Source organism: Microtus pennsylvanicus, chromosome 2 (genome assembly GCF_037038515.1).
Source record: "Microtus pennsylvanicus isolate mMicPen1 chromosome 2, mMicPen1.hap1, whole genome shotgun sequence".
NCBI lineage: Eukaryota > Metazoa > Chordata > Mammalia > Rodentia > Cricetidae > Microtus > Microtus pennsylvanicus.
In genome coordinates, this window is record NC_134580.1 from 33418031 (window position 1) to 33522842 (window position 104812).

Here is a 104812-nt window from a genome sequence, read left to right on the forward strand (position 1 = left end):
CATTAATAAATGTCAAACAAACACCAACCCTCAAGATGTCCTGCTTTAAGGAAGAGAAGGGCAGGCCTATTGTGTACATGGAAGAGGACCTGGGAAGGGGATCTGAGGGTGGGGACAAGAGAAGAGGGTCAGGGCCCCTGCACCCCAGCAGCCTGTCCTGGGCTCAGAAGCCTCAATGTGGATTAACCTTTGAAGGCATCTGCAGCAGGACACTCCAGTTCTGCAGGGGTTTAACCATCTCTAGCTTGCCTAGTGGGGAGGAGACTATGTAGAGGAAGCTACTTGCAGGCCCCCAGGCCCTATTGCCACCTACTCACCTCCCAGAACCGGGGAAGCAGGAAGATGAGTTCATATCCAGCCATTCCCCTGCCTCTGTTCTCCATGCCTGCCTTCCTCTACCCTGCAGGAAAATGGGTATGTACATTTCCCCGAGGGGTGGGGAGGTTGAAACATGGGCCTCCATCTGCTAAGGCCTTACTCTGACCCTCAAACCCAAGACCACAGAGGTCAACATTTTGTGTTGAAACCCACATAACTGGAGGCAGGTGGCAGCTCGGGTGTTCCCTGCTCCCGGCTCTGGATGCCCGGGAACACAGGACTCCAGCGCATTGCTTGCTTGGGAAGCAATTATCAGAGAGCCTTCAGCTTACCGAGGCTGTCTTCTCACTAATCGGGTTTCATCAGAGCCCCGGGCTGGGAGGATGGGGTGCTGAGTAATTTGACTTGCTGCGGTGGTGGGAGACATCAGGGCTAGGAAGTTGGGTAATCTGTCTGAGTGGTGTTAGAGTTGTCCAGAGCAGTTACCCTGAGGAGACCACACAGACATCAGACTGACCCCCAGGTCTCGGAGTAAGAAAAATGGATGTTAGATTTCGACTTTGCAGACTGAGAATGTCTCTTGCACTTGCTGAGCTGAGCAGCTGGGAAGAGGAAGATCAAGCAGGACTAAGGCCACAAAGCCTGCAGGAAGGTGAGACCCAACCTGCCACCTAGGCTTTATCCTACCAACCCCCCGCCCCGCTCCCCGCCCCGCTCCCCGCCCCCACCTCTGCCCAGCCCCTGCGTCAGCAGCCACGAAGTAAGACTTGAGTCCTCCCGCGATGCTTGAAGGCCACACTTGCCACACTTCACCTGCCTTATTCTGCAGCCTCCCTGAGCCGGTTTCCCCTTTCTGCCCAGTCGGCCCAGTCCCACACCTCACCTCTGTATTCCGCAGTGTTAAAGCCAGTCACAGCGGTTAATCACTGCCGACTCTGTCCCACGCCTGATACCACGCAAGTGCTTGAGCCGTAGCCATCCTCAGTGCCACACCACTCTTGTCCCTGGCCTGGAATTTGCCCCAGGTCCCAAATCCCAATTCTCCCCTATTGGAAGGGGTCACTGTCTTTACTTGTATGAGGCCGGTGACACTTGGAACTCACAGTTCAGTGTGTCTGTTGGTGGTTTAGGGCTCATGGCGCTGCCAACCTGTGTGTTTCTGAACACTGGCACTTGCTTCTCTCAGGGTGCAGCTCGGCATTGTGCCGAGTATATGCTCAGTGAATCTGCAAGGGCTGGGACAGTGCCCAGAGGGGAGCCCTGGCTAGCAAGTTCCAAGTCCTGGGTTCTAACTGCAGCGTGATCGTGGTGGCACATACCTGCAATCCAGCACTTGAGAGGTAGAGACAGGACGGGCAGGCATTCAAGGTCCTCCTCAGCTATCTACTGAGTTGTTATTTAGGAGACAAAAAACTAAAGCGCTGGAGGGAGCCCTGTCTACCACCTGCACCCTGTGGCTCCCCAGCCGTCAGGGGAGGAGGTGATGTCAGAATTCTGGGCACACACTCCTTCACCTGTCCGGGAGTACTTCAGGCCCGAATCCCAGGCCACATGAACCTCTCAGCGGCTTCTCCCACCACCCAATTCCTCCTGTCCCCTCAGGTCACATCTCTTGGGCAGGGTAGCGTCGAGAACCACCCCACCCTCACCCCGTTACGACCAGTTTGAAGGCTGAAGGGGAGCCCAGGCACCCCAGGCGCCAGGCAGAACCGGATGCAAACCCGCCCCAGGGCCTCGCCCAGGAGGGAGGGCGCGGGAGCCGTAGGCCCCGCAGCCCGAGATCGCTTGCATATATTTGCATGCGATTTGCATGCGATCAACTTCACGTTCAAAGCTTGCCCCTCGCCCCGCACGGGCGAGCCGCCCCGCACAGCTTCCTGCGTGCGGCAGGGTCCCCGCACCCCCCGCGCTGGCTGGGCCGCGCAGTCGCGCGCCTGGCGGAGGATCCCAGCCCATTGAGGCCGCTGATTGATGGCGCTGCCCTCCGCGTGAACCCGCCTTTAATACCGAGGAAGTTATGAAACCGCCATACATCAGCGCCCGCCGCCCCGCCCGGCCGCCGCCCCGCCCGCCGGCTCCTCTTCAAAACCTCATTTGGGCTCCGGCCGCGGGGCTCGGAAGGAGGGGGTGAGATCCCACGCGCCCCCCACGGCTGCTTCTCCGGACCCATTTAGAACTGCTGACATTTTATCTGTGTTCCATACATCACTCCGTCCCCAGCAGCCATCTCGCAGCGAGCGGCAGGAGGCCGGCCCGGGTCCTGGGCTGAAGATGTGAGAAAGGCGGTGGAGGTGGGGAGCCGGCGCTGCCCGCACGCCTCTTCCCCACCTGAGAGCTTGTGCAGGTGGCACTCTAACAGGGGGTGTGCCCTGTACAAGTCCCTGCTGCCTTCTTTTAGGGCGGCTAGCTTGTTGCTCATTCTACTGATGGAGAGTATAATGGGGGTCGTTTAACCTTGCTGTGGACCTCCCTTCTGGGACGTCCTTCTGAATATCTACCCATTGTGCCTCATGCTGCATCTTCTTGTTTTGTCCTGGAAGATAAGAGAGTCATGTGGTCTCTCACATACATTCCATCCTTTGTTACAAAGCCCGAGTAGTCCACATACAGCCTGCCCGTACCCTTGAACTTTACAAACGTGATGGAAGGCAGACAGCTGGGCCACCCTAGAAAGGAGGAAATGGAACCCCAGACTCAGCAAGAAAGGAGGCCAGGACACAGGGTCCTGACAGCGAGGTTTGGATCAACAGACAGCGGGCAGAGGAAGAAAGGGGGATGGGAGAGAGACTGGCAGACAAAGAGAAACACAAAGCGCTGGACAGGCGAAAGTACTGTGGCTGGGGACAAGCAGACAGCCGAGTAGTAGAGACAGCTGCACGTCCCCGGCGGCGCACGTGAGCGAGCCCTTCCGCCTGCCCGTGTCACTCAAGGCTCTGCAGGAATGCGGCTGGGGTCCCTGGTGTGCAGTGACTCTCGGCGCTGTCATTCTCTTGCGGGTCCTTCCCCAGCCTTCGAGCTCACCGCCCTCCTGTCTCCCTTATCTGTGACCCTGGCCCAGCCCCTGCGCCTCCTGGCTTGCCCTTCCCGGGCCCTGGGAATCAGACACCACCCGGGACTCCAAGACTCTGCTAGTGTGGGAGAAGGCCCAGGACAGCCTGGCTGCGCCCAGGTCCTTCAAGGCTCAGGGCTGGGAAGCGCGGGAGTGGCTCGTCTAGGCCCAGAGGGTGGGTGTGGCCGGCACGTCATTTGCATCTTATTTGCGTGTTCGAGATCCCTTTTCTCCTCCTCGGACTCTGCGGTCCACCCCTGCCTTGGACTTCAAGCAAGGCCCGAGGAGAGCTGAGGAAGGGCGGGTGGGAGAAAGACGCCCAATGGAGCCTGGGGGAGTCACTGCTCACCGCAGCCCAAGTCCCCCCCCCCCCGAGCAGATTAAAGTCATCCAGACACCAGGAGCCCCTGCCAAGCCCAGGAGCCGAGCTGCAGTCTCAGGTCCTCGGCTTCCCCGACACTTACACAGTTTAACCCAAGCGCATCCAGCCTCTTCCAGGAAGCTTTCTCTGGCTACGCAAGCCTCAAGCGCTGGCCTGTCCGTGCCGAGAGGCCCCTCTAAAAGTGTCCTCATCTGACCTGTCACCAGGGGACGGCACAAGGCTTGGACAGCTTACAGACCAACCCATGGTGGTCTGGTCTCTCGAGTAGAACTGCCTACCCCCGAACGCCTCCTAGGAACCTGGTAAACTCCAGCGCATCCCTCAAAACCCATTCGACAGTCACCTCCCCTGGGAAGGCTTCCCTGATGTTCCTCCTCCACAACAGCACCCAGCACCAGGCAGGGGTCTCACAGAGTGCAACTTTCCTGGAACACACCATTGGGAGACGCGGCTCACACCTCCTTAGCGCTCCTAGTCATCAAGAAGGGGAGCACTCCTGAGAAAGTCAGGGAGGGATAGCAACCAACCCAATCAGAACCAGGTTGAGGTCCCAGGAGCACGAGGGACATTTTCTGGTTTCCTGAATGGCCCCTTCTCACGAGGAAGCGTGGAAGGACAGGGTCAGGAGTTAAAGGGGGGGGGGGGAACTAGAGTTGCGCGGGAGCGTGGATGGGGAGGCGCGAAAGAAAGAGGAGCAGAGAACCCAAAGCAACGAGAGAAGAGGCGGAGCCGGGCGGGGGACCGAGCTCTGGGGGCTGGGTCGGTGGAGGGCGGAGCCAGGAAGGAGTGAGCCTTGACCCTGGCTGGCGTAGATCCAGCTGGGCCTGGTCACTCTTACCCTGATTTTTCGGTTTGGTTTGGGAGTTGGCCAGTGTGGCTCAGCTGTCCTGGAACTTGCAGTGATCCTCCTGGCGCGAACCACCACACAGACCTAGCCAGTTTTTCTGCCTGAGAACTGGATGCATCTCCCTCCTGCTCTATCCCTGGCCTCGGAAAGAAAGGGAGGCAGAGGGTTGTCAACTGCCCTCTGGAACAGTTGGGTGGTGCACAGGCCGGTTGTGTGGCGGGATGTAGTCCTCCAGCTCAGGCAGGCCTGCTCACTCCAGCCTAGGAGGCTGCTGGCCTCTCTCTGGCCGCCTGGGCCTCCAGGGCACACCAGTGACTGCGGAAGCTGTTTCTGTCTTTTGACCCTGGCAGAGGGCTCAGGTGTGTCCATGGTTGTTCCAGACCCCATGAAGCAACGCTGCCCCTCTGCTTCCCGCGAGAATGTAGGTGGGGACCTGTGGGTCACAATACTCTCCCTGACCCGGCTGAGTCACAGCCCCTTGCCTGCGTTCAGTCTCCTTCAGTTCGTCAAACCCTGCAGCTCATGGCCCTGTTAGGAAGTCCTTCCTGGTACCTAATTTACATCTTTCCTGATACTCTATTTTCAGGGTTCAGCAATGACAAAACAGAGCCAGAGAAGAATAGCTTCTCCTCTTGGATGGAGCGGGGGTGTGGAAGCGGGAAGAGATGGAGAGAAGAAGAAAAGGAGGACCTGGCTGAGGGCGAGGGGTGAGCATCAGGAGGGTGGTGAGGAGGAAGCAGCAGCGTCCACCTCCTCCTGTCTTCCTCAGTTGAAGCTGAAATGGAGGGTAGACAACTGGAAGGACTTACTGACTGAGACATGGAAGGAATTTTGGGATAGAAAAGTGAAGTCGAAGTCTGTATGGGTCTGGCAGCGTCAGGGATGGTACGGGCCCCTCGGTGGCAGCTGTAGGGGCAAGAGCCGGAGTAACCAGAGGTGCAAAGAAGCGCTGCGTGCTGGCTGGCGTCGCTGGCGTCCTCACAACTCCAGCCAAGAGGAGGAAAAAGCCTGGCCCCGGAGCCCCCTAGTGGCCACTCAGGACAGGACGGGTGGCTCCGCCTTGCACCCAGACTGGCTGGCTGTGAGGCCTGGACAGCTGCTACGGAGGCTGCTGCGGTGTGAGCCCCCGGCTGGTCAGCCCCAGCCCCCAGTGGGGGACACAGCCTAACGCCTTCGGTTCTCATAGCTACCAGATCTTGGTTCACCTCCCCTTGGGCTTCAATTTCCTCTTCTATCCAAATAGATCAAATTGATTTTGGATGATTTCTTGCATAGTAGGGCAGGCACACCTGTGATCCCAGCCCTGAGGGGAGAGACCGAGGGGGAGGGGATCTGCTGGCTCCAATCCTCCTGTTTTTGCCAAGTGCTGAGATTACCGGGTGAAACTACCATATCTGGCCTACTGTGTTAAGACTTCAGCAACAAAGTCTAGTGTGGAGGTGCACTCTTTTAGTCCAGGCACTTGGAAGACAGAGCAGGAGGACCTCTGTGAACTCGAGGTCAGTCTGGTCTACAGAGTGACTTCCAGGGCAACCAGGGCTGTTTGGCGTGTAATGAGGGTAAAGACTCAGGTACTGGCCACAGGGGTGCAATGGGCTTTACCCTTCTAAACCTCTCTCTGCGAGACCTTGTGTGTGTGTGTGTGTGTGTGTGTGTGTGTGTGTGTGTGTGTGTGTGTGTTGTGTGTATGTTGTGTGTGTGTCCCAGGAGCCCTCAGAGGGAATCACAAACAGACCCTGAAGACTCAAACCCTCCTGCTATGCCTTCAAGACAGTGTGGTCTGTGAGTGTCTGCTCAGCACCGTGTAGGTATGCTGGCAGTCAGTCAGGCTGCCCCGAGGTCACAAGAGCTGCGGCACGGGTGAGATCCTCTCGGGCGTGCCCAGCCTCCCACACCACTGAATCAACGGGCGTATCCCCACACCTCCCAGACACCCAGAGACTGGTCCTGAGGTGATGGCTGAGGCACACATTCTAGAACAGCGACAAAGGGCAAGCGCAGGGGGCCTGCAGCACTGGTGGGGCCCTGAAGAGACCGGGAGCCTTGTACACTCATGACGGAGGTGAAGGACCTCACAGTGTAGAAAGTGGATGGCAAGAAGGGACTGGGGGGGGGGATTTAACCCAGACCACTTCCCTCTTCAGGACTCCTCTCCTGGGCTGTTTGGAAGTCCTTCCAGATATCTAACCTAGAGGGTTTCACTATGGGATTATTTTTGCTTTTTAGCTGTTTTAAACCATAGAAACAGTTTTGGAACTCTGAAGAGGAAAGAGAGGTAAACACGAGGAGAGGGCGGGAGAAAGATGGCACCAGAAAGCTGTGACCGTCAGGGGGACATCTGTGGCTGTCTTTTTTGAGAGATGAATCCATATGCAGGCTGCTTTGGAGGAGAGACTTGAGACAGACCACAGGGAAGACTTCCCAGAAGGGTTCATGATGACATTCTCCAAAAATACATTAGCTAATTAAAAACCAAAACGACAGTGAGAAAGAGACAGCAGATAAGAAAGGGACAGTTGTGTCCATCAGAAAAGGAGGAATGGGGGCTGGAGATATGGCTCAGTGGTTAAGAGCACTGGCTGCTCTTCCAGAGGTCCTGAGTTCAATTCCCAGCAACCACATGGTGGCTCACAACCATCTGTAATGAGATCTGGTGCCCTCTTCTGGCATGCAGACATACATGGAGGCAGAATGTTGTACACATAATAAATAAAATCTTTAAAAAAAAAGCTGCTGAGTTTATTATTTAAAAAAAAAAGGAGGAATGGACACCCACAGCAGCGAAGGCCATAGACAAGACATGGCTGGACCTCAGAAGGAAACAGCTAGGGATGGTCCCTGTGCCCTGAGGGGATGCAGCATAAGGGCACCAACACTGGCCTCCCCACGTGGACTGACCACGCATCCACATTGTCTTTCTCACGTGGACTGACCGCAGCACCCGCACTGGCCTCCTCACGTGGACCAAGCACAGCACCCGCACTGGCCTCCCCTCGTGGACCAAGCACAGCACCCGCACTGGCCTCCCCTCATGGACCGAGCACAGCACCCGCACTGGCCTCCCCACGGCCTCCCCTCATGGACCGAGCACAGCACCCGCACTGGCCTCCCCACGTGGACCAAGCACAGCACCCGCACTGGCCTCCCCTCGTGGACTGAGCACAGCACCCACACTGGCCTCCCGTCGTGGACCAAGCACAGCACCCACACTGGCCTCCCCTCGTGGACTGAGCACAGCACCCACACTGGCCTCCCGTCGTGGACCAAGCACAGCACCCACACTGGCCTCCCCTCGTGGACTGAGCACAGCACCCACACTGGCCTCCCCTCGTGGACCAAGCACAGCACCCGCACTGGCCTCCCCACATGGACTGACCACGCATCCACATTATCTTTCTCATGTGGACTGACCGCAGCACCCGCACTGGCCTCCCCTCGTGGACCAAGCACAGCACCCGCACTGGCCTCCCCACGTGGACTGACCACAGCACCCGCACTGGCCTCCCCACGTGGACTGACCACAGCACCCGCACTGGCCTCCCCACGTGGACTGACCACAGCACCCGCACTGGCCTCCCCACGTGGACTGACCACAGCACCCGCACTGGCCTCCCCACGTGGACTGACCACAGCACCCGCACTGGCCTCCCCACGTGGACTGACCACAGCACCCGCACTGGCCTCCCCTCGGCATCAGTGCTGAAGGTGTGGAGCACTAAGACCCCGATTCTGGGGTTTAGAGGTGTAGCACAGGGAGGTAGAGACCTCTGACCCTTAGTGCTCCACACCTGATTATGTCACCCCAGATCCACTCGTGTGGACTTGTGCTGACACACGAAGGGAAACACGGCCAGGTCCCCACCAAGCTGCAAGCTGGTCTCCACCCACCAAGAAGGGGACATGCACTGTCCTGCCTCCCAGTGTCCCACTCCAGAGACCCTGATCTTGCTTCTAGTTCTGATCATGGGGCCCCTGTCCTTTTAGTCTCCTGAACCAGAGGCTTGGCCTTCTGAGCCCAGCCAGCATCTGCAGTGCAGGAAGGACTCCCAGACCCTGGAGTAGAATAGCATCAGGATCTGGGAAAACCGGGAGATCTGTTGGTTTTCAGGGCCCCAGCTCTCCCTTTGTTGGACTGGCTAGTTCTGTACTGTAGCTTCCTTCCCAGCTCCATGAGAGGCCAGGGCATGACGGATCCTGAAGCTGCACTGGGGGCAGGGCAAGGAGAACACTGGGGGATGCGTGGGGGCAGTCAATAGGGCCAGGCTGCTGCATTCCCTTCCCAGCCTGGGTGCCCCTCCCTCCCTGAGCGGTGCCTCCTCAGTCTGGCAGCTCTGCAGCCCTGCAGGAAGCTGGTGCAGGCTTCATCCTGTCAGGATCAGCAAGAGAGCCTGAGCAGCGGCGGTGCTGCAGAGAAGACTGACCAGTGCTGTTCAAAATCACACCTACCAGCTGGTCCAGGCAGGCTGGGAACAAGTGGCCTAGAGCCCGCTGGGAAGCAGAGGGACAAGAAGAGATGCCCAGGCTGAGAGAGGACAGACAATAAGCAGCAGAAAAGGTGAAAGAAGCAGAGTAAGAAACCAAGACCCAAGAAGATGGAAAAACAACGTGCTTCCAATTACCTCTTTGTCCAACCTCGCCTAAGAGCCTGCCTTACCAGAACACCATAGCCCTCCCAGAGCAATGCAGAGAACTGGGCTGAGTCCAGTGTGGGCTTGCGTGTGTGTGCGCGTGGGTGCGTGTGTCTGTCTGTCTGTCTGACTGACTGTGGGTTGCCTTAATGTGATTCTGTGAGCCACCTATGGGGGCCAGAAAAGTATCAGCTCAAACTGGAGCCCACTCCAGGGGGCCTGCTGGAATTGCAGATGCTGAGAATTTAACCTGAGTCCTCTAGAAGAGCAGTTCCAGGAATCCAGGTTTTGTTTCTGAATCTACTTCATGGTGGCCTGTGACTTTGGTCAAGACAGACTGTGGAGTAGCTTGGAGCTAGACAACCAGGTTGGGAGGTTTGGACTCCCTGCCCTGACTCCATCCCCTCTGCTGGTTGAAGCTTCCATTCGCCCCTCTTCAAAATCCCCCCCTCCCAGGCTTTAGCTATGGATTCCAGGCAATGAGGAGTGAGAAGAGCTTGGCACCATCTGACGGGTATCCAGTGGTCACGCAGCTGGTGCCGTTGGGTCAGACACACTATGGTAGGAAGTTGGCGCTCAGTCAGGACAGTCTGGTTACTGGCTGACTGTGTGATTTCAGACTAGATCCTTGACCCTCTGAACCTTGATGTCTCGTGTATAGTGGATGAAGGGTCAAAATGCCTCCCTTGTGGGGCTGTTGAGAGACAGAGCCATTAGATGATCTGATGTGTGTGGGAATAAACTCTGTACAAATGTCAGCGGTAATGATGGAGGGAATAATAGTGACTTTTAAGCTGAGGATAGGTGCTTGCCTAGCATGTATGGTTCCTAAGTTCTAGCCTAGGCATAGTGGGAAACAGAGGTAAGACCAACACATAGGGTGTGAAGGCAGGTGACCTAGAAGCAGAAGGACCAGCAGTGTCAAAGGTCATCTTCAGCTACATGGTGAATTTGAACCAGATTGGATTATGAGCTTCCGATGAAAAAAAAAAAGGTTTATATTCTTTTTTGGTTTTTTCAAGACAGGGTCTCATTATATACCTCTGGCTGTCCTGGAACTTACCATGCAGACCAGGCTGCCCTCGAACTCACAGAGATCCACCTGTCTCTGCCTCCCAAGTGCTGGGATTAAAGGTTGTGCGCCACCACCACCCATTGAGGTTTGTATTTTTATCACCAGATGTCCTACCTGGCTCCAAACACCTGGAGTCTAAGGGAAAAACTGCTTTGCCTTCACATGGTTCATCTGGGCCATAAGGCAGAGGCAGGAGAGTTTGTTCGAGCTGGCAGAACAGCAGGAGCACCCTCAGCACCCTGGAGTGGGCTCCCAGTTTGAGCTGCACAGGGAAGGTGGGTACCTCTTCTTACTGATGCACCAACCACACGAGAGACCTCAGTGGACATGGGCGAGTTGCTGGAAACCTGGGTGAGCAGCTTGACCTCTCCCAGTCTCAGCTACTTCATCTCAAGACGAAGGGACTGGACCATCAGACAACCGAGTACCCTCTGACCATAATAGGGTGATAACTTGGTGGTAGGGTGCGTTCTAAGACACACACGACCTCTGTGCATGTCGCCTAGGTCACAGTGAATAAAAGCTCTTTCCTACCTCACTCGTACACACACAGGTTCAGAGATAAGGGCATTGACCTGACCTTGCTGTTCGCATGCCCCGTCTCCCCTTTGCTCTCCTCAATCCTGCTATGCAGTGCCAGGTCGGCTGGCACATCACTTCTGGATGCCACAGGCCGGGCGTCTGCTGCCCCCTGCTGACCACGTGCGGCATGGCAGCCTCTCCTGCGGAGCTAGGCTAGGGGTCTGGCCTGCTCAGGCAGGTAGGTTGAGCAGCTTCACCTGGTCCTTAGGCTCACCCTGTCAAACAGCTTCCTTCCTGGATCCTAGGAAGGTCTGTGAAAAGAACGAGAAGGGCACTCCTCCGCTGACCCTGATCTCTCTACAGAAAAGAAATCCAGAACACAGTGCTATTGTGAGCAAGGCCCTGTATTCCGTGCTTTTCAGGCCTGTGGGATGTGTTCACAGTGGGAAGGGGAGAAAGGCGGAGAAGCCCAAAGTTATACAGCCGGCAGACTCAGATGAGGACCTTTACTTCTGGGAAAGAGCAGGGAGGGTCTGGGAGACAGACATTTGACCAACATCTCCAGACTACTGTCTGGACGGCTGCAGAACCGCGGGCTGTGGGAGGGAAGGGGGGCGGATTCCCCTTTGACCCCAGGGCCCCAAAGGTGTTATCAGCCAGACCCCGAGGAAAATCCTCCCAGGATTCCTGTGCATTCCAACCTGGGCCCAGGCTAGTTTTACAGCCACCGGCAGCCAGGACGCTGTTTATGGCTGCCCCATTCTCCGGTCCTGTCTCCAGGCCCCAAAGGCATCTGGCCAGGCTAGGAGGCTTGCAGTGGGAGGGGGGCTCCCCGCCTTTGCGGTGGGAGGGGGGCTCCCCGCCCAGTTGTCCTTTGAACCCTGATGGGCACCGGAAGGAAGAGGCTGGGACGTGGGGCCTGCAGGCAGCACACTGAGCTGGAGGAGCAGGACCCCCGTGCAGAGCCACCTAGCACCACCTGAGTGCCCCTGCTAGCTGTGTGACCTTGGGTTGGTGGTTTAACCTTCCCCAGCTTTAGTTCATTCTTCCAAGAAGAATGGAAATCATAGCTCCTCACAGTTCTTTTGAGAATGTGACAGGTCGGGTACAAACTTCCTGCCTCAAATTATAGCTGATATGATTAGCTTTATAGAGTCTGTAAATAAGGCAAAGAACCGGAGATTCCTCTGTGATCAGCAGCCCTACAACTCCTGAAGTGGACCTCTAGCTCCGCTATGCACCCTTCCGCGGCACCTGCGTGCGTGTTGCCCTCTGCTGGCAGTGTAGAGAACTGCACTCTGCCAGGGACAGTCTGGGAGCCCGTGACTGGAAGGGGCTCCTCTCCGTGTTACCTTAAGGTGCACCGGAATCTGCAAAAGAGTCACAGAAGTGCAGACTAGCAAGGTTTGGGTGTAGGAATCAGGATCTATGGGAAATCTTGGACAGGTGGAGCGGCACCCTTGAGGAAGGGCTGCAAGGGCACCAAGCAGTTCGTCAGCTCAGCAGTGGGAGCAAGAGAAAGAACTCCATGGCCTTTTCCTGAGGTGTCCCCTGACTGAGGAAGAACCGGGAAGGTGGACAATCATAGCTATAGGGAGGTCTGTGATACCACTGGAGACCTGAAGATCTGGGGACAGGGCCATCAGAGATGTGGAGCAAACCCTACCCTCCTGTACACCCCAACCCCCCAAACGCCAGTCCCCACCACCAAGCGCGCACACACACAGTAGGTTAGGGACGGTCAGAGGAGAAGCTCTTCCTGCCGGCAAAGGCAGGAATCTAGCAGCGCTAACATCTCAGAGTCTGGAGCTACTGCTCAGTGTCTGCTGAAGACAGCAATTCCCAGACAGAGTGAATGCCAGAGCAGGCAACCTGGCCTTAACACTGGTCACTCTCTGCCTTCTGGCCTATGCTGCAAGCCAGTAGGCTGTGGCCCCAGACCCTGAGCCTTGCAGCCCCCTCTTTCTCCCTGCTTCCCATACAGGCCTGCCTGTGTCAGCTCCGAGGATGCCCTGGGTGATTCCGGAAGACAGGGTGCCATGCAAGCTCAAGGGACTTTGGGCAGTAGACCTTTTTTGAAAGCCAAGGTCCATATATCCTTCAGTAATGTCACAGTCTATGGCGCTGTGCCCCCACCTCCATCCTCCCTGATGTCCACCCTGGCCTCTTCCACCCCCTTTCCCACCAACCGCCCAACCATTCCCTCCCACACTACCACCGAGAATTCCAAACAAGAGGCTGGGATCCAGGCCCTGTTTATGTCACTGCAAGCTCTGTCCTGCCAGAAGCTGCACCTCTGACCCTCAGCCCTACCCCCAGAGCACTGCTGGAAGAAACATTGAGCAGGGATGAGCAAACAGGCCCTCCCTGTCTGAGACCAGAGGAAAACTCTTTCTCCATTTTTATACTGCGCCCCAAACAGGTGGACCTGGCATGGGAAACCTCTCTTCCAGTAGACTTGGGAGCAAGCAGGATGGAGGTGTCCCTCTGCTTCCCAGAGTGCCTGTGTCCCGGCTGCCCCCTCCTAGCCCACCCACCTCCCTGAGTTGTAGTCTGGCCTGTCAGAACAGCCTCCCTCACTCCTAAGTAAACACAGCCCAAGGGACAGAGCCTGAGCCCCCCAAGTGCAGCTGCCCTGGGCAGGTTGTAAACCAGTCTACTATAAATACAAAGCAGGGACCTCCATAAACAGGGGAGGGCTCCAGCAGAGGCACCTGGTCCATTGGGCCTGAGGTGAGGGATGGAGATGAGAGAGGGGTGACCGTGCAGGGCACCGCCTCACCAGCTCTACTGTCTCACATCCTCCAGCCCCATGGGCAGTGACAGAGTCCCAGGAAATTCAAGGGACTGAGAGTCAAGAGCTGGGTCCATTGCTGATGTTGGGACAGAGGTCCTGGGAGCAGAAGGGAATCCCCAGGCGTTGGTTGAGGAGGGGCAAGTTCCCAACTCCAAGGTGAAGAGCCAGTCTGTCTTCAGTACCTCTGTCCTGCTGCCCTAGCCTTCTGTGCCTGCTGTGCCCTCCATCCCCCCTCATGTGTGGCTGGATCTCCATGCTTCCTCCACATGGGGTTTTCTGTGTCTGCGTGTTTCACCTGTATACATGCCTGTGGACTGCATCACATCTGCTGCTCTCGGAAGCCAGAAGAGGGCACTGGATTCCCTGGAACTTGAGTTACAGAAATGAACTTACAGACCGTTGAGAGCTGCTATGTGATGGGAATTGAACTTGGATCCTCTAGAAAACAGCAAGTGTTCTTATCTACCAAGCTATTGCTCCATCCCATCAAAACATTATTTTATGGGCAAAACTCGGAGCCATTTCATATGTCCGTGATCAGTCAGGACTGCAGCTGTGGAGACGGCCGGCTCATGTTGACACCTCCAGCCCTATCTCCATACCGTTTTCACTTCCTGTCACCTGTGGATGTGGTCCTCTCCCATGTGATCTCAGACAGCGAAGGGAGAGGGCAAAGGGATCCAGGCAGACCCACATCCATGCCTGGGTGTGAGGGTCTCTCCAAGGACTGAGGAAAGCAGAGCCTGGCAGACCTCACAGCCATGACCTGCTTCTCTATTGACCCATCCCCCGACTAATCGCTATTCATGGGACACAGCTGGGTGATTAATGGCCTGATTAATAATTACTCAGGCTAATAAAATAATTAATTAATTTGGCAAGCCATTATTTATCTGGCTGTCCTCAACCTGAAACTCAGAAACTAGGAGTTTGGGAGTCTCCCCTCCAGGCTCTTTCAAAGAACGTAATCTTTAACAGGGTGGGTGGTGGGAGGGGGTGTCCCGCCCCACCACAAGGCTCTTGGTTGGTGGAAGAGGAAAGGGCTTTAGGACTCTGAGAACACAGAGAAGAGACTGAACCTCCAGCAACCTCCAGCAGAGGGAGGAGTTGACTAGCCGGTGAGCTCTGCATCTGAGCACCCAGGTTCAGGGAATTCTTGTAGGCATTCTCTCTAGCACGTGATTGATGACACCATTTTCAACAAATGATCTTTATCTCTCTTCTTGTCTCCCAAATTTATGATTTTGCCCGCAAGCCTCAGCATAAATGAGTGAGGACTAGGTGGGACCCAAAAACTAGCAGGAAACGCCCCCCCTGCAGCTAAGCTCTGCCGCTCTGCCCTGGACTCTGCAGGAAGCAAGGCCCCCTTCCCCCCCCCATCTGCAGCTAGGCTCTGCAGCACCGTTAGACTTGGGTTCCCAGTAAAACCAGAGAAATAAAGTCAGGTGGTGGTGGTGCACACCTTTACTCCCAGCAGAGGCTCCAAAGCTACAAAGAAACCCTGTCTCGAAAAACAAAACAAACAAACAAACAAAACAAAACCCAAAAGAAATAGGACAGCCAGGGCCTGGAGAAATGGTTAAGAGATTAAAAGCACTGGCTGCTCTTCCAGAGGTCCTGAGTTCAAGTCCGAGTAACCACATGCTGGCTCACAACCATTTGTTATGAGATCTGGTGCCCTCTTCTAGCCTGCAGACAGAACATTGTATGCATAATAAATAAAAATCTTTTTAAAAGATTTAAAAAATATTGGACAGCCAATATTTTGGGAGGGAAAGATGGAGGCAGAGCCTACTTCAGTTACTTGTCCCTTTGTCTTATAGGCAGGTGAGATCATACTCTAGGCCTAGGGACCATACATGAGCCATGTGGTCCCCTTGGGTGCTTCAGTGAGAGAGCTTAGGTGGGCTCTTAGTAGCGCTAAGAGTGGATAAGAACTTTATCTTGTTATAGATGGAAGCAGGAAAATCAGAATAATAAATAGCTCATGTCTAGGACAAAAGCCTCCTAAAGAGAGACGCTGGAGAGATGGCTTAACGGTTAAGAGCACTGGCTGCTCTTCCAGAGGATCTGAGTTCGATTCCCAGTACCCACATGGTGGTTCACAACTCTCTGTGAGATCTGGTGCCCTCTTCTGGCCTGAAGGTGTATATGCAGCGCACTCGTACATAAAATAAAAATAAATAACTTTTTTTAGAGAGACGCTTCTAGAATTCGTGCAGCCTACGATAACAGTGCACAACTGCCATCCAGCACCAGGAAGATGGAGGCAGGGGATCAGTTCAAGGCCAGACTGGGCTACAAATTAGAGGCCACGCTGGACTCCACAGGAAGGAAAAACTTAGGAGTGGGCTTTTGAAGTGGGCTTTAAGGAATGAGCAGGAAAGTTGTTGAGGACAAGTAAGAAAGTATGTGTGAGAGGCGGCCAGATGGACTCAGGCAAGACCGAGGTGGCCACAGGGGTGTCCTTTCCTGTGCGCAGTGTGGAGGTGGGAGAGGGGCCCACACTGGTTTGTGTATTCGGAAGGCATCTCTGGCAAACGGGAAAAAGAGCTGGTACATTGGGGCCAGGCTGGGAGACGCTGGGAATTGGCTGGATTCCAAAGCCTCCACAGTGGACAGGAAGATGCTTTGGCGTCGGGCTGCTGGGGATCCCCACTCTCCTGGTCTCCAGAGACTGAAGAACTGGGCGGGAGCTCTGCTCTTAAATCTTCCCACACCCCGGAATGATGGAGAGGAGCCAGGCCTGGTGCCCCGGCGGCCGCAATGGACGCGGCACTGCGGCCAGCAGAGGGCGCGCGGGAGACTCGCCGCCCAGAGCCGGGCGTCCCACTCGCGGGCGTCCCCAGCGCTGTGTCGCTGCCCGAGGGGTCACGCGCGGAGCTTGCAGCCCCTACCGTGTGCTTCCGAAGTACGGCCACCCAGGGCGACTCCTACGGGCCGCCAGCCCGGGGCGGGGGCGGAGCGCGGGGCCACCTGGGCGTCCCAGTGGGCGGTCACCGTGCGAGCACCTGGTCTGACTGCTCCCGCGGGGGAAGGGCGACCCACACTCCACTTGGGCGTCCTCCCACCTCTCCCCCCCTCCACCAGTTTCCAGTAGGAGGGGCTTTCGGGTTAAAGTCCTCGGGAATCTCATCTTCAAGCCCTCCACCTTGAGCATCCAGGGTTGACTCTATTGGGGAAGTTCTTCCTGGTGTCTTACCACGGCAATCAAATCTTACAAGCTATAGCCTCACTGGAGAAAGCGGGTGCCTCGATTTTCTTCCCACGCTCCCTTTCCCATGCTCACAGCTCCGTTCCCCTCCTGGAAAAGCCCTCCTCCTCCCCATCTTGCATTCCGTTTGCCTTTTGTCATCCGGGCCACCCAACTCTGCTCTGATCGCCCCCTTCCGCCTCCTCAGCTGCGCCAGCACCCGAGCACCACGAAGCTGGGCCGGCGGATGGCCTCAGTTTCCCCGTGGCTTCCTCCCGCGCCCTCGGCTCGGGGAACGCGCAGATCCCAGACGCCGAGTAGGGGAGCTGAAGGTCGTGGGCGGCTGGGAGCAGCGGCGGGGGCGGGGAGGGAGGGCACGGGGTGCGGCGGGCGCGGGGCACGCGAGTCCCCATTCTTGGCGCAAAGAAGACCCCGTGTGGCCGCCGCGGGAGGCGCAGGCGATGGAGAGCCTCGGAGCGCCAGACAGTCCTCGGCTGTTCACTCTGCCCAGGAAGACTTCGGCCTCTTTACACACACCCAAAACACAACAACCTGGATCTCACCAAACCACCAGGAAAATAAAGTACGAACAGCAAGTGTGATTGTGGTTAGACTTCCGGAATAACTTCAGCAAGGGAGGCAGGAGACAGGTCTCAAGAAGGGTGGGGAAGGACAGACCTTCAGACCCGGGCATCGCCTGGTCCTGGAAAGAGGGAGTTCTGGGGCTGGGATGAGCGCGGAATTGTTGTAGCCTGGCCTACCGTACCCCGCGTGCTCAGGCACACGCAGCTAGGAGGCGGGCGGCCCTTTGCCCGCATCTTTGTAAGGAGCCCCGTCACGGGGACCCAGCACACCCCAGCCTAACTTCTCCACGACGGCGACGACACCTTTGACAGCCCTGTCGCCGAGTCGTTTGCATACATTTGCACACCCAGCTGCGCGCAGCTGCCCTCGGCTGCCGGCCACAATTCGTGGCAGGCGGGTGGCTCCGCGGGGTGGGCTCCATCTGTGACCGGCCGCCGCCGCCGCCGCCGCCGCCGCCGCCGCCGGCTCGCGCCACCTTCTGGGCATCCGTCCGCCTCACCCAGACGAGCTTAGACGCCACCGCTGAGACTTCCTGGACAGCCTGCGCTCCCTCCCGGCCCGACCTTCCTGAAGGACTGGTGGGGTCTCCTAGACGGTTATCCTACCAAGATGGGGCATGTGCGATCGGGGGACCCAAAACTCCCGGGACTGGAGAATTTCGAACAGAGATTGTGATGTCTGTTCTGCCCGAGGACATCCTACGCCCCCTGCCAGTAGCCGGGTGCAGCTTCATCTCTGGCGCCCGCTGATGTCAGAGTACCGCAGACCCCCCTGCACTCCTGGGATCACTCTCAGGCTGCCGCCCACCTGGACTGCCCTCTTGACTCCTGGACAGACAGAGTTGAAGGCGTAGGCCTGTAATCCCAGCTGCTTAGGGACTGAAACAAAAGGAGCACAGATTCAAAGCCCGGGTAACGTAGAACACTATTAAAAACAATTTGTGTTCGCTCCAGCAGCACATATACTAAAATTGGAATGATATAGAGATTAGCATAGGCCCTGCACGAGGATGAAATGAAAACTGTGAACCATTCTATATTTTTTGAACAAGTTCTAGGACAGCCAGGCATACATTGAAAAACCCTGTCTCGAAAAAATCAAATACATTTTTTTTATTTTTTTATTTTTTGGTTTTTCGAGACAGGGTTTCTCTGTAGCTTTGGAGCCTGTCCTGGAACTCCCTTGGTAGACCAGGCTGGCCTCGAACTCACAGAGATCCGCCTGTCTCTGCCTCCCAAGTGCTGGGATTACAGGAGTGCGCCACCACCGCCCGGCTTTTCAAATACATTTTTTAAAACTATCTCAGGCCGGGCTGTGGGGAGGCAGAGGCAGTTGCATCTCTGTGAGTTCGAGGCCAGCTTGGTCTACAGAGTGAGTTCCAGGACAACCAGGGCTGTTAAACGAAGCGGGGAGACCACCTCCCTCAGACTTTAGCTAACACCTGTAATACTAGCACTCTGGAGGCTTGAGGCAGGAGGATTACCTTGAGTTCCAGTTCAGTCTGGGCTACACGGCGAATTCCAGGCTAGTCAGAGCTACATAGCCGAATCCTGTCAAAAATAACAACAACAACGACAATGCAGCTTCTTTTTAAAGGCGGGGATGTAGTTCGGTGTAGGGCACTTGCCTAACATATGGAAAGCCCTGGATTCATTCCACAGCAACGATCTCACGCACACATGAGGATGAAAGAAAATGAGCTGCCATCCTCCCTGAGGGCTCCCTCTCGGACTCTGCAGAGATATTTGGTCACTCGCACTCTCCAGGTTGTGAGCTCTACAGGGACCATGTCTGTTCACAGACTAGATCAGGGGGCCAACTCCCGGACGGCTGCACCCCGAAGCAAAGCCTCCTCCTCTGAAGCTGACCCTGAACTACAAAACTGGAGTTACCCTGGTAGACCCCACTCAGCCAGAGAATGAAACGCTTCCTGAGTGTACGAAAGGGCGGGTTCCCCGGGCTTTAGGCGGGAGAAAGGGTCGTCGCTTGCTCCCTTGCCCGTGGGGAGGAGGACATGTCCCTGGCAACCCTGGCACTGGGTTTGAGCTCTGCCAGCATTCAACCCAATTGGGATTCCACTGAGGAGGGTCCAGGCAGTGCCTGTTTCAGCTCTGAGCCGACCTGCATGCGATTTCCACCGTGGCTGCCAGGGGGCAGTACGAACCCCCAAATCACCTCGGGCTGCCTGCCCTCACCATTCTCAGGAATGAGGCCCTTACCCTGGCCCTGCTGCTTCCCATAGTGGTCACAGGCCCTAAATCGGTCGAGGTCTAGGATGACTCAGGGAAAAGGAGCCCTGCCTGGCCAGTAATGAACCTGGCACAGCTACATGTGACCTTGGCGGGTCAGTTTCCTCTGAGCTGTAGGCTCAAGTGCCTGTATCACCTGGGAAGAACGCAAAGGTGACCGTTCCAGGGAGACAGGAGTAATAAATGAGAAGCATTTGAAGTGATGACATGTTAATTTGATTAGATAATTTCATACTATATATTACTTTGATCCTTATAAATGTATACAAGTATAATGTGCAAATAACATTTTTAAAATGAGTTAATGCCGGGCGATGGTGGCGCACGCCTTTAATCCCAGCCCTCGGGAGGCAGAGGCAGAGGCAGGCGGATCTCTGTGAGTTCGAGACCAGCCTGGTCTACAGAGCTAGTTCCAGGACAGGCTCCAAAGCCACAGAGAAACCCTGTCTCGAAAAACCAAATAAATAAATAAATAAATAAAATGAGTTAATAACATTTTTTTTTTTTGGTTTTTTCGAGACAGGGTTTCTCTGTGGCTTTGGAGTCTGTCCTGGAACTAGCTCTGGTAGACCAGGCTGGCCTTGAACTCACAGAGATCCGCCTGCCTCTGCCTCCCGAGTGCTGGGATTAAAGGCGTGCGCCACCATCACCCGGCTAACATTCTTAAAATGAGTTAACGTGTGTGTATTGGCACACCATGCCACGTGTAGAGGCCAACTTTGTGGAGTTGTTCTCTCCTTCCACCTCTGTGTGGGCTCCAGGGTTCAAACTCAAAGTCTTCAGGCTTGTGCTTCAAGCACCTTTACACACTGAGTCTTCTCACCAGCTGAGTGACATTTTCTTACGGGATTCACAAAGCTAAAAACCTTTTTAAAACACCTTAGTCTCAGCACTCAGGAGGCAGAGACAGGATAATATGAACTCAGAACTAGCCTGTTTTATATACTGAGTTCCAGGGCAGCCAGAGCTACATAGCGAGACCTTGTCTAGAAACACTCTCCCCCTCCTCACAAACAAACCAAAAAAAAAAAGTAACTGTTAAAAATTTTTTGTATTAATGTTTGCCTGGTTCTCTCAGAATGCAGAAGTCATCAGATCCCCTGGAAAGAGCATTACAGGCAGCTGTGGGTGCTGGGGACTAAACAGGGTTCTCTTAACTGGGACATCTCTTTAGCCTCAAGAACTATTCTGAATGTCATGTGAAAAAAAAAACAACACAAAACAGACATCTATCCACAATGTAAAAATAGGGATTTTTCTCCTATGAACAAAAAACAAGGTCAAGTACAGAAATGAAAAGATGTGTAGTATATTGTCATGATAGGGTTATGGGATTGGGCTGGGCGGTGGTGGCGCACGCCTTTAATCCCAGCACTTGGGAGACAGAGGCAAGGCAGATCTCTGTGAGTTTGAGGCCAGCCTGATCTACAGAGTAAGTTCCAGGACAGTATCCAAAGCTACAGAGAAACCCTGTCTTGAAAAAAAAATTGAGATTTTTCCTTTTGTTAGTTTTTAGATTCTGGTTTGATGGAGGAAGGTCACAAGAAACTGCTCTTGCCTGGACTATTGCATAAACTGGACACAGAGAACCCACAGAGTGAGGACTACTGAACTTGCCTAAAGATGAGATGATCTTTCGGGGTTCGTGATTCATGAAAGAGTCTGCAAGACATTCTTCAGGACAAGCAGATAGTGACTGCCTTTGAAATTTCCTGCATTGTGGAAATGTCTGCTGCAAACTATGGGCCTGTAGGCTGAAGATGGATGCCCCAACGGTACAGAGGAACTTTGAGTGACTGTCTAGGCAGCGAGATGTCTCTGTCATTTCTAGAGTTTAAAAGTTGCTTTTTTCTTGTTTGCTTAGGTCATATTGTATCTTTTTGGAGTCTTTGATGGAGTTAAGAATAGTTAGTTATAGTTATAGTTTTCCTTAGTTATGATAAAGATTATTGTAATTTTTACTTGATAACTGTTTTGTTATATGTAATTTTGTTATGTTAAAGTTAAAGCCTTCCTTTTTTTATTTTGTTTAAACAGAAAAAGGGGAAATGATGGAGGAAGGTCATTGGCTAATAAAGGAACTGCCTTGGCCCATTTTATTGGTTAGAACATAGGTAGGTGGAGTAAACAGAATGGAGTGCTGGGAGGAAGAGGAAGTGAGCTCAGACTTCACAGCTCTCCTCTCTGGAACAGATGCCTCAGAGAGACGCCATGCCCCAGCTCCGACCCAGGATGGACTTAGGCTAGAATCTTCCCGGTAAGACCGGTGCTCACAGATTATTAGAGATGGGTTGATCGGGATATCAGAATTAGCCAGTAAGGGCTAGAGCTAAAGGGCCAAGCAGTGATTAAAAGAATACAGTGTCCGTGTAATTATTTCAGGGCATAAGCTAACCGAGCAGGCGGCTGGGGTGTTGGGGACGCAGCCCCGCCGCCGCTCCTATTACTACACTGGTTATAATAAAAATAATAAAGCAGACTAGAGAGATGGCTCAGTGGTTAAGAGCACTGGCTGCTCTTCCAGAGGTCCTGAGTTCAATTCCCAGTAACCACATGGTAGCTCACAACCATTTCTAGTGGGATCTGATGCTCTATTCTGGCATGAAGGTGTACATGCAGATAAAGCACTCACACTCATACATACAATAAATAAATCTTTTTTTAAAAAAATAAAGCGGCCAGGCAGTGGTGGTGCACGCCTTTGATCCCAGCACTCTGGAGGCAGAGGCAGGCGAATCTCTGTGAGTTCGAGGCCAGCCTGGTCTACAGTGCTAGTTCCAGGACAGGTTCCAAAAGCTACAGAGAAACCCTGTCTCGAAAAACCCAAAAATAAATAAATAAAAAATAAAAAAAATAAAGCACCCTGGGGAAAATGAAAGCATGGCCCAGCACTTAGGCTGAGCCCCCAGGAAACTGAGAAGCTGGTGGTGCCATACAGCCTTGCAACAGCAAACCGAGAGGCTGGTGGTGCCATAAAGCCCTGCAACAGCAAAGCCAACACATCCCTGTCTCGGTGGTGCTGGGGCACAGCCTAGCCTCAGTGCTGAATGATTCTGCCACTTAGCCCAACCTCAACAAGTATTTGTCCTGCCCAGGACCTAAGCTGTTGAGGGGTTGGGGGCTGAGAGAAGAGGTCACCTGTTTCTATTGCCCATTCTCTCAATCTGCCTATTCTGCCATTGTGTGTGCCCGGACTCCTCACACGCTTGCTGTCCTTCCGGACAGTGTTGCCTCTAAGGCCCCCTGCTCACAGTTTCCTGCTTCTGGGTGCCACAGTTAATGTTATGTGGCATTGGGGACCAAACCCAGGGCCTTGTACTTGTTGGGGCAAGTATTATACCAATTGAGCCACATCCCCAGTTTTCTCTTTCCTCCCAGGCCTCTCTAAGAACAGAGGATCTGAGGGTCTGCATTACGGAGCTGAGGTGAACTTGGCTGGGAGAGAAGCCCCTCCCAAACAGCAAGCCAAGCACTGTTCGCTCATTTTCATAAATGACCTGCAGCTCTCGTGCTGCTTCCCAGCCGTGTCCACTAACCAGTGACCTGACAAGGTGGGGTCTTAAGTAATCAGATGAGCACAAACATTTTCAAATGAACCCTTCCTCCAAGTCACCCACACCCAGATGCTCCATTCCCTTGTGAGGGACCCAGAGTTGCTGGGAATAACCCCAACTACTAAGGACTAGGTATCCTTACCTGTGGCCACTTGAAGGGCCAAGTACTTGCCCCTCCCCTTATTCCCTTTCTGGGATACCTAAAGCAGGCCTGGAGGTTGAAAGGATCCAGGCTCCCCAGTCTTCCCACAGAAGGTACAAACTAAAGCCATTAAAGATGCACAGGGTCCTAAAATTACCCATACATTCTTCAGGTTTCTGGGGAGCTCATGGAGCTGAGGGGGAACCCTGTCCTGTCTCAGAACACAACAGGGTAAATGCTGAGCTCGCTCACCACTCGCAGCTTTCTGGAGGTGAGTCTAGCCTGCTGTTTGGAGGGAGTGAGGGTGCTGACTGGAGGCAGAGGGTAAAGCCAGGGAAGCCCAGGCATGCACCTTCCACGCGTTTCCTCAGCCCTTGAATCTGTTTCTCACCTCTGCCTTCCCCTTTTATTCATCTGCTAATTTTCACAGGGATAATCCGTAAATCTGCTTCTTTCTCTCCTCCTCCCCAGGTTTGTACTTTGGTCCCCAAACTACACTAATCCAGCTTTTTGTTTTTTCCTTTTTTTTATTATTATTATTTTTCATTTATTTTACATACCCACCAGTTTCCCTCCCTCAACCCAGCTCTTTAATCCACACCCCAGACTCATCCAGCTTGAGGTTTGAGAAGTGAAGGGCAGGGTGGGGCACAAGGCCCCAGCATGGAACCAGATACAGTGGTACGCACCGAGAATTCCAAAACTTGGGAGGTAGAGATCACTCTTGCCTATATAGTGAGCTTGAACCCCGCCCATGCTCCCCACGGCTGATGAATGGGACATTTTTATGTGTATGATAAACGGAACAAGTATTTCAGAACGAAACTAGGCACGATGGTACATGTCTGTATTCGCAGCTTCAGGAGGCTAAGGCCGAAGAAAAGGGGTGTAGATCCGCCCTAGGCATAGTGAGACCCGCCTCAAAACCTGCTGTCTGCAGAGTCCAAAAACTTCATCTCATGGCAACCCCACAAAGGTTATGAAATTCTTTTTTTTATATTTATTTATTATGTAAACAGTATTCTGTCTGTGTGTATGCCTGCAGGCCAGAAGAGGGCACCAGATCTCATTACAGATGGTTGGGAGCACATGCGGTTGCCGGGAATTGAACTCAGGACCTTTGGAAGAGCAGGCAATGCTCTTAACCACTGAGCCATCTCTCCAGCCCCCGGGTTATGAAATTCTTAAAAGTGGCCATATCAGACTGGAGAAATGCATCAGTGATTAAGAACACTTGCTTTTTGTCTTTGTAAACACGGTTTCTCTGTGTTGGAACTCACGCTTATTATAAACCAGGCTGGCCTCAAGCTCACAGAGATCTGCCTGCCTCTGCCTACCGAGTGCTGGGATTAAAGGTGTATGCCACCACTGCCCAGGTTAAGTAATTATTTTAAAGTGATCATTATTTGGGGTGGGGTGCATGCTTGGCTGAGGCACACGCGGCCCCAGGAACACCTGTTTTACACACCACTGCTAAATGAGGAGATGGAGACTCTGATTCCCAGAAGCAACTTCCCCTTCACTAGAACTCTGAAAAAGAAAGGAAGTGTTCTTCCTCCTTGGATCCCTTTTTCTTAATTCCCTTTATTAGTTCTCTGACACAGAAAGGAAAAAGAACAATTAGGAACCGAGAAAGGGCCATAAGCAGGAAGAGGTGAAGAGGGAAGAAAGAAGCTCCACAGCAGGGCACAGTCACTCTCTCCATCTCCAGCCTCCTACACAGGCCTGAATGAGGCAGTGAGGCAGAAGCTAGAGCAAGGACAGCCAGGCCCAGATCCCTAGGAACTGGGCATCCCTGGCTTCCACCATGAAAGGATTACTGGGCAGGGGGTGGGGAGGCAGGCTGCCTCTGGAGGTGCTGCGGTGTGGAGGAAGTCCTGTTCACCTGCTCCCAAGGCTCCCTACATACTTCCTTCCCTCTCCAAAGGCACAAGGGGCAGCAGGAGGAAAGGGTGAAGTAATAATCCAAACCTTTCGTCTCAGCAGCCCCCAATTAAAATGATCAGCATCTCTTCTTCCCTGGCTTAGAACCAAATGATATCGAACAAGACCTTGGTGATGGAGCTGGCGGCTAGTGGGCAGACATCTTCCTCTCTTAGTCTCGCACAGAAAGACATGCATCTGCTTCCAATCACAGCATGGACCAGAACGAGCTTGTAAAGAGTCCCAGATTGTTGCGAGAAAGATAATTTGATAGGCTGAAATGAAATATCCAAATTAAGGTCGCTTTGGGATTGGGAGGGGTGGAGACATCGGAAATAGGAGAAAAGGACAAGAGACAATTCAGTATACAAAGGGGAACTACCCAGATGAGCCTTCCACCTGACACACCAGGTGGGCTCATGGTTTGCCCTGAGCCACACAACGCCTATGCCACATGCCCACACTCTGACCCCAGCCTTCACCTTGTCTCCTTTCTCCCCTTTCCAATAGGGTCTCTGTGAAGGCTGGCTTGGAACTAAGAGATCCATCTGCCTCTGCCTGAGTGCTGAAGTTAAAAGTGTGCCACCATGCTTTTTTTAAAGATCTTTTTAAACACCATACACGGGGAAGTCAGCTTATGGAGTGGATTTCTCCAGTCACACAGTCCTCTCAAGCACACACACAGGTCACTCCAGGCTTGGGCAGCAGCTCTGGCATGGCTTCCCCTGTTCAGGGTCAGCTCTGACTACTGTGAACACCTGGTTCAGCTTACACTTCCTTCCAACAAGCAGGGAGAGCCTGGGGCTGGCTCCAGCAGGGCAGTGCAGAGCTATGTGCTCAATGAGCCAGGAAACCATGGACCCCCACAGTGAGCCAGGAGAGCATGGATCCCCATAGTGAGTCTCCACTTGCCTCCAGCTGCCAGCACTGCATCCATTTTGTTAGCTTGGTGACTTCCGGACTTTTTCAGAAAACTGAAAGTTTACAAGGGGATGAGTTATGGCAACACAGAACACATCTAAACTGAGTGCCAAGCAGACAAACCCCTTCCCTTACTGAGGGGAGACATACACCAAGGGTGGGAGTACAGGATCAAGCCCCCTCCAACCCCGGAGTTAGTCCTGAGACTCAACGGGCCCAAGGCAGACAAACTGCCCACGGGAAAAGACAATTAGAAAAGGAAGGAAGCAGATCCAATCCTCAGAAGTCGGAAATAAATAATGTCCAGAAAGGCCCATCTCTGAGGTGGACCAAATGGCTCTCCTGTACCATGTTTATGGGGTCATGGACCATTAAGCCAGCCAACCTACAGATGTCTTCATAAGACTTTTACGAGATTAGACTGCAGAGACCCTATAACTCAGCAGCCAGAGAGGAAAACAAGCATGGGGAACTGCAAAGACAAGCTGGTAGCAATCAGGGCTGCTCCAGGGTCTGTCCACCATCATTTAGCCCTGCAAGTTTCTGCCCTGCCCCACCAGGTTCAGGGCCACATCACTTATGTTGCCCAATAAACCCTAGATAATCTCACTTTCCTCTCCTGACCCAATTCACTACTGCGACCCCATTTCTGGTTCACCCGTGTTAATCCTTAGGACACGAGTTTCTTTGGCCTCTGTGAAGCAAACCAAAGATGAGGCAGTTATAGCAAAACCATACTGGGTTTTGTAAACCTTAGACTGTGCTTGGTGTGCTTCAGTAAAGAACAAACCCACAGAGCACCCTGGGCTCTGAAGAACAGATAAATGGAGTCAGGGTCACAGCATGGTCTTCAGGGTTGGCGCCACCTGGTGGTTGTTTGCAGAACCAACAAACCCTTAAGGAAAGTTCTCTTTTATAAAGCTTCAGAAAAACAATGTACCCAGATGTACAGATGGGTTGGGGCTCAGCTCCATGAGTGGGTGCTTACTTAGCACACACAAGGCCCTGGGTTTGATGCTCAGCACCGAGAAAATAGACAACAGCAAAAATATATGACTATTGGCGAACACTCCAGAACCCAAACTGAAAAGGCGTACAGACGACCCAGATCTTGAAACCACCACTCAAGATCCGTATTTGAAAAGCAACCGTTTATTAGAACCAATACAAGAGTATGAAAATGGGGGAAAGGGGGGAGGGAAAGAATGGCGTCTGAATTGAATGTCAGTTGTAAAAAGACAAAAATGTGTTTTTAAACCATTTACACTTAAAATGCAAACATACATATATATATAGACCACTTATACTTAAAGAAATCAAAAGCAGATTGGCTGAAATAAAATCAAGAAACAACCAAAACTCCCCCACAACCAAAAGTCCATTGAGAATTCAATGTCTCACTTCTATTCAGACACCTAGCAACAAGGTATGACCTGTTTCCTACTCAGAATGGCACACTGCTGAGGAAACCCAGTCTCTAGGGTCTCTGGAAGCTCATCCTGTGAGAAAGGGGGAACAAAGCCAGCAGACAGGGCAAGGCAACTGCTTGTTACTACCCGTGCCCAGGACCCGTTAGGAGCAGAGAACACGGAACAGAACCAGAGTGTGGGCCTCCAGGATACCAGGACCTTGTGCTTTTCATGGGTCACCAATCCAGAGTCAAGGAGGGGGACAGCAAAGAGCCCTGTTGGGAAGAGCTACGGGCTGGCTGCCTTACCCTTAAATGAGACGAAAGGGTAAGGCTCTTGAACCCATAAGTGTGCAAACAAGTGTCCAAGATGCCCTCAATCAGAGTTGGACTGTGGACACTGGGAAAGAGGTGACAGATTCCACAGTGAACTGGATGAAGCCTTGAGAACCAATGCTCAATTTTAAATGTTAACACCTGTTTCAAAAAAAAAAAATTCCAAAGTAGCTCTTTTTTGGTGTCCGATGGCAGGTTATGTTGACTGAAAACCATCTGTTTTATGTGAACAGCAGAGGATTAGGAGCATGGAGGAGCAGTGATCTCACTGTCCTGGGATCAGTCTGGAAAATACAACAACAAAATGCTTTGCTCATGAGACACTCAGTAGTGGTTGTAAGTCCATAGGAACAGGACCTTAACCCAACCTACAGAGAAAGACATGCAGTAAACATTCCTGCTTCATGATTCCCTAACCAAAGACTCTTGGGTTTCAAACAGCCTCTTCGTGAATGCAAGAAACACACCCTAGTCCTACCATCCCAAGTCAGTCACAACTATCGAGACTCCAACATTCACAAAACATTGTCAACATCTCAACTAGCAGCTTTGATGAGGGGTGGGGGACAGAAACTTGCCAAGGTCACTAAGTACTTCCAAGCCTGGAAACAGCTCAGTAAGGATAAAAAATGTCGAGGCATCCTCCACAGGCAACCCCAAAGGAGTCGTCAGTTCTGATCTGTAATGCCTCACGACATCCCATGAGGTAGCTCAATATTATCACCCCATTTGACAGATGGGGAACTGAGGCATTGGAAGGAAAGACTTGCCCAAGGTCAGCCACTAAGACACAGCAGGGAGGCTGGCAAGGTCAGTATCCATTAAAACTCACTTGGCCCAGCCAGGCTGTTATTCACCTGGAGTAACTTGAAGAGCCTTGCTTCTGAAGACCACCCTAGTGCTATTTTGAAAATTAGGTTGCATTTTAAACACAAAAATTCAGTTAAGTGAAGGATTAAGACATTGATTTCTCAGTCTTCTACTGAGTAATTCAGGTTCTAAAAATCCAGCAAGCAGCATGGCCCCTAAGTAGGATCAGTAGGCAGGACCTGTCATGTTGTCTGCTCTCTTCCTGTGACACCCAAGGCTGAGCAGCACACCCACGAGCAGTGGCGTCTGCACAAACAACTTCTAACACAGAAGGAACACAGAAACAAACCACCAAGGTAGACAGAAACAAGCTGAGGTCTTCTCCAACCCTTAAAATTCTAGTGGGAAAGCATATGTTCCTATCTTAAAACTATGGGGAGGGGGGGACCACTGCCAGAGCTGGTTGAGAATCAGATCCTAATGTTCCTGGAATTTGAGAATGCTGCCACACAAGGAAACTATTTTTTTTTTAAGAGTTCTTGGAGAATTTCAAAGCAGGACATCCCCTTTCTCCCACAGCCTCTACACTGGTCAAGGACTTGAAGGATGGCACAGCAACACACCAAGCACAATGTGTCACCACGGGCACGCTAAGACTTGACAACAGTGGAGATTTCCCACTAGGGCTGACTGGACTCGACAAATTCAGATGATGGAAATTTAAGGGCTGTGTTTCAGCAATGACAGCTCAGATTCAGTTTGACTGGAAACTCCCCTGACAAACAAAACTCTCTGAGCTAAGAATATCGCTAAGTGGTAGAGCACTTGTCTAGAATGTACAAGGCCCCAAGTCCAACACCCCCTTCCAACACACACACACACACACACACACACACACACACACACACACACGCCTGAATACACGCACCGCCTCATAATCCCAGTGCTCTGGAGGCTGAGGCAGAACTGTAAGCACTGCGGCCAGTCTGGGCTACTAAAAAGAAAAAAAAAATAGTTCTTTAAAAGTGAAATCATCAATTTGAGCTTGGACCAACTATTAGTGTCACAGTTGCCAATGCCAAGGAACATTACAGGAGAGGGAGGGAGAGAGGGAGGGAGGGAGGGAGGGAGGGAAGGAGGGAGAGAGGGAGAGAGGGAGGGAGAGAGAGAGGGAGAGAGGGAGAGAGGGAGAGAGGGAGGGAGAGAGAGAGGGAGAGAGAGAGAGAAAGTTCATTGCATTCAATTTGGCCTAATTTCTTGATAATAGTTTCCTATTAGATTTTCAGATTAATACTGATGGCTCTTACCTAGGCTGTGATAATTAGGTTTTGATCTATTGTGACATTAATGATCACAATCAGTTTACTTTGAAATTGTCTTTAATTAATGGCTCCTTCCTTGTCAGCTTTTGCCTCCAGTACAAGATCTGCCCTTCCTCCACCACTGTGTTTTAACTCCTCTTGCTGACCTCAGAGACAAACAGCATTGGTGGATTACTTCTTCCCATAAAAAAGATTTTGAGATGATGTTAGGTAAAATGAGGGCCAAGAGAAAAGGCAAGAGAATGAACTATCAATGAACAAAAGAGATACCATCTTAGACCAAAGTCAAGCTTGATGCTCAAGTGGCAACACAAAAATAAGATGAGGTAGATTAAAATTCATAAACTTCAGCATAAGCAAAAAGAAACAAGAAACTTCACCTTTTAACTTGTAGAAGTTAGCTGAATTCCTGGGAATTCTGACATCCAACGTCAAGTTATCCAGGCAGAGCCAAGATCCTTCCCTTCTGCTCTCAAGTTATGAGACCTTCAAGAAGGAAGGCCTCCTGGTGCACCCCCTGGACAGATCGTTTGAGGAGCTAGGACACACATTTCTGGGGAGGTTTTTACGTGGGTGACACAGGTGCTGCTTAGGACTGACTCTGGCAGTGCTCGGCTCAGAGGTGACCCCCTAAGCTTCCTTTTAACAAAGCCTCTTGCTTTGGGCTTTAAAGCCAACCAACCCTATGTTGATTTCTCCAAAAGGGATGAAAAATTGAGGAGTATGAACAACTTGCTAAAATACCCACGAAGAAGAAATATCCAGAAGGACCCCTAACACAGCACACTACGGCACCCGCAATGCAGGTGATGCTGCGCACAGCAAAGTGACCACGGTCATGAATGCTTTGGCAGAGTCCAAACGAGCTGAAGGTTCTCGGTGTTCACTTATCTGTGTCCTCTTGGTCATGATAGCATTTCTATTACTTAGTTTTATTTTCTGCAATGCTCTCATGGCCAGTCAACTCAGTTTATCCAAGGCCATAGTTCTTTCTCATAGATGAACCAGTTAATGGCACCCTACTACTCCAGGGTTTTTCCTGTGGGAACCCAGGCTTCATGAATGCTCCATCAGCGCTCTACACTAAATTGCCCATTCAAGACGTGTCCTTATATACATGTTTGTTTCTGCCCCGATCAGAAATTAATATGCATGTGTAGTATTTATTATACAAAACTGTAATGATCAACTCATCCCACACCACCACTGTCAAAGTTCTCTGAGGGGCAAGGGTGTTTGTTGAATGCAATCAATACTAATGTATGCTAATGTGGAATGTGAACCGGACAATGTCAAGCTAGTCAGTCACCCAGTTCACTCCTGCTTCTGTGCAACATGCTTATTAGAGGGCAGACCCAGTAAGAAACATCCAGGACTACACAGAAAGATAAGGGAAAAGGAAAAGAGAAAAGAAATTCAGCATTAGAAAGATGTTTAGAGCCAGGTGGTGGTGGTGGTGGTGCACGATGCCTTTAATCTCATCACTAAGGAGGCATATGTAAATCTCTGTGAGAGGTCAGCCTGGTCTACAAAGTGACTTCCAGGACACCCAGGGCTAAACAAAGAAACCCTGTCTCAAAAACCAAAACCAAACAAACAAATAAAAAACATGATTTGAGGGGCTGGGGAGGAGATAACTCAGCAATCAAGAACACCAACTACTCTTGCAGAGAACACCCACAGAGTGGCTCACTCCTATCCCAGGGGATATGGAACTCTCCTGGGGAACCAGCACCTCTGCAGACAAAAATCCCATATACATAAAATAAGTAACTTAAAAAAAATTTTTTTTGAGCTAGGCATGGTGCCACACAACTGATACCCTGATACCAAACCAAATCAAACCAAACCAAAAAAAACCCTAAATTCAAAGCTGGTCTAAGTAGCCTTTTCTTTATATTCCTTTTAAGATAGGGTCTATGCAGCTCTGGCTGGCCTGGAACTCACTATACAGACCAGGCTGGCTTCCAACTCAGAGATCCAACCCTAAATGCTGGGATTAAAGGTACGTACCTATAAATTGGGAGTTGGAGGCAGAAGGATCAAGAATTCAGGCCCGGAGGTGGTGGCATGTGCCTTTAATTCCAGGATTTAGGAGGCAAAGGCAGGAGGAACTTGGTTCGAGGCCAGCCTGGTCTACAAAAGCTAGTTCCAGAACAGGCTCCAAAGCTACAGAGAAACCCTGTCTCAACAAACAAAACAAAAAACAAATAAACAAACAAGCAAAAAAAAATCACAAGTTGGGGCTAGCCTTGCATATGAGACTTGTCTTTAAAACACCACCACTGGGTGGTGGTGGCACACACCTTTAATCCCAGCACTTGGGAGGCAGAGGCAAGCAGATCTCTCTGAGTTCCAAGCCAGATAAGAGCTAGCTAGCTCTAGGACAGCTAGGACTACAATAGGCCAAGGTAACTTTTAAATCCCGGGACAGGAGGCAGAGATAAATGGATCGTGAGGTTAGGTCAACTGCTCTATAGAGTTCCAGGACAGCCAGGGCTACTTTAAAAAAAAAAAAAAAAAACAACAACAACAAAAAAAAACAACCAACCTGCCAAACAAACCAACCAAAACCAAACACAGTAACAACAAAATGGAGTGTATCAGGGGCATGGGGCATATAAAGATACCAGTTCAGTGGTACAGCATCTGCTTGGCATGTCTAAGCTAGCCCCAGGTTCAATTCCTCGTATCACAAAACTAGTTCTGAAAAGATTTAACACAGGAAAATATACTTAGGTGTTTTGGAGTGTTTCACCTCTGGCTGCTCACTCTTTACAGGGAAGAAATCTATAGGAGATTCTTCTGCCCAAGGCTGCCACATTCTCCAGCAGAAACAAGCAAGCTACTTGGCACCAACAAATGCTAGAGGCACAGGCAGGTGTCTGGCTTCTTGCATCGAGGGCTGAAGACAATACAGTTCTTTATTTCTAGATATAACCAGCAAAAGTACTAAGAGGAAAACAAGAATATTTCGGTAATATTTAGCAGAAAGCTGAGGACAGAAAAGGCAGGGTAGGGCTGGAGAGATGGCTCAGAGGTTAAGAGCATTGCCTGCTCTTCCAAAGGTCCTGAGTTCAATTCCCAGCAACCACATGGTGGCTCACAACCATCTGTAATGGAGTCTTCTGGCTTGCAGGCATACACACAAACAGAATATTGTATACGTAATAAATAATAAAATATTTGGAAAAAAAGTTTAAAAAAAAAAAAAGAAAAGGCAGGGTAAAGTGTATCAACAGTGCTTGGTTCTGTTAAACACCATCTGTTGTCTTAGCAATTATGCACCCTAGGTTTCTCAGGGCCTTCTCTTGACTTTTTTGAATTACAAGGGATTGACCTCTCAACTATAGCCTTGGTTCTTTTTACTTTTTGAGACAGGGTCTCATCAAAGGTTCCCAGCAGGCCTTGAACATACAACACCCCTATATCAGTCTGGGGTTGTGCTTAAGCCACCAGCCTGGCTTAGGAGCAACCTTAGTACCAAATATCACCGTTGTTTGGCCCACAGGCTAAGACTTTGCTTTAAAAAAATTTGGCCAGTCCAATTTACAAGTCTACTACCTACTGACTAACCAGACAGGCGGTCCTTTCCTTCAATCAAGAGACTCAGATCACCTCTGTCCGATTTTCATCCACCCCAGGCATCCCAGGTTGCCCGCATGACAAACCTTTCTAAGCACCACTCTCTTTCTCAACCACAGAACAAAGTCACTGATGCAGCACTTGATTTGGCCTCTAACTCCCTCAGAGAACATGGACTGTAGGGAGAAACTGAGGTACGGGTCAGGTGCCCTTCCCCGACCACATCACCATTCACAGGGTCTTCGAGGCTGACTTCACTGTCTTGTCTGCCACGTCACTGCAACAGCTGCCTTCTCAACTGCGCAGTGTAACTGTTGACATAATTTATACAGAATTCAATCAGCAGCTAGGCAGGAAAGCAATGTTAACAAAAGCTACGACTGGGTCTACGATTTGCTTATCACCTGGCTCATCTGTGGCCTGGAGTTCTCCATCCACCTCTCTCACGACCATGAACAATCCAGAAATGGCTGGATGCTCCAGCCTAGACAGCTACGTTTTAAGAGTAAGAAGCAACAACAGGAGCAGTCTCAGTAGTTGATGAAGTCAGCACTTATTCTTTTTTCCTCAGCTTGGAGCTAGGACAAGAGTACTGAGTTCCAAATCCTTCCTTACTTCCAGTCCTGATTCTCCAGCCTCCTCAACTACCACAAGAATGAAGAGGAGGTGAACATTTCTCAAAGGACAGAAAAGCAAAGTAGAGCCAGAAAATTGTCTCAATAGAATAGCAAAGCAAGAGTAAACCAAAAAGGAAAGTTTGTTTTGAGAGAAGGTTGTGTCAAAAAGCTAGTATTAGGACCTGACACTTTCTGAGATGATAGTCTTCTATGAAAAGACAGTTTTAAAAATAAGATACAACTAAAGCCTGAGAGCAGAGAAGGCGAGGAACATTAATACTTTGTCATGAGACGGTAAAATTACAGATTAGTACTACTGTGAGCATTTAAGAACTGATACTACGGCTAGTAGCTTCTCTCTATGAATTCCCAACTGAAAATAATGGCACGGAAGGGAATGTGAGTCCACTGAGAGGTGAATTTGCTGACACCGCTTTGGTAACAGGAAGCTTTGGGAGGCCATAGAAGTTGGCAGGGTTAGAGGGTGCCCAGCACCTTGGCACAAGCAAGCACCTACATAAATATAGTCTGCATATGAGGGGTGAAAGGAAAGAATACATACAAACCATGCGATACCGAAGACAACTCTCTCTGGCCCCACCCATTATCTTCTTGTACTACAGCTTACAGACTCCACAGTCATCTTGTTATTTGATGACAAACTGATGCCACCGAAAAGAAAAATCAGGAACAAGGCCGAAAACGTTTGAGGGCTAAAGAGAGTGCCTTGACAAATTTAAATGTAAAGTTTCAAGTTCTCAGAAAGACAGAGTTGTTACAATAGGGTAAGTGAGGATGGACGGGGCGGTCCAGAAGACCACAACAAGAACCCTATTATTGTCCTGGCAGAGCTAAATGAAAGTGGAAAAGATACAAGTAGGCCACTGCTATTGGCTTTCTAAAAAAAGGACAATATCCTTTCCACCCTAGTATGTCAAAACAAAGGCCAGCTGGTCATCAATATATTCCAATAACAATCAAGAAACTGAAGTCATCACCATTGTAACAAAATCCCCAGCCTAAAAAGCAACTGGCCTCAAAAATTCGTGACTCTAAGGTAACCTGGGAACAGAAGGAAAAGATAAGGGTAAAGAAAAAACTGGGAATTACACACAGCATGTAAATGCTTGGTTTTCACAGTTACACTTATGGGTCCAACCGTCAGCTATATTACAAGAGAACCAATACCAACACCTCTCCATGAAGCACAGTGTGAGCACATACTTTTATGGATGTGTTTAGGATGGAAAGGGAAGGAGAAGGGAGAGGAGGCAGGAAGGTGAACGTGGTATATACAAAGAGAAATGGCAGAGACCACCCTCCTTTAGCTCTTCGAGCTTTCTTTCTCTTTGTTTTCCGCATCTTCTGGATACGCATGCCACGTCAGTCTCTCTTCATAAAACGCTATCACAATTTGTGGGCACTTCACATTAGCTTCTTTTGCAAGAACCAGGTCAGCTTCATCTGTGTCTTTCCTAGAAAGAAAGGACATAAGACTTAGAAGCAGTGAGACTGAAAATATCTGTCTAAATGTCACTATTTGAATTTAGCCGGCTTGATCTCCTCCTTACACTTTGATCTAAAAGTAAAAGGGATCTTTACATGGCTGGAGCTATAACAGTGGTGGAGCCTCTGTATTTGATCTTTAACATCAAAAAGTAAACAAGAAAGAAAAAGCTGAAGAGACAGCTGCTCTTACAGGACCCAGGTTCAGTGCCTAGCACTCACTCACACAATGGCTCACGACTGTCTCTCCCATTAGCTCTAGAGGATCCAACACCCTAGAGGCTAGAGTTGGCTCAGCATTTAAGAATACATACTACTGTTCACTCGGGAGGCAGAGGCAGAAGGATCTCTGAGTTTGAAGCCAGCTAGGTTTACTGTGAAGGACCCAGGCTCAGTTCCCAGTTCCCATCAACTACATCGCAGCTCACAATGGACTGTAATGTCAGTCCCAGGGGTTCCGGAGCCCTTTTCTGGCTTCTGTAGGCACTGTACACAGATGGTACACATACATACATATTTAAACAAAGCACACATACACATAAAATAAAATGAAACAAAATTTTAAAAAGAAAAGGGAAAGGAAGGGAAAGGAAAAGAACAGTGGAGAGGAAAAGAGCCAGTCAGGCATGGTGAGCATGTGCCTGTAATCCTCTAACTCCAACCCTGGGGAGATAGGGACAGGAGAACAAGTTCAAAGTCCTAGACTATATACACTGAGGTCAAGGTCAGCCTGAGCTAACATTAGACCCTGTCAGAAAAGAAGGGAGAAAGGAAGAGGAAGGACTCCACTTTCTTCTAGAAGTTACTATCACTGATAAAGTAATTTGTGTTTTCTTCAGCCATTAATCTTAACGTCCTTTGTTGAAATTAATTTCTCTTTTAGCTATCTCTCTGTGATCCTAGCCCTCAGGATGGGAATAAGCTTTACCCAGCCCCTTATCCCATGGACATGATTCAGTTCTATGCAAACAGATGTTTAGGAAATGGCTACAAATATTTTACCCCAAATTTATTTTTCTATTATGCATGTTACTATGATACAAAACATAACAAAGCCTGACAATGTCACAAACCCATTCTGAACCACAATCCCCACTTAATATTGACAGTGCCAGTGGTGTTAAGAATTAGACTTAGGAATTCTCAGTTTTACATCCTTTCTTCATAGCAAAGGAACACAACTGTAGAGTGAGGCCCGTCTTCTCTCACCATTTCATTAAGAACATTAAGTCACCACAGGAGTCTGTTGCCCCAATGATCTTTTCTGGTTCCAGTCCTCTCTCAAAGCCCCGAGCGATATCATTGCTCTGCTATAAATAGAACAGGAGAGATTAGAGCTTGTAGAAAGAATAAAAACAAAAAAGGGTTTCTCAGAACAAGTCATAGCCTTTGTTAGCATCGCCTGATACCATCAATTCAGAAAAATTCTTAGAACTCAAGAAACATAATACTAGATCAACCAGTAGCAACAATGTCAAAAGATATTCCTGCAAGAAGATGCAGTGTCTTTCCTGGGATTCCTTGCAATGACCAAAGAGGGCCTGGAAGTCTAGAAAGTCCGAGAGTCTCTGGAGAACCATCTGGTCAGTTCTGTCATCCTAACCCTTACGATCTCTTCAGTACCGCAGGCTGACCTCTCTCTTCTTGTTCCTGAGACACCCAAGCCCATTCTCACTCTCTTAACTTCAGATATGCTTTCTCAACCATAACCTTTTAGACCTTTATCTTAATAGTGACAAACGGTTTTCATATTCCAGTCCTCTATATTATAAAAAAACAGAGACAAGAAGAATGCAAGACCAATACTCTGAAAAGGGAAAATTTTAAAGGTCATAAACACTAGTTTGCATATACTTGGCAGGAGAGTCCCTGGTACCATAGACACACTGTTAGCATTAACTGGGATTGGACTTAAGACTTGAGATACTGTAAACTCATTCATCAGCAACACACACACACACACACAAACTTAAGATATTTCAAAAGAACCAAATCTTGGGTGTGTGATTTCCTAGCATCTCTCTGATCGTCTTACTTTCTTTTGAGATCAAAAGCAGCCATCAAAAGATGGCTCAGTGGGCAAAGGGGCTTGCACGCAAGTCTGACAACCTGAGTTTGATCTCTGGGAGTCACATGGGGGATGGAAAGTACCAACTCCCACATGTTCCTGGACCTCCTGGTACATGAGGCTCCCTAACCCATTGAACAAGTAAATGAAAATTTTAAAACAGAAACACAGAAAGTTTGTACAGTCCTGGTAGTCCCCAAAGATACCAGAAGCCACAACAGAAAAGAAATTCTAGTCATGGACCAATGGGTACTGTATCGTGGATGCTGACTTTTTAAGACACAGACTCTTTGGGGCACTCATGGATGCTGACTTTTTAAGACACAGACTCTTTGGGGCACTCAAGGGGGACAGGTTCCCAGATGCAAACACAGCTGCTCACAGCTGGAATGCTGGCAAAGGGACGAAGTCATCCATTACTGGCGGCTGGAAACAGCCTGTTACAGAGGGAGGGAAATGGAGAAAGAATGTCCAAGCTGCTTGAAAGGAGCCAAGGCAAGGCAAACACAGAAATCATCACAGGCAGTAATCTTAAATCAGACATAAAACTGACTAGGAAATCTCTTCTGCAGTGGTCTAAAGAAATGTAATCTCCTCCATGCCTTAAAAACACTTGGCTATGCCTAGCATGCCAGCTGTCTACCTGACAGGGGCCCCAGACAACTGACGTAAAGGAGGTGTGGAGGGTGTTTTCAAGGTCAGCAGCTCCAGAACTAGACAGACCTGAAGTCCTCTCAAGTGGCCGGGACTCTAAGCCAGATTACTGCCTTTAATAGAACAAAGACCCTGAATTGAAGAGCTGTTTACTGACTCTCACAAATACACAGTTAAAAGTCTTTGGTTGTGTTATTCTGCTATATCAACCTAACTAGAAAAGAACCAACTGACAAAAGCCAGAATACATGGGCTAACAAATGAATTAATGAATGGCTTAGTCAATAAAGGTGCCTGCTCCAAGCCTGCAGACCAGACTAATCTGGTGAAAAGAAGATAACTGACTTTCCCAAGTTTTTCTCTACCCACCACACATGTGCAGTGGTATACACACTCACACACACATACAAAAAAATAATTTTGGTTTTTTTTTTTTCGAGACAGGACTTCTCTGTAGTTTTGGAGCCTGTTCTGGAACTAGCTCTTGTAGACCAGACTGGTCTCGAACTCACAGGGATCCACTTGCCTCTGCCTCCTGAGTGCTAGGATTAAAGGCGTGTGCCACAATCACCCAGCGCAAAAAAATAAAATGTATTAAAATATGTAAATAAAATTTAAAAAGGGCACAGGGAGATTTGAGAGGCAAAGGTAGACAGAGACTGAGGCCAGCAAGGTCTGCACAGTGAGTTTTAGGCCAGGACTACATAGTGAGCCCCTACCTCAAAAAACAAAATAAATAAAATTTAAAGAACCAAAAACATCAAGTCCTATTCTCTTAGAAAATGGAAAATGTTAAAATTCTTTATCAATGGGCTAGAGAGATGGCTCAGAGGTTAAGAGCATTGCCTGCTCTTCCAAAGGTCCAGAGTTCAATTCCCAGCAATCACATGGTGGCTCACAGCCATCTGTAATGGGGTCTGGTGCCCTCCTCTGGCCTGCAGGCATACTCACAGACAGAATATTGTATAGATAATAAATATATAAATGTTTTAAAAAAAATCTTTATCAATATAGTTTATCATAACAATATTCAGACCTTTCCAGAATCTGGCATAAGGCTCCAGCCAGGCATGTTACCCCACCCCTTTAACCCCAGTGCTTAGAAGGATCTGAGTTACACATCAGCCTGGTCTACAGAGAGACCCTGTCTCAAATAAACAAGGAAATGGTTATGAAAATAAAATTAACCAGAGAAAGGAGCCAGACAGAAAAAGCCCTTAGGGGCTGGAGAGATGGCTCAGTGGTTAAGAGCATTGCCTGCTCTTCCAAAGGTCCTGAGTTCAATCCCCAGCAACCACATGGTGGCTCACAACCATCTGTGATGAGGTCTGGTGCCCCCTTCTGGCCTTTAAGCATACACACAGACAGAATATTGTATACATAATAAATAAATAAATAAATAAATTTAAAAAAAAAAAGAAAAGAAAAAGAAAAAGCCCTTAGTCTGAGGCCAAGAGTTATATACAAACCTTTACAGAACCCCAACACCTCAGTCTTCCCACAGAACTCTCAATTTAACTGGTGTAAGGTTCATCTTGGATACTGGAGATCTTTTAAATACCCACTGGGTGTCTCTAAGGTGTAGTCAGAGCTAAGAGTAACAGTACCGACAAATGAGCGTCCAAGTATAATGCAGATAAACAGGAACTTGATGTAGGGATGCTACACAGACTTATACTTCTATTGTAGTAAATTTTAAGAGTATGATATATTCTTCCTAACCTTGAAATAAAACGTAAAGAGGCAAAGCTGGATGGGTAGGGTGGTATAACAAATTTGATATACCCACACAGCAAAGATACAGCAGAAACAAAGAGGCAATATGGTGTTTATGTTACTATAGAAAAATAAAAAAGCAACTGAGTGAAGCCAAACTTCAGAACTAATTTTCAACTAAACTAAACTGCAAACAGACACAAAAGAAGATTTTTTTGTTTTTTTTGATTTTTGAGACAGGGTTTTTGTTGTGGAACTCACTCTAATAGACCAGGCTGACATCAAACTCATTGAGATCTGCCTGCCTCGGCCTCCTGAGTTGGGGATTAAAGGCATGGGCCATCACTGCCCAGTTCTGTTTGTTTTTTTAATAAAGTAAAAATTTATTATTATTGGTGTGTAGGCAGGTGCACATGGAGGTCAAGGACAAACTTTTTAGGAGTCAATTTTCTCCTTCTAAACATGAGGATTTGAACGCAGGCTGTCAGGTTTGGAATAGGCACCTTTACTCCTAAGCCATCTCCTTAGCTACTTTTCCTTCTTTAAGAAGAAAAAAAAATATTAAGAGTCTTCCTTTTGGTGCTAGAGAGTTGCTAAGAGAGTTTGTTGTTCTTCTAGACTCAGAACTTTGGTTCCCAACACTCACTTCAGGGAGCTCGCAACTGCTCTAACTAGCTGTAACTCTAGCTGTAATACCTTCCTCTGAGCTCCTCAGCACCCACAGATACACACACACACACAAACATTGCTATTCACCAAGGAGGCAGTTTTACATTAGTTTTGACACTTTAGTCAGAATCAGCACTACACCAGCTCTCCGTTGCCAGAAGGGGTCACTGTAGTAAACCAGTATACTTCCCTGGAAGTTTTTGTTCAACATACCTTGCAGGTCTGTCCTTAGAAGGAAGAAAACAAACCTAACCCCCCTTTGCATAGCAGGAGCAAAAGGATAGTAGTGAGAGGTGGGAAAAACTTACCTCTCTCTTTTTTTTAGATTTTATATCATCAGCATTGTTAGAGAAACTGGATTTCCTCTTGTTTCCTTCTGACTTCTCTCTGGGCTTGTTGTTTTCACCCTCCTTCATCTTCTTATACTTCTTCATAAACTCAGAAATTAGTTCAGGACAATCCAAGTTCTTTTCAGGTTCCCAAGTATTGTGCTCCCTGAACAATAACAATAACGACCAAAGAAAACGACTGAGAGATGACGATAATGCCCTATTCTTTCTATCTATCTATCTATCTATCTATCTATCTATCTATCTATCTATCTATCTATCTATCTATCTATCTATCCATCCATCCATCCATCCATCCATCCATCCATCCATCCATCTATCTTGGTTTTTTAAGACAGACTCTCTCTGTGTAAGTGTCCTGGAACTCACCTTGTAAACCAGGCTGGCCTTGAACTCACTGAGATTCGTTGTCCTCTGCCTCCCAAGTGCTGGGATTAAAGGTGTGCACCACCACCACCACCCAGCCCCCCCCCCCCGTTTGTCTGTCTCTGGTTTGGATAATGCCCTATTTTTACACACTTACCATCTCTGCAAAACTTAAGACTGATAAGCTTATTTTAAAGAGGACACGTAATAAATATTTAACAAGAGGCTTGGGGTATATAGTTCAGTTGTAAGGTACTTGCCTAGCACATGTAATGCCAACCCCCAGCTCTGCAGAGAAAAAAAAAAATCCAACAAATTTGATCTTATTTCACTGAAGAAACTTGGGGAAAATATGTTCACACAAAGTTGTGTGAAGAATCATGGCTGCTTTTAATCCCAGCACTTGGGAGGCAGAGGCAGGCGGATCTCTGTGAGTTCGAGACCAGCCTGGTCTACAGAGCTAGTTCCAGGACAGGCTCCAAAACCACAGAAAAACCCTGTCTCGAAAAACCACAAAAAAAAAAAAAAAAAAGGAAAGAATCATGGCTGCTGGGATTGGTGGCACCCACCTTTAATCCCAGCACCTGGGAGGCTGAGGCAGGCGGATCCCAGAGTTCGAGGCCAGCCTGGTCTATAAAGTGAGTTTCAGGACAACCAGGACTACACAGAGAAACCCTTTTTTTGTGGTCCAGGGGAATAATTATTAAATTATTACAAAAGAAGCGTTATTTTTAGGGCTGGGGAATCAAACCTAAACCTTGATTTTATGTTAATCCGTAACCCTGTAGCAACATTTTAATAGTCCAAACAAAAAAACCCAAATGCTCATCAACTGACAATAAACAAACAAGATGTAGTGCAACTATAAGAGAACAGAATCCAGCAACAGAAAGAAACAACTGCTCTACAATGGGCGCGTTGTAACAGTCTCACAGATCTACAAATGTTGACCAAAAGAACAAAAACAACTGAACCAGGTACAGGGTAGACACATTTAATCCCAGCACTCAGGAGTTTGAGGCCAGGGTTAACAGAGAAACCCTGTCTTACTTATCTCAAAAATAAAACAGAAAACATCAAATTGTACAATTTCAGTGGGCGACTTTTCTTTTTTGGGGGCTGTCATGGAACTCACTCTGTTGAACAGGCTGGCATCAAACTCAGAGAACTGCCTGCTTCTGCCTCCTTAGTGCTGGGACTAAAGGTGTGCACCACTACTACCAGGTGTGAGTGGTACTCTTATGATACATAAATTACACCATAATAAACCTTTTTAAAACTCCCAGTTTTGGGGCTGGAGAGATGGCTGAGTGGTTAAGAGTGCTTGTTACTCTTGCAGAGGACCTGAACATCTGTGACTCCAATTATAGGGAATCTAGTGCCTTCTGAGGCACCTGCACAGCATTCACACCCCTCACAGACAGGCAAGGAGGCAGGCAGGTACACACACAATTGAAAAATAAAACAAAAAAAACAATAAGCAAACCCAGTCTATAAAGTGGGCAAATAGCTCAGTGGTAAGCATGTTTGTTCCAGTCATAAGTCAGGCTCATGGGTTCAATCCATTGCACAGCTTCCCAACAAAAAAAAAAAAAAAAAAAAAAACAAATTTAACTGCTTAATTAAGTGCGTAAAGAGTGTGGTTTTATACACACATCAGTAGCCTGCAGAAATAGGTTAACTTAATAAAGTTACTGTCAGGGACCAAAGGCCCCAACATACAAACTATCTTTCCCTATCTGGACGGGTACCGAGGTGTGAGAAATAACCAGACACAGTTCAAACCATCATCACGGAAGGGCATCTCAGGCTTCTCCCCATCCTCAAGATCTACCCGCACAAAACATCTCTTATCCCCCCACCCACCCACCCAAGGTGGATACCTCATTAATATTTTCTTTGGGGAGGGGGGCGCAGGGCTAGGGAAACACCTGCAACTGAGTCAACAGCTTCGCCAAACACCTCTCCCCAGGAGATCTACATTTCTAACAAAGGAGATAGGAGCAGCACATCCTGGCTTTTGTTAGGGCAGTGACAGCCTGTCTGCACTACGTGACCACCTCAGGCAGGGCCTATGGCTTCAGAGCCTGGCTGCCGCACCATATTAGAAATAATGGGCCTACAAGTTACATACCTCCAATTTCTATTTGCGGTAGATGTTATTTGTAACCAAACTCTAGCAAGTAAGAGGTGGAATGCATTAATTCAAATGAGATACTTAAGTTGTGTGTGTGCGCACGTGCGAGGGTGCACACATACATACACACAATCTCAAACAGTATGATCAGACAAAACAGGAAGCCCTATGGTGTAGAAAACAGTTTTTGGGGGAAGAGGGCCTCATGTAGCCCAGGCTGGTCTCAAACTATGTAGTCAAGGATAACTTTGAACTTCTCTCCCTTCTGAACACTGGGTTCACAGGCACGTGGCTCCACACCTCCTCTTTGTGGCACCGGGCCCAGCTCAGGGCTCTAGCTATCTCAAGCAAACATTCTACTGAGACATATTCCCAGCCTTCTCTATGGGTTTCTATTTATTTTGTTTTTGTTATTTCATCTAACCCAGGGTCTCTACCTGCCTTGCTAGGTAGACCAGGATGGCCTCTAATAGATTCGACTGTCTCTGCTGAGATTAGGAGTACACTGCCACATGCACCTATTCCCTGAATTTTTAAAGTCTTACAATGTAGCCCAAGATGGTCTTGAACTCTCGGCAGTTCTCTCTCTCTCTCTCTCTCTCTCTCTCTCTCTCTCTCTCTCTCTCTCTCTCTTTTTGGTTTTTCGAGACAGGGTTTCTCTGTAGCTATGGAGCCTGTCCTGAAACTAGCTCTTGTAGACCAGGCTGGCCTCGAACTCAGAGATCCGCCTGTCTCTGCCTCCCAAGTGCTGGGATTAAAGGTGTGCGCCACCACCGCCCGGCTCGGCAGTTCTCTTGACTCAGCCTTCCAAATAGATTATAGGAAAGAACCAACATGTGTGTTTCAATTTTGATATTCTCAAGGTTGTCCTCTGTATTTTCTATTTATAGCACGGGTTCTAGAAAGTTAAAACTACAACAATCTTGTGAAATTACAGCAAGAAAACTATTACCCCTTTCCCTACCCAGAGGCATAATTCTTTGGTTAGACAGGAAATACAAGTTTGTTTTTATCTGAGACACACGTGTAACCTGTAATGAATCACAGAAGCAAACAATAAGTCTGTAAGCCACACAAGCAGCATCTGTAACCCGCACTTAGCTTGACAAAAGTTGCTAAAAAGAAACCTTGGGTTCAAAGGCTGAATGGTGCTAGCTAGTGACGTTTCTGTGGGAAACAGATTCTACTGCGGCAGTGCAGAAGTGGCTGGGCAGTGGTGATGCACGTCTTTAATCCCAGCACCCGGTAGGCAGAGACAGGCGGATCTTTGTGAATTCGAGGTCAGCCTGGTCTGAGCTAGTTCCAGGACAGGCTCCAAAGCCACAGAGAAACCCTGTCTGGAGAAGAGACTCAGTGATTTAGAGCACTTGTTCTTGTAGAGGACCTGGATGTGATTCCCAGTGCCTACATGGTAGCTTACAATCATTATTTTTATTATTTTATGTGCATTGAATTTTGCCTACATGTATGTCTGAGTTAGGGTCTCAGGTCTTGGAGTTACAGAGAGCTGTGAGCTGCCATGTGGGTGCCGGGATTTGAAGCTGGAAGAGCAGTCAGTGCTCTTTAACCACGGAGCCATCTTCCCAGCCCCCTGTTCCTTCCTCTGACAAGGCACGTACAATATACAAGCTATACATTCAGGCAAAGAATTCATAAACATAAGTCTTTTTTTGTTTTGAGAGACAGTGTTTCTCTGTGGAGTTTTGGAGCCTGTCCTGGAACAAGACCAGGCTGGCCTTGAACTCACAGAGATCTACCTGTCTTCTCTCTGCCTCCTAGGTGCTGGGATTAAAGGCATGCACTACCACCCGGTTTCTATGGCAAACTACTGTGGCTACTGGGATTAAATGTGTGCGTCACCAATGCCTGATCTGTAAGGCTGATCTTTTTACTCTCTGAACTTTAGGTCAAACCCCAATATCTGTCTCTGAGTTTTTATTAATCATGCTACAATTGGCACCCAACATTTGGGGTATGAATTTGGGGTACCAAATTCAGGATCAAACCCGAATGTGCCAGGTGAAAGCACTCTAATCCTAAGCTACACCCACCTCTTATCCCTACTTTATTTTATTTGGTTTTTCAAGACAGAGTTTCTCTGTAGTAGCTCTGAAGCCTGTCCTGAAACTTACTCTGTAGACCCGACTGGCCCCAAACTCACAGAGGACGTCTCTGCCTCCCAAGTGCTGGGATTAAAAGCATGTGCCACCACTGCCCGGCTTATTCCTATTTTATTAAAGGAGAAAAAAATGATTATGAAATTAGTCAATGGACTGCAGAAATGGCTCAGTGTTTGAGAGCACTGCCTGCTTTCCCAGAGAACCATGGTTTGGTTCCCAGCACTCACCTGCATCTGTAACTCCTGTTCTAACTGCTGCGATGCCCTCTCTGGACCGTGGGGACCAGACAACACAAATGCAGTGCACAGATACAAATGCAGGCAAGCCACTCACAAACACAAAATAACAAAAGTTTTAATTTTTTGATTTTTCAAGACAGGGTTTCTCTTTTGAGTCCTGGCTGTCCTGGAACTTCCTTTATAGACCAGGCTGGCCTTGAAGTCACAGACAGCCTCCTGCCTCTGCCCTCCCCCCCTTTACCCTGCCCCCATGCTGGGAACAAAGGTGTGTACCAACACTACCTGGCAAGAAAAGAATTTCTTAAATAACAATAATAAAAGAAATCAGGTGAGCTCATCCACCTCTATCTAAAAGGGTGGAGTAAGAATCTGATCCAGAAAATCTGGCTCCCAAGTCTGTGCTCCCAAGCATTCCTTACATTATCCCTCAAAATAAAATCATTAAACATCAGCTCCATGGTGGGGAGATTATGTGGTCTGCTGCTTCTCTTGAGTCTTATTTTGGGTGTAAATGGGAAAAAGGTAGACACTGGCTCGTGGGCAAATAAACTAAAGGTTTCTCTACAGAGTTCTAACGCCTGGAAAAGAAAGCACTTACTCAGAAAAGCCTTTCCACTTCAACAGGTACTCCACTTGCCCCTTAACCATGCGCCTGTCTAACACCTTCTCCACGACGTACTCCTCCTCATCCTCTGAGGAAGAACTGTCAGCTGTCCTCTTGGTTTTCTTTCCCATGTCGCACGCTGATTCACCTGCAGGACTAAGGCCACCAGGTTCCTGAGAAGGGAAAGACAAAATGGTCACAATCCGCGAGGGTTAAAACTGTCACTTCTTGATGGAATCGAGGGCACACGTCAACCCTACCCTTCTTTTTGTGTATACAATTATTCTAAGACAGGGCTAAATTTATTTTGTAAATGGGTCAATCTGCGCATTTCCCTAACAACAACTTCTCTTCAGATGAAAAGATCAAAAATTATCAGATGGTACAATTGTTTAACTCCCTTAATTTCATATTCTAAAAAGGCAAATAGCATGGTATGTTACTCTTCACTGTTTCTGCATCTACTTGTGAGCCAGGAACTCAAAGAGAAATGTGGGAAACCTTCAATTAAAGGAACCAAGACAAAATAAAAATCTTTTCCTCCAAGGTGACTAAAGGTCTTTATAAAAAAATGAAGAAAAAGAAGAAAGAAACCTTCCCCCTCAAAACACTGAAAAGTAACTTTTCTGTTCTCTGAGCAGCACACGTAGCACACACACACACAGAGCACACACGCACAGCGCACATACACACAGCGCACATACACACAGCACACATACACACAGAGCACACACGCAGCACACATACACAAAGCACACATACACAGAGCGCACACACACAGAGCACACACACACAGAGCACACACACGCAGCACACATACACAAAGCACACATACACAGAGCGCACACACACAGAGCACACACACACAGAGCACACACACGCAGCACACATACACAGAGCACACACACGCAGCACACACACACAGAGCACACACACGCAGCACACACACACAGAGCACACACACACAGAGCACACACACGCAGCACACATACACAGAGCACACACACGCAGCACACACACACAGAGCACACACACACAGAGCACACACACGTAGCACACATACACAGAGCACACACACAGCACACACACACCTAGGCCATCTCTAGGCCACATTTCTAGTGACTTGGTACATTTTCCTTAAAATGCTTGAACCCGTCCTTTCAGCGTGTCCATCAGCTCACAAAAGCAAGGCTAACAGCTCAGACACACTAAGCCTCCTTTTTAGCAAGCTCATTTGGGAATAGAAAGGAAGAGCCAGGCGGTGGTGGCGCACGCCTTTAATCCCAGCACTCGGGAGGCAGAGGCGGGTGGATCTCTGTGAGTTCGAGGTCAGCCTGGTCTACAAAAACTAGTTCCAGGACAGGAACCAAAAGCTACGGAGAAACCCTGTCTCGAAAATCAAACCAACCAACAACAACAACAAAAAAAGGGAAAAATAAAAAAAAAGAAGGGCAGAGGAAAAAGTTTAAAATTAGTTACTGGACTAGCCTGTAATTCCCAGGGCTCAACTAATCCAAATAGTTAGAAGGTACCTTGCCTCTTAACTGAGGCTGACTTCGGGCCAAAGGAAGAGGAGGGGGAAAAGTCTGGCCCCAGCCTCTGCATCAACATGCAGCTCCTCAGAACACAGCGGACTATTCATTGCCCAGGAAAGCCAGAGCAATGCAGCAAATGGAAACTGAGTTAAGCTCAGAAATATGCATGTCAGGGGTGCTCAACAGAGAATCTAGTTTTTAAAATTCCCACACTGTTGAACCATAGTCCTATAGTCTGGATTAGCAAATAGCAGGAATTAGTATTTTAGTTGACTCCATTGTCATTTTGCTATAAATCTCTAAACCTGTTTTTCAGAGCATTCCCATCCTGGCCAGAAAGTCAACCACAGGAATAGAAAGGGCAACTAATTTCACAATTTTCAAGTCAAAGAAGCAGAAGTTGTATTTATCAATTTATTTTGAATTAGTAATTTAAGAAACCATTACAGCAATATAGTGTTAACAATCCTACGTACAGAACTTATTAGCACTAGGTAGGCCAGCCTCAGAAATTGCTTGTATTAATTTTTGACCTATAATAACTTTATTTGAGAAGGCACGGGGGAATGTAGGTATAAGATTTTCAAATAATCTTTTCATTAATTTAGAAGACTCCCAGGCATCAAAAAAATTTTATATATATATATATATGGTTTATTTAAAATGAACAGCCACCGACCTCACCAGACAGGAAATGTCATGTTCCAGTGAGAGTACCCCACCCCCACCCCCACTCACCTTGGAATTTCCGTGAGCTGAGCAGTTTAGGTCAGAGCGCTGGGTTAAAACCAGCCCCATGTTGGAAGCATGCAGCTAAGCATTGTGGCTATGGCCTTCCCTGCCTCACCAGGAAAAAAAAAAAACAAGGATTTACATATGTGTTCTACAGTTTGAGGGAGGAAGAGAATTTTTTTCTTTATACCTTCATGCTGAAGAAAAGCCCTAAGTAGATCAATAGGGGTTCCGTCCCTTACCTACCGGATCGCCCCAGTTCGTTCTTTCCCTCTGGGCTAACAGGAGGGGCCTCCCCTCCCAGGTCTGGGGCTTGGCGGGCTGGCAGCTCCCCCGCCCCCACGCAGCTGCCTGGGCTCCACTGCGCAGCTGTCCCAGTCCGTTACCATGGCAACTGGCAGCCTTACTAGACTAAGAGGGAGAGGCAAATGAAAAAGTTAAAAGGCTTAACTTTCCTTTTCACTGCAGACTGGGTGGAGAAGTTGGAAGGTACCTCCCTTGGCCCTAAGGCCAAGGCTTTCAGAGCTCAGGGGAGTTAGTTCTTTGATTTAAAGTCCAAAATTTAGGCTTATTCCTCTAAAAGCTGTGAGTTAATCAATAGCATTTTAGGACCACCTAACAGGATCACAGTTCACTGGCAGGGGGGAGGGGTAAGAGTAGGCTCTTACAACCACCCTCCTCTGGACGCACTTTGGACAAAGCTTTTCCCACCGTCTGTCACTGTACAGTTAATTAAAATTGCTTGAGGGAAAGAAGCAACAGGAAAAGGGAGAGGGGGAAGTACTTTAATGATACTATGTCACTTTTCTTGTTCGAGAGAATTACAACAGAACTAGAACCCAAAGACTTAAAACAATAGCTGGGTATGCATCCAGGGCCTTATATAGACTACTGAGCTACATCCCAACTCACAAAAGAACCCTTCAACTGAATTTACAGGTGAGAAAAATTAGTCCTTTAGTTTTTTTCTTTTCTTTTCTTTTTTTTTAAGTACCTGGAGGGACAGCCGTGGGTGCTGGGAACCGAACTCTTATATTTTTGGTTGTGAGCCTAGCCTTTAACGGCTGAGCCATCCCTCCAGGCCTAGTCCTTTAGTTTAAAAAGAAAAAAATAGGGTGAGCAAGTTGGCCACAGCCATTATGGTTAAATTGAAGTATTTTGTTAGTTATGCCTGTTGGTTTTTCTTGTAATGCTATAAAATAGACTTTTAGCAATTTATATTAGTAATCCTAAAACCTAAGGAAAGGAGGACTTAATAATAACAGGAAGCAGAAGATTAAGCACGACGAACCACATAGCTGGTTCATGGCCAGCCTGTGTCACATGACACCAGATTACAATACATGGTGTTCTTTCACCTGACTGCAACAAACATCTTAGAGATCCAAAACTGTATTTGCTCCACATTCAGAAATTTAAAACTTTGTGGTGCCAGACCCTCCTCATGCATGCTAAGGCTGCTTCCACCGGAGAACACGAAAAAAAAGGTGGGCTTTACTTTGTCAGGGGCCAGAGAGATGGATAAATCAATGATTTTAAACACTTACTGCTCTTGTGGAGAGGACCAGGGTTCAGCTCCCAGCACCCAGAGTACCTCACAACCACCTGTAACTCCAGTCCCATGGGATCTGACACCCTCGTCTAGCATCTGAGGGCAACAGGCATGTATGTGGTATACAGACATATATGCAAGCAAACATTCATACACATAAAATTTAAAAAACATAAAAAAAACCCAAGAACAAGTCACCATACCATAGAGATACACTACAACCATGTTTATGGCAATGCTATCCATAACAGCTAAAATACAGAACCTAGGCATCCAGCAACAGAGGAGTGGGTAAATAAAATGCATATATACACAATGAAATCTTTTTCAGACACGAAGAATAAAGTTATATCATTTTCAGGAAAATGGATGTAACTGGAGATAATCATATAAAAACAAGCCAGTCTCAGAAAGATAAATATAGTATGTTCTCTCAACGGTGGCTCCTAGTTCTAATAGAAACATATAAAATCATGTATGTAGAACTAAACCTGTATAAGGGGAGAAAAGGCACTAAAAGAGAGGGGAGAGAAATGGGAGGACAATATATCACACATACCTGTATAAAAACCTAAGAAATGAAGGCCTGCCTTACCAGGTGGTACACACCTTCACTCACAGTACCCAAGATCTCTCAGTTTAAGGCCAATGGGTGGGGGGAGCTTCGAAAGTAGAAAATGGTGGTTATTTTGGCCATCAAACAGAAGTATCAGGGGCTGGGCAACAGTGGCACATACCTTTACATATATATTTATTTATTCTGTCTCTCTGTGTGTGTGTGTATTTGTGTCCTGCCCAAAAGAGGGCATCTGTTTCCCTGGCTGTCTTGGAACTCACCATTTAAACCAAACTGGCCTTGAACTCACACATCTCTGTCTGTCTGCCTCTGCCTCCTAGGTGCTGGGATTAGAGGTGTGTACCGCTATGTCGAGCACCATCACAGCCTTTTAACCTATATATCTATATCCAGATGGATGCCTGCAATACCATGGTGTGCTTATGGAGCTGATTTTCTCCTCCTACTATGTGAGTTCCAGACATTGAATGAAGCTTATCAGGCTGAGCAGCAGACTCCTTTGCCCAGAGCTATTTCCCCAAACAGTGTGCAGTGTGCAGTGTTCTGCGGGACTGCCATCATTCAAAAGGTGGAAGAGAAAACCACCACTAGCTCACACATGTGAGGCCCATCAGGGCTACAATGATTGCCATAAAAACTAAAGAGGTCTTGAGACAATGGTTCAGCGGTTAAGGGCTTGCTGCTGCTCTTCGGAGGCTAAGTTCTCAGCACCCATAACTACCTGTAATTCCAGCTCCAGGGGATCTGATGTCCTCTTCTAGCTTCCATGAGCACCCCAAGCACACACACAAAAGCAAAAAACTTTCTTTAACCAACTCTTTTTTCTTTTCTTTTCGAGAACAGGGTCTGTGTAGCTCTGGTTGTCCTCAAATTCACAGAGCTCCACTTCCCTCTGCCACCTACCACCCCAGGGCTGGGACTAAATATGTGCACTGTCGTGCCTGTCCTCACCTCTTGTATTTAAGAAATGTGAAAATATCACTAGAGAAATTAAAATAGGGTCAAGGTAGTAACTTGCTAGGCACAACTGATCTTGAACAACTAAGCTTTCTACCCAATCTCAGTACCACTGAAACAGGACAAACAGCTGGGAGCAGCAGCAAAGGCCTGCGGTCCCAGCACTTGGAGAGCAGAGTCAGGGCCAGGTGGGCTCATTGTTAAAAGCCAGCCTTGTTTACAGAGTGAATTCCAGGCCAGTCAGAGATACATAGCAAGATCTTGTCTCAGAAGAAAAAAGAAAACAGAAAAGAAAAGAAAATCCAGGATTGGAGATAGCTCAGCAGTGAAGAGCACCCACAGAGTGGCTTACAATATCTCTTAACTCCAGACCCAGGGTCTGACATCCTCTTTTGGCCTCTGCCAGCACAAGGGGTCCACAAACACACTCATAAGCAAAACATTGATACATATAAAATAAAAATAAATCTTGAAAAGAAAAACCTTGAGTAATAAATCCCCACGGCCTACCCAATAAGAAAAGAATTGAACTCATATTGAAAGAGCTCTATCATAGGCAGCCATTAAGATGGCTCAGCTGCTATGCAAGCCTGATGATGACCCAAGTGTGATCTCCAGATCCCAAGGTGGAAGGAGAGCACTGAGACTACAAAGTTGTCTTCTGACTTCACACATTTGCCATGGTGTGCATCCCTAGCCACACAGCAGACACACGTGTGTACATGCACACACAAACACACAACAGCGTACAAAATATTCTTGTTATCTACCTTTACCTTTATAAAACACCAGGAAATAAAAGGTTCAGATGTACTAACTCCCATTCATCTAAAGCAGAACAGGCTGAAGGACATGTGAGTCAAGGCCCCTCTCTCTATGGGAAATGGGTTTTGTAACAGCTGACAAATCAAATTGGCCTGATGCCAGGAATCAGAGTCCAACCATAATATTCTTTAAAGAATGGTGTGCAACTGTCTTGTAAATCTCCTGAGCAGACTCAGACCAGAAGCTGGCTAGGATGACGACGACACAGTTCTGATGGAATGCGTCTATCTTAACCTTGAAGTTCCAGATCTGCTCAGGACCAGCAGTGAGAAATGAGAACTGCAACCAGACATGGGAGGGGACATAATTCTCTTTTAGACAGTGCAACCCAGTGTATTAGGGTCAAATGAAACACAAAGCCAATCGGAAAATTTAAGGCTAGAGCCTGGACCAGATAAAGCATCAAGGCTGGTGGTTCAAGCTGAGCCTGGAAGGGAGGAGCATTCTGGTATGAGAAATGAGATCTGGGTGGCAGGATGAGGAGCAATTGAAGCAGAATCCTGATACTATGGCAGAACAAGAGAGAACGAGCTTTATCCTTATGGAAATCTTCGTGGGAAGGGGTGAGAACTCTCAAATTTCTGGAGAGCCTTTTAAAGGGAAACAGCTTTCAGTCATTTCTAGTAAAGGATTATACACCATAGACTGCAGCAACTAGAACCATAGGACCAAAAGAAGAGCTCCAACAGACCTTCCCAGGCAAATTCACATTATAGGTTCCTCAACAAGTGAACAGAAGTCAGTCCTGGAAAAACATCAAAGAATTTCATGGTCAAGCAGAGTCACACTGATTCCAAACCATTGACAAGGGATTCTTTTTTCGTTGTTTTGTTTTTCAAAACAAGGTTTCTCTGTGCAACAGCCCTGGCTATCCTGGAACTCACAGAGGTCGTCTGCCTCTCCCTACCAAGTGCTGAGAGTAAAGGGGTGCACACCACCGCCTGGTGACAAGGGATTCTTTAACGGATGAAATCTTTAAAAATCATGGTGGTGGTAGCACACACCTTTAAACCCAATACTCAGAGGGCAGAGGGAAATGGATCTCTGTAAGTTTGAGGCCAGTCTGGTCTATTCAGAACTAGTTCGAGGACAGCGAGGGCAACACAGAGAAACTCTGTCTCGAAACTGCCCCCATACACACAAACAAAAAAAGTGTGGGGGAGGGGACATGCAGAAAGAAGAGAAGAGAAGGAATACAATTCTACTTAAGATTAAGGCAAAAAACAAACAAACAAACCAAAAAACACTTAAAATCGGGGCTGGGGAGATGGCTCAGTGGTTAAGAGCATTCATTGCCTGCTCTTCCAAAGGTCCTGAGTTCAATTCCCAGCAACCACATGGTGGCTCACAACCATCTGTAACGAGGTCTGGTGCCCTCTTCTGGCTAACTGTATACATAATAAATAAATAAATATTTAAAAAAAAAAAACACTTAAAATCCGTTGGTCCTAGCTGGGCGATGGTGGAGCACGCCTTTAATCCCAGCACTTGGGAGGCAGAGGCAGGTGGATCTTTGTGAGTTCGAGGCCAACCTGGTCTACAAGAGCTAGTTCCAGGACAGGCTCCAAAACCACAGAGAAACCCTGTCTCGAAAAAAACAAAAACAAAAAATCAAAATCCATTGGTCCTTATCAATTCAAAACAGTAGGTATAATGGCCAGCAGTCAGTATTAACTAATCACGGAACTAAAGCCACCCACAAGTCCCTGGTGTCAGAGTCTGCTCCAGCCCCTCCATCCTGTTTGCTACTTTTCAATACCAGCTGTCCTGGCCTTTTTTTTTTTAAAGGATCATGAAACATCAGGTGCATTTTTTTCCATTACCAATTAAAGAACAAAAGTGATAGAGATGATAACTGATAAAATTATTCACTGCATCACTCACCAAATTATTCGGAAGTGGTATCCAGATGGATTATCAATGAATTCTCCATTTTTGAATCACAGTAAGAATTCTGTAAGCCAGCTCAGGATGACTTGGGATGCAGAGAAAGGAGAATCTCTGTAAGTTTGAGCCCAGCCTGGTCTACAAAGCAATTTCTCGGACAGCCAGGGCTATTACACAGAGAAGCCCTGTTTCGAAAAACAAAAAAAGTAACAAAATTTTTCCAGACAGCAAGCCCCAGCTAAAAAGCAGAGGAAGAGAAAACACATACAAAGCTCACCTTTATCATACAATATGCTATTGACCAGTGGCTTCGCATGGCACAGGCTTTTGTTTTTGAGACAAGGTCTCATTTTGTCTCACCCTTTAGATGGACAAGTCTTGTTTGTGTTTCCAGAGCACTGGGGTTACAGGTATTACCCAGTCTCCTTTTTTTCTTCCAGATTAAGACATAGACCACCTGTTAAAGGCCATTCTGTAATTCCACTGGGGATGTATGTGCCTCCTCCCCAAATCTGACCTTGGGGGTTAAAGATAATCCCAGCACTTGGGAGGCAGAGGCAGGCAGACCTCTGTGTGTTCAAGGCCAGTCTGGTCTACAGAGTGAGTTCCAGGGAAGCCAAGACTACACAAAGAACCCCCCTAAAAAGATATATTAATATAGACTTAAGCTCAGAGAAAAGAAAGACAGCTTTAAGAAGCACATGGTGGGGGTTGGGGGTGAATAAGGCATAATCAAGACTGGGTTTGGGTCCTCAGCAGACACTGACCCTGACCATTATTATTTATGATGAACGTGGACTACAATCTCAATTCTCAGAACAGCTTGACACATCGGTCTGATAAACTGGTATTTTTAGCAACACACACAAATTCTTATCTCAAATAAAGGTTATTTGAACTTTTGTTCCCTATTATTAAAATCTACTGAATTTCTCCTCTTAAGTGTAAGCTGTAATGAAGTTTGGTTAGGGTACTGGGAAGTCAATCCTTGGGCAGATACTGTATCCTCAACTGCTCCAAGATTTATGAGAAAGTAGAACTTGGCATCATCATTGAAATGTTTCTCAAATGGTAACTCAGGAATGTCCTTATCTTAAAGCCCCACTCTCAAGGGGGTGTTAATTCCATACTCACTCCTCTTTCAATGTGATGAAACATGAACTAATAAACCTGCCACCTTACAGACACAGACACACACCACATCCTGCGATTTCATCATAAATAAATCTTAAGAAAAATGGGCAACAAAAATGTTTGGGTAGATTACCATGAATTTATGAATATCACTTTGACAGATCATCTGAGGCCAGGTGTAGTGGTACACATATAATCCCAGCACTCTGAAGACAGAGGCAGATACATCTTTTTGAGTTTGAGGTCATCCTGGTCTATTCAGTGAGTTCCAAGTCAGCCAGAGTTACACAGCAGACCCTGTTTCCAAAAACAAACAAACAAACAGCCCTTTGTCTAAATAAAACTATGAGCATGCATAAAACACTTTGCAATCATCCAACCTTGGGGCGGTGGTGCGCACGCCTTTAATGTCAGCACTAGGGAGGCAGAGACAGGCGAAAATCTGTGAGTTCAAAGCCAGCTCCGGAACAGCCAGGAATACACAGAGAAATCCTATCTCAAAAAAACCAAAAACCAAACAAAATACCAGTCATAAAGTTCAGTCTTTTATCCTGGTGTTGTTTCCAGTTTTTAGACTTAAATGGCTTAGGGCTTAGAAAGACCCCTTCAGGTCATTTCAACTCATCATCTATTTTTAAGGAAGAGCCTATATAGACTAAGGCAATTTAGATTTGCTCAATAATCTGTTTAGCAAAGACATAAAAATTAACTTACATAACCACAATCTAAAATGTTTCTACTTTAACTGTTGAGAATATTTATAAGTCTATATACTACAATCTGATTAATACACGCTGACAAGAAAGGAATCTTTACATGATTAAAGTAAAAAACACCTCAGACTGGTAAACTTCCATGAATAAAGAGAGCATTCCTTCAAATAGGGCACAATATGGTGCTTGGTCATCACCTTGGTGTATTTGCGAAATGAATTATATTGAAGTCATGCCCTACATTTTAGATAAATAAAACCAAGCCAGTATTGAATTTCTTTCATCCCATACAAGCGTATCCGTGGCAGCTGCTGGGCCATCAATTATGGTCCTGACCAATTTTGCTTTGTGGCAATTTTAAAGCTGTTAAAACACACACAATAATAGGTGATGATAGGAGGAGCAAACCACACCAGAAGTTACTGAACCTTGTAGGGCTTTGCAATATTGACATTTAAGTGTGAGTTACTATGGCACAATATAATAAAAGTGTGCTCTACACTTCAAATATATTGATAGTAAATGCAAAGAGAGGCTACCATCAGATAAATGACCAAGAGGATGGCTGATATCAGACCATCTAGCTCTTCAAGTGTTTTGATGTGTTATTTAAGCCAAGTAAGATGTTTTCTTTTTGTCCAGTTTCCAACCACATTCCCAATTCAAATCCTGTGCCAAAGAGATGATTAATACAGTCATTCTGTTCCTTTTTGAAAACTTTAGCAGGCTGGGGATATTATTAAGAGCCTAATAAGTATCAAGTACTGCATGGGCACTAAATCTACTGTCTTCAACTTTTAGGCTAAAAACATCAGTTTCTTCTTGGTTAAGTCAGTGCTTCCATAAAGGTTGCCCCCCCCAAGCCTTCCCAAAAGACTACACAGGTTTTGGAAGCAGCACCTTAGGTGCTAAGGGGCAGTGCACGTGATATGACCACAAGGCTGAGTATTCAACCCCCAGGTGCCACCAAGCCAAACCAAAAGAGCAGAAAGGCAACATGTTTGTCAAACTAGTAGCAATCAGGAGGCTGAAGCAAAAGGATCATTGAATGTTCAAGGCCAGCCAAGGCTACATAGTGAACTCAACCACAGCCTTGAGCTACAGTGTAACTGTCTCAGAAGGAAAAGGAAAAGCTACTTAAAAGGTGACTTTACAGTTCTTACTTGGGAGACAGAGTGAATCTCTGTGAGTTAGAGGTCATCCAGGTTCCAGGTCAGCCAAGGCTACACAGAGAAACCTTGCTTCCTCAAAAAAATTAGAACGAAACAAAAAGAAAGTAATTTAACATTTTTTTTTAAAAACTGGGGGCTGGAGCATAGCTGGGCTGTTAAGAGCAGCTGCTGGTCTCAGAGGAATAGGTTAGGTTCCCAGCACTCAGCAGCCCACAGGTGAAAACAGCTAGAATATAGCAACAGTGTCTTGGTAACTATAGTTCCAGGCCCACTCACATCCACTTCTGATCTTTGCAGGCACCAGACAAGCACGTGGCACATATACATACATTGGTACAAAGATACTCATATACATTAAATAAGTCTCATTTTTAAAACATTTATTTGTCTATCCTTGTATATATGGGATTCTCCTTGTATGCTATGAATATGTTTTATTACCATTGGTTAACAAAGAAGCTGTTTTGGCCTATGGCAGGGCAGAATATAGCAAGGCAGAAATTCCAAGCAGAAGTAGAGGAGTAAAGAAGGTGGAGTCAGGAGACACCAAGTAGCTGCCAAAGGAGACAGATGCTGGAACCTTACTGGTAGACCACAGCTTCATAGTGATACATACATTAAAAGAAATAGGTTAATTTAAGATGTAAGAGTTAGTTAATAAGAAGCCTGAGCTAACAGGTCAAACAGTGTTGTAATTAATATATTTTCTGTGTGATTATTCAGTCCTGGGCAGCCAGGAAACGAACAAGCAGTCTCAGCTTACAGGTATGTTTTTGTGGTTTGTGCCACAGCATTCCTGTGGAGGTCAAAGGACAATTTGCAGAAGTTGGTTTCTCTTTTCACCATGTGGGTGCTGAGATGGACCTCAGACCATCAGGATTGGCGTTGGGTAAGCGCCGTTATCTACTAAACCTCATTGCCAAGTCCAAAGGCAACTAAACAACAAGGTGTCTACCACTACTAGATAAACCAGACTAGCCTCTGCCTCCAGAATTAAATGCCTTGTCACCAAGCCCAACCCAAAGGCAACTTCCTAATACTGGAAAGATGAAGACTGTAATAAGTAAATTAAAGATGAAACTGAACAGCTCACTTAACTTTAAATGTCATCACTGCTCTGGTCTGCTGTGGGGAGTGAGGGGTGAAACAAAGCAATTTGGGCACAGGTTTTCATCAGACATGAAAACATGGGATGGGGGTCTCACTTTGTAGCCAGGACTGGTCTTCAATGTGCAACAGTCCTGCTGCCTAGTCCTCCTAGGATGAGAGAAGCACCATCCCGAGCTTTCTAATGTTTAGTGCTCTTTGACAAGTCTAAAGGATCAACAGTAGCATCAATCTCTTGTTCCAAATAATGGTTATTTATGTGTTCTATTTTTCTTGATTTATCAATTCTCAAATAACTTTCAGGTTGGTTTTTCTGTTCTTGTCTACTAAAATAGGATCTCACTATATAGCCCAGGTTGTCCTTGACCTCACGTGATCCTCCTACCTCAGCCTCTCAAATTCTTTCTTGCTGGGGTGGTGCTGGGAATATACTGAGCCAGCACCATGCATAAACAAAAGCTTTGAGCTACACTCCCAGTAGCTTTGGTGCTATATAGTATTCCAAATATTTGGAGACTTACTAACATGTAACTAATTTCTAAGATAACTGCATTAAGGTCACAAATACTTTATATGAGCCTTTAGTCCCAGCACTCAGGAGGCAGAGGCAGGTGGATCTTAGTGAGTTTGAGGTCAGCCTGGTCTACAAGAGCTAGTTCCAGTACAGTAGGACTGTTACACAGAGACACTCTGTCTGGGGAGGGGGTGGAGAAAAAGGAGAAATACTTTATATGATAGCACCCTTTTGAATGAGACTTAAATATTCCATAATATTTTAAAACATTTCCCTGTTATGTGAACTATTCTACAGGTGTCAATTATGTCAGACTAGTTGATAATGTTCTCTTCTTTTTCCATACTTTTCTACACATTTGTTTTTACCAAATAGTTAAATTTCCAAACACAATCACAGATATCTGCTATTTCCCTTTTATCTTTTTTTCCTTCATGAATTGTGAGCACCGCCCCCCACCCAGGCTGAGAATCAAACCCTGGGCCTAACACTCTCTCACTGAGCTTTATTCCCAGCCCCTGAAGCTTTTATTATTAGCTGTATAAACATTTAAGATTATTATGTCCTCTTGACGAACTGATTCCTTAATTAACTAACCTGCTGTTATTTGTCCAACCTATCTCATAGGTCTGTTATGGAAAAATAAGAAAGCACGTTGGAAACAGAGGCAAAAATTTGACAATAAAGGAAATTTAAAAAAAATAATTTTAATGAATTTTCTGAATTATCTCTAAGTTTATCTATGCTGTCTCCAGCTACTCATATAAATGAGGCTTACTATGTTTTATCAGATCTTTAGACATAATTTATTGTTGTAAGATACTGAACAAATTAGCAGTATTTCACCCTCCACAACTCTCTGTGAAACGAGTCTTAATGATTTAGGGATGAAATAAGGCACACCAAGTTCAAGGATTTCCTTCAGAAACTAAACTTTTGATTTCCCAGCTTGTTAGCTGACCTCTGTAGTACAGAGCATTTTATTCCAACATAATTATATCCGTTGGCTCAGATACAAAAGAGCTGGACTCTGAGGACTGTAGATTACCATCAGGGAGACTTGAATTCAATGTGCTTCCTTGGCTTTATGGAAAAAGATGGGTGGACTATTTGCTATGACTGACCTTGAAACAACCTTTTCAAGGTCACCTTATCAATTTCATAAATTCTAGTATCCTTCCTAGCTATGAAACATAATAACACACACTCAGCAAATCTGTATATTAAAACTGCATGTGAAGAGCCAGGTGGTGGCGCACGCCTTTAATCCCAGCACTCAGGAGGCAGAGGCGGGTGGATCTCTGTGAGTTCGAGGCCAGCCTGGTCCACAAGGACAGAGTCTAAAAGCTACAGTGAAACCCTAGGGCGGCGGGGGGGGGGGGGGGGGGGGGGGGGGGGGGGGGACGACAAAACTCCAGGCCCTGCATGTGCTCTTTATCCCACCTATGTATGACCTGTTTAAGATAGAAAATACGTCAGGGCGTAATTCTGATTAACTACTTATTACTACAAAGGAAAGTTCAGAATACTCGGCCCCCAAATTCAGCAAAAGGTTCATGATATATTTAAGTAGTTTTGTCTGTCTATGTTAATAGTTCAAGGAGTTTAGAATCAACCAGTAAGTCAATTTTATGCCTCTCAAGTTCTACACAAAAATGCTACAGTACTACACTGGTCAAAGTGTTAGAATAAATTTTTTTTTTTTTTTGGTTTTTCGAGACAGGGTTTCTCTGTGGCTTTGGAGTAGAATAAATTATTATTGAGAAAGTGTCTTACTACATAGCTTTGGCTGGCCTAAAAATGGGTATATAGACCAGGCTGGCCGCAAGCTAAGAAATCTTTCTGCCTCTCAAGTACAAGAATTAATGGCATATAGCATCAAGCTTGGCTTCTTTTGCATTTTTAATTATCAGCATTAAAAAAAAAAATCTAGGCCAGCGGGTCTACGGAGCAAGTTTCTGGGTTTTTTTTTTTTTTTTTTTGGTTTTTCGATATGATCATACTTAAGACCCACTGGGGGTGACTCAGGATCAGTTTCTCTACTCTTTTTTTGTTTTTTTTTTTTGAGAAAGGGTTTTTTTCTGTGTAGCTCTGGCTATCCAGAAACTTGCTCCGAGCCGGGCGGTGGTGGCGCACGCCTTTAATCCCAGCACTCGGTAGGCAGAGGCAGGCAGATCTCTGTGAGTTCGAGACCAGCCTGGTCTACAAGAGCTAGTTCCAGGACAGGCTCCAGAGCCACAGAGAAACCCTGTCTCATCTCCCCCCGCCCCCCAAAAAAGACTTGTGTTTTTTTTTTGTTGTTGTTGTTTTTGAGATAGGGTCTTACCAAGGAGCAGAAGTTGATGCTATACTAACCATCCTCCACCTTAATGTCTTCATTTTTTTTGTTTGTTTTTTGAGTCCTGGCTGTCCTGGGACTCGTTCTATAAACCATATTGGCCTCAAACTCAAAGAGATCCATTTACTTGCCTCCCAAATGCTGGGATTAAAAACATGCGCTACCACCACCCAGCTATTTCTTTTATTTTTGACACAGGGTTTCACTATATAGCTCTTGCTGTCCTGAAACACACTACATAGACCAGGCTTGTCTCAAACTTAGAGAGCTGTGTGTCTCATAATACTGAGTTCTGTGATTAAAGGCACATGTCACCACACCCAACCTAATTTTTTTTTTTGAGACAGGGGCTCATTATGTTGACCAGGTTGGCTTCCTTGGTCTCAAAGTCAAAGATTCACCTGCCTCTGCCTCCCAAGTGTCGTACTATTGCAATGAACCTTTAATCCCTCATTTCAATGGGTAAATTAAAAAAGAAAAAGAAAAAAAAACACAGTCTACAGCCAGGTGCAGTGGCACATGCCTTTAATCCTAGCATTTGGGAGGCAGAAGCAGGCGGATCTTTGTAAATTCCAGATGAGCCAAGAGGATACAATGAGACCTTGTCTCAAAAAAAACACGATACACTTTGTTCAAAATAAACCTACAGACCTAAGAAGGCTAATATTTACATAGTTGCTAACAAGAACAGTGTAGGTTTTTCCACAAATGGAAAGGGGGTTGAGCTCCTGGATAGACTAACATAGGCACAGTTGTCATTGTGGGTGTTCTGACAGCACAAGTGTAAAGTTGTCACCAGAAATATGTGGCTTCAAGTGGCTTACAGAATGCAACAAATTCATAGCTTTTACTGTATACAAGCCAACTCTTCTCACAGTAACACAGGTTCCTTTTTAAAAAGAATTTTAAAGATCCTATATGCCTGTGTGTTTGTACACGTAAATGAAGTACCTAAGGGCAGGGGTTGTACCCCATGGAGCTGGAGTTACGGGTGGTTGTAGGTCATCTGACCTTAGATCCTTTATAAGAGCATCAAATGTTTTTAAATGCTTAGCCATCTCAAGCCCCTACACTTTTTCCCCCGTGCAAGCAAACATGCATTTATCTCTCGGCTGCTAACTGCGGATGTGCTGTGACTCGATGTTTCAAGCTGCTGCCAGCTCCATATCTGGGTCCCTCCTCGCCCCCGTGCTGCACACTTCCCTCTCTCATCTGCCTTGTGGATGGTAGCAGCTGCTGCAGCGACGGCTCAGACCCTGCGGTCAACCCTACCCCTACAATGAGTCATCTTCTTTTTTTAAAGATTTATTTATTATGTAAAGTGTTCTGTCTGCATGTATCCCTGAAGGTCAGAAGAGCACACCAGATCTCATTACAGATGGTTATGAGCCACCATGTGGTTGCTGGGAATTGAACTCAGGACCTCTGGAAGAGCAGTTGGTGCTCTTAACCTCTGAGCCATCTCTCCAGCCCTAAAGTCATCTTCTATATGCAAGGAAAGAAAGTGAAAGTTCATGTCTAATAAAAAAGATGATTAGCCGGGCGGTGGTGGCGCACGCCTTTAATCCCAGCACTCGGGAGGCAGAGGCAGGCGGATCTCTGTGAGTTCGAGACCAGCCTGGTCTACAAGAGCTAGTTCCAGGACAGGCTCCAAAACCACAGAGAAACCCCGTCTCGAAAAACTAATAAAATAAAATAAAATAAATTAAAAAAAATAAAAAAGATGATTGGTCAGTCAAGAGTCATGAATACAATGTGTAATAGTTATACTGTATAAAATGATAGCTACATTGTTTTAAACTCAGTAGAGTGTAGCACTGACACAATTTTGAGAAAAGTGAATGTATCCAAAGATTATCAAAAGAGCTGGGGGGTGGTGCACGCCTTTAATCCCAGCACTTGGGAGGCAGAGGCAGACAGATCTCTGTGAGTTCGAGGCCAGCCTGGTCTACAAGAGCTAGTTTCAGGCTAGGTAGGGCTGTTACAAAGAGAAACCCTGACTCAAAAAAAAAAATCAAAAGAAAGAAAAAAATAGCAAAAGTGCTCTTTACAAAGTGGAGTTATGTAATCTTATTTAAAAATGTTATGCAGAGTATAGTAGTACCTTTAATCTTAGTACTCTGGAGGCAGAGGCAGAGTGATCTCTGAGTTCAAGGCCTGGTCTACCCAGTAAGTTTCAAGATAGTCAGGGCTATACAAAGAAACTGTCCCGAAAAATAACTAAAACCAAGCTAAGTGCTTACATAAAACACCTAAGAAAAAGCCAGAAAGCAGGAGTTAGGGCTGTACTGTAGTTTGACGGCAGATCTCACGATAAGCATGCATGATGGCCTACTGTTTAATCCCCAGCACCATGGCAATCTGAGGGTGGAGGATCACAAACTTGAGGCTGAGTCTCATAAAGCTTGCAGTGGCCTTTAACTTGCCAGCTGAGGATGGTTTGTTTTTTTTTTTTAAGAGAATGCTTGAGTTCTTTTTTTTTTAATTTGTTTTTAATGATTTATTTAACTTTATTTTATGTGCATTGGTGTGAAGGTGTCAGATCTCGTGGAACTGCATTTTCAGACAGTTGTGAGCTGCCATGTGGGTGCTGGGAATTTCCTCGGGAAGAGCAGTCAGTGCTCTTAACTGCTGAGTCATCTCTCCAGCCCTGAGGATGGTTTTGACCTGGTCCTCTTCCTATTACTCCTCTGCTACTGGGATTATAGGCCAGCACCACCATAACATCCTTTGATGGGGAGAGAATCCAGGACTCCATGCAAGATAGACCAGTGGTCTACCAACTGAGCTATATCCACAATCTTGAAACTGACCTGATTATTAAGAAATTGAAATAAGCAGGCAGTGGCAGGAAATAATCCTAGCAATTCATGAGACAAAGGCAGGCGGATCTCTGTGAGTCTGAGACCAGCCTGGTCTACAAGAGCTAGTTCCAAGTCAGTCAGCGCTACACAGAGGAACCCTGTCTCAAACACACACACACACACACACAATAATTGAAACAATACATTACAGATAAGAACACAGTACTTCATATGCTTGTTTGGTGCAACTCATTTTCACATGTGTACAGACAGGAACAGAAGTCTGGTATGGTGGGGTTGTTATCATCAAGTAACCTTATCACCTGAGACTGAGGCAGGAGGATTGCTTCAAGTCAAGGCCAAACTGGGCTACACAAAGAGCTGACAACACACACAACAGAGACCTTGTTTGAAAAAAAAGGGGTTTGGAGGGGAGCAAAGAGATGGCTCAGAAATTAAGGGCACTGACTGCTCTTCCAGAGAACCAGGGTTCAATTGCCAGCACCCACATGGCAGCTCACAACTGTCTGTAACTCCAGTTCCAGGGGACCCAACACCCATAGCAAAACAGTAATGCACTTAAAGTTAAACTTAAAAATCAATAAAGAGCCGGAAAGTGGTGGTGCATGCATTTAATGCCAGGCACCTGGGAGGCAGAGGCAGGCGGATCTCTGTGACTTCGAAACCAGCCTGGTCTACAAGCTAGTTCCAGGACAGGCTCCAATGTTAAAGAGAAACGCTGTCTCCAAAAACAAACAAAAAAAAGGAGTCTGAAATATCATTTTAAAAGAACGTCAACACTGAACCGGGCGGTGGTAGCACAAGCCTTTAATACCAGCACTCAGGAAGCAGAGGCAAGTGGATCTCTGTGAGTTCGAGGCCAGCCTGGTCTAGAAAGTGAGTTCCAGGACGGGCTCCAAAAGCTACATAGAGAAACCTCAAAAACAAAAACAAACAAACAAACAAAAAACCCAAAGAATGCCAACACTGGGCATAGTGGTTTATGTTATCACTTCCAGCACAAGTTTGAGGCCAGCCTGGTCTACAGAGAGTTCCAGGGCATCCAGAACTGTTCACACACACACCCAGGACTGTTACACAGACAAAGTAAAGATAAAACAGAAAAAAAAGGAGCTCATATCTGGTCAAAATAAAGAGTTATCCAAGGCAGGGCTACCTCTCCAGCCCCTTATTTTTAATTTCATTAGCAAGCCAAACAAACACAAGGTGTAATCAATCCTGTTTATTTAGATATGGTCTAACTGTATAGCCCTTGCAGATCTGAAATTCACAGAGTGGACAAGACTAATCTTGAATTCAAAAATCAGCCTGCCACTGCCACCACAGGTGGCAGAATCGTATGTTACACTCCAAAAAAAAAAAAAATAGTAAAAACCTTAGTAAAATTTTCCTTTTTATCCAAAGACAGGACTGGGATCCACCTATTAAAGACCTCACCTCTGCCACACTGTTAGCTATCAACCTGCTAAAACATCTGGAAATAAGCTCTAGAGCGAGACTTCAGTTGTCACTCTTGGTATTGTTTTAAAACTAAAACATTAAAAACAAACAAAAAGCAGAGCAGCAGTGGTGCTCACCTCTATCTAGTCCAGCACCTGGGAGGCACAAGGCAGGGGTTGTGAACAAATAGCAACACCTGAGACACTGCAGATGAAATAAAAAGCAACAAATAATGACCTAAGAGACAGGGGAGCCTCCTGTCACCGATACCCTAAATATTTCCCAACTAAAGCAGCAGGACATCGTCAAGTGAACAGCAGAAAGAGGGGCTTAGGAGACCTTGAATGTTAAAAGATCATTAGAAGAAACTGTTCCTCAGATCTGAATGGTGGTGGCAATGGGCACCTTCAATCCCAGCTCTCAGGAGACAGAAGCAGGCAGATGTCCGTGAGCTCGAGGCTGGCCTATTCCACTAAGTGAGTTCCAGCTCAGCCACTGTGATTACACAGAGAAATCCTGTCTCAAGAAACTTTATATAAATAGCAGGGTGGTGGTGGTTCACACCTTTAATCTCAGCACTTGGGAGGCAGAGGCAAGTGGACCTCTGTGAGTTCGAGGCCAGACTGGTTTACCGAGTGAGTTCCAGAGAAACCCTGTCTCGAAAAAAAAAAAAAAAGCTATCAAAGAGACTCTGATTAAAGAATTGGAGACATGGCTGATGGTGAGAAGTCAATGACTGGAAACAAAAAACAAATGAATCCTTTTTTTATTAATCTTTTCATTATTTCATTAACCCCTCAAATATCAGACATACAAACAGGCCTCTACACCACTGTGTCCATAGAAACAACTTTGATTTGCAGCCCTCAAAAACCTTTTCTGTGGCCACAGAAACACAGATGTGTCCCTCCTAACCGGTGGTAGTGTTAAGTATTTTTTTTAATGCTGTCCATTACAGGACTTACGTATCCATTTCACGCATAAATTTTAAATACCTCACTTTAAAAGTTTTCAAAAACCAAAGCCTCCCCTCTAAGTTCTTCAAAATATCAAGTGCTGAGTGGGACGTACCGAAAAGAGTAAGGAAAATGACAAACTCAGGGGCACAAGGAAACATATGCTTTTGTTAAGGTGATTTATGGACTGAATGCCTCCGTTATAGGAGTCACTGTAGATGAAATGTGCGGTCCATGACTCCATCCAGGGGTAAGAGCTCAGGGACAGTCCACATACAGGCTGCAGGGTTGGCCCATGGATTAAACCTGCAGACTCCAGACTGCCTGTTGGAGAAGGCCGGCCTATCGCGCGCTCAGGGCTCATAGGCTCAGAGAGACCCAACTCAGGCGGGAAAAACCCGCCTCCGACATTCCGAGGCCCACGAGCCGCTCGGTAGGCAGTTATGGAAGACCCGATTGGCCTCGACACTCGCCAGTCTAACGCTCCGGTGGCGCAGCTCGAAAGAACCCACAAGGATTAAAACATCCCGCCCCCAGTCCTCCGATTGGCTGTCCCGACCCTCCGCGGCCCCTTCCCTGTCGCTCCCTCCCGCCCCAGGCCAGCGATCCATTCATTTCGTACTTAACGAGTGCAATTGGAGCGGGTCCAAGACCTCGTACGTGTAATCGAGACTCTCCGGCACTTACCCGGGATCTACAGTGATCACTCACACTAAGGCCTGCACGGATCCTCTTAGGGAAAGCTGCACCACAAGCCACCGCTACCGCCGCCTTCTGCGCAACGCCAACCGCCCGCCAAAACGGATCCCTCCCTGCGCCTGCGCAAATAATCCCCCCCCCTTTTTTTTTCTCCGCCCAAGACGCTTGCGCAAAACTGGACGCGTCTCCCGCCACTACGCAGGCGCCTCAGGTTCACACGGCTCTCCCGCCCGCCATTTCACGTGTTCCCGTAGGCAAGCGGAAATTCATACTGCGCCGGCGGAAACGCGCCATTTTATTACACATGCGCCCTATGGGTGGTGGCCGAAAAAGCGGTAGCGAACTGCTTTATTAACGTAGCGTGTTTTGCCAATTAAGTTTGTAATGTGAAGTCGCTGGGAAGTTATAAAAAACATTTAAAGACCTGGGCACATTCAAATATAAATGACTGGTTAGCTAGCCAATCGCTCCGGTTAGAAATGAGATCCGGAGGGGCGGAGACTGCGTAGAACGCCCAAACGGATGCAGCCTCTCAGCAGGGCGGTAACACAGGCCAATAGTGGGAGGGAAGAATTTCAAGTGTCCAATCAAAGGGAGGAAAGGGCGGAGTCTACCAATGCCGACAGCGAGGAGGCGGGATAAAAGGGCGAGCAGACGGTAGGCTGGCGGATACGTGCGTTGGCTTACTCCTTTCTGCCTATTGACGCGGCCGAGTAAGCATCGCTGAGGGTTCCCGTTTCCCTGCCGTCATGTCTAAGTCAGAGGTGAGCTGTGCGCGCTCTGCCGCTTCCTTTTCTTCCATACTTAATAAATGTGGTGGGCTGCGGACCTGTCTTTGTCGTTGGCACCGCACCGTCTTTCGGTATTTGATCGGTCGTTACCGAGGCCTACTCACAAAAGTGTAGGTCGCCATTTTGTCCTCGTAATCGCCATGAGGCAGCCGTCCGCTAATCAACTAGTTTTCGTATGCCGTGCTTGTAGCAGAATCCGTAGACCATAGCTCTTGAGGGTTGAGGTTCTTTTTTCCTTTTTCTTTTGGCTTTGTCTAATAAATGGCCATTAAGTGTTAACGGCCCCATGTCTTTTGTTGCGCGTGCGTACAGAGTAGGGACGCATGCGCTGCCTGCTGGTTCTCCAGCACCTCCTGGCCCAGGGAGGAGCACGTGGTCCTGCGCAGTGATAGAGAACAATAAAAAAGTGCCGCCTGGGTTGGTGCGTGGAGTCGATGCATTCTCCCCAAGTTGCAACCCCTTCACTACCCGCTCTCCGTTCCTCACTTTAGTCTCCCAAGGAGCCGGAACAGCTGCGGAAGCTCTTCATTGGAGGGCTGAGCTTCGAAACAACCGACGAGAGTCTGAGGAGCCATTTTGAGCAATGGGGAACACTCACGGACTGCGTGGTAAGAATAAAAGGAAGGGAAGGCAGAGCTGGTTTAACTTTAATGTTTAATCTTTGTTGCATTTTCTAGATGCTTTGTTAATTACCTAATTAGTGGTATAGTTTAAAAACTTTAGTTTGGGGCCTTTGTATATGCGTCTAGATAAAGTTTTATGCTGGCTATTCACAGTAGGAAATGACATCAGGGCCCGAGATCGGGCGGTATGTTGATTATTGTTTGAATTAACTCCAAATCAGGTCATGAGAGATCCAAACACCAAACGATCCAGGGGCTTTGGGTTTGTTACATACGCCACTGTGGAGGAAGTGGATGCCGCTATGAATGCAAGGCCCCATAAGGTGGATGGAAGAGTTGTGGAACCTAAGAGAGCTGTGTCAAGAGAGGTGAGGTTTTTATTACTGATGGTGCTCGGTTTGCATTTCAAATTGGAACTGTATACCTCAAAGCAGGGAGATTTTCCCCCTCCCTCTAGGTTGCTGGGATTAAAGGCGTGGGTCACCACAGCTGCTAGTCATTTGGAGATTTGCGGCTGCTGACGGCTCAAGGCCCTTGGAATGTTCTAAATGGCTGAAGTAGTTTTTTTTCCTCTTAGGATTCTCAGAGACCAGGTGCCCACTTAACCGTGAAGAAGATCTTTGTCGGTGGTATTAAAGAAGACACGGAGGAACACCACCTGAGAGACTATTTTGAGCAGTATGGGAAAATTGAAGTGATTGAAATCATGACTGACAGGGGCAGTGGAAAAAAGAGAGGTTTTGCTTTTGTCACCTTTGATGACCATGACTCTGTGGACAAGATTGTTAGTAAGTGTCAAATTAGATCTTCCTAATAATTGTGGAATTTGACTATATTTTGAGCCCTAATTTTTTTTTCCTCTATTAAAGTTCAGAAATATCATACTGTGAACGGGCACAACTGTGAAGTAAGAAAAGCCCTATCCAAGCAGGAGATGGCTAGTGCTTCGTCCAGCCAAAGAGGTATGTAGTTGCTTAGTTGCATTTACAGATGCTAATTGAGTGGCAAGTTGGCTTAATGTAGTGATCTAAACGTCTCTTAAGGTCGAAGTGGTTCTGGAAACTTTGGTGGTGGTCGTGGAGGCGGTTTTGGCGGCAATGACAATTTTGGTCGAGGGGGAAACTTCAGTGGTCGTGGTATGTATTAAATATTTCTAATCCCCATGCATGCGCACAGGTTTTCTCTGTAGCCAGGCTGATCGTGAACTCCCAGGTGCCTCTGCCTCCTGGGTGCTGGGATTAAAGGCCTGTGCCAGCGCCACCCTAGTTGTTTTTAATTTCTTAATTGCTTTTGGAGTACAGGGTAGTTTAAGGGTTTGGTTTCTTTCAGGTGGCTTCGGTGGCAGCCGTGGTGGTGGTGGATATGGTGGCAGTGGGGATGGCTATAATGGATTTGGTAATGATGGTAAGTTTTTTAAGTATTCTGTAAGTAAAATTTTTTGGCAAGCTATATACCATTAGTCTAGGCTAGTAGAGACTAAACCTAGTGCATGACAAAAGTTCAACCAGCCCCATAATATGCATGCTGTGAGCAGGCCATTACACTTGCGTAGGTTTTTATTGTTAAATACTTTTGTCTTATTGAGAAGGCTTGTATTCTTGTAGGTGGTTATGGAGGAGGCGGCCCTGGTTACTCTGGAGGAAGCAGAGGCTATGGAAGTGGTGGACAGGGTTATGGAAACCAGGGCAGTGGCTATGGCGGGAGTGGCAGCTATGACAGCTATAACAACGGCGGAGGCGGCTTTGGCGGTGGTAGTGGTAGGTATCCAGTGCTGCAGGTACTTGGTGTGATAGCTAGATTAGCCTTAGAGTTTAGACCCATGTTGGACTTGAGCGCTCTTAAAGCATTGTGGGAACACTGCATGACGCGTTAAAGTAGGCTTGCTGTGCTACCTCCTCCTGGCTTTAAGCTGGGGCCGCCTCCCCAAAAAAACTAAGTAGGTGGATGAGTGGTTAGTGGTGTCTTTAATTTAAGATAATTAGAATAACACCATAGTTGGATTTAGCATCCAAATCCCTTTGGGACTTCAGGAACTTAGTTGATATATCCAAGAAATTTCTGCATTGGCTGTGAATACATGAAGGCCTTCAAGTCTAATGTGATGTAAGTACCACTAAGAAAATCTCAGTTTTCCATTAGTTAGGTTCCTTTAAATACTGGATTATTAACCGAATGCCTTACTCAGAATGAACTGTGAGGGTTTGGAGTTAGCAGTGTTGGAAGAAGGAAGGCATAATATTTCAGGACTCTAAATAGAAATGGCTCTATCCTTGGGTCATCAATGAAGACCTTCTTCTCGTTTCCAGGAAGCAATTTCGGAGGTGGTGGAAGCTACAATGATTTTGGCAATTACAACAATCAGTCTTCAAATTTTGGACCAATGAAAGGAGGAAACTTTGGAGGCAGAAGCTCTGGCCCTTATGGTGGTGGAGGCCAGTACTTTGCTAAACCACGAAATCAAGGTATAGTATGTGATACGGTAACAGATGGGTAATTAAATTTGCCCTTCCCATCAACCAGGAGAAATCCTGTAAACCTTATTGGATTGTTTTACCAGATCTTTACTGAGTTCATCTGTGTTGTTAGTGTAAAATCATTGCTATTGCGACAATATTGTTTTTACACTTCCAGGTGGCTATGGTGGTTCCAGCAGCAGCAGCAGCTATGGCAGTGGCAGGAGGTTCTAATTACAGCCAGGTAAGTGCCTATTTTGTGTGTGTTGACTTAATTTTATTGAGCCCAGTAGCCTAATGTAGCTGTGCAGTACAAATAGTTAACATTATAATTGCAGTAAATGGTGGATGTTAAGTTAATATACAGTTTAGTGGAATCTGTGGGAAACAGCTTGCTCTATTGGATTGTAGCCTTGAGTCTTAATGCGTTTAGATTAACAACTTTATTCCATATTGTTCAACAGGAAACAAAGCTTAGCAGGAGAGGAGAGCCAGAGAAGTGACAGGGAAGCTACAGGTTACAACAGATTTGTGAACTCAGCCAAGCACAGTGGTGGCAGGGCCTAGCTGCTACAAAGAAGACATGTTTTAGACAATACTCATGTGTATGGGCAAAAAAACTCGAGGACTGTATTGTGACTAATTGTATAACAGGTTATTTTAGTTTCTGTTCTGTGGAAAGTGTAAAGCATTCCAACAAAGGGTTTGACTGTAGACCTTCTCACCCATGCTGTGATTGCTAAATGTAATAGTCTGATCATGACACTGAATAAATGTCTTTTTTTTTCTTTTTTTTATTTTTCTTTTTTAAATGTGCTGTGTAAAGTTAGTCTACTCTGAAGCCATCTTGGTAAACTTCCCCAACAGTGTGAAGTTAGAATTCCTTTCAGGGTGGTGCCAAGTTCCATTTGGAATTTCTTTATGATTGCTTGGGTGTGGAAGCCATTGTCTTCAAAAACCTTGGTGTGGTTAAACTGCCAGTTATTGTGACTTTGATCACCATTAAAAGGATCATCATCCAAGCAACGTTACAATTTGGTTATAAAATGGTTATTGGCACACCCTACGCAATATCAAAATTGAATAATGGTATCAGATAAAATAACAGATGGGAATGAAGCTTGTGTATCATCCGTTATCATGTGTAATCAATAAACGAATTTAATTCTCTTGAATGGAATGACAACTGTATGGATTTGAGACTGGCAGAGATTTGGGCTTTCCCTACCCACAATACCCCTGGTAAATGTTGATTGTTTGTTATCGCAGTGCAAGTTCAAAGCTCTGCCAGAGTAGAGACCAATTGCTGGTTAAGGCCACAGATTAGGAGTGTTGGGGCATCTTAAAACTGATTATATAGTAAGGGCTCTTAACTGCCTTAAGAGCAGGCTATAGTGAAGGAAAACTGCAGTTCAATTGGGTTGTGGGTGGGTGTGCCTCAAGGTCTTCTATGGGTAATTTAGTTACTTAAATTTGATTAGAAATACATAATTGGTGATATTTCTGTGTATTTTTGTATTAACAGCAGTTTTCCTTCACACTGTTATCCTGAAATGTTTTCTATTTGTATAGAAAATGAATTCAAAACAGTTACTGCCCAATAATTGTTATTTGTGCATAGATTATTTCGAGCTTACCATTTGGTGCCCTTTTAAGTTCCATTGTACCTGGCAGCATAGATGATTTGTTTGCCATAGGACTTGTATATTCCATCTCATGGTGTATTACTTGGAAGTTTTGGGAGGGGGGAGGGGGGACGGGTGGGGGTGGGGAGCATGGGTGGTAGTTCCATGATGCTGGTTGAGTTTGCAATAGCAGGTGGAACCTTAACTATTGAGGGAGTTTGCAGATACCTCAGGAATCGTGACAATGCCTTTAAAGATCCAGGAGATGTTCAGCTACTAGGAACTGCTAGCAAATATAGCGCGAATGGCTTCGAGCTCAGAAAATCTACAGCTGAGAGTAGACACTTGTGGTATGTGGAGTACAGATAAGCCAGGGGCAGGCCACGGCACCTCCATGAAAGCTAGGAGGGAGTGAAGTTTGAGTGATCATCGCAAGGAAGGAGGCAGACGAGAGTAAGGCACACACCTGACTCTTAGGACTAGCAGGCAGAACCAGAAGGAAAGGTTTTATTGCTATGCTGGTAGGTAAGAACAGATTTTACTTACATCCATATAGTTATAAAAGTCCAATTTTCTGTTGGATTTTTCTTAATGTATTGAGCCAAACTAGTCCAGTTAAGCTGCACTTGGTTTTTCTGGAGATGAATTGTTTTAATTAATGCCCATATTAATTACTCCTACTTGGAGGAAATTAACACATTTATTTCTCTTGTAAAAATACATTTTGACCCTTTAATTTTATTTAACCTTCCTTTGACCCATTTTCTTAAAGCAATGGCTCAAAGTAATATTAGACACTTTCCCCAAAATGGTGGGAGGATGGGTGGATCATTAGGGGAGGGGGTGGGGAATAGCTTAAGGATGGGAATCTGCTTCACAAAAACTAGTTCTAAAGTTTGTTTACTTTTCTAGGAAGGAATCTGCTACAAGGTTTAACCACTGTTGTAAAATTTTTAGAAAGACTTCAAGTTCCTGCTTAAAGGTAGGTTTTTATGGTTGGTGATTTACTACCTAAAAGTTAAGTCAAGCTGCAGTTAAAAACCAAGAGATACCTGGTTACTTTGTGGCTGGCAGTTATTAGATCAACAACAGAGTATCAACTGGGGGTGGATAGATGATTGTGGAATCCAGCACTGTTATGTTAAGCTACATAACGTCTCCTCCTCCCTTACAGGAACAGCCTTTACTCTGGGCCGCTGTGCTTCATTTTCACTGCCGTGCAGTTGGGACTTTAACTGTGCTGCTAATCATTCAGTTTTGTGAATGCCTCTGGTTTTTCAATAAACAGTAGTTAATTAACTTGGTACTGTTTTTTTTTGTTTCCCTGTGGCATTTATGGTGGGTGGCTTGATCTGTATTCTATGCAAATTCCAAATAAGCTTGAATTTTTAGCAGGACAAGTCTGAATAATTTCTAACTCAGGTTTCTTTGGCCCTTAAGTTACATTTTGGGTGCATGTGTATTGATGCATTGTGAGTTCATGTATGAGGGAGTAGACTGGTCACCACATGTCCCAGAGAACCTAGCAAGAATAAACTGACCATCTCTGCTTGGGTGGGGTAAGGGAGTTCTGTTGTGAGGAACCCAAAGCATGAAGGGAAATGCAGAGATAATAGTTGTGCTCAGTAGTAGATATAGAAGTTGCTGAGCAGCAGTTGATGTGCAGCCAGAGACCCGTATAGGATTTTGATTTTTCTTGGGGGGGGGGGTGCACTTCTGGAGACTGTCCTTGGCTGGCCTTATAATCGTACTTACAAATAATGTAGTACATGTAAATAACATGTGGAGATTTATGTCAGTCCTTTACCTCTTAGGACTGGGAGCATAATATGCTTGGGCCACTATTTTCATTCATACTGCTTTTTGTGAGCTTCCGTAGAAAGTATTGCTAGGCCAAAAGTTAACACAAATCCCAGATTAGAAACTCAAGGTCCACAAACATGAAGATTTCTGTATCCATCATTTTGGTCTCATTATCTGTTTTTCCTCTTAGGATAGAGGCAGTAAATGAACAGGCTACAGCTAAAATCCTCCAAGTATAATCCCAATAATGTGATTGGGAAAACAGCCAAATTGTGCTTTTAGATTTGATAGGCATACATCTGCCTGCCTCTGCCTTTCTAGTGCTGGGATTAACGGTGTGCCACTAGTGCCCAGTTTTGTTTAAGACAATATCTTTGCCTGGCCTAATCCTGAGAGCAGTTTTTCCAAAAGAAAGACAAGGTGGATCTTGAGCTGGAGTTGTCACGCCAACAGCTTGTAAGGTCAGGTTGAGGAAGATGGGGAGCTCAAGGTCATTTTCCACAAAACAGGTGTTTGTGGGACCTTGCCCACGTTAGAGTTAACCCTGTACAGTTCCTAGCACTCCAATTCTGACCTCCGTAAGTTTCCGCATGAATACATGCATTCAATCATACACAATGTTTTAAAAAGGTGGGGTGGGCTGGGTATGGCGGTACACAATCTCAGCACTTTGGAGACAGGCAAATGGAGTTGGTAACTGTCTTGATCTACATAATGAGACCCTGTTTCAAATCTAGAAAGGTGGAAATGAGCCCCTGGCATGAGTTGGATAGCTTTTGTCTCAACCAGGGATTACCTCATCACTTGCCTAGCATTCTGGAGGCTCAGTACACAGCCTTTAGAAGGCTGTACAAGACACACTTGACTGGAATATTTCATCTCATTCCAGTCAAGAACAGTCAGTCCCCTTGGTCAGATCAAGGATGATAGGGAAGCAGGAGAAAAGTAGGGATTTGTGTTTGCATGTGCTCCAGAGACTGGGAGCAGACTTTACACAGAAGAAGCAGCCCTGTTTGATAGCTCTTGTCATTTGTAAATTGGAGGCCACCAAGGACTGTGGAGTTCCTCAAAACCTCCATGGCGTGTGGTTGGAGGTATGAATGGGGGTGGATAGATTGTCTCGTGGCTCATGCCCACATTCTGTGCTTCAAATGAGCTCAGGATTCCTTAATAGCTCTGGCCTCAAGGAAGACACAATAGAAACCTTATCTCCACACAGCTCTTTTATGGACCAATTAGACAAGAGGTAGAGGCGTGGTGGGTCCTGGGAAGCCAACACTCCCTGGCTTCCAAGTAAACCTCACCAAACATACCTTGGAACATCCAAATGCTAAGGTTACACCTGCCCTCTTGGTCGGAGAACTTCCTGGTCCTGAGGTTGGGAAATACCTAGGGGAGGGCCTAGCACCATTGTTGGTCTTCTCTAGGCCCACTCAATCTGAGGCCTCTGTCTTTGTCCCACGGGGTACCAGAAAGATGGCCCCATCAGCAGCCTGTTGGAGTACATATTCCTCAGGTGAATAGCTGTTGCCAGATTCATCCCGAAGATGCTGGAAAATGTCGTGGTACAGCTCTGCCAGCTGTTGCCGCATGACCTCCAGAGTACGGTCGGCTTCTCCTCGCGCTCTCAGAAGCCGCTCTCTCTCGCTGCCCAGCCGCTCCAGCTCCCGCTCTAACTGCACAATGGTTTCCAGTTTTCTCTTGCGACAATTCTGGGCTGCCACCTTGTTCTTGCCCCGCCGTCGAATGTCCCGTACTAGAGACAGCTGGCTCTCTGTTAACGGATACTGTGCCAACAATTCATTAAAGTCATCTACAGGCAAGTTGACGATCTTGTCCGTAGGGAAGGGAATCTTCATGGCTAGTGCCCGCCGCTCATCCCGACTCCCCGACTCCCCCCTGACAGTAGGCTTAGCCCGCACAGGGCCAGAGGATGACTCTAAGGCCAAGGGTATCTCCGTGGGTGGCAAAGTATAGTTTGGGTGGGCCAAGGAGCTGGGCATATGGGAGTAAGGGTACTCCACTGGGTACATGTCCACATACTCATTCCTCCGTCTGCCAGCCTCTGCGCCCTCTAGCTCAAGAGATTCTGCATCACTGTAGTTGAGGGATAATCCCGAGTCAGATTCTGGGTCTTCTTGGGGCTTGGGTGGCCCCACTGGCAGCCCAATGTCTAGAAGAGCTAAGGGGTCTGGGAGGGGCTCGTTCAGCAGGCCTGAAAGAGTGAGGGGCTTTGACACTGGGATAGTCATGTTGCCATAGGAGTATGGGAGGTCTGGGACAGGGGGAGTGGATGTTGGAAGCTCATAGGGTGGTGGGGGTAGGGAGAAGCCTGTATCTGGGTGAACTGAACAGGGGCAGTATGTTGGAGGTGGCAATGGTCCAGAGTATGGGGTAGGTACTTGGGGCTCAAAGGATGGCTCACTTGGAACATTTAGACCCTGCAAAGAAAGATACAAAAAAGGTTAGAAGATGGACTGAGATGGGTGGTGGTGGTGCACACCGTTAATATCAGCACTCGGGCAGAGGCAGGTCAATCTTCTAAATCCCAGGATACCCTGATATACAAAGCAAGTTCCAGGACAGCTTGCTGGCACGGAGGCACAGGCTTATAATACCACCATTGGAGATGTGGAAACAGGAGGGTCAGGAGTTAAGGTCAGTCTTGGCTACATAGCAAGTACTAGACCAGCCTGGGCTGTGTGAGACCCCATTTCAAAAAAATCAAGAGGGGGGCTGAAGGACTGGCTAACTGGTTAAGAGCAGTAGCTTCTCTGCAAGAGGTGGCAGCTTATACCCGTCTATAACTCCATTTTCAGGAGATCCAACACCTTCACACAGACACACATGCATGCAAAACACAAATGCACATGAAATAAAAATAAATAAAATCAAGAGGTTCTAATCCAAGCACTCAGAGGGCAGGAGCAGGTGTAGCTCTTGAGTTCAAGGCCATCCTGATGTGTGTGTGTACATATATATATATATATATATATATATATATATATATATACTGCAAACTCCAGGGCTACCTAGGGAGTCCAAGGCCATCCTGATGTGTGTGTGTGTGTGTGTATATATATATATATATATATATATATATATACATATATATGTATATATATGTATATATATATATATATATACTGCAAACTCCAGATATACATCCTGGTATATATATACTGCAAACTCCAGGGCTACCTAGTGAGTTCAAGGCCATCCTGGTATATATATATATATACATACTGCATATATATATACTGCAAACTCCAGGTATATATCCTGGTGTGTATATATATATATACACACACATATATATACACTATATATATATATATACATACTGCAAACTCCAGGACTACCTAGTGAGTTCAAGGCCATCCTGGTATATATATATATATATACATATATATATGTATATATATATATATATACATATATACTGCAAACTCCAGGGCTACCTAGTGAGTCCCTGTCTGGGAAAAAGAGACGAGACATGGTGGCACACATCTTTAATCTCAGCACTGGAGAGGCAGAGGCAGCCAGCTCTCGAGTTCAGGGCCACGCTGCTCTACAGAATGAGTTCCTGGACAGTAAGGGTTATGCAGAGAAACCCTGTCTCGGGAAAAAGAAAGAAAGAGAAAAAAGAAAAATAGGGGGGGGCTGGAGAGATGGCTCAGTGGTTAAGAGCATTGCCTGCTCTTCCAAAGGTCCTGAGTTCAATTCCCAGCAACCACATCCCAGCTCACAACCATCTGTAATGAGGTCTGGTGCCCGCTTCTGGCCTGCAGAAACTGTATACGTAATAAATAAATAAATAAATAAATATTTTAAAAAAAGAAAAAAAAAAGTAGGGAGGATGAGGAGGAAGAGCAGTTTCAGCAGGAATAAAGTCTCTGTGGTGAAACCTCAGAGGAGATCTCTGAGTGTTACAGAGCCTCCTCCCCACTCGGCCAAAAAGCTCCTGGTCCTTTACTCTCTTCAGAAAGTTAAAACCATTGTTATCCAAGATGGACCCTCAGAACCCTTTTCCTGCTGTTGTTATCTAGGGTCAAAGGGTCAAATTCAGGCCCGCACCATTCTCTGGGTGTCCAGCAGAGGGAGCTGGTGTGTGGGAGGAGGGTCTAGGGCAGATCCTGAGGACACCAGGCCTGAGGTGGGGGTCAGGCACAGAGCCCAGGGTTGGGGTTAGCCCTCTGTCCAGGCCCAGGTGCAGTGAGAAGAACACATGTTACAAACAAGGCCCCCAGCTTATGGAGGAGAGCTATCCCCAAGCCCAGCTGAGGACAAAGGCGTCATTGTTAGACCAACAGACATCCCTTTGTCCAGCATTCAGGAGAGGACCCCAGCATAGTCTGAGTCCCCTTTCTGAGGCCCTTTAACTAAAGTTCTGCTACCTGGAGGAAAAGAGCTCATTGCTAACGGTGAGGAGTGATAATGAGGGAAGACGGGCAGAGCTGGAAGAGAGGCAGATGCGATGAGAAGAAAATAAAGAGAGAGGGGCAGAGAAGAGGGCAGAGAAGGGTGAACAGTGCAGCTGGGCATGAGCCCACACCCCTAGCCAGAACCTTCCCTTCACACCCCACCCCATGTTCCTCATTGTCCCCCTCTACTCTCTGTTTCTGCAGTGCCCGCCCCATACTCACCTGCAGCTCAGTAATGGACATGATCTCTTGCCAAGTCAGTTCCATCTCACCCAGCTCCCCAACAGGCAGCTGTGACAACCTGTTCCTGTTCTGCTGGGGAGGACACGGGGGCATCCTACTGTGCCAGCTGCTGGCCCTGGTTCCCCCAAAGTTCAAAGAGCTCCAGCAACCTGTGTGGAAGGAAGAAAGAGTTAGAGCTGCTTCTGCCAGATCGAAAGTTTGTTCTGTCCCTGTGCAGAATTTCCGAAAGAAAGCAGTAATGTCGGTAGTCCACTCCTGCAGGCCCAACAGCCATCCCGCAAACTGAGAGTTTCTCTGTGAAACAGTCCTGGCTCTACTGGAATTCACTTTGTAGTGAATCCTAGCTTCGAACTCAAAGCCTCCTGAGTGCTGGGATTAAAGCCAGCGCTACCACCACCCAACTGTAAAGTTCTTTTCTGTGGCATACTCTCTACCTCACCTGCTCTGGCCAGAGTCCTCTGGGTACACAGTAGGCATCTTTACTTTTTCCCAGACAAGATGTCTTCTCATACTCCCTAGAAATGGGGTTCTTGTTCAGAGATAAAGATCCAGTCTTCTGAGGTTTTGAGATTGAGGTTTAGTTTTCCATTCTGGAGGAAAACATCAAGATCACTCATGCCTTCCTTTTGGGTCCTCAGTTTTGTTGTTAGAAATAGGGTCTCACTATGTAACCCTGGCTGTCCTGGAACTCGCTCTGTAGTCCCGGCTGGCCTCCAATTCACAGAGACCCACCTGTCTCTGCCTTCTGAGTGCTGGGAGTATAAGAGTGAGGAACCATGCCAGGCATTTCAGTCCTTTCCTTTCTTCCCAAGATGTGAGAGAGGCCTTGGCGATGCCCAAGGCCTGTGTTGTGGGAAGCACAGGCAGACAGCCCCTCCCCTTGTCTTAGATAGGCCCAGGCCTGCTGGTGATAGCAGCCCTGCCCTCTACTCCCATCCTTACTCTGGGCTTCCCTGCCTGGGCCAGATAAGAGGTTTATCAGCAGCAGGCAGCAGTGGGCAGCAGAGAGAGGCAGAGGAGGAATGGGCTCCAGGAGAAACTAGACCTCTACCACGTATCCCAACCATGTCATTTGACCATGCCCTACCCCATATGACCGAGGTTCCTTTCTCTTCCAAGGTCAACACACAGCAAAGACTTAGCAAGCACTTGTCAAGAATTGTGCCGGCATTTTATAAGCACAGTATATCAGACTGGGCTTTACAAAGACCTTGCAAGAGGTAGGAGGCAGGCACTGAAGCCTAAGCTGATTGGTGGCAGGTTAGAACCTGATCATATCCCTTGCTGCTTTCTAGGCCCCTTTAGTCCCCTAGATGCAAGCTGTCCACAACCCATACCTCTATGGGCAGTCTACCTCAGCAAGTTCCCATGATATCTCAGACCCTTTTCTTTTCTGGGAAATGTCTTTTTGGGCTCTCAAGTACTGCCAATCCTTCAGTCCCCCTTCTTTTAATCTGGGCTCTAGCTTCAGTTCTGCTACAAAGCAGCAGTGTGGTAGTTGGGCAAGTCACCTTACTGCTCCTGGTCGGTGCTCCCAATTGTAAAGCCAGGGAGTTAGACAACTGGAAGAATTCCTTGCTGCTGGGACAGTTCTCTTCCAACTCTTACCCTGGCTTTCATCATCTCCTATTGGTCCACGCCTCTCTTCACCCTACCTCCATACTCCCCACTACCCATCTCTATCTGAATCTGTTCCTTCTGTGTCCAACAGTAGATTCCAAGTAGACTTGGCAAGGTTCTCCAGATCTCTCGGGGAACAGCATATACACGCATGCACATCCACACTACACACCATATAAATAAAGAACAGAGGCTGGGGCTGGATGACTTCGAGTTGTATTGTATAATTTTACATCACTCGCCACAAGAATAAATAGCCCATTCCTGCTTTTCATTATAGAAACCCCTCTTGGACCTACCACAAAATGTATAGAGCTGATCTGCCTGAGGCCTAGCCTCCACCCTCTTGCCAGAATGCCATCCTCAGAAATAGGAGTTGGTATAGGCACAGGCCTTTGACCAGTGGTAGAATGGGTGGGGTGTTTATGTCTGTCCAGCCCAGGATGCCATTTCAACACCGGAACTCCACCCTCCCCACCCAGGTTCTGGCGGAAATTGCCCAAAGACAGGGTGAACGAAGAAGGACTTTGGGGTGGGCAGGGACCACGACTATTGCCTCACAGTTCCTCACCGGCTCTATCCCTCTGTCTCTGCTTTCTGCCTGCGTCTGAATCATAGGAGCAACCCAAAGATCTTGCCCTACAAGGCAAGGTTCTCTACTCTTCAAGATGCATGACCTTGGACAAATTGTGTCACAGTCTCCAGGTAAATGAAGGCAGGACTAGAGAACTCACTGCTATAGAGGGAAGCCATAAACCTTACTGTACAGCACATTTATTTGGGGTATGTGGAAACATTCCTGAAGGTCATCCAGGAATTGAATTCATGTGTAGACACCTAAGAACAAGCATTTCAACAAATGTCCAAGACATTCTCACACAAAGATCAATCTTGCCTCAAGAAACACAGATTTGCAAGAGAGAACACAAAGTTAGAAGGGAACTGCAAATGCCCTATAGTCTCCACCTAACTGCAGACCCCAGGCAAGGCTAGACTCCAGGGGGCACCTAGCTATCAGTCCTTTCCCACGAAGACCTGGAGGTGGCTCCCCTCTCTGTACTTGGGCTTCTAAAACAGAGAGAGGGTAGAGGGGGCAGGAAGAGGCTGGAAGAAATCACTGGACCATCACTTGCACCAGGCACAGGCCCTTTGGGTCTTGGAAGGCTGTCTTTCAGAGGACCAGCAAACTTGCAGCCACTAGGAGAGACCAGGAGTCAAACATGTTCAAATAGAACACCAAAGAGGGTACTGAAAAGAGACAAGGATTGTGGGCTAGGCTTCTCAAGGGGCCCTTGTTTTTAGCAAAAGCAGCTCTTGTTTTACAGTTTCGCCCTCATCTTCAGGTCGTACAATAACTGAATCCACTGGGCTGGTTAGTCTCTTTAGTCTTCAGTAGTGTGGGTCAGGTAGAATTTGAACCAACCTCAGAAACTAACCTCCATCCAGCCTTCCGTTTCATCCTGGTGGTCCTACCCACTTTCCTCTTTCTTCCCCCTTCTCTCTTCCTCCCTCCCCCTCCTCTTTCCCTTCCTCCTGGCCTCTCTCCAGATCACTCCAGAATATTGATGCCCAGCCATCACTCTTCCACTAAGATACATCCCTAGAATTCTCCAAAAATCATGATCCCTAGGACTTCACAGAATATAAACTTTCTGATGAAGGATTCGGGATCATTTGGAGAAGGAGGGAGGGGAAGACATTTTACCTTTCACTGCTAGCCCAGGACTTTTAACTTCTTTGATAGGGAGCTTGCCCCCAGGGTGCTTTATGGAGGCTTCTTAGGTTACTCCTCCTCTCCTCGTGTCAACACAAACAATGCAAGGATTGGAGAGATACGAGTAAAATTTGGTGTGTAAATTAGCAGGTAAGCAACCTAGTTACAAAGATTAGAGGATATTTCCCAAAAGGGAGAGGCACACAGGTGAAAGAGAGAAATCAATAGAATGAAGAGGGAAGAAAAAACGGATTTGAGCCAAGCAAGCTTGGTCCCCTGGACAAGTACATGGCTCATTTGTTACATGCTGGGAACAAATTTCTGCTCTCCTGTGACTTTATCCCTAGAACTCAAACTCTGGCTCTTTAGAAGCAATGGATAAAGGCTGCATCCAGCAGATCTGGTAGCTCTGTCTCCCACAGCATCTCAACCTGCAGCTACAAGCAGCCAAGACTTCCCACAGAAGCTTCTACACTCGGTTGGACACTCTCCTCTTGGCAGATCCAGCTTACCTCCACTGACCCAGGACTGGAGAGGAAGGGAAGCAACCAGCAAGAACTCAGCTCCTCTCAGGCAACCACCCCACCTCTGCTGTAGCAAGGCTTCTCAGAAGTTCACATATCCCATATCTACAGTTCCTATGTTTGCCGCAAACGCAAATCTCAGATGGACGGAGCTACAGAATGCAGTGGGGAGGGGACATGGTGGCACCATATTACTGAAGCCTACTAGCTCCCCTCGACAGACAACAGGCCAATGGAAGAATTCTTTCTAGTTACTCCCCTGCTCCTCCAGGGTGCCTCGACCTAACCTCAACCTTCTACCCCAAGGATCCCAAACAGACAGAAAGCCATCCAAAGTTATCATCAGTTTCCTACACCAACGCCAATCTAGGAAGATGTCTTAGGAACGTTCAGACAGAAAGTTAAGTATTCCTCCTTGTATCTTCTCCACCTGCCCAGCCTCCCTCCTCAGATGCCACTGAGGGCTCCCTCCCCCTACTCGCCTTTCAGGCACCTGTGGCGGATTCCAAGACGGGCAGGAGAGAGGTGAGGCTGCGGGTACTGTCCCTGGGAGGCTGGGTCAGAGCTGACACCTCCAGGGCGTTGAGCGCTGCCTCTGAGCGCCGCCAAGGGCCGAGCCCCGCCCCCGGGCCATGGCTGAGCAAGGAACACCGGTTAGCCCCGGTAGAAGCTGGTACACCGGCGGAGGTCTCTCCGAAGCCCTCGGCCTGAGTTAGCAGTTCTTCCAGTTCTTCCTCCAACCCTTCCCTTTCCCCGTGGCCCTCCTCTCCTTCTGCCCCTTCTGGCCAAGAGAGGAAACTTGAGCCCGGTGTGGTTTCTGCCTGCACCCCGCCCCCCCAACCCCCCCCCTCCGCCTCTCTAGGGCCACGGGGGCACCCGGGGCTCACATACTCCCGGCTGTCTCCAACAGGTCTAGGACTGTGAGCTCCCCGTCCGGGCTGACTTCCCAGCCGATGGCTCCACTCACAAGTGACCCCTAAGTTTAATACAGTGATCAACCTCCTCCTTTTCCCAGGTGGTGGTTCTTAATGACAGATAGGGAAACTGAGTAAGGCAGAGGGCAACAGACAGTGGGGATCAAGTTTCTGAGTCCAGTTTGCTCAGGGCAACAACCTTCACTTCTAGAAAGCATGGGCTCTAAGAGAGTTATTTTGGGGATGAGGGACTGCTGGCTGCCTAGAGGGACCCTTTAATGTGCAGCCTGCCTCTCCCTAGCCGCAGATGCTCTCAGACAAAGGCTTCTTTTTCAGCCACATTTATTTATTTAATGCCAATGTTTATGGAGGTTTTGGGGGAGGGGTCCTTAGGTGGGAGGCTGTCCTGTTGGATGATCATTAGTCTCCCTAAAAGGGATCCTTCTTTCTTCCAGGCCAGGACACATCAAATCCATCTCCAAATCCAAACAGCTTTGTCTCAGGCTTGTGTATCCTCCCCAAATTCTCTCGTCCTTCTGCCTCCAAGTCACAAGACAAGTAGTTCTCTCTAGAAGGAAAGTCTGCCTTCCTCCCAGGATTAGTAGTTTTCAGCTGTTTTGTGATAGGGTCTTTGAGCTGGGGTAGCCAAGGCCAGCCCAAAACTGACTTTGTGGCCAAGGACTTTGCTCTCCTAATTGTTCTGCCTTCACGTCCAAAGTACTGGAATTGTAGGCGTGCTCGCTGTGCCCACTTCACTGACTTTCAGCTCAAAGGAACACGCCTTTCTGGTCTAACTTCAGTTCTGATTGGTGCAGCTTACACTTTTTATCTATCATCATCCTTGCTGATATTCAAGTTAATTTAGAAACATTTACAGAGCAGAAGTAAGCTGGCTGTTTGACAAAAGATCTATAACCCTAGTACTTAGGAGAGGGAAGGAAGGAGATCAGCAGTTCAAGGCCACCCTTGGCTGCATGGGACCCTGTCTCTGAAAACACACACACAACAATAATAAATAATTAGGGAACAGATGAATGTACCTCAAGACACTGCTATCTCCGCTCCTTCTGAAAGGATTGTGCTTGCTATTAGAATAATGAGACTATTCTGACCTGGAGCATCAGCAGCTGCTAGGAGCCCTTTAATTCTTTTTTGGCCACTCCATTTCTCCCAAGAATCCTCCACAATCTGGCAACATAGTCAAGCAAGTCATGAGGCAGTGTTGTTCTCACAGGAGCCTCCCATCAAGTGTGGCTGAGACTGTCCATGCCCAGTCAGACCCAAGGCTGAGGAATCTGCATTCCATCCTGACGGCGGGCATTCAGGCCTGTGGAACAGGAGGCAAACCCATGACTTCACTGCGTGCTGGATGTGGGTTCAGGGCCTGGTATGGGACTGAATCTAGGTCACATACATGCATACTTATTTGGGTCCTCATAGGAAATAAGAGGTAGTGACGGTCAAATATGCAGTTGATTATATAATGATATTGGGTCCCAGATAGATGAATGCAGGGTGGCATTTTAGACACCTCTATAGGCAACATAAACCTTAGCCTGCATTCATTCATTCAAGAATATTTATTTTCTACTCCAGAAACACAAATTGACTAACATGGTCCGTGATCTCACACAGATCTATAGCCAGTGGATACAATGGCACATGCCTAAAACCCAGCACTCGGGGGCAGGGGCAGGAGGACAGATTTCCAGGCCAACCTGGGCTATGTAGCAGTGGTCAGCATGTAACACGTGATGAAAGACTGTCTAAAGAAAAAAACTGCTGGGTGCGGTGGCATGGGCTTCTATGCCCAGCAGTCATGGAACAAAGGCAGAGAGGGCATTGCCAGTTTCCAGACCAGCCTGATCTATACAGTGAGTTCCCAGCCAACCAGGACTACATAGCAAGACCCCGTCTCAAAGACAAAACAAAAAGTCTATATGAAGCACTACAGAATAAATAAATTCTCCTGGTAAAATTTAGGGAAGGCTTTCCAGTGGGCTGTGGAGAAAGGGGAAGAGTGTCTGGCAAAATTGTGGGTGCAGTGAGGTGTAACATACAGATAGTTGGGGCTTTCTGGGGTGGGCATCAGGTGACAAGCAGACGAGAAGCCTGAAGACCCTAGGGGCTGGGGAAGTTACCTGGTGGTAAGCATTTTCCTAGGTCCTGGAGTCTGGAATAAGGAAGCCTGTGAATTTTCACTGAAGGGCAAGGCACTCTGAGAACCAAATTTGGGAAGGTGAGTCAGGGGGTTGTGGTGGCGCACGCCTTTAATCCTAGCACTCAGGAGGCAGAGGCAGGTGGATCTCTGTAAATTTGAGGCTAACCTAATCTACAGAATGAGTTCCAGGACAGCCAAGAATGCTTCACAGAGAAATCCTGTCTCGAAAAACCAACCAACCAAAGAAACAAACAAAAACAAAAAACAAAAATACTTGGGAGGGTGTATTCTCTCCTGCAGGCAGTAGGGACTCCTAGAAATATCTGTTTGTTGGATTGTGACCAGCTATAATGAGCTAAGTGAGCCTCCACTGAGCACTTAGCCTCCACTTCATTTCACACCCTCTCTAGACAGAGCCTTGTCCTGTGGTTTCTGGGTTGTATTGTGTCTCCAGGTCACCCCAGGAAGCCCTCTCCTCTCAGATTGCTTGGTCCACAGTCAGTGACCTGCCTGCTACACCAAGTCTATTTTGCTTGACTTCCAATCTGCAGGTGTTGGGGAGTGCCACCTGAGTGGACTGCATAGACTTGTCCAAGTAAGAATAACGAAGATTCTCCTGTCGTGCCTGGCAGTGATGATGTATGATTTTAATTCTGTACTCAGGAGGCAGCAGCAGGAGGATCTCCATGAGTTAGAGACCAGCCTTGTCTACAGAGTGAGTTCCAGGTTAGCCATGGCTACTCGGAGAAACCCTGTTTTGGAAAACAAAACAAGGGGGCTGGAGAGATGGCTCAATGGTCAAGAACTGGCTGCCTTTCCAGATAATCAGGGTTCAATTCCTAGCACGCAAATGGCAGCTCACAACTGTAACTGTAACTCCAGCTCCAGGGGCTCTGACATTCTCACACCAACGTAAATAGACTTAAATAAGTTATTTAAGAAAGAAAAAAAAAGATTTTCCTGTCTCCAAAATTCTTCCACTTCAACAAAGGTAGCAGAGACGGAATACACAGAACAGTGTCTGGATAACTGTACCATGTTCCTATTTTTCACTTTTGTTGTTCACACACCCCTAAATGGTTAACTTGTCACTCCTGGCCAACCCACCCCCACTACGTATGTGCACACCACCATCAGCATCAGGTCAAGCCACAAGCAATGTTGCCAAACACACCACCGGCTTATGCAACCAGTTTCCCGAGAAGGGTGAGCAGGGCGGGGTGGGTAGAGGTGGAACCAGGGGAGGGCCATGGGTCCCACAGGGAACTGGCTGCCTCGCCGGGCTTGCCTACTGGTGTGACCGCAGTGGCCCCAGAGGGCGGGGATAGGACTGGCCTTTTTATCAGTGCCCGGCAGCATTGCACCCGTCACCCCCTGGCTTCCTCTCTCAACAGACGGAAAGGGGAGGCAGCCACAGGGGGCCACGGGGAGGACTGAGTGTTATCCTAAACAGCAGAGATGGGCGGTTGCCCCGGATGGGGGAGGTGGTGGAGGACGCCTGAGACCAGGGAATACTGCAGCTCCCCTCGCAAAAGTGGAGAGTGAGGGTAGTATAAATTAAAGCTACATAGTGCAGTCCGATGTCCAGAGTCTTCACTCATTTTCCTTGCGTTCCAGTTGGAACGGCGATAGGGTTTTCCCACTTCTTAGAGAGTTCTCAGGACTGACTCTGGAGGAGGAAGGGGGGCTACACTCTGAGGTTAAAAGAAACGGAAGCTTCGCAGGGATCTGAGCGGGACTCCAGTTTCCCCGGATTCTGGGATCTAAGGGCTGCGTCTTGTTGGCAGAGCCTAGAGTTAGAATATCCCAGAAAAAACTAACCCTGGGAGAGGCTGAAGAGATGGCTCAGCAGTTAAGTACTGGCTGCTCTTTCAGAGGACCCGGGTTCTATTCCCAGCATCCATAGAGCAGCTCACAACTGTCTGTAACTCCAGTTGCAGGGGATCAAACACCATCACACAAACATATGTGCAATCAAAACAGCAATATTCACAAAATAAAAGTTAGTAAGTCATTTAAAAAAATAGTCGTTGGAGCTTGATTCTAACTAAACTTAGGAGAAATAGAGTGCCTGGTATAAGGAGGATCAAGTTTTCTTTTCTTTCTTCTTGTTTTTTTTTTTCTTTTTCCTTCTTTTCCCCCCTTAATTTTCTAGACAGGGTTTCTCTGTGTAGCCCTGACTGACCTGGAACTCACTCTGTAGCCTACGCTGGCCTTACCTGCCTCAGCTGCCCGAGTGTGAGGATTGCAGGCTTCAGTCCCCACACCCAGCTGAGGACGTCTTAATTTTTTTTTCTTTCTCTTTGCTTTTCTCCTAGGATCTTGAGTCTTACTAGCTATGTTTCAGCCCAGGCTTTTAGTATTGACTGCTTGGCCCTGGGTAACACAACTTTTCTGAGCACTTCCATACCTGAAAAAATGCAGATGATGTCTTATTTTTTTTTTAGATTTATTTATTTATTATGTATACAACATTCTGCCTCCATGTATGGCCACACACCAGAGGAGGGCACCAGATCTCATTACAGATGGTTGTGAGCCACCATGTGGTTGCTGGGAATTGAACTCAGGAACTCTAGAAGAGCAGCCAGTGCTCTTAACCACTGAGCCATCTCTCCAGCCCCTGAGATGATGTCTTTAAAGTCTACTTTAGACTGAGTGGTGGTGGCACATACCTTAGATCCCAGCATTTAGGAGGCAGGCAGGCAGATCTCTGAGTTCGAGGCCAACCTGGTCTACAGAATGATTTCCAGGATTGGCTCAATAGCTACCGAGAAACTCTGTGTTGAAAAAACAAAATGAACGAACAAACAAACAAACAAACAGTTTATTACTATTAGAAAATGAATGCTTAGCTATCAGGAGGCCATATCCTTTTGGGGCTTCAGGAACTTAGAACACTCTATCTGGAGGTCACATTGGTGAAGAAATGTTGGGACAGCTGAAGTTCAGAGGTGGCCTGATTCTGGGCGAAACACAGATACAGTGTTGGCAGCTAGACTTCCAGGAACTAGCCTTAGGCCATACCAGCACCTTTGGGAGGGGCTCATGCTAGCCACAGAGTGGGCACAGGGCCAGTCTTATGGGCTTCAGTCACCTTCCAGGAACCCCAGAGCTACCCTACCCCACTGTGGTAATCCTCTGTATGGGGCGGGACTGCCTAGGGAGAGCCACCCTCAGGAAGGATGACTGGATACTCCTCTCAGAGGCATCCTGCATCCCACCCTCCCATCTTTGCCCCTGCTGCTTCTCTAACCCAGAATGCCCTCCTTGGCTTTGAGCCTCAGCTTACCTCCCAGCAGTGTGAACCTGGGCAAATATTTTAACTTCCCTGAGTTTCAGTTTCTCCTTGTGAACTTCCGTCACAGGATGTGTGGGATCAGATGAGGCAATGTAAATCGTTTATTACTGGAAATTCTAGTAATGTTGGTCCCCTGATCTACTCTACAAAGCCCATGTCAAGTGCCAGTTCTACAACACATTTTCTGACTGCTTCAGTGTATATATTCATTTGTCATTTTGAAAGTTCAAGGTCTGTTTAGACTATAGTTTGGGTGTAAGGCTAGCCTGGGCAGAACTTGTCTTAAAATAAACAGTAAAAAGAGGGCTTGGGAGTGACTCAGTGGCAGCATACTTGCCTAGTACTACCACATGCACACACGCACGCACACGCACACGTGTGCACACACACGTGCACACAACACGCACACACACATGCACATACACACGCACGCACATGCATGCACACACATGCACGCACACACATGCACATACACATACATGCACGCACACACACATATGCACACACACGCACACACATGCACGTACACTCACATGCATGTACACACACATGCACGTACACACACATGCACGCACACACGCACGCACGACACACACACGCACACGCATGCACACACACGCACGTACACACATGCACGCACACACATGCACACACACATGCACGCACGCACACATGCACACACATGCACGCACACACATGCACGCACACACATGCATGCACACGCACGCACACACATGCACGCACACACACATGCACACACATGCACGCACACACATGTACACACACATGCACGCACACACACATGCACGCACACATGCACGCACACATGCATGCACACATGCACGCACACACACATGCACGTACACACACATCCACACACATGCACGCACACGCACATGCACGCACATGCACGCACACACACATGCACACACATGCACACGCACACATGCACGCACACACATGCACACACACATGCACGCACGCACACATGCACACACATGCACGTACACACATGCACGCACACACACGCACGCACACGCACATGCACGCACACACACACCCATACACATGCACACACACATTTTGTTTGGCTTTTCAGATTTTGTTTTTGAGACAGGGTTTCTTTGTATAACTGCCCTGGATCTCCTGAAACTCACTCTGTGAACCAGGCTGGCCTCAAACTCACAGAGATCCCTTCTGTCTCTGCCTCCCAAGTGCTGGGATTAAAGGCGTGAGCCACCATCGCCCGGCGAGAGGTGTGATCTTGTGGAGCTAGAATCACAGGCAGTTTGTGAGCAACTTGATGATGGTTCTAGGACTCTCGCTAGGGTTTGGGGGTAGTTTTTGATTTTCTCTTTTTCGAGACAGGGTTCCTCTGTGTATCCTGGAGCTTGCTCTGTAGTCCGGATCTGCCTGTCTCTGCCTACAGAATGCTGGGATTAAAGGTGTGAACTACCACACCAACTTTCTTTCCTTTCTTTTTACTTTTTTTTAAAAGATTTATTACATATACAGTATCCTTTATATGTAATTATATGTACAGTGTATATATAACACTGTAATTACATATACAGTGTTCTGCCTGCCTGTATACTTGCAGGCCAGAGGGGGACACCAGATGTCATTATGGATGGTTGTGAGCTACCATGTGGTTGCTGGGAATTGAACTGAGGACCTCTGGAACAGCAACCAATGCTCCTAATCTCTGAGCCATCTCTCCAGCCCCAACATCGACTTTCAAGTGAGGGTCTTTCACAAGAGTGGTATTCACACTTATTGCTGAGCGATCTCTCCAGGCCCTAGACACTTTCCTTTGAGTGGAGGTTGGGAGACCAGTAAGATGGTTCAGCAGGTTAAGGCACCAGAGGAATCTTCCTTTTTTGTGGTCTTGAGTTTCATAATAGCCCTGTGTTGAAGAGACAACTCCCACAACCCAGAGAAAATGTACAAAGTCCTCAGGTGAGGGCTAGCGAGATGGCTCAGCCCATCAAGGAGGCTGCTGCCCGGAAAGCGTCCTCTCGCCTTCACATGCTTACCATGGCGCTGGAGTGGTACACGTCACACACACACACACACACACACACACACACACACACACACACACACACACACACAGGCAAGCAAATACATATTATTTTATTTTTTAAGATTTTTTTTTTAATTATGTATACAGCACCTGCCTGCATGTATCCCTGCAGGCCAGAAGAGGGCGCCAGATCTCATTACAGATGGTTGTGAGCCACCATGTGGTTGCTGGGAATTGAACTCAGGACCTCTGGAAGAACAGTCAGTGCTCTTAACCTCTGAGCCATCTCTCAGCCCCAGAAATATTTTTTTTTCCTTTTTTCCTTTTTTTATTGATAAACAGAAATATTTTTTTAAGAAGAAAGATGCTAACTATACTAACTTCTCAAAGCCAGCTTCTTTGGCAGTGAAGCTTGCTGGAGCCCAAGGCTCAGAAGTCCTCACTCATTGTCTTGGAAGGTGTATGCCCACATCCCCATGGCAGTAGCTGGAGCTGTCCACTCCCTTGGCATGATGGCCATCTCTCTCCAGAGGCAGAGCAAGCCCAGGTGGAATTTGACTATGTGGAGCCCCATCCAGGTGACTGTGTAGCTCAGACATTGCTAATTACTTTTTTGAGTCTCCATTGTGAGTTCAGGAAAAAAATCTCTCACTGTCTCTTGGAGCACAAGAAATAGACCTCTTCCACCCTCAGGGTGGACAGAAGCACACTGATTTGTAGCTGGAGTTTTCTTTGGGCAGTCAGCTCCCAAATAACTACACAGAGACTTATTATTAATTATGAAAGCTTGCCTTAGTTTAGGCTTATCCCACAGGGTTTTTTTTTGTTTTTGTTTTTTGCTTTCATGATAGGGTTTCTCTGTAACTTTGGAGCCTGCCCTGGAACTCACTCTATAGACCAGGCTGGCCTCAAACTCACAGAGATCCACCTGCCTCTGCCTCCCAAGTGCTAGGATTAAGGTGTGCACCACCACCATCCAACTTGTTCAGTCCTTTATTAAACCAATCACAGCAATATATCTTTACACTATATAAATATCTCATATCTTTTCTGTACAAAGAACTAAGCTTTGACTTGAATACTTAGAAATTCAATTTTAGTCCAATTTGGGTCAATTAATTCATCTTGGAAGAATTCAATTATGTTGACCTAACTTAAAAGAGCATGATGTATAAGCCGTATGGTTGATTTACATGTTTCTGCATAAAACTCGGAGTGTGAGTGTCCTGGACATTCTATTGTCTATAATAGGTGGCTACTTCAGAAGGCAAATACGGTAATTAGAAGGTTGCTTGGTGAACAGGTAGAATTTGCTCTAATTTTCATTAGTAATAGACCTGCATCTGCTACTTTAGTAAAGATATCAGACATTCATTTATGTTGGCCACGCAGGGAGCCTTTTCCCCAAAACATCACTGGAAAAGTAGATGGAGGTGGGGAAGCCTCTTTGGAGACCGTGCCTCCCCTTTCTATGAAGACAAGGCACAGTTCAGTTGATTGGGTTACGGTTCTTATCAAGTTTAATGGAATTGCTTCTGTTTATATCCTCGTCAGTCATGTTACTGTAATTGATTTTGTTAGAGCTTGGTAGCATTTAGGCTCCAGCTGTTTTCCTTTAAGAGATTAGGTTGCTAGGGCTGCAGATACATTGGCAGAATTATGCTTTCCCGGAACCACATTAGATCACTTGCCACATCCACAAACGGCCGACCTCAGTCCATCCAGAGCACTCTGCATGAAAATGTCCTCTGGGAGCATTTTCTGACTCTATTGTTTCTATTGTGTATTTCCTGACTGTACTGCTCTGACTCTGAGATGAAGCACTATGGTATTTTTGTCTTTCCCATCTCTGACAACCCTTTCTGCCCTTGGAGGTCATAATCACCACCTTAAGAACACCTGCTGTGCAGTCCCAGCTGTTCGAGAGGCTGGCAGAAAAACTGGAAATTAGAAACTTGTCTGGGCAATATAGCAAACCTCATAGCAAAATAATAATAGCCCCTATAAAATAGGAGAAAATACTTGCAGTTCACACGGCAGGCAAAGATTCAGTATCTAAAATATGGAATACAGCCGGGCGGTGGTGGCGCACGCCTTTAATCCCAGCACTCGGGAGGCAAAGGCTGGCGGATCTCTGTGAGTTCGAGACCAGCCTGGTCTACAAGAGCTAGTTCCAGGACAGGCTCCAAAACCACAGAGAAACCCTGTCTCAAAAAAAAAAAAAAAAAGAAGAAAAGAGAAAAAAGAAGAGTATTATATGCTCTGAATTGTCTCTCTAAGACCCTCTTCACCCCCAATTATTATAATTCAATAGGAAAAATACAACATAACCTAAAAATGAGCTAAAGACTTGTACAGATACTTCTTCTGGAAGATATGCAAATAGACAACAAGAATACAGACAAAATGCTAAAGCATTTATCATGTGGGAAATGAGACACCACTTCATCCCCCATGAGAATGGATGCACAAAATGCAGAAACAAACAACAAAAACTCAGAGACTAAGTATTGGTGAAGATGTGGAGAAATCAGGAAACCTCATATAACTTCTCTTAAGGGATGTAAAATGATCAGCTCTTGGGAGACTGGGACAGAAGGATCTCTCTCTCTCTCTGTCATCAGACTCAAGGCATCACTCATGTTAGACAAGGATTCTATCATCTGAACTGTACTCCCTGTTAAGGCAGGAGGATCTTTGTGAGTTCGAGGCCAACTTGGTCTACAAGAGCTAGTTCCAGGAGAGGCTCCAAAGCTACAGAGAAACCCTGTCTCAAAAAAACAACAACAACAAAAAAGTCACAAATTCAAAAGCCAACCTGAGCTACAGAGTTAATTCAAGATTAGCTCAGGATAATCTATAAATAAACAAGTAAATAAATATTGCAGCTGGAGAGACAGTTTAGTGATTGAGAGTCCTTGCAGAGGACCTGAATTTAGTTTTTAGAACCCACATGACTGTTCACAACTATTGGTAATTCCATTTCCAAAGGATCCAGTGTCCTCTTCTGACCTCTGTAGGGTCTGGTATGCACATGGTACAGGCATACACTAAGGCATACATATACACATAAAATAATAAATAAATAAATAAATAAACAAACAAACAAACAAACAGTGCAGGCAATATAAAAATAATCTGACAAATCTTCCAAGGTGAATACAGAATTACTACCTTTAAATATAGATCCAAATCTATTTTTATTTTTTGAAAGATTTCTTTCTTTATTATTTATGCACTTACCAGAAGAGGGCACCAGATCTCATTACATATGGATATGAGCAACCATGTGGTTGCTGGGAATTGAACTCAAGACTTCTGGAAGATCTCATAACCTCTGAGCCTTGTCTTCTAGCCCCCAAGAGCTGGGAAATCGACTCTCTTTCCCCAAGACAGGGTTTCTCTGTGTAACAGTCCTGAGACTCACTCTTTTTTTTTTTTTTTTTTTTTTTTTTGGTTTTTCGAGACAGGGTTTCTCTGTGGTTTTGGAGCCTGTCCTGGAACTAGCTCTTGTAGACCAGGCTGGTCTCGAGCTCACAGAGATCCGCCTGCCTCTGCCTCGCGAGTGCTAGGATTAAAGGCGTGCGCCACCACCGCCCGGCCTGAGACTCACTCTGTAGACCATACTAGCCTTGAACCCACAGAGATCTGCCTGCCTTTGCCTCCTAAGTAACGGGACTAAAGGCATGCACCACTCACCACCCAGCCTCCCAATTTATTGAAATCATGTTCTCACACATTTTTTTTTTTTAAGTCTGGGATTCAATCCCAGGAATTTACACATGCCGGGTAAATAGTCCACCACTGAGCTGTTTCCCTGAGCACAAGCAAATACTTGTGACATGATTGCTCATAGTGGTACTATTCAAAAACATTAAAAGTACAATAAACGTGAGCCAGGCAGTGGTGGCACACGCCTTTAAGCCCAGCACTCGGGAGGCAGAGGCGGGCAGATCTCTGTGAGTTCGAGGCCAGCCTGTTCTACAGAGCGAGTTCTAGGACAGGTTCCAAAGCTACAGAGAAACCCTGTCTCGAAAAACAAAAACAAAAAGTACAGTAAACACGTGTTTATCAATTGATGAACGGATAAAAAGAACTGACCCTGGGTCTGTAGTAATATTTTATTTGGGTTTTAATAAATAAAACTTGCCTGAACACTAGACAGTTCTACTTCTCCTTGTTTACCTGATACCTAAAGCAAGTTCTGACAGAAAGTAAATTAGGTACAAGACTTTGGACTCATAAGATAGGATAGATATGGAGTATTTTCTCTGAATGTATCAAATGCAAATGGACTACACATTGTTGATGGATTTATTGCCTTATATATTGTATATAGTCATTGTACTTATTGTATATAATTTTTCTTATAATAGTTACAGCCTTCTTTTTTATTTTCAACAAAAAAGGGAAATGTGGTAATATTTCATTTGTATTTTAATAAATAATGCTTGCCTGAAGATCAGAGAGTAAAACAGCCACATTGATCAGTCTTACAGACCAGGCTGTTGACACACACCTTTTTTTTTTTTTTTTTTTTTTTTTTTGGTTTTTCGAGACAGGGTTTCTCTGTGGCTTTGGAGCCTGTCCTGGAGTTAGCTCGGTAGGCCAGGCTGGTCTCGAACTCACAGAGATCCGCCTGCCTCTGCCTCCTGAGTGCTGGGATTAAAGGCATGCGCCACCATCGCCCGGCTGACACACACCTTTAATCCCAGTAGCCACACTAGTTTGCCACAGACACTGGGTGGTTGTGGTACATGCCTTTAATCCCAGCACTAGAGAGGAATATAAGATGGGAGGATTATTTTGTTTGTTTGTTTTGAGACAGGATTTCTCTGTGTAGCCCTGGCTGTCCTCGAGTTTACGCTGTAGACCAGGCTGGCCTCGAACTCAGAGATCCCCCAGCCTCTGTCTTCCAGGCAGTGGTGGCCCATGCCTTTAATGCCAGTACTTGGCGCCAGGCGGTGGTGGTGCATGCCTTTAATCCCAGCATTCGGGAGGCAGAGGCAGGCGGATCTCTGTGAGTTCGAGGCCAACCTGGTCTACAAGAGCTAGTTCCGGGACAGGCTCTAAAACTACAGAGAAACACTCCCCGACGAAAAAAAAAAAAAAAAAGACAGGAGGAGACAGCTCTCAGACACAGTCTCATTTTGAGATTCCTGGAGTGAGGGAGTGAGGATAGCCATTTTGGACTGAGAAAGAGGTGACAGTTTTGCTTTTCTGACCTTCAGGTTGAACCCCTAAATCTGTCTGTGGGTTTTTATTAGTTGTGCTACATGGGTCCTTCGTAAGAGTAGCAAGTGCTCAGCCAGGCATGGTGGCACTACAGCCTTTATTCCCAGCACTCAGGGGGCAAAAGCAGGCAGACCTTTCAGTTCCAGGCCATCTTGATCTACAAAGCAAGTTCTAGGATAGTAAGAGATATACAGACAAACCCTATCTTGGTGAGCCATTTCTCCAGTCCCTGTAGGACATTTTGTTAATTGATGATTGATGTAGGAGGGCCCAGTCCATTACGGGTGATGGTACCCTAGAAGAGGTGACCCTGCATTGTATAAAAAAGCAGACTGAGAAAACTAGAAAGCAACAGTCCTCCGTGGTCTCTACTTCAGTTCCTGCCTTTAGACCTGCCCTGAGTTCCTGTCTTAACATCTCTAAATGGACTGTGACCTCATGTATGTAAGCCAAATAAGCCCTTCCCTCTTGTCTTTGTTAGGGTTTCTATTGCTGTGACCACAGCAACTATTTTTTATTTGTTTGTTTGTGTGTTTGTTTGTTTTTTTAAGACAGGGTTTCTCTGTGTAAAAGCACTGGCTGTCCTGGAACTCACTTTGTAGTTCCAGGCTGACCTCAAAATCAAAGAGATCCGCCTGCCTCTGCCTCCCAAGTGGTATAATTAAAGGCCTGTGTCACCATTGCCCAGCAACCACAGCAGCTTTTTTTTGTTTGTTTTGATTTTTTGAGACAGAGTTTCTCTGTAGCTTTGGAGCCTGTCCTGGAACTAGCTCTTGTGGACCAGGCTGGCCTCAAATTCACTGAGATCCGCCTGCCTCTGCCGCCCGAGTGCTGGGATTAAAGGTGTGTGCCACCACCGCCCGGCTAACACAGCAACTCTTAATAAAGGAAAATATTTAGCTGGAGTATTTTGTAGTCCATTATCATCATGGTGGGATGTGGTGGCATGAAGGCAGACATGGTGCTAAGAAGGAACTGAGGGTCCTTTAATCCCAGTACTTGGGACACAGATGTAGGTGGATCGCTTTTGAGTTTGAGGCCAGGCTGGTCTACAGAGTGAGTTCTAGGACAGCCAAGGCTACACAGAGAAATGCTGTCTGGAAAAGCCAAAAAAAAAAAAAGTAAAAGAAAGTTTGGGTTTGTTTGTTTCTTGGTTTGGTTTTTTGAAACAGGGTTTCTCTGTGTAGCCCTGACTGTCCTAGAACAGCTTTGTAGACCAGGCTGGCCTTAGTCTCACAGAGATCTGTAAGCAAAGACTGTTTTCCAGCTGCCCATACCCAAATAATCACACAAAACCTATATTAATTACAACACAGTTTGACCAATGGCTCAGGCATATTCCTAGCTAGCTCTTACATCTTAAATTAACCCATTTCTGTTAATCTGCTTATTGCCACAAGGCTGTGGTTTACTGGTAAGGTTTTGACAAATTTCTCCTTTGGCAGCTAGAGGGTGTTTCCCTGACTCTGCCTTCTTTCCTCCTCTATCTCTGCTTGGATTTCCCGCCTTGCAATATTCTGCCCTGCCGTAGGCCAAATCAGCTTCTTTATTAACCAATGGTAATAAAACATATTCACAGCATACAGAGAATCCTACATCAGAGGCCTGTCTGCCTCTGCCCTCTGAGTGCTGGAGTTTTGACAGAAGCCGCTAGATCCTTTTCTGCCTACCCTGACTCAAAATAATCACTCAGAAACCAAATTATTTTAATTACTGCTTGGTCAATCACTTAAGCATATTGCTAGCTGGCATATATATATATATATATATATATATATATATATATATATATATATATTTTCGAGACAGGGTTTCCCTGTGGTTTTGGAGCCTGTCCTGGAACTAGCTCTGTAGACCAGGCTGGTCTCGAACTCTCAGAGATCTGCCTGCCTCTGCCTCTGCCTCCCGAGTGCTGGGATTAAAGGAGTGCGCCACCACTGCCAGGCTTGGCTCTTATATCTTTTTTTTGGCTCTTATATCTTAAATTAATCAATTTCTATTATTTTATATTTTACCATGAGGATCGTGGCCTACCAGCAAGGTTCCAGCGGGCGGCTTGCATCTTTCTCTTCTGGTGGCTCCATGGCTTCTCCCTGACTCTGCCTACTCTCTATATATATATCTTTTCCAGCCTGGCTATATCCTGTTAAGCCATTGGCCAAAAGAAGCTTCTTTATTCATTAAGGAATAAAAGCAACACATAGACAAAAGGACTTCCCATACTATTTTCCCTTCTGTATTTAAATAAAAAGGAAGGTTTTAACTTTAGCATAGTAATATTACATATAACAAAACAGGTATCAAGCAAGAATTACAGTTACAATATTTATATCTACTTTATCTTTTATCATAATTAAGGAAAACTATAATTATTATCTATTCTTTTTTTTTTTTTTGGTTTGTTTTTTGAGGCAGGGTTTCTCTATAGCTTTGGAGCCTGTCCTGGAACTAGCTCTTGTAGACCAGGCTGTCCTTGAACTCACAGAGATCTGCCTGTCTCTGCCTCCCAAGTGCTGGGATTAAAGGCATGCGCCACCACTGCCCGGCTTATTTATCTATTCTTCAACATCATCAAAGACCCCAGAAGGATATATTACCTGAGTTAACAGAAAGTGCATTGTAAGCAACTTTCAAAACTCTAGAAATGACAGAGACATCTCGTTGCCTGGACAGTCCCCCAAAGTTCTTCTGAAACATTGGAACATCCGTCTTCAGCCTACAGGCCCATAGTATCTGGCAGACTTTGCCATTACAAAGAAGAACAGATCTTCAAATTTCCTGCTTCACGGAAAAGTCTATCGATTGCTTTCTTCTGTGTCCCGCAGAATGTCTGGCAGACTCTTTTATGAAGCAGGAACCCTGAAGGACTGTCTCACTTTTAGGCAAGTTCAGTAGTCATTTTTCTGTGGGTCCTGCATGTCCAGTTCATATGGCATAGCATCAAGCAGTCCAGGCAAGAGCAGTTTTTTGCCCAAATAGCTAGCAAACTCCATAAGGAGCCTCTTTGATGCCCATCATCCTCTTGAAGTACACTGGTGCTACCAGGAGCAGATGTGTCTCATTGTCATGAAAAGTCCTAAGTTCTTTTTTTTTTTTTAAATTTATTTATTTAGTATACAATGTTCTGTCTGTATGCCTACAGACCAGAAGAGGGCGCCAGATCTCATTACAGATGGTTGTGAGCCACCATGTGGTTGCTGGGAATTGAACTCAGGACCTCTGGAAGAGCAGGCAATGCTCTTAACCACTGAGCCATCTCTCCAGCCCCAAAGTCCTAAATTCTTAAAATATTTTAAATGCCATATTCTGAAGGTCTCTGAAAGATTTGAAAATACCTATATAGGGGCTGGAGAGATGGCACAGAGGTTAAGAGCATTGCCTGCTCTTCCAAAGGTCCTGAGTTCAATTCCCAGCAACCACATGGTGGCTCACAACCATCTGTAATGAGGCCTGGTGCCCTCTTCTGGCCTGCAGGCACACACAGACAGAATATTGTATACATAATAAATAAATAAATAAATAAATAAATAAATAAAAGAAAAAAGAAAATACCTATATAGCTGAAATATCTCTCTATATATCTAGAAAACTTAACTAACATGACTTCTATTATAGATGATTATCTATTAACCTATATTTCTTTTTTTTAAAGATTTATTTATTTATTATGATACAGTGTTCTATCTGCATGGATGCTACCAGACCAGAAGAGGGCATCAGATCTCATTATAGATGGTTGTGAGCCACCATGTGGTTGCTGGGAATTGAACTCAGGACCTCTGGAAGAGCAGGCAGTGCTCTTAACCTCTGAGCCATCTCTCCAGCCCCGTATATTTCTTAATTATACATTAATTTTTTTGAGACAGGGTTTCTCTAGCTTTGGAGCCTGTCCTGGAACTAGTTCTTGTAGACCAGGCTGACCTAGAACTCAGAGATCTGCCTACCTTTGCCTCCCAAGTGCTGGGATTAAAGGCGTGCGCCACCACCACCCAGCTTACATTACATTTTTCTTTAATATTTATTTATTTGTTTATTATGTATACGGTATTCTTCCTGCGGGCCTCATTACAGATGGTTGTGAGCCACCTTGTGGTTGCTGGGAATTGAACTCAGGACCTTTGGAAGAGCAGGCAATGCTCTTAACCTCTGAGCCATCTCTCCAGCCCCCTTCTCATTATTTTTTGGGTGTACATCTTTCGTGTGTGTACTTATTTTGGTGGTGTACATCTTTAATCCCAGCATTTAGGAAGCAGAGTCAGGTTGATCTCTGTGAGTTCAAGACCAGCCTGCCTTGTCATAGCAAATTCCAAGACAGTCTGTGCTACAAAGACCTTTTCTCCAAAGAAGTGTGTGAATGCATGTGTGTTCATGTGTGTGTAAGTCAGATGCTAAACTTCTGGAGTCAGCTCTCTTCTTCTTGGGAATCCTAGGGAGTAAACAAGGTCATAAGGCTGAGCCAGAATTACCTTTACTCAGGGAACTGTTTTGCTCCCTCCCCCATCTCTTGTGAGCTCTCTGTCTCTCTCTCTCTCTCTCTCTCTCTCTCTCTCTCTCTCTCTCTCTGGCTTTTGTGAGACAAGATCTCATTTTTTTTAGCTGTGGAACTCAGTCTGTAAACCAGGCTGGCCTCAAACTCACAGAGATCCCCCTACCCTACCTCCCAAGTGCTGGGATAAAAGGTGTGAGCCACTACCAATCTAATTTTTAATCTTTTTCTTTAAAATTTTCTAAACTCTAAGTACAAGGCTGTAATAAAATTAAACAAAACCATGTATGTGAAACTATTCATAATTTATTCTTCCCTTTGCATCCTTTGGGGACTTTATCCATCTATCTTGGATCCCCATCCTTCCTCGGGAATGAATCCAGGTCCTCCTGCAGTGTGGGATGCAAGTACCGTACCACTGAGCCACAGTCCCAGGCCCCAAAGTTCTCTTTCTTGGTTTTCTTTCCACTGTCCATTGAACTTTCTGCCTCTTACCTCTACCGATTGTGAATACCTTTCCAAGGGGCAAGATTTTATTCTTGGAAGAATCTGATACTCAACAGCCCTGGAGCTGGAGTTAAAGTCAGTCCTCAACTGCCTTACAATATTGAGAACAGAACTCTAGTCCTCTAGAAGAGCAACACTCACTTCCCCCTTTTATCTGTTTATTTATTTTCATCTTATATGTGCGAGTATTTTCCCTGTATATATGTGTACCAGGTGTGTGCCTGGTGTCATCGTCAGAGGGCAGAGGGCACGGGATCCTCCTGGAGTAACCAGTTGTGAGAAGTCACGTGGTACTAGGAACAGAACTTGGGTCCTCTGAAAAAATAGTAAGTGCTCTTAACCGTTGAGTCATTTCCCCAGCCCCTATTACATATTGTTAACTGCTGAGCCATCCCACCCTAGTCATGGTTAACTTCACAAGATAATGCTAGAATCTTTTATTTTTTATTACATATTTATTTATTTATATTTCAGACAAAGGTCTTACTAGCCTGTGCTCTGGATGCCCTGGAACACACTCTGTAGACCAGGCTGGCCTTGAACTCTCGAGTGTTGGCAGCAAAAGCATGAGCCACTACACAGTTTACATTTTTCTTTATTATGTGCATGCATGCATGTGTATGTGTGTACATGTGGAATTTAGAAGACAGCTTTCAAGGGTTGGTTCTTTCCTTCTGTTATGTGGGACCAGAGGACAGAATCTGGGTCATCAGCCTTCCCTTCTTCCTCCTTATTAGTTTCTAAATTGTATTATATAAGTAATTAAGTGAAACCATGTAGACAATTATATAACTAATTATCATAAATGTTAACACAATTATGTGTGTGTGTGCGTGTGTGTGTGTGTGTGTGGACAGCGGCTTTGGATACCAGATCCCCTGGAACTGGAGTTACAGAGGTTATAAGACGCCATGTGGGTTCTGGAGATTGAACTCAGGTCTTTTGCAAGAGCAATAAGTGATCTCAAACACTGAACTGTCTCTTTGGTTCCCTGTAATGTACTTTTGATCATATTCACAAACATCTGCCTCTCTTGTCTCTCCTTCCTGTCTGTCTGTCTTTATCTGTCTCTCTGTCTGCCTATCTATCTATCTATCTATCTATCTATCTATCTATCTACCTACCTACCTACCTATTACCTATCTGTCATCATCTAGGGATCTCGCCTTGCCTTTGGTAGGTAAGTACTCTACACTGAGCTAACTCATCCTCCCTTCCAAGGGTCTGGCTATGGAGCTCCGGATACAAAGACTAGGCTAGCCTTGAGCTTTCAACGCTCCTCTAAGTACGGAGATCACAGGTCTTCATACCAATGCTTGGATCTTTCAAAATTTTTTATTTGAATCTTCTGTACTATAAAATCAATTCCTCAACAGTATTTTTTTTTAAACTTTGTTTCCTTTCAGAGAGGAACAGCATTAAAGTTTTGATCCTCCTGCCTCAGCATCCTGTGTACTAGGACTATTGGAGACACTATCACTCCTGGCTTTCTCCAAGTTTTCTTTCTTCCTCTTTTCCCTTTCACTCTTCCTTCCTCTTTCTGTTCCTTTGTTCCTCTCATTCTCCTCGTAGGTTCTCAGATTGAAACCAAAGTCTTCAGGCTTAGTTTCAAATGCCATTATCTACTGAGCTAGCCAGTTGTCCTATTAATTTATTCTGTAGATGAGGATGGCCTCAAGATCACTATATAACAGAGCATAACCTTGAACTTCTAATCCTCTTGACTCTTCTGAGTGATGGGATTACTCCTGGTTTAGGTGATGTTGGGGAAGAAACCCAAGACTTCCAGCCTGCTAGGCCAGTACTTTACCAATTGAGCTGCCCACCCAACCCTCTTTATTTACTTTTTTTTTTTTTTGAAACAGGCTGTGGTTTGTCATTATGTTATACCAGACTTTTTCTTTTGGATCACCAACTAGCTCCCAAATCATGACACAGAAATTTATTAGTTTTGATTGCTTGGCTTAGTTTAGGCTCATTTCTGACTAGCTCTTTTGTAGCGGTGTAAACGAATGCAGACAGTTTGTAAAAATATATATATATAGTTTTAATGTAGAAATAGACTTACAGAACCACCGTTCCCAGGGAGACCAGGAGAGTAGAAGAGACAGTTCGGAGCACGCTCGCCAAATTTATAGGCAGACATTAGACCGAGGCGAACACGCCCCCTAAGGGGCGGGACTTATCTCTACATCTCCCCTTTTTGTCTAAATAAGACAGAACCAAACCAAATACAACTACATACAATAACAACAAATAATAAATATAACAAACAATATTGAGAATAAAATCTTTGCTAAACATTCTATCTCAAGGAGTCCAAATAATGTAAAGAGTAACTACAATTATATAATCTTCAACTCAGTCAAAGATCTGAGAAGGGAATAAACACTACTCAACAAACGAGATATATCCAAAATGTGCAACAATTGACAGAGACAACTGACTACCTGGGCAATCACCCAAAGTCTCGTTTGCAATGTTGAGTCAACCAATTTTGGCTAAGGCCTAACATCACTGACATACCATTATTAAAGGCAAGGAACTTTTCAAAACTATCTTACCCTGTCTTGGCAGGATATGACAGTCCTGTTTTATCCATTGATGCACGCTCTGTATCTGTGTCAGTGGTTGAGGTATAGGCATTTCTTTGCCCAAAGGCCAGTTCTGCCAAATAGAAAGGCTCCAGGTGGAGTGTCTTTGGTGC

General features: G+C 46.6%; 3 protein-coding genes and 1 non-coding gene across 14 annotated transcripts; 2 read left to right on the forward strand and 2 right to left on the reverse strand.

Moving 5' to 3' along the window:
• Positions 1–18336: 18336 nt before the first annotated feature.
• LOC142845260 (U6 spliceosomal RNA) lies at positions 18337–18439 on the forward strand. Its single transcript, XR_012909830.1, has one exon. It is a non-coding gene; the product is annotated as a U6 spliceosomal RNA (small nuclear RNA).
• An 8882-nt stretch (positions 18440–27321) lies between these two features.
• Positions 27322–67770, reverse strand: Cbx5 (chromobox 5). Of its 6 annotated transcripts, none has more exons than XM_075960849.1 (5): positions 67644–67770; positions 46687–46865; positions 41185–41371; positions 36979–37076; positions 27322–35738 (listed from the first exon to the last, which is right to left on the reverse strand). In XM_075960849.1, the coding sequence occupies exons 2-5, from the start codon at positions 46821–46823 to the stop codon at positions 35588–35590; spliced, it is 573 nt and encodes a 190-aa protein (XP_075816964.1). In that variant the 5' UTR covers positions 46824–46865; positions 67644–67770; the 3' UTR covers positions 27322–35587. The 6 variants fall into 6 exon arrangements, with proteins under 6 accessions (XP_075816964.1, XP_075816965.1, XP_075816962.1 ...); XM_075960850.1 differs by having other exon boundaries at positions 36979–37079; positions 67644–67763; XM_075960847.1 differs by lacking the exon at positions 67644–67770 and adding an exon at positions 54755–54838 and having other exon boundaries at positions 36979–37079.
• Positions 67771–67968: 198 nt separating this feature from the next.
• On the forward strand, positions 67969–74446 carry Hnrnpa1 (heterogeneous nuclear ribonucleoprotein A1). Of its 4 annotated transcripts, XR_012909628.1 has the most exons (12): positions 68172–68419; positions 68938–69054; positions 69291–69437; positions 69647–69857; positions 69939–70031; positions 70113–70205; positions 70399–70473; positions 70674–70826; positions 71376–71531; positions 71701–71766; positions 74060–74129; positions 74322–74446. XR_012909628.1 is itself a non-coding variant. In XM_075960854.1 (11 exons), the coding sequence occupies exons 1-10, from the start codon at positions 68405–68407 to the stop codon at positions 71754–71756; spliced, it is 1116 nt and encodes a 371-aa protein (XP_075816969.1). In that variant the 5' UTR covers positions 68172–68404; the 3' UTR covers positions 71757–71766; positions 71987–72314. The 4 variants fall into 4 exon arrangements, 2 of the variants coding, with proteins under 2 accessions (XP_075816970.1, XP_075816969.1); XR_012909629.1 differs by lacking the exon at positions 70674–70826; XM_075960854.1 differs by lacking the exons at positions 74060–74129; positions 74322–74446 and adding an exon at positions 71987–72314.
• A 1834-nt stretch (positions 74447–76280) lies between these two features.
• On the reverse strand, positions 76281–84241 carry Nfe2 (nuclear factor, erythroid 2). Of its 3 annotated transcripts, none has more exons than XM_075960852.1 (3): positions 83969–84241; positions 79597–79766; positions 76281–77391 (listed from the first exon to the last, which is right to left on the reverse strand). In XM_075960852.1, the coding sequence occupies exons 2-3, from the start codon at positions 79708–79710 to the stop codon at positions 76384–76386; spliced, it is 1122 nt and encodes a 373-aa protein (XP_075816967.1). In that variant the 5' UTR covers positions 79711–79766; positions 83969–84241; the 3' UTR covers positions 76281–76383. The 3 variants fall into 3 exon arrangements, with proteins under 3 accessions (XP_075816967.1, XP_075816968.1, XP_075816966.1); XM_075960853.1 differs by having other exon boundaries at positions 83958–84119; XM_075960851.1 differs by lacking the exon at positions 83969–84241 and adding an exon at positions 80057–80131.
• Positions 84242–104812: the final 20571 nt, after the last annotated feature.

Excerpts from the sequence above, each read along its gene's own strand:
- Cbx5 (XM_075960844.1), bottom strand. The coding sequence starts at position 49,025 with ATGGGGCTGGTTTTAACCCAGCGCTCTGACCTAAACTGCTCAGCTCAC. Across the intron at positions 41,372-46,686 it reads AAGTGGAAAGGCTTTTCTGA|GGAGCACAATACTTGGGAAC; the intron begins GTAAGTGCTTTC and ends GTTATTGTTCAG. Across the intron at positions 35,739-36,978 it reads TTAATGTTCTTAATGAAATG|GAAAGACACAGATGAAGCTG; the intron begins GTGAGAGAAGAC and ends CTTTCTTTCTAG.
- Hnrnpa1 (XM_075960854.1), top strand. Across the intron at positions 70,474-70,673 it reads TAATGGATTTGGTAATGATG|GTGGTTATGGAGGAGGCGGC; the intron begins GTAAGTTTTTTA and ends GTATTCTTGTAG. Across the intron at positions 70,827-71,375 it reads CGGCTTTGGCGGTGGTAGTG|GAAGCAATTTCGGAGGTGGT; the intron begins GTAGGTATCCAG and ends TCTCGTTTCCAG.
- Nfe2 (XM_075960852.1), bottom strand. The coding sequence starts at position 79,710 with ATGCCCCCGTGTCCTCCCCAGCAGAACAGGAACAGGTTGTCACAGCTG. Across the intron at positions 77,392-79,596 it reads TGTCCATTACTGAGCTGCAG|GGTCTAAATGTTCCAAGTGA; the intron begins GTGAGTATGGGG and ends CTTTCTTTGCAG.